Below are 144,179 nucleotides of genomic sequence, written 5' to 3' on the forward strand. Positions count from 1 at the left end.
CAGGATGAACAGGAAGGAGGCGGAAAGCTGATTCTATGTCAGACTTAGCCAACAAAGAAAACGAACCAGCTTTTGAAACTAAATGCATAGCTCTGTCAAATGAGATGTACGACACCGCCGCCTCTTCCTTAGATATCCCATCATTGACTGATTCACCTGGAGGGAAAGACAAGTGGTGTATGAGACAAAATTTTCCCGGCTCTTTCTTTGGCACAATCCCCAGAGGGGAAATTCTGAGGTGATCTAATGGCGGTTCAGTGAAAGGGCCCGCCATGCGACCCAAGCTAACTTCTTTGTCTATTTTTTCCTGAGCAATTTCTGGTTGAGCTAATACGGATTTTAAATTCGAAGCAAACGTAGCAGCCGGTTGGTAAACATGTGGTATATGAAAACCTTGTGTAAAACCCCTAATGAGCATTTCTGCTTCCTGCCTCCTGGGGTTCCTGTCTAACCAAGGCCGCATCCTTTGGACGTTCACCGGCGTCCTCTGGCTTACCTGCAGCAGCTGGTCTCGTGGGGTTCTTACCTCTCTTGAAGCATCGCAAAGCCGAGTGGGATCCGCCGCATATGGAGCATTCATGTTTGAATTTACATGAAGCGAAAAACCGACAATGCCCTTCATTGAAGAGCCAACATGCCCCTGGTCTGCAACCAGCAGCTGCTGCCTGAGGGGTGGCGGCGGAGGAGGCAAGAAAGGAATTCTGAGGCCTTTGTGTCATCATTAGTTGTATCCATACATCCGTGGCCTTAGAGGACCACCCTATGTCCGGCCGAATAGCCAAACGGCGCCTAAATTCCTCATCGTACCTCCACCATGCCGTTCCGCCGTGCAGCTTATGCGCAGAATAAATTGTATCCAAATACGTAAATAATTCAAAGGCTTTTTCCGGTTTATTTTGACTCGTTATGCTAGCCAACACTGCGAAAGCCTGTAACCAATTTCCAAACGTTTTTGCCACTTTGGGCTTTTTATCATCACTTTTATCAAACTTTCTCTCTTTATCTACTGTCAGCTGCTCTGGCGACACTAAGGACCATATATCCACATATTCACATTTTATAATTTTTTCTCTCACTTCATTGGTTATATGTGTCCCCAGAGGAGCAACGCCACAAAAATAAGAGTCCCTGAGCAACATGCTCGTGTTATCCACCGCCTGCACAGGCTGCGGCTCCACCGCCCCTGGGACCTTAACTCCCGCCCATTTTTTCTAAAACATGTCTCAACATACCAAATAACTCGTCACCATTATTAGCATCTTTATTCCATGCTTGTACGCATGATAACTCACCGCTCTGTTGAACCACTGGCTGAACCTCTGCATTCTGCGTTGTGGGCGGCGGAGAAACAACCATTGCTGCCTCAACCGGTGAATTCTTCCTATGTCTCCTTCGGTCGAACGATCTGCTTCTCCGCCCACGTTGTCTGCTCGCGCGTGACCTCCTACTGTGTCTATCCAAAGACTCCTCCGAGGAAGCCGAGGACGTGCGATAATACGCTGACCTACTCCTTCGTGCGCCTTGGGATTGATGTCTAGATCCCCTACTGCGCGATCGCTGTCTATGCCTACTCCTTCTATCCCTATTAGTCGTGTGCCTGTGGGAGCTATACCTTCTCCGTTTTTGCCTCCCCGACCTTTCAGATCCGGACTCGGAGCATGTGTCCGTTCCACGGTCCCTTGTCCCACACCTATGGGATCTGCCGGCGGTAACACAGCTATGTAATTGCTCACTGGCCCTATCCTGTGGTGTACCCTGAATGAACTCGAAGAAATCTTCCTCACTATCGTCTGCCAGCTGACTAATCCCTGCATTGCTTGGGGGAACTCCACCCTCCCCCTTGTCCCCTCTCACTTCCGCCGTGTCCTTAACAATGTTGGCGGTTTTTTTGCCAAACCACCTAGCAAGCCTGCCAGGTGGTTTTTGAGCAGCCTGCTGCTGCACTGCCTCCTGCGCCTTGCCGCTGCTATGCCCCGCCGTCTACACGCGGGGGTGTGCGTTGCCTCGCTATGACTGCCTGTCTGCTATGATGCCCTGGGAGAGGGGAGGCCTGGCGGCCAGCCAGCACTCGCCCATCGCGAGCCGGCAGTGTTTCACCTACACTACGCTGCTTGCTCACCTCGACATGCTGCTGGGCCGGGTGATGAGAAGGCGCCCTCTTTCGCTTTTTAGCTCTAGTGGGGCAAGGACTCAGCCGAGTAGGCGGACGGCACCTCCTTGTGGGCCGCCTGCTTCTGGCTAACGGCTCAGACACCGAGCCATCCAACTTTTCAGACCCACCTCGTAGGAGCGGGGTAAGCCAGGCTGATCCTTCCTTTTCTAGTTTCTCTTTCAATAGCGCTAGCAGCGCTTGCTCCGCCATGTTACAGTGTCGACTCCTCTGTGTAGCTCCACGTGCTATAGAGGTTCCTGATCTCTGCCTGGAAAGCGGGAAAGAGGCTAACTACAGGAAGTAACCTCTATTTTATAAGCTTAATCCCTCCCCCCATGTGATCCCCTCAACCACTCATATTAGGAACCCACTCAGTGTGCCTTATGGGATACTTAAAGGAGACCTGACATCCAGTCAGTGGCTCCCACGCTTAGACAGCCTGAGATCCCTAAAGAGACAGAGGACAGACAATCACTCGTGGTTTGTATTACAGCATGTGTCATCAGCGTAGAGATGGTGATGGAAGCCAAATCTGCTGATGGTTTGTCCAGTACGGGCTGTGTAGAGAGAAAAGAGGAGTGGACCTAAGACTGATCCCTGAGGAACCCCGATAGCAAGAGGAAGAGGAGAAGAAGTAGAACCATCAAATGACACACTGAACGAGCGGTCAGAGAGATAGGAGGAAAACAAAGAGAGAGCTGTGTCTTTAAGGCCAATAGAGTGAAGCATGTTGAGTAGGAGTTGGTGGTCTACAGTGTCACTGGCTGCAGAGAGAATCAGTAGAGTAGTTACTGTTGGATGTAGATATCCAGAGATCTTTTCAGACTTTGGTAAGGGCAGTCTCTGTGGAGTGTAGAGAGCAGACACCAGATTGTAAGGGGTCAATAATAGAGTTAGCAGAGAGATAGCGGATTATTCGAGAATAGATAATAACAGACACGGGATAATCATCTGTATATATATATATATATATATATATATATATATATATATATATATATATATATATATATATATATGTAGACTCTGAACCTGATGCTTATTAAAGGGGGGGACGGGGGAACTCCACCCTCAGAACAACGTGTCAGCACAGAAAATGTATAAACTAAAGTATGTACAGGTCAAATAAAACCAATTATATATACACTAAATCATATGCACTGTATGAGACATCCAGAGCGGCTGCTAGATGGTATATATAGGGGGAGAAGTGGAGAGCTAGTACAACTCTAACCATAGAAGTCTATAGGCAGGGGTGTAACTATAGGGGGTGCAGAGGTTACAAACACCCAAGTCCTGATGCCTGGAGGGGCCCAAAGGAAGAGAGCAGAACTGTCAAATACATGTGATAGTCGGGGGCCCTGCTACAGATTCTGCATTGTGGCCATAACGCTTCAAGTTACACCTATTGCTATATGATTTATGAAAACAGCATAGTAAAATCTGAGGAAAAAAATACAATTAATTAATAATAATAATAATAATAATAATAATAATAATAATAATAACAACAACAACAACAATAATAATAATAATAATAATAATAATAACAATAATAATAATAATAATAATATTAATAATAATAAAAGGATAATGCTGATAATAATATTAATGATAATAATAATAATATAATAACAACAGCAATATTAATAATAATAATAATGATAGCAATAATAATAATTAGAATAATAACAATAATATAATAGCAATAGTAATATTGTCAATAATAATAATAAAAATAGCAATAATATAATAATAATAACCCCTAATGACCGCCGATATGCCTTTTCACGGCGGTCATTAGTGGACTTTATTCTGATGCAATAGCCTATTCACGGCGCTGCATCAGAATAAAGTAAACAGAGCAGGAAGCCGTTAAAGAGGCTCTGTCACCAGATTTTGCAGCCCCTATCTGCTATTGCAGGTGATCGGCGCTGCAATGTAGATTACAGTAACGTTTTTATTTTTAAAAAACGAGCATTTTTGGCCAAGTTATGACCATTTTTGTAGTTATGCAAATGAGGCTTGCAAAAGTCCAAGTGGGTGTGTTTAAAAGTAAAAGTCCAACTGGGTGTGTATTATGTGCGTACATCGGGGCGTTTTTACTTCTTTTACTAGCTGGGCGCTCTGACGAGAAGTATCATCCACTTCTCTTCACAACGCCCAGCTTCTGGCAGTGCAGATCTGTGACGTCACTCACAGGTCCTGCATCGTGTCGGCCACATCGGCACCAGAGGCTACAGATGATTCTGCAGCAGCATCGGCGTTTGCAGGTAAATCGATGTAGCTACTTACCTGCAAACGCCGATGCTGCTGCAGAATCAACTGTAGCCTCTGGTGCCGATGTGTCCTCGCTCGTCTGACACGATGCAGGACCTGTGAGTGACGTCACAGCGTGATCTGGCAGAAGCTGGGCGTTCTGAAGAGAAGTGGATGATACTTCTCGTCAGAGCGCCCAGCTAGTAAAAGTAGTAAACACGCCCCGATGTACGCACATAATACACGCCCACTTGGACTTTTACTTTTAAACACGCCCACTTGGACTTTTGCAAGCCTCATTTGCATAAATACAAAAATGGTCATAACTTGGCCAAAAATGCTCGTTTTTAAAAAATAAAAACGTTACTGTAATCTACATTGCAGCGCCGATCACCTGCAATAGCAGATAGGGGCTGCAAAATCTGGTGACAGAGCCTCTTTAAATCTCCATGCTCTCAGCTGCCAGATGTAGCTGAGGGCTGGGGGCGTCCCTGCTCGAACAGGTAGAGATCGATATTAGTATCAATCTCACCTGTTTAACCTCTCAGATGCGGTGCTCAATAGCGAGCGCCGCATCTGAGTGGTTTTGGAGAGAGGGAGGGAGCTCCCTCTCTCTCCCACTGACACCCGGCGATAAGATCGCCGAGTGTCTGTGTCTCCGATGGCAGCCGGGGGCCCCCAGGTTATAAAGGCCCCGTAGTAAATGCCTGCTAGGTCATGCCGGAGGCATGTCCTAGCAGATGCCTGTCCGTTTTAAACGGACTTGCAGTAATACAATGCAATACAGAAGTATTGCAGTGTATTATAATAGCGATCGCAGAATCGCATATTATAGTCCCCTAGTGGGACTAGTAAAAAAGTAAAAAAAAGTTGAATAAAGTTAATAAAAAATAATAAAAATAAAAAAATTAAAAACCCACTTTTTCCCATTACAAAATGCTTTACTATTAAACAAACACAATAAATCAAAAAAGTTACACATATTTAGTGACCATAACGACCCCGACTATAAAGCTGTTACATTATTTAACCCGCACGGTGAACACCGTGAAAAATAAAATAAAAAACAATGTAAAAATTGCTGTTTTCTGTTAATCATGACAAAAAAGATGGGATAAAAAGTGATCAAAAAGTCGCATCTGCTCCAAAATGGTACCAATAAAAACTACATGTCGTCCCACAAAAAAAAAAGCCCTCATACAACCGCATCGGCGAAAAAATAAAAACGTTCCGGCTCTTCAAATATGGAGACACAAAAACAAATAATTTTGAAAAAAAAGTGTTTTTACTGTGTAAGTAGTAAAACATACAAAAGCTATACAAATTTGGTATCTTTGCACTCGTAACAACCCGTTAAATAAAGTTATTGTGTTAGGGCGCTGGGGGTTCACTGAAGGCCCCATGGTTGGGTGACTGTTACACGGCCTTCTACACTTCTAAATCTAGGGGGGGGGGGTGGCGACTCTCTTTCATAAATCTTTGGGCCTGACTGTTCACGATACATACTCAGACCCGGGGGGACATTTCCTGTACATCGACGCTACTATTAACACGCACAGATATAGCCTTGTTAACATATACGCACCCGAGTACCCTAACGCAGACTTTTACTCCTCTCTTTTCACTTTTCTACTACAGAGACAAACACACACTCTGATCTTGGGAGGCGACTTTAATCTCACCTTGAACTCAGACATCGACCGGTCCAAACCGACCACACATGACCACGGGGCCTCTGTATTCCTTACACTCATGGACCACCTATCCTTGTGTGATCCCTGGCGTGTAACCCACACCTCCTCCCCATATACGTATTTTTCGCATGTTCACAACACTCACTCAAGAATTGATTATTTTCTTATACCGGATTTCCTTTTTCCATCACTCACATCGATAGACCTGACGCCCATATGTATATCAGATCATGCTCCAGTATGCATGGAATTTACCACGGACACTCCAATGTCCTATAGTCATAATTGGCGGTTCCCTTCCTATCTGTTGACCTCTGAGGATTTCCGCAAATATCTGACAGTCCACTGGTCTCATTACGTAGATGACAATATTGCCCACCTAGATGATACGGCCCTTTTCTGGTCCGCATCTAAGGCGGTTATGAGAGGACACATTATTTATTATATTAATTTTAAACGAAGGGAATATCGTAAGAAATTTTACTCCTTGAATACAGACCTTATCAAGGCTCATAAATTACTGGTAGTATCCCGTACTCCTGAAGCTAAAACAGCATATTTAGCAACAAAATCTCTATTGGAGACCTACCTACAGGGTCAGGCTAGATGGGGTGTGGATATGACTAGTAACAGATATTTTATATGGGCTAATCGTGTCGGCTCTCTGCTGGCAAAGATTCACAGACCTAAGCGTTCGAATCACAACATCGTGAAATTAGTGGATCCAGAGTCTCGCACTGAGATTTTGGACTCTGATCTTGTCCGACGGGAGTTCGTAAATTATTTTGCGGACTTTTATCGACCAACAACATATGATCAGGAGGAAACTAAATCATTTCTATCCAAGCTTCATCTGCCTAAACTAACTGAAGACAATAGAACAGTTTTAAATAATGATATCACGGAGGCGGAGGTTGCTTTAGCAATCTCTAACCTACCCAATAATAAAACGCCGGGTCCTGACGGCCTATCGGCAGAATATTACAAACTTTTGCCAGAAATTGTAACGACTTTGACGAGGACCTTACAAGCCATATTTAGTGCAGAGATTGACATGCCTAACTTTCATGAGTCCAGGACCATATTGCTTCCCAAACCTGATAGGGATCAAACTCTCCTTTCCTCCTATCACCCGATTTCCCTTTTAAACCAAGACTATAAGCTCCTAACAAAGATTTTGGCCGACCGTCTCCAAACCATGCTTGGACCGATTGTTGCCCCAACCCAGTTAGGTTTCTTGAGGAATAGACATTCCACTAAAGGTATTCGCCAGGCTGTAGCAGCCTCGGTGTCTGCCCTAGACCCCTCCTCCCCAGTGACCATGCTGCTGGGACTTGACGTGGAGAAGGCATTTGACTCTGTATCATGGCCATTTCTCACAACTGTGTTGCAGTCCGGGGACTTCGGAGACCGCTTTCTAACATTCCTTTCACGCTCACAGACCTGTTCTGTCACATCCCTTACCATCAATGGACTTAACTCGCCTCCTATCTCCATTTTCAGGGGTACGCGTCAGGTGTGCCCTCTCTCACCGTTACTTTTTAACTTGTCCCTAGATCCCCTACTCCGTCATCTCCAGTCCCTAGCATGTTTTCAAGGCATACAAATTGGAGATTCTCAAATTAAATTATCGGCATTTGCAGATGATATTTTGCTGTTCATATCTAACCCTGCCTCTACGTTACAACCAATCCTCCAGGATATCTCAATTTATGGCGCCTTGTCAGGTTTTAAGATCAATCTACAAAAATCAGAAGCCCTAATTCTCAAGGGTCCCTCCGGGCCACTCTGGTCTTCGAAGCATGCTTTTAAATGGAACTCTGATTACATTCCCTATTATTTGGGGGTACGCATCACGAGACAGCCATCATGTTTATATCAACAAAACATTAATTCCTTTGTTGCATGTTTGGAATCCCAACTCGTGGCTTGGAGGCACTTTACTCTATCATTTTTGGGTAGGGCCAATCTATTAAAAATGGTTGTCTTCCCTAAATTGTTATACTTACTACAATCCTTGCCTATATACTTGAGACCAGTGGCTGTTAGACGGCTGAATACTCTCTTCAGAGGCTTCATTTGGAACCAGAGGAGACCAAGAGTGAGCCTATGCATATTGCAGCAACACGGTGGGATTAATTTTCCCCAGATTCACTTATATAACATGGCAGCTCAACTGCGAGTGATTGGGGATTGGATAACTGGTAGCTCCTGCTTTACTGATTCTACATTAGATCAACAATTTTCCAGACCCATTTCCTTAAAATGCCTTTTACACACTCCGTACTCGGCGCTATTGCCTCATCAACGGGCTACTCCTCTAGTAATGTCCTCCTGGAAGACATGGACCAAGGTCAGACAACACTTAGGATTAAACCCTAGATTTTCCCTACTCCTTCCTTGGATCCATAACTTTGATTTCCAAAACGCCAATCCCCATGTGGTCTTTCGTGGATGGGCTCGGAGGGGGTTGACATGTATTAGTCAGATAATTAACATGCTCACTCGTCGTCCCTACTCATTTAATGAACTACGTATTCAATTTGATTTTTTGGGCCAACACCCATTTTATTACATGCAGGCCTGTAGCTATGCTCATAAGGTCATTAGACACTTACAAGATCAAGACTGGGAAGACTTCTTCTGTCACTTAACTCCATCTCATTAATGCCGAAAGAGACTAATCACTATCTATTATAACGTTTTAAGACAACCATTGGACTCCGCTAAATCTCGATCGGGAGTATCTTACTGGGTTGACCACTTAGGATATCGTCATGAGTGATGTGATCTATCATCTGTAACCACGGCTGCCAAATACCTCCCATCAGTCATGTACTGGGAGATGTCTTTTAAGATAGCTCATAGGGCTTACGTGTCCCCTTACAGGGGCTTACTCATGGGTAACTCCTCTGACCATTCGTGTTTAAAGTGTGGAGCACCGCATGCAGACTTATTACATTGTCTCTGGCTATGCTGAACTATTGTTGACTTTTGGCGAAAGATTCAATATTTTGTGTCAAACACCCTGTCCATACAATGCCCCTCAACCCAAAAGTGGGGTCTCTTTGGGATACTGCCACCTTCCATGCTCTTTATCCCGAACCATCACAAAAAACTGTTATACTATGTCTCTGCGGCTGCTAGGAAGGCGATTCTCCAGGTTTAGATAATTAATACATCCCCCACACATCGTATTTTCCTAGAAAAACTATCTTACCTTTTCCAAATGGATTGGGTGGAAACCTCCCTTCGGAAAGAGCACAAAACTGAGGTTTTTTTTAAGTTGTGGGAGAATTTTATACCTCTCTTACCACTTCATATAAAACAAAAGCTAATTGCATGCTTTGGCTCCACAACTTGGTATCTGGAGCATCAGCTGTCTGGTGTTACACCAATCATGATATGATTCCTTACGCATCAGTGTGGAATCGTGGTACTGCTGGGGGATGCACGTGTCCATCCCCCCCCCTTCCCCTCTATCCTTCCCTTCCCCTTTTGTTTATGGTTTATTTAGTGTGTTACATGTCCTATGAATATTGATACTTTTCCCTTTGTCTCTGGGGTAAAATCTCTAATTCTGTCCGTGTTCCAACGAGGACCCTCTGAAGTAATTTATACGACTTGTAGGTTATATTTTATGCAACATAATGATATTACTGTTCAGAGATGCTATTGCCATTGGACATGTTGTTGAATTGTTTAATTTTTGTTCACTTGTCTGTAATGTTTGGAAAAATAAAAATACATATATTAAAAAAAAAAAGTTATTGTGTTATTTTTTCAGATTTTCTTCTATCCCCCCCAAAAAAAGTTAATAAAAGTTAATGAATAAATTATATGTACCCCAAAATGATGCTATTAAAAAGTACAACTTGTCCCGCAAAAAACAAGACCTTATACAGCTATGTCGACGCAAAAATAAAAAAGTTATAGCTCTTCGAATGTGACGATGTAAAAACGTAAAAAATGGCTTGGTAATTAGGGCCCAGAATACAAGCAGGGGGAAGGGGTTAATAAAAAATAATAACAATAATAATAACAATAATAACAACATCATAATAATAATAAAAAATAACAATAATAATAATAATAATAATAATAATAATAATAACAACAACAACAACAACATCATCATCATAATAATAATAATAATAATAATAATAATAAAATTAATAACAATAATAATAATAATAATAATAATAATTAAAAAAAATATATATATATTTCTCTCTTTTCTTGAAGTTTTTTGTTACCAGGATGTTTAATCAGTTCTGGATCAGAGTTGAAAATGAGGAAACAACTAACCGCCCCACCCCTGACCTGTAATAACAAGATAATAGATGCTACACCCACTGCTCATTAGCTCATCATTATTTTCTTGTCTTCGCTTCTCTCTACTTTTCTTTGCTCTCCTCTTCCCTTTCCTTTTCTCTCCGCCTCTTCTCCACTATTCTCTTCTCCACTTCCCTCCTTCTCCTCCTTTTTCCTCTTTCTCTCTTCATGCAACCACTCACCTCTTCTCTTCTCCTTTTCCTTCGTCTCCCCTTTTCCCTCTCATCTCCTCTCCTTTTCTCTGTTCCTCCTTTGTCTGTCAGTCTTTTCCACTCTTATCTCCGCTTCTCCTCTTTTCTATCCACCTCTTCTCTACTATTCTTTCCCCCCTCTTCTCCTTTATTTTTCTCCTTTTTCTTCCTCCCTCATCTCCTCTTCTTCTCCTTTTTCCTTCTCCTCCTCCCCTCTTATTCGCCTCTTTTTCTCCTCTTATTCTCATCCTTTTCTTCCCTCTTCTCTCCTCTTCTTTTTTCTTCTCCTTTTTCCTTCTCCTCCTCCCATCTTATTCGTCTCCTCTTCTTCTCTCCTCTTCTTCTTTTCTTATTTTTCTCCTTTTTGCTTCTCCTCCTGCCCTCTTATTGTCCTCCTCTTCTTCTCTCCTCTTCTTCTCTCCTCTTCTTTTCTCATCTTCTTCCTCTTCTTCTCCTTTTTCCTCTTCTCCTCCTCTTCTCTTATTCTCATCCTCTTCTTCTCTCTTCTCCTCTCCCCTCTTCTTCTCTCCTCTTCTCTCTTCTCTTCTTCTCTCATCTTCTTCTCCTCCTCCCCTCTTATTATCCACCTTTTCTTCTCCTCTTTTCTTTTTCTCTTCTCCTCCTCTTCTTCTCTCCTCGTCTTCTCCTCTTCTTCTTCTCTCTTCTCATCACCTCTCTGATCTCATCCTCCTCTTCTTCTTATCCTCTCCTCTTCTTTCCTCCTCTACTTCTTCTTCCCTCTTCTATTTTATCCTCTACTCTGCTCTTCTCTTCTCTCCTCCTCCTAATTTTCTTCTCTCTTATTCTCTTCTCTCTTCTTCTTCTCTCCTCTTCTCTCTTATCATCACCTCTCTTCTGTGACCCTCCTCTTCTTTTTCTTCTTATTCTCCTTTCCTCTTCTATCCTCCTCTACTTCTTCTTTCCTCTTCTCTTTTCTCCTCTCCTCTCCTATCCTCTTCTCTTCTTCTCTCCTCCTCCTAATCATCTTCCTTATTTTTCTCTTCTCTTTTCTTCTTCTCCTCTCTCATCTCCTCTGTTCTTCGCTCCTTTTCTCTCCTCTTCTTCTTGATCTTCATTCCTTTTCGCTTTTATTTATCTTCTTTTAAATCTAGATTTTGCATGAAGGTTACGCAGCAACTATTGGGAGAGAATTGCTCTAGCCATTTACTGTACATCTGTCAGAAGAAGGAGATCAGAACATGTCCTGGAGACAACTGGATATATTCCTGAATACAAAGCCTGACTATAGTCAAGCTTCTATTATTATTAAAAAAAAATACAGCTCCAGTCTTATATATTCTCTCTATCAATTACTTTTCTGATTCAGTTTGTTTATTTATTAAGTTTTTACTTTATCAACCAAACAAATCCCCAACATGTTGAGAGGCGGATTCTGTGGCACCTACCTACAGGGGGCAGTGTGTGGAATTATCTACAGGGGGCTGTGTGTGGAATTATCTACAGGGGGCTGTGTGTGGCATTATCTACTGGGGGCTGTGTGTGGCATTATCTACAGAGTCCAGTGTGTGGCATTATCTACAGTGGCCAGTGTGTGGCATTATCAACAGGGGGGATGTGGCATTATCTACAGGGAGTAGTGTGTGGCATTATCTACAGAGGGCAGTGTGTGGAATTATCTACAGGGGGCTATGGCATTACCTACAGGGGGCAGTGTGTGGCATTATCTACAAAGGGCAGGGTGTGGCATCTACAGGGAGCAGTATGTGACATTAACTACAGAGGGCAGTGTGTGGCATTATCTACAAAGGGCAGGTTGTGGCATTATCTACAGAGAGCAGTGTGTGGCATTATCTACAGGGAGCAGCGTGTGGCATTATCTACAGAGGGCAGTGTGTATGTCATGCCCTTAGAGCTGCCCCATACAGTATAATTCCCCATAGCTGTCCCATACAGCTCAATTCTCCTATACAGAATAATTCCCCCATAGTTGCCCCAGAGAGTATAATGCCCCCTAGCTGCTCTTATACAGTATAATGCCCCCTTAATTGCCCCTAGTGCCCCTAGTGCCCCTAGTGCCAGTGCCCTTGTAGATAGTGCCACAGTGTCTATGTAGCTAGTGCCCCCCCCCCCCCCACCTGTAGATAGCGCCCTTGGGACACCCTTTGGGAGCGGAATCCCCAGGCAGAGTATGTACCGGGAATTCCTCTCCTTGAGGGAAGCTCTGATGTCACTGTCCATATATGGGATCTGACTCCTGACCCCCTCGCCGATCAGTTGTTTTGAAGGGGCTACTTCCCCTTTACTTCTACCACTGCTCATACTGTGAATTGCCATCACACTTGCAGCAGCTGTTTCACAGTATTACAGCCTTCTCCCATTCACACGTGTGTTGGCGATTCACAGTATAAGCAGGTAAGGACTGAAGGGGAAGCAGCATCCCCTTCAAAACAGCTGATCGACGGGGGTGCCGGATGTCGGACTCCCATCGATCAGATACTGATGGCCTGTCCTAAAGATCGGCTATACATTTCTTGGTGGTAATGAACTTGAAGTCTATAAAGACATCCAACTTTTTGTACGTAAGTTCCTACTGTGCCCGTAGGACTCTCAGGGAAATGACCACGATTAAAATCAGACAAGAAAGGAACAACTTCATGATTTTGTTAATAATCTCACTCCTCATGAAGAAAAGGCATTAAGTGCCCTTGAGGAATTAAATTCCGAATGTGCGATCCCTGTTGCCTCTGAAATAATTATCCCAGAATTTACAGGGTTAAAACCCACTTGTCTTACTATGCCACCAGTTTCCTCCATTAGGAATGTATGTGAGAGCCTTCATATAAGGGGTTAATCGTGATCTGGGTTCGGTCTAATGGACAAACCCTGTGAAACATAACTGTAACGTCTTCTGTCGCTGACCACAAACTCCTCTCATCCTGCTGACGCCTTTCTCTCCAGAGATGCCAGCACATGCGGCCGTCCTGTTCCGCAGTGACCACTAGGGGGCGCGCGCGAGCTCAGTCCAGCCTTAAAGAGCCAGAGCTCACACATGTGTGAGATTGAGCTGATAGCTCCCAGATCACCCTGGACTATAAGAAGCGCCCTGCCCCTTCCTTCATTGCCTGAGCGTTGTTTGTACCTACCCATGTCTGTCTTTGCAAATGGTTCCTTGAGTGTGTTCCAGTGTTTCCCGTTCCTGCTACTGTATCCCGTGCTATCTTGTTCCAGTGCTGTTTAGAGTTGGAGTCGTGTTGTGCTGTATACTATGTCTGTCTTGTTACACCACACCTGCTGCCAAGGTCCCATCCGAGCCTATCCTGCTACTGTCTGAAGTTACCACAGGTCTCTTTATCCGAACTATAGACTTGACTTGGTATCCTGTTGGCCAGCTGCTATACCGTCAAGGCGGTACGGCCCAGTGGGTCCACAACACCCACAGATCGTGACAATAACCTTCCATATGACCAATGACTGCCACTAAAGGAACTGCAATTTTGAGACTACTGGGTTCTCCAAGTTACAGATGAGTAATTGACAACCCTCTACCTGAGATTACAAAAAAATAAAATAAACATAAACTACAATTTGCTTTTGAGGAAGGTTTAATAACCAAAAATGAATTTCATTACCTAAAGGTTAGGGAGCCTAGAATGCCAACAGTATATGTCCTGCGCAAAGTCCACAAGGATAGACACTCACCACCCGGATGTCCTATTATATCTGGGACAGATGGACCCACTGATAAGTTGGGTAGATTTCTGGACCAGAAATGTAAGACCTTTGTAAAATTACTATCTTAATTTGTCTTAGACACTGGGGATGTGTTGACTAAGTTACATAACTTAAACATCCCTCCCAATTCATACTGGTGGGACTGGATGTTGAATCCCTTTACACTTCGATCCCTCAATGGGCTGGCCTCAAAGCTGTTGAATGGACACATATCGATCCAAATTTTCTCACCACAATTAATTTATTGTGGAGATGTTAGAATTTGTATTGACTCATAATTGTTTTAGTTTTGACAACAAATATTATATGGAGGGTACTGTTATACGGTAGCCATGCACTCCATCCTATGCATGCCTCCACCTGAGATACTGGAAATTGATGGCTGTCTATCCTTTTGAAGCATTTAAAAAATATGTTTCTTGTTGGCTCCATTACATCGATGATGTTTTTATGGTGTGGACTGACACAAGTGAAGATCTAAAAGGGTTTGTCGATTTACTTAACATCAATGACTGTAATATACATCTTACATACACAGCTAGTGACCGAAGTTAGCTTTCTTGACCTTATGATAAAGAAAATTGATGGGTGGATAGAAACAAGTACATTCAGAAAATCAATGGCGGGCAATACTCTATTGTTGGCACAAAGTCCCCACCCAAAACCCATTATACGGGGTATTCTGATGGGTCAATTCCTGCGATTGTGCAGAAATTGCTCCGATCTCAGTATCTTCAAGAAAGAAGCTCAAGATTTAATGACACGTTTTAGACAGCGAGGCTATTCAGGAAAATGAAAAGGCTTTAATGACCAGCTAAATTTTTTAGTTTTTACCTCTTTGCATTTCAGCGGCCATAACTTTTTTATTTTTTCATTGACGTGGCCGTAAGAGGCCTTGTTTTATGCGGGAGAAATTGTATTATTATTTTTTTCATAGTTTAGAGGTAGAAAAAAAATATTTTTATGGCGTGAATATAAGAAAAAGCGATTCCCTGCATCGTTTCTTGTTTATTTTTTATACCGTTCACGTTTCACGCTAAATAACCCGTTAGATTAATTCTTTAGGTTATTACGGTGGTTTAGATACCTAATATGTGTACGTTTTTTTTTTTTATTTAGTGTAGGGGCAATAAAATATATTTTATGCAGAATAATGATTCAGAAACCCGGTCCGCGTGACTATGTCCAGTGCATGGCAAAAAATGTTTACATTTTCTTGGGACCTCGCTTCTTTTCCCTTATTCCCTCTCCCCCTGTTGCCCTGGCGATGGCCAGCTGGATACATTGTATCAAATTTAACTTTATTGTAACTAGTTGATTCGGAACAACTGGGGTTAAAAAACTCTAAACAAAATTGATCCATACTATTGGCTGTTGGTTTCTTGATATAGATGACCAATGTTTATGCCGTTATACACGTTCTGAGGAAGTGACGTGAGTGACGAAACGCGTCAGCATTATGGTGAAACGCGGCAGCATTATGACGAAACGCGTCAGCATTATGTGTGATGTCACACGCCAGGAATCCATGGTCTTATCCGTAGACATTTGACGTACATGCTTTGGATGCAACTTGGACATGGCCGGAATATCGGCTCCCTTGCTGGGCAACTCTTAATCCGGAGGGGTCAATACATTTAAAACCAATACTAGACCCTCTTATCAAAGGAACTACTCGCTGGTCTTCACATGCTGCCTTATGGATAAGTATATGACCGTATTGACTACATAGTCAATTGACTGATATCTTATTGACTGATATCTAATATTGTACTAGTGGAGGGCGCGACTCTCTCTATTCTCTTCAATATGAGTTGCAGAAAAAGTCGAGCAAGTGTGGCCTCCTCTTCACTAGAATCAGCAGCTTGCGCCCACCCTCATCGATCAGAGATTCTTGGCATACTCTAAATGTCTGAGGTGGGAATACCCTTTTAAGGGCACAGTCACACGTGGCAGATTTTCTTGTAGAAATATCAATATATTTAATCATCTGAATGGAAATGTTCTGCTGTGATTTGTTAAAATCTCATCTATTTTGATGCTATTGTAATCTGCTGCAGACTTTACACCCTCAAAAAGAAACAGAAAATCTTCAGCAATTCTGCTACATGTGAACACGGTCTGAAGTCGACATTCCGAGTCTCACTTCATGCCATGTTGTTGTTGGAGAGTTGGATTGGGGAAGGAGGGATTGGAGGAGGAGACTGCTCTGTTTCTCATCCAGTAGAAGCAGACTTTAAAGAAAAAAATGCTCCTATACATGGGCGCTCAGGTGTGAATAGATTGTTTCTTCCACAAAGTCGTCGATTTTATTTGAAATATAGATAAAACAATAAAATAGGCTGTGCTGCAACGCGTTTCGACCACGCACTTTGGTCTTCGTCAGGCATATAAATTTTACTAAAAAACAACATCTTAAATACTCCAGTCGTGTTCACGTCCAGGTTAAACAGTCATGGTTAAAGTTCGTTATGGGCGTTTCATCACAGGTGCGTGTATATTTATCTTCCACTCTATGCGGTTACGGCTCCAGAGGCAGGCACAGTGTGACTAAGCCCGAAAGGGTACAATTACCTACAAGCTACAAAGTTAAGTTGTGCTAGCGACATTGCACAACTTACCAAGGTGAGCTCTATTCCATTTGTTACCAACTGCATTTTTTTCATCTTAACGTTATCACCTTAGAGGAGCGCCATTCTCTTTCTTTTTTTCTGTCTTCATCCAGTAGAAGGAGATTTTCACCGGACACTACATCTATAGCTCGTGGGGCACGAGGATGGTGAGGGGTAAGCATTGAAGTGGAGAACACCAGAGTTGTCACTCTTTCCTGTAGCCCTCATGGCTGCCTGCTTACATACACCTGGACCCCACATCTATAGCTCACGGGGCAGGAGGATGGTGAGGGTAAAGTACTGGAATGGAGAATTCCAGGCTTGCCACTTTCTCCTGTAGCCCTCATGGCTGCCTGCTTACATACACCCGGACCCCACATCTATAGCTCGCGGGGCAGGAGGATGGTGAGGGGTAAGTATTGGAGTGGAGAACACCAGGGTTGTCACTCTATCCTGTAGCTCTCATGGCTGCCTGCTTACATACACCCAGACCCCACATCTATAGCTCGCAGGGCAGGAGGATGGTGAGGAATACGTATTGGAGTGGAGAACACCAGGGTTGTCACTCTTTAATTGTAGCCCTCATGGCAGCCTGCTTACATACACCCGGACCCCACATCTATAGCTCGTGGGGCAGGAGGATGGTCAAGGGAATTCCAGGGTTGTCACTCTATCCTGTAGCCCTTATGGCTGCCTGCTTACATACACCCCGGACCCCACATCTATAGCTCGCGGGGCAGGAGGATGGTGAGGAATACGTATTTGAGTGGAGAACACCAGGGTTGTCACTCTTTAATTGTAGCCCTCATGGCAGCCTGCTTACATACACCCGGACCCCACATCTATAGCTCGTGGGGCAGGAGGATGGTCAAGGGAATTCCAGGGTTGTCACTCTATCCTGTAGCCCTTATGGCTGCCTGCTTACATACACCCCGGACCCCACATCTATAGCTCGCGGGGCAGGAGGATGGTGAGGGGTAAGTATTGGAGTGGAGAACACCAGGGTTGTCACTCTTTCCTGTAACCCTCATGGCTGCCTGCTTATATATACCCGGACCCCACATCTATAGCTCGTGGGGCAGGAGGATGGTGAGAGGTAAGTACTGGAGTGGAGAACACCGGGGTTGTCACTCTTTCCTGTAGCCCTCACGTCTGCCTGCTTGAATACACCCGGACCCCACATCTATAGCTCGTGGCGCAGGAGGAAGGTTGAGGAGAATTCCAGGGTTGTCACTCTATCCTGTAGCCCTCATGGCTGCCTGCTTACATACACCCGGACCCCACATCTATAGTTGGCGGGGCAGGAGGATGGTGAGGGGTAAGTATTGGAGAACACCAGGGTTGTCACTCTTTCCTGTAGCCCTCATGGCTGCCTGCTTACATACACCCGGACCCCACATCTATAGCTCGCGGGGCAGGAGGATGGTGAGGAGAAAGTACTGAAGTGGAAAATTCCAGGGTTGTCACTCTTTCCTGTAGCCCTCATGGCTGCCTGCTTACATACACCCGGACCCCACATCTATAGCTCACGGGGCAGGAGGATGGTGAGGAGAAAGTACTGAAGTGGAGAATTCCAGGGTTGTCATTCTCTACTGTAGCTCTCATGGTTGCCTGTTTACATACACCTGGACCCCACATCTACAGCTCGCGGGGCAGGAGGATGGTGAGGGGTAAGTATTGGAGTGGAGAACACCAGGGTTGTCACTCTTTCCTGTAGCCCTCATGGCTGCCTGCTTACATACACCCGGACCCCACATCTATAGCTCGCAGGGCAGGAGGACGGTGAGGGGTAAGTATTGGAGTGGAGAATTCCAGGGTTGTCACTCTCTACTGTAACCCTCATGGATGCCTGCTTACATACATCTGGACCCCACATCTATAACTCGAAGGGCAGGAGGACAGTGAGGGGTAAGTATTGGAGTGGAGAATTCAAGGGTTGTCACTCTCTACTGTAACCCTCATGGATGCCTGCTTACATACACCCGGACCCCACATCTATAGCTCGCGGGGCAGGAGGATGGTGAGGGGTAAGTATTGGAGTGGAGAACACCAGGGTTGTCACTCTTTCCTGTAGCCCTCATAGATGCCTGCTTACATACACCGGACCCCACATCTATAGCTCGCAGGGCAGGAGGATGGTGAGGGGAAAGTACTGGAGTGGAGAATTCCAGGGTTGTCACTCTATCCTGTAGTCCTCATGGCTGCCTGCTTACATACACCCAGACCCCACATCTATAGCTCGCGGGGCAGGCGGATGGTGTTGGGAAGTATTTGAGTGAAGAACACACAGGGTTGTCACTCTTTCCTGCAGCACTCATGGCTGCCGGCTTACATAGCGATGGGCACATCTAAGACTCAGACTGAAGAAGAGGTCCAAACTCAATCAGTTTTTCAACCAAATGCTGGCCTGTCCCAATGCCAGTGTCTAGTTGGACATAGTCTTCAAAGTGGTGGGTGAAGTCATAACTCCAGTGCACGCACAGTTAAATCATACCAGGATGGAAAGACCTACAGTACTTATATCACAATTAGGAAGATATTTGAAAAATTGCAGCCAATTCAGACTCGACATCCCACAACTTCCCCAATCACTGTCACCACCACAAACCACTGCCACTGCCATTCTACTGCTGCTTTCAGTCCAAATACCCAATTTTCAAGCTCCACATGGACACAGACCCAGTGTTACAAGATGAGATGTGCCACCAGACACTAACACGTGGTCAGACGGTTCTATCATCTTCTCCTGGGGCAGCATCTCAGTAGTGTCCTCCTTCTCCTCACCAGCTCAAACACTAGTTTTTGGGTTGAAAAATTTATCATTTGCTGCTGTTGGGTGGTGACCAGGACTGGAGTGATGAGACCAATGATGAAGTAGACACAACAATGGTGGCTGTATTCTCCTATCCCATCTTCATCTAAGAACAGAAGACATCTCTGAAGGACTCCATGAGAGGAACTGTTGTGAAAAAAATGGCTTCCCTTGTGTAGTTTTAGTGCTTTCCCATCATTGACTGGGGTTTAAGGCATCATGGGTCATGTTCAATCAACTCACACAGTGACAGGTTATTATGGATTCCTGAATTGCTGCCAGACAAACCTTGACATAAGAGGGAGCCACCAAAACAAGAGACTTTTTCTAAGGGATTTTTAGAATGAACTCTTTCCCTCAATGAACATTTCAGCTTTCTGTAAACAATGTACGACATCTATCTGCCATTAATATTCCTCTGCCGTTCCAGGAAGCCTCGTTTTAGATACAACCTTATTGTGTAGGTAGGATAAAGATTGTCCTACACAATAAAAATAGAAGACTCGTAATATGAGCAGAAGGGACTTTCCTATCTGGTCACTTTGTCTTTCTTGTGTTTTGGGACTAACAAATTTCCCATCTTACATTATGGTTCCCAGCAGTAGTAATATTAACAATGCACCAAACGTTCTGTCTCATTCGAGGATGCGTCAGCAGTCACGAGGAGTTCATCCATAACATCACTTGTACGGCCCGAGTTAGTCCGCTGCGGATAGTCACCACTGCCACTTGCCTTCCCGGTTGCTCTCCTCGATGAATAGAGAGTATAAGGATTGAGAGAGTTTAGAGCACCCCGTGACGTGATCCATGGATACTAAAAATGAAGGCCCCATTCACATGTGTCAGACTTGACATGGATTTCACACCGAAACCCACGTCAACTCCGCCCACGTTCCATGCATGTTAATGGGGTTTCTGTAACTGTTTACATTCTATGGATTTGTTGCAGATCAGTCTCATTGAATGACCATAGGGTCAATCGTTCGAATGATGTGAATGGAGCCGAACGCCAGTATTGACAAGCAGAGAGGAGGACTAGAACATCGCCCGCCTATATAGCACCTATATGGTAATAGAGAAGGTGCCGCACATATCCCCACTGCCGCCATTATAATCCCGATATGATCAGACAATGGAAATTGACAACTCTATTACAGTATGAGTGGCGCAAGACTCCATTTAACTCACTGATCGCCAGACACGGTCAGACACTTCTACCATCATCTCCTGGGACAGCAGTGACCAACAAAACTTTCCGCCCACAAAAAGATTTTATTTAAAATACTAATAAAAGATTATTTTTGTCACATCACTTGACCCTCATTTCCTCTTCCCTACACATCGTGACATATAATGGACTGCCGACTCCGGCTTAGACTATTTGGAGAAGCCCCATGAGAAGGAGCACACAGCCATCAGTGATCACTCTGATGGTGGGACATATGTAAGAAGGTCGAAGGATAAGTCCATTTTGTATTGGACTTGGGAAATAATCTTTGTTGAGCACAATGGCACAATTCTGGAAATAACCGCTGGACGTGACCACGGCGGTGCACATTCCATTTCCACCCCCCAATCGGACAGAAAATAAAAAAATGATTCTCTCCTCACCGCTCCTTTTTTCCTCTTCATCTCCCTCAGCATTCTAGCTCAGCTCATTTAAGATTCCGATACCGAGCAGCAGTACATTATATGAGCCACGTCATGCCAAAGGGACCCGGAGGGGAGAAGAAGAGCGTTGAAATCATATTTTTTTTTACAATTAATTGTCCAAAGGGGGAAATGGGATTGAGGGTTAGTCTGATGGGGGGGGGGGGGGGGGGAGGAGTATGAGGCTCAAAAAAGCCCTCTTCCGTACTACACCCTGCAGAGTGAAATCTACATGCATAGATTTCCAATATAATTTACGCCAGTCATGGGACTTGTCATAGTTAAAGCAAACAAAATGCCCCAACCGAAGGCGATAAATGCGACTTTTTCCCGGAGGAAACGAAAAATCTAAATACTCCAAGGAAGTTGTTAATAAAGTCTCCCTAACGTCTCACTAACGTCCATCCGTTGGATCAGATTTGGTTTAGTGCTAGACTACGGAGCGGAGTCTATGACCTTGTTCACACAGAGGTTTTTTTACATTGACTTTGATGCATTTTCCGCCTTAGCATCAAAAACGCCCCAAATTTGCCTTCCATTGATTTTAATAGGAATAGAGATTTTTAGAGATTGTCTGTTTTTCGTCTTTAAACCACCTGAAGGAGGTATGGTGTTTCCCAAGAGAATCCACAGGTCACTTTCCCGGCATGGTCTCTGATATTGACAGCTGATGTATGGCAGAGTACAGGGCGCAGTACAATATCACCAGGTAGCGTCGTCAGAAAGAGCAAAGGTCAGGACAGGCGGAGTACGTCCCCCATGTGGAGATAATGACTGGAATTTATTTATTTTTTTACGTCTCCCAGAAGTTTTTCTCATATTTCTGGAGTTGAAAAAAGGTTTAAGGGGCGGCAACTTCCGACACACGGGGACATTGGGGTTAGAGAGCCGTGCTGATGCGTTTCGGGATGACTGGGGGTTCCTTGGTCTTACATTACATTTTATTTTAACATAAAAAAACATAAAACAAACATAAAAATAGAAGACATCTTGAAAGGGGAAAATACTTATTTCACAGCGTTGTAGTATATACAGGAATGTAACTGGTTAATATTGGAGGTGAAGCTTTGGATATATTATTATATGTTTATTTCTCTTCTTGCTTCTGAAGTTTTTCTCCGAACACCCCGATCTTCTCTCCCAGGCAGCGCAGGGCGTCAGTCATGGAGCCGCAGGTTTTGGCCCTCGTTTCACAGATCCAGGGTAGCAGAGTTTTACATTGCTCCGCTACCACGCGGGGACTCGCTTTTGCACAGTTCTGGTAACTTGTTGTGGAGAAATTTTTTCTATGTAAAGAGACAGATATTAAAAGAGAAGTGAAATGCAAAGAGAAGATGGCAAAAACATATGTCCTACACAATCAGCTCTAAGCGGCGTCCTACCACTGACTTTACTATGTAGTAGAAGGACAGCGGCATTCTGATCACCACTGACATATATGGTACCAGGTGTGATATATACTGTCAGGTATGGTATATTTATGTATGTATGTATGTATGTATGTGGTTCCCTATAATGTATAAGGATGACCACCACGGACATACATGGTACCAAGTGTGATATATACGGTCAGGTATGGTATATTTATATATGTATGTGGTTCCCTATAATGTATAAGGATGACCACCACTGACATACATGGTACCAGGTGTGATATATATACTGTCAGGTATGGCATGTTTATATATGTATGTGGTTCTCTATAATGTATAAGGATGATCAGCACTGACATACATGGTACCAGGTGTGATATATCCTGTCAGGTATGGCATATTTATATATGTATGTGGTTCCCTATAATGTATAACACTGACCACCACTGATATACATTGCACCAGGTGTGATATATACTGTCAGGTATGGCATTTTTATATGTGTATGTGGTTCCCTATAATGTATAACACTGACCACCACTGATATACATTGCACCAGGTGTGATATATACTGTCAGGTATGGCATATTTATATATGTATGTGGTTCCCTATAATGTATAACACTGACCACCACTGATATACATTGCACCAGGTGTGATATATACTGTCAGGTATGGCATTTTTATATGTGTATGTGGTGCCCTATATTGTATAAGGATGACCACCACTGACATACATGGTACCAGGTGTGATATATACTGTCAGGTATGGCATATTTATATATGTATGTGGTTCCCTATAATGTATAAGGATGACCACCACTGACATACATGATACCAGGTGTGATATATACTGTCAGGTATGGTATATTTATATATGTATGTGGTTCCCTATAATGTACAGATTGACCATCACTGACATACATGGTACCAGGTGTGATATATATATATATATATACTGTCATGTTTGGCATATTTATATATGTATGTGGTTCCCTATTATGTATAAGGATGACCACCACTGACATACATGTTACCAGGTGTGATATATACTATCAGGTATGGCATATTTATTTATATATGTATGTAGTTCTCTATAATGTATAACACTGACCACCACTGACATAGATGTTACCAGGTGTGATATATACTGTCAGGTATGTCACATTTATTTATATATGTATGCGGTTCCCTATAACGTATAAGGCTGAGCACCACTGACATACATGGTACCAGGTGTGATATATACTGTCAGGTATGTCATATTTATATATGTATGCGGTTCCCTATTATGTAGAAGGATGACCACCACTGACATACACGGTACCAGGTGTGATATATATACTGTCAGGTTTGGCATATTTATATATGTATGTGGTTCTCTATAATGTATAACACTGACCACCACTGACATACATGTTACCAGGTGTGATATATACTGTCAGGTATGGCATATTTATTTATATATGTATGCGGTTCCCTATTATGTAGAAGGATGACCACCACTGACATACATGGTACCAGGTGTGATATATATACTGTCAGGTATGGCATATTTATGTATGTATGTGGTTCTCTATAATGTATAAGAAAGACCACCACTGACATACACGGTACCAGGTGTGATATATATACTGTCAGGTATGGCATATTTATGTATGTATGTGGTTCTCTATAATGTATAAGAAAGACCACCACTGACATACACGGTACCAGGTGTGATATATACTGTCAGGTATGTCATATTTATGTATGTATGTATGTATGTATGTATGTATGTATGTATGTATGTATGTATGTATGTATGCGGTTCCATTTAATGTATATGGATGACCACCACTGGCATACATGCTACCAGGTGTGATATATATATATATATATATATATATATATATATATACACTACCGTTCAAAAGTTTAGGGTCACTTAGAAATGTCCTTATTTTTGCAAGAAAAGCACAGTTTTTTTCAATGAAGAGAACATTCAATGAATCAGAAATACACTCTATACATTGTTAATGTGTTAAATGACTATTCTAGCTGCAAACGTCTAGTTTTTAATGCAATATCTACATAGGTGTATAGAGGCCCATTTCCAGCAACCATCACTCCAGGGTTCTAATGGTACATTGTGTTTGCTGACTGTGTTAGAAGGCTAATTGATGATTAGAAAACACTTGAAAACAATTGTGCAATTATGTTAGCACCGCTGTAAACAGTTTTGCTGTTTAGAGGAGCTATTAAACTGACCTTCCTTTGAGCTAGTTGAGAATCTGGAGCATTACATTTGTGGGTTAGATTAAACTCTCAAAATGGCTAGAAAAAGAGAGCTTTCATGTGAAACTCGACAGTCTATTCTTGTTCTTAGAAATGAAGGCTATTCCATGCGAGAAATTGCCAAGAAACTGAAGATTTCCTACAACGGTGTGTACTACTCCCTTCAGAGGACAGCACAAACAGGCTCTAACCAGAGAAGAAAGAGAAGTGGGAGGCCCTGCTGCACAACTGAGCAACAAGACAAGTACATTAGAGTCTCTAGTTTGAGAAATAGATGCCTCACAGGTCCTCAACTGGCAGCTTCATTAAATAGTACCCGCAAAACGCCAGTGTCAACGTCTACAGTGAAGAGGCGACTCCGGGATGCTGGCCTTCAGGGCAGAGTGGCAAAGAAAAAGCCATATCTGAGACTGGCTAATAAAAGGAAAAGATTAATATGGGCAAAGGCACACAGACATTGGACAGAGGAAGATTGGAAAAAAGTGTTATGGATAGACGAATCGAAGTTTGAGGTGTTTGGATCACACAGAAGAACATTTGTGAGACGCAGAACAACTGAAAAGATGCTGGAAGAGTGCCTGACGCCATCTGTCAAGCATGGTGGAGGTCATGTGATGGTCTGGGGTTGCTTTGGTGCTGGTAAAGTGGGAGATTTGTACAAGGTAAAAAGGATTTTGAATAAGGAAGGCTATCACTCCATTTTGCAACGCCATGCCATACCCTGTGGACAGCGCTTGATTGGAGCCAATTTCATCCTACAACAGGACAATGACACAAAGCACCTCCAAATGATGCAAGAACTATTTAGGGAAGAAGCCGGCAGCTGGTATTCTGTCTGTAATGGAGTGGCCAGCGCAGTCACCAGATCTCAACCCCATAGAGCTGTTGTGGGAGCAGCTTGACCGTATGGTACGCAAGACGTGCCCATCAAGCCAATCCAACTTGTGGGAGGGGCTTCTGGAAGCATGGGGTGAAATTTCTCCCGATTACCTCAGCAAATTAACAGCTCGAATGCCAAAGGTCTGCAATGCTGGAATTGCTGCAAATGGAGCATTCTTTTCTAACCTTGTCAATGTCTTGACTATATTTTCTAGTCATTTTGCAACTCATTTGATAAATATAAGTGTGAGTTTTCATTGAAAACACAAAATTGTCTGGGTGACCCCAAACTTTTGAACGGTAGTGTATATATACTGTCAGGTATGGCATATTTATGTATGTATGTATGTATGTATGTGGTTCTCTATAGTGTATAAGAAAGACCACCGCTGACATACATGGTACCAGGTGTTATATATACTGTCAGGTATGGTATATTTATATATGTATGTCGTTCTTTATAATGTATACGGCTGACCACCACTGATATACATGGTACGAGGTGTGATGTATAAATATGACATACCTGACAGTATATATGTATGCGGTTCCCTATACTGTATAAGGATGACCACCACTGACATACATGGTACCAGGTGTGATATATACTGTCAGGTATGGCATATTTATATATGTATGTGGTTCTTTATAATGTATAAGGATGACCACCACTGACATACATGGTACCAGGTGTGATATATACTGTCAGGTATGGTATATTTATATATGTATATAGTTCCCTATAATGTATAAGGATGACCACCACTGACATACATGTTACCAGGTGTGATATACTATACTGTCAGGTATGGTATATTTATATATGTATGTGGTTCTAATGTTTTATCTGTTGTCTTCTTACAAGTGTCTTATGAGGTCACTCACATCGTCTTGTCAGACCACTGCCAGGATGTGTCTCCCTTATGTAAGCCGATCCAGTAACTTCTATGAGTCCTCTTAATCAAATCCTGAAACAAAATTATTTAAACAGTGTTTAAGGCTTTCTAGTAGATGGCTGACGTACATGGACCCCACCCCTAGTACAACCAATCACTGATAACTTAATGACTGATCTGCTGAACACATCTAAGAACAAAACCAATAAAACATCAAGTAGCTAGAAAATGACATAAGTGCCGTAGGCGGTGCATTTACTGTGTACAAAAACTGAGTGTCCCGTGCATCAGAGGAGCTCTACTAAGTTATTATGTCTGTATACAGGTGTCCTGACTGTTTCCAAGAACAACAGTGAGTGCAGCTCTGGAGCATAATACAGGATGTAACTCAGGATCAGTACAGGATAAGTAATGTATGTGCACAGTGACTCCACCAGCAGAATAGTCAGTGCAGCTCTGGAGTATAATACAGGATGTAACTCAGGATCAGTACAGGATAAGTAATGTAATGTACAGTTACTCCACCAGCAGAATAGTGAGTGCAGATCTGGAGTATAATACAGGATGTAACTCAGGATAAGTAATGTATGTACACAGTGACTCCTCAAGCAGAATAGTGAGTACAGCTCTGGAGTATAATACAGGATGTAACTCAGGATAAGTAATGTTATGTATGTACACAGTGACTCCACCAGCAGAATAGTCAGTGCAGCTCTGGAGTGGGTGGAGTAGGACGTGTGGAGAGAGCTGCTGAGACATCCGTGCAGGCCTTGGATCCAGGGACTTTCCTTATCCTATCTGCTCAGGCCTCATAACATCTGCCTGGGCTTGGAAAGTACCCTGAGGGGGGTTCCATCCTAGGACCTCTTTCTCCCGGAGCATGCCAGCGGGGGGTAGAGGGTCATCCCTGCTGGCTGGGAATATGCAAACAGTCGTGGGGGTGAGGAGATAATCTCGGGGCAAGGCTGTCCTGGCTCCCCCCGAGGCTGGAACCCTGGATAAGGGTATGTCGACGCGGTCCAGCAGGGTGATAGAGGTGTTGTCGTCTGGAGAAGGACCAGCACTGTCCGAACATTTGGATGCCAGTCATGTGGAGGAATGGGGACAGCTGAGGACCGGAGAGACGGTGGAGAACTTCAGCTCCCGTCTGGCCATGCGGTTGGAGGAGTATCGGGACCTCAGGAAGTCGCTGCAATGGCTCTGAGCGGACTTGGCGGTCGCCAGAGGCAGGGCTGCAAAGGCCACAGGAGGTAAGAGGTCCCGATACCGTTTAAATGTGAAGTCTTTGTTAGAGGAAATAAAAGAAGTGGAAGAGAGACGTGAGGAGATTGTGGCAGGCGGAGGGGTGTTTGGAGAAAAATTAAAAAACGAAGAGAGGTTTGCCGACATGGCAGCACCTATAAAAATAGAAAGCATGGAGGAAGACAGCAGAGCCCCAGACACAGCAAAGGAAAATGTGGTGGAAAAAATGGAGAGTGACACAGTAAAGTCCAGAGAAGACACAGATTCTGAGGCACCCAGGAGCAGTGAGGAGGAGGAGGGTGGAGACACAGCTGGGAGAAATCAGGAGAGTTTTGAAACCGACAGTGAGCGGCCTCCAGGATTACTTACACAGATCCGTAATGTGGAGTCGCCGGTATCCTTCCAGGGATTTTGTTTCGGTGCGGAGTTACCCGCAGAGGAGGAAAAGAAAAAGAAAAAAAAATTTAAGAAGGAAAAAAAGGAGAAGGAAAAAAAATCTGCTAAAGGTTCATTTAAAATGGTGTATACAGCAAGATCCTTCCTATGCTCTGAGCCAGATGAAAGTCAGGATTAGGGCACAGGTCCCGAAAGACCCCCAGCTCCAGCTTCTGTAGTGGGGCTGTAGCGGGAATGCGGGGAGAGTGTTACGGGTCCAGCAGTAGAATGCGTGGTGGTCAAAATGGCGCTGGACGCCAACCCCTGCAAAGGGGGCGGTGATGGTGGCCTGGTGACACCAAGGGGTGTGTTCCCGTGTCCGGTGGATGGCAAGCCCGGGAAACTGGTCTCTGATGCGAGTCAGGGGTTGGGAGAATGGGTAAATCAGAAACCGGATATGGTGTCTGAAAGCCGGAAGTCTGTCAGTGTCGCAGTAAAGCCGGCAGACTTTCTGGACAAGGGCAGTCACAAAGGAGGCTCCGGCTCTGTTGGCCACTCCTCTGTGGGAGGGGGGAGTGGTCTGGTGCCGGAGGCGGCTCCAGTGACGTCAGTGGCTCCTTCGTCCGCATCGCTGAAAAGTGGTGTAGGCGAGAAGGGAGCTGCTGGCGTCGGGGACGACGGTGGCCCCTCTCCCAAAAATGTTCAGTGCATAGAACAGATGGAGGTTAATGAGGTGGAGGGCACTACGGGGACACCGCTTATAACATCTGGTGGCATCCCTGTGGTCGCTCCCAACAGCCGGGCAGGCTGTAGCCAGGAGGAATGTGGTCCGTCTCCGGTGGCGTGGCACTGATGCGTGCCCTCCCAGAAAGAGGGTGGTGGAGCTGCTGCTGGGGATGGGCTTCAAGGCGAGTGACATCTTTGCCTTGATACATCCTCATGGCTCGGTCGAGTTCGACATCAGCTTTGTTCACCTAGAAGGCCTTGAGGTCTTCTCGGGGAACTACGAGCTGGTGAAGGACGAGCCCGGCTGGCGAGACTTTGTTGCACAAGCAGTTTCTCGCCAAAGTGGTCCCAAGAGAGTGACCGTTCTTACCCGTAACGAGTCACTCTCTTGTATTGATATAATGACCTGGTTGGGAAGGTACGGACAGGTAGTACAGATGCCACGGAAGAACTTAGATGAGTTCGGCATATGGTCAGGGGCCTGGATGTTCATGGTTAAACTAAGGCATCTAGGACAGACGGTGTCCCACATACCATCGTCTGCTTTCCTGGGAAGAGATCGGATCCTTGTCTTCTACCAGGGGCAGCCGAAGCTGTGTCACCGATGTGGCGACCCCTCACATTTGAGTGCAGGCTGCAAGATGCAGAAGTGTGCTCATTGTGGGGGGATTGGTCATCTAGCCGCATCGTGTGACTGGATTCGCTGCAACCTGTGTGGTGACTTAGGTCACCCATTCAGTCAGTGTCCTCGCTCTGTTATCAATGCTTGTTCAAAACCAGCGGAGGATGAAAGGAGGGAGGCCTCCGTGGGTGAGGGTGCGGGCAGAGATGATGGGGCACAGGGGCAAGGAAAAAACGCAAAGAAGGGTCCCCCTTCTCGCCGGAGAAGGGCGGAAAAGCGAAGGAAGGAGAGGGAGCGGAGGGCGCTCCAGGAAACTGGGACGACCTCTGATTCGGATCTGGATGCCCCCTGAAGCTGATGCCCCTGGGGAGGCCGAATTGAACGAGGAGATGAGGAGGACCCAAAGGGAGCAGAGGGCTGGGGACTCTCAGTCCTCCCACTATGAAAGTGTGGGGGATGAGGAGAGGACTCAGCCTACAGCAAAAAGGACACCGGGCAAAACCCAAGGGCCAAGTACATCTGGCCTCACCCTAGCCCAGGAAGGTAAATCCTGTACCCCCCTGGTGCGCTCTACTGATCGAAACCATGCTCTTGTGGACGTTCCAGCCTCTTATACTAAGAGGGAGGGCATGGTAGGGCACCCTAGAGTCGTTGAACCTCCCATGCTGCAGGGGCCGTTGTCCCCAGAAGGGGAGGTTGACCCGGAACTTGGGGATGAAGATGGGAATAGGGTGGTGAGTATGGACTCCTCAGTTTGCAAAAAGCGAGGCAAAGAAGGGGGATCCTCATCAGATAGAGGGGGGGGGGTTGGTAAGAAGAAAGCCGTCTAACTCAAACATCGATGATGGCGCCAGCATTAATTCAGATAGGGCGAGATTTGCAGCCTTTGATTTTCTTGGCCGAGTTGAAGCCGACATTTTGTTTTTGTAGGAGACCAGGCTGTCACTTTTTTCAGACGTCGTTAAATCTAGGAGGGAGTGGTGACGTGGGCCCTCCTACTGGTCTCTTGTGGCTGAGCCCTATAGCGGAGTAGCGGTCCTTTTCACCGCACCGGTAACATGCCGATGGAAGATTGAGTTAGAAAGGGGGAGGTGCTTGATCTTAGATGTCCTCATGAGGGAACAGGAATTAAGATTAATTAATATATACGGACCCCAGAGCAAATGGGACCGTAAAAGTCTCTTCATGAGGATTAAGCCTTTCCTTTTTTCAGGTCGACAAGTTATCTTTGGAGGGGACTTCAATACTGTCATGAGGCCCCAAGATAGAGGAGGTTCCGGAGATAAAAAATTGACCTATGATAGTGTAGCATTAAAAAGTATAGTTAGCGATGCTCGCCTGGTGGATATCCACATCAGGCATACCCCAGGCCACTCGGGTTTCACCTATCGTAGAGGTAGTTGTAGGTCTAGGATAGACAGGTTTTTTTTGAAGGAGGAGGCCATCTCTTCACCAGTGTCCGTTGTTGAGGTGCAGTTCTCCGATCACTGTATGATTATTTTCTCTTTGAACATTGCAGAGTCCCTCCAGATGGGAAGAGGTATATGGAGGCTGAATTCTACTCTCTTGGAAGAAGCGCAGATAAGACAGGCCTTTGAGGATTTTCTTCAGAGCCAGGTACCTTTGTTGGATCTCAGTGGTACTAAGTCTGAGTGGTGGGAGTTGTCTAAAGGCCGGGTGGCAGGATTTTTCCGCAGGCTCTCGAGCCTCAGCTCCATGAGTAGGTACCGCCTATATCAGGAACTGAGGAGGAAACTCGAACATCTGGTCTCAACCGGGGGTAGTGGGGAGGAGATCTCCTGGGTGAAAGTTTTGCTCAGGAGGTGTCAGTATGATAGGCACGCATCTTTAGTTTTTGAGAGTGATTTCGGGAGGTACCGCTCGCCTGACCCCTACAGGAACTGTAAGATGTCAGTGAGTCGTAAGGTTGTGACAGGACTGATCGATAGTACAGGATCTCTGAAGAGATCCAAATCAGGGATCTTGGAGGTCGTCAGATCCTTCTACTCGCACCTCTTGGGGAAGATCCAAACCGAGACGAGATGTCGGCTTTCCTGGCTGAAACCATACCTGAGCCAGGGGTAGACCCCTCTCTTGGTGTTTTGATGGATTCGATCAACGAGGAGGAAGTGGGACTGGCAATTGATGGGCTTGCCCTCATAAAATCTCCAGGGCCGGATGGCTTAACATCCGAGTTCTATAAAACCTTCAAGGGAACCCTAGTACCCCTCTTGACTGAGATGTTTAATGAGTGCCTTTCCTCGGGTACTTTGCCAATGTCAATGAGGAGGTCGACCTTGATCATTTTATCAAAGGGTAAAGACTCGACCTGTATTGAGAATTGGCGTCCCATAGCGCTTCTCAATACAGACAGAAAGGTTCTTGCAAAAGTACTGTTTAATTGGCTGGTAAAGTTTGCATCCCAACTCCTTTCGCCGGTCCAGCATTGCTCTGTTCCAGGCCGCAGCACATTTAGTGCTGTCCTCAGTGTCAGAGAGGCAGTGGAGCAGGGAAATTCTGGTCGGTGGGAGGGGTACATTCTGTCCTTGGACCAAGCTAAAGCTTTTCACCGGGTGAATCATGAGTACCTCTGGTTGGTCCTTCTGAGGTACGGCCTACCGGAAGGGTTTGTAAATTGGCTCCAGACTCTATATGCTGGGGCAGAGACTTTTGCGCTAGTGAACGGTTGGGTTGGAACCCCCTTTGAGGTTGGGTCTGGTGTCCGCTAGGGTTGTCCCTTGAGCCCTTTGCTATATGTGTTCGCTATCGATCCTTTTCTCAGAAGGATTGATCGTGGACCATTGGCGGGAGTCAAGGCCAGCCTGGTAGGGCCAGAGGCCGCTCAGAGGGTGGTTGCGTACGCGGACGACGTCTCCATCTTTGCCTCCTTGAAAGGGGAGGCAGAATGGGTGATGTCGGAAGTGGAACGTTAATCGTTGGCATCTTGGTCCAAGATCAACCGGGATAAGTGCAAAAGTCTCTGGCTGGGAGGAGGAGGTCCTAGTTTTGGCCTCCTGGACACCCTTCCAGAGCCTCAAGGGTCTGCTAAAATTTTAGGAGTGGAATTTGGCCCAGGTGATTACCCCAAGAAAAACTGGGAGAGTAGGCTGACTCTAGTTGCCCAGAAGGTCGACCAATGGAAGAGTTGGTCCTTAACCCTGAGGCTTGGAAAAGGGTATATAAAAAAGAGAAGAAAGGGCGCTCTTCTGGGGAGATATTGTATTTGGTCTTTTGAATATCTTTTAACAGTGAAATGGTTTTCCACTCACCTGGTTCCGTTGTGCAGGATCATCAGCACAACTTGACTTAATTGCTCGTCTGGTAAACTTTCCGGTACACTGTGCTAGACTCAGGAGCGGACCCACGGTGGATACCTCTAAGCCTGGAGTTTCCTCGACGTGGTCTTTTGAATAGTTTTTCGAGATATGGAAAAAAGCTCCTTTCTTCGGGCGCTTCCGTGTAGCAAAATTTTGCTACACGGAAAAAGGAGCTTTTTTCCATACCTTAACCCTGAGGGATAGGGTTCACTTGGCGAAGGCCTACCTGGTGCCCATGTTGCATTACCTGGGCAGTGTGTGCGTTCTGCCAGAACCTCTCTGGACTCGGGTCTACAGCCTGTTCTTCCAGCTGTTATGGGGGAGCAGGCTTGACCTAATCAAGAGGGAGGTTACTTACCTACCAAGGACACTAGGCGGGTTAGGTATGGTTAACCCGGTGGTGTCCCTAGTGAACACCTTTATTAAGATCAACCTGGCAAACCTCTGGCAAGAGAGGCCTCCTTGGTGGATATCCTCCTGCAGGGGGTGGTTTCGGCCCTTCTTCCAGGAATGGGAGACAGGAGGGCAAGTGAAAGACCTGCGTACACCCCATGGATATTTCCCGGCTTATGCCACCTTGGTACTGAAGGTTGTTCGTCGGTGGGGTCTGGGAGTGTGGGAGATCAGGACCATGTCGAGAATTTTTTTTTGCCAGGAGGGTCCTGATGACCCACTTCCAGAAGCCCCTGGCGCTCAAAGACTGCCAAAGTAGTGACCTTGGGGTGGGATTAAGACTTTTGAATTCGAAGAGGATTCCCCAGAAGTTTTGGGATCTGGCTTGGCGTTGCTTCCATGGGAGACTGTATGTGAGGGGCAATCTAAAGTGCAGGAACTCTGATGATAGGGGTTGCCCCCGGGAGGAGTGCGGCGGAATGCTGGAAAGCATGGAGCATTTTCTGCTTTATTGCCCCTTTAATACAGAGGTACACAAAAGGGTAGGGGCCTCCATAGGTTGGCCTGGCCTAACCAGCCTCTCTTATGCTGATTGGGCTTATGGGGTGTTCAGAGACCTTGGTGGAAAGGACCGGTGCACTATGTTTTTAGTTAGCATAGTAGTTAGGCACTTTATATGGAATGCACGGTGCTTAGTATCAACGCAAAATCCTTCTCAAGGAAGAGGTCGTTAGCAACATCCTGGGTGACCTGGTGAAGGTTAAATCTTTGGAAGTCGGAAGATTGGGTGCATCTAGAGCCTCTCGCCTGTGGAGGGGCTTCTCCTTAAGGGTGCCCTAATGTGTTGGTTTCCATGAGGGGGAGGGGGGGTCGTCGCCGGTGCTCCACTGGTGGTGGGGGCTGCGCTCCTCCGGGGCAACTTAAAGTAAACAATAGGGTCAGGATAGGGAAAGGGAGGGTCAGCATAGAGTTAGTTTTTTCTGCAAGGCAAGTTGGAGGGCTAACAGTAGGGCAAGTCGATAGGGCAAGCAACAGGGATGGTGCGTCGGTGGGCGTGGACCTCGGCCTCTGGGGGGGGGGTGCTGGGGGGAGCTCTCCCCTTCCCTCTCTCTGGTGGTGGGCTGGCATGAAACAGTAGAATTTTTGTTTTTTTTGAGTTGACAGAAAGAAAGGCTTACAAGCGGCCGGACTTGGTGCTTTCGGGTATGGATTGGATAGGATTGCTGTGGTAAATTGTATATATTTGTGGTGATTGTAGTTTTGTATATAATAAAAACTGTTAGATTAGGGTTAGATGGGGGAAAATATAGGTTGGGAGGGGGGTTGGGGGGTGGGGTGTGTGCCTAGCCCAACCCTAGACTATGCGGACATGAGGAAGACATGGGGCGAGAGGTTGGGCTGGGGTGTAGGGTGTGGTGGAGGGGCAAGCATCTGGACTATGCGGACATGGGAGGACATGAGGCGAGATGCTGGCTAGGGTGGTGAGGGGTAGATAAGGATGGTTAGGGAGAGTTAGGTAGTAGTTGTGTGAAAAAAATAAAAAAATAATAATAATAAAAAAATATATATATATATGTAATAGTCTATATTAGAAATGGTTTCAGTTATTACATTATTATTAGTTTATTATTTGTAATGTTGTTGTTGTTTTTGTTATTATTATTTCTTTCTTGTGTATCAGTGATTGGCCCCTGGTTGATAAGGTCGGTATATGTTTTATTTCTTGTTATAATATGGTATGTTAATGAGGGAATATCTGACGCGTGGGTGGTATGTGGCCAGGTCTGGCTTGTTTCTGTGTATAGTAATGTGTATAGTAATGTGTATGGTGTAAGAAGTTGTTTTGTTTATGGAGTATGATATGTTTTGTACATTTATATAAAATAAAGAGATACAGGATGTAACTCAGGATCAGTACAGGATAAGTAATGCAATGTAATTATAGTTACTCCACCATCAGAATAGTGAGTGCAGCTCTGGAGTATAATACAGGATGTAACTCAGGATCAGTACAGGATAAGTAATGTAATGTATGTACACAGTGACTCCACCAGCAGAATACTGAGTGCAGCTCTGGAGTATAATACAAGATGTACTGTAATTCAGGATCAGTACAGTATAAGTAATGTAATGTTTGTACACAGTGACTCCACCAGCAGAATAATGAGTGCAGCTCTGGAGTATAATACATGATGTAACTCAGGATCAGTACGGGATAAGTAATGTATGTACACAGTGACTCCACCAGCAGAATAGTCAGTACAGCTCTGGAGTATGTTGGTACTGTAGAAGATGGATATTTACTCTGACAATACATCTTAATGTGATGTTTTCTTACTCCATTGCGACCCCTATCATAGATTGACCCTTGTATGATGTTGAGGAGTTCAGTTTCTCTCACCGTCAGGATGGAGTTCTCGACTTCTACTCGTGCCAGGGAGGCTGATCTCTGAGAGCAGTCTTCTTCAGCATCAATCCTCACTTTCTTCTGACTGGAGAAGAAATAACACAGCTCACCAATCTGATGCCACGTTGGGGGACAGTAATCAAAGGCGTCTTCTGCATTTTCTGGAAACACAAGGAGGTGATGCGTTAGTTACCAGGCCCAGGATCTCAGAGGTCCTGCCTTCACATTACACAGAAGAGCAACGGAGGCCGCAAATAAACAGACGCGGACTTGGAGGAAAGACGTCAACACATCCCCGGCAATGAATGAGCTCCCAGGAAATCTCACTCTCGGTCAAGTCAGATATCATCTAATGGGTCATTTCAGGGTACACATCATGGACGTTTTCTTATTCTATTCATGGACCAGAAAATTAAGACCCCTCCCAGATTCCAGAATGCTACAGGAAGAAGTTTTTGTGAGATTGTGTGTGGGGACGAATCGGGACATTAGGACAGAGATGTTTGGAGAGGACAGGGTGTGGACCTTAGTGTAATGTCAGGATAGGGAGACAGACAGGTGAGCCCTAATCTACCCACCACTCAGTCCCTGCCTAATAGCACAGCCCGTCATAGGCGACGGCGTGCAACTGGGCGACGGTCCCTACGCTCAATATGTGCACGACAGGCAAACAAGGCAAGGGTACACAAAAGCAGGGGAAGTGGGGCAGTTGCCCACGGCAACACCGTGAGCAACAGAGTAGTGGACGAACCGAGTCAAACCAGGAGAGTACGTGGTAACAAATGCAGAGCAGGAGAGTAGTCAGTCAATGGTAACAGCAGGAACAGCAGAGCCAGGAAACAAGAGAGAATCACAGGCAAAGGACAAGCAGACCAAGGGCGGGAGCTAGAACCGTCTGGCCAGGCTGCGATAGGCTCTCCCACTCCTCAGCCTACCAGCCTGAGTGGTAGCAGATCGAGTCACTCTAGCAGACCTAGGAACAGATGCAGACTATTAACCACGGGCGTCGACACAGAAGCTGTGTCAGGCAGATCCTTTACACTTAGACTATGTGTAAGTAAGTATCCAGATATTAGGGCAGAGATTTCCGGAGGGTTTATATTTCACTGTAGATTCATTTTATTAGTATGTCCAGTATATGGCGGTAACATTTATATATGCTGCATATGGTGCAATTATTTATACGTACAGTATATAGTGGCTTTATTTATACGTGCAGTATTTAGGTAATATTTATGTATACAGCATATAGGGCAGTATTATGTATGTGTACAGGTTATGGCGGTATTATTAGTGTACTGTATATGGCGGTATTATTGGTGTACTGTATATGGTGGTATTATTGGTGTACAGGTTAATGCGGCATTATTGGTTTACTTTATGGACTGAAAGAGGAGCAGAAATCAAATACATCTTCTCTCTATTAACCCATAAATTCCCATTATACAGGGGGTGTTCAGTTTTCAACAGAAAAAATCGTATATTTAGAGGAAACAGGCAAAATTGAAGGGTTCGTTGAGTAGAGCTGAGCAGCTAGAACCACCGCAAGTAACATCCTTGCTTGTGGCTCTGATCTCGCTGCCTAATAAGAAAACGGTGGAGCAGCATCGCTGTCACAGCTGACAAGCGGCTGTTTCGCTACATCTAACCACAGCTGGGAGAATACAGGCCCATGCTGGTCTGCCTGATACGGCATACACGTTTATTATTTCAGCATAACAATTTAGTTATGTTAATACAGCGTCAATGAGCACTCCCTCCTTTTCCCATTGTAGTGGACACAGCCATTCACATAGAATGGTGTCTCCAATCGATGGGCCTGGAAATATAGTTGTATAAAATAAGAATACTGGAACAAAAACACAGTTGTCATAAATAAGAATACTGAAAATATAAAATATAAAATATCACAGTGCAATTTCAGGGGACATTGCACTATATTTTCCTCTCCCTATACTCTGTCGGTATCAATAAAATAATTGAAGACGACATAAGATTGATTGTTCTTGCCCCTTTTCCTCTTTCCCTCTACCCAAAAACTCTGGTATTACTTACAATATGTGTACAGTATTTAGTGGCATTATCAGTGTGTGTAGTATACATCATTTAGGTGTACAGTATATATTGTGCCATTATTATTTATTTTATTAGTATGTCCAGTATATAGCATTAATATTTATATATTTATATATGGAGGAATTATTACAGCATGTAGGGCGGTATTATGTATGTATACAGGTTATGGCGGAATTATTGTAGTATTGTATATGGCGGCATTATTGGTGTACTGTATATGGTGGTATTATTGGTGTACTGTATACGGTGGTATTATTGGTGTACTGTATATGGTGGTATTGTTGGTGTACTGTATACGGTGGTATTATTGGTGTACTGTATATGGTGGTATTATTTGTGTACTGTATATGGCGGTATTAGTGGTGTACTGTATATGGTGGTATTATTGGTGTACTGTATATGGCGGTATTATTGGTGTATTGTATATGGTGGTATTATTGGTGTACTGTATATGGCGGTATTATTGGTGTACTGTATATGGTGGTATTATTGGTGTACTGTATATGGCGGTATTATTAGTGTACTGTATATGGCGGTATTATTGATGTACTGTATATGGTGGTATTATTGGTGTACTTTATATGGTGTTATTATTGGTGTACTGTATATGGTGGTATTATTGGTGTACTGTATATGGTGGTATTATTGGTGTACTCTATATGGCGGCATTATTGGTGTATTGTATATGGCGGTATTATTGGTGTACTGTATATTGTGGTATTATAGGTGTACTATATATGACGATATTATTGGTGTACTGTATATGGCGGTATTATTGGTGTACTATATATGGTGGCATTATTGGTGTACTGTATATGGTGGTATTATTGGTGTACTGTATATTGTGGTATTATTGGTGTACTATATATGACGATATTATTGGTGTACTGTATATGGCGGTATTATTGGTGTACTGTATATGGCAGTATTATTGGTGTACTGTATATGGCGGTATTATTAGTGTACTGTATAGGGCGGTATTATTGGTGTACTGTATATGGTGGTATTATTGATGTACTGTATATTTTGGTATTGGTATACTGTATATGGCGGCAATGGTGTACTGTATATGGTGGCATTATTGGTGTACTGTATATGGTGGTATTATTGGTGTACTGTATATGGCGGTATTATTAGTGTACTGTATATGGTGGTATTATTGGTGTACTATATACGGTGGTATTATTGGTGTACTGGATATGGCGGTATTAGTGGTGTACTGGATATGGCGGTATTAGTGGTGTACTGTATATGGCGGTATTATTGGTGTACTGTATATGGTGGTATTATTGATGTACTGTATATCATGGTATTATTGGTGTACTGTATATGGTGGTATTATTGGTGTACTGTATATGGTGGTATTATTGATGTACTGTATATGGTGGTATTATTGGTATACTGTATATGGCGGCAATGGTGTACTGTATATGGTGGTATTATTGGTGTACTGTATACGGTGGTATTATTGGTGTACTGTATATGGTGGTATTATTGATGTACTGTATATGGTGGTATTATTGGTATACTGTATATGGCGGCAATGGTGTACTGTATATGGCGGTAATGGTGTAATATATCTGGTGGTATTATTGGTGTACTGTATATTGTGGTATTATTGGTGTACTATATATGACGGTATTATTGGTGTACTGTATATGGCGGTATTAATGGTGTACTGTATATGGCGGTATTGGTGTACTGGATATGGTGGTATTAGTGGTGTACTGTATATGGCGGTATTATTGGTGTACTGTATATGGCGGTATTGGTGTACTGGATATCAGCGGTATTAGTGGTGTACTGTATATGGCGGTTTTAGTGGTGTACTGGATATGGCGGTATTATTGGTGTACTGTAAATGGCGGTATTATTGGTGTACTGTATATGGTGGTATTATTGGTGTACTGGATATGGTGGTATTGGTGTACTGTATATTGTGGTATTATTGGTGTACTGTATATGGTGGTATTAGTGGTGTACTGTATATGGTGGTATTGGTGTACTGTATATGGAGGCATTATTAGTGTACTGTATATGGCGGCATTATTGGTGTACTGTATATGGCGGCATTATTGGTGTGCTGTATATGGTGCATTATTGGTGTGCTGTATATGGTGCATTATTGGTGTGCTGTATATGGTGGTATTGGTGTACTGTATATGGAGGTATTGGAGTACTGTATATGGTGGTATTAGTGGTGTACTGTATATGGCGGTATTATTTATGTACTGTATATGGTGGTATTATTGATGTACTGTATATGGTGGTATTATTGATGTACTGTATATGGTGGTATTATTGTTGTACTGTATATGGTGGCATTAATGGTGTACTGTATATGGTGGTATTATTGGTGTACTGTATATGGCGGTATTATTGGTGTACTGTATATGGCGGTATTATTGATGTACTGTATATGGTGGTATTATTGGTATACTGTATACGGTGGTATTATTGATATACTGTATATGGTGGTATTATTGGTGTACTGTATATGGTGGTATTATTGGTGTACTGTATATGGTGGTATTATTGGTGTACTGTATACGGTGGTATTATTGGTGTACTGTATACGGTGGTATTATTGGTGTACTGTATACGGTGGTATTATTGGTGTACTGTATATGGTGGTATTATTGGTGTACTGTATATGGTGGTATTATTGGTGTACTGTATACGGTGGTATTATTGGTATACTGTATACGGTGGTATTATTGGTGTACTTTATATGGTGGGATTAATGGTGTATTGTATATGGTGGTATTATTGGTGTACTGTATATGGTGGTATTATTGGTGTACTGTATACGGTGGCATTATTGGTGTACTGGATATCAGCGGTATTATTGGTGTACTGGATATGGTGGTATTATTGGTGTACTGTATATGGTGGCATTAATGGTGTACTGGATATCAGCAGTATTATTGGTGTACTGTATATGGCGGTATTATTGGTGTACTGTATATGGCGGTATTATTGATGTACTGTATAAGGTGGTATTATTGGTATACTGTATACGGTGGTATTATTGATATACTGTATATGGTGGTATTATTGGTGTACTGTATATGGTGGTATTATTGGTGTGCTGTATATGGTGGTATTATTGATGTACTGTATATGGTGGTATTATTGTTGTACTGTATATGGTGGTATTAGTGGTGTACTGTATACGGTGGTATTATTGGTGTACTGTATATGGTGGCATTAATGGTGTACTGTATATGGTGGTATTATTGGTGTACTGTATATGGCGGTATTATTGGTATACTGTATACGGTGGTATTATTGGTGTACTGTATATGGTGGGATTAATGGTGTATTGTATATGGTGGTATTATTGGTGTACTGTATACGGTGGCATTATTGGTGTACTGGATATCAGCGGTATTATTGGTGTACTGGATATGGTGGTATTATTGATGTACTGTATATGGTGGTATTATTGGTGTACTGTATATGGTGGCATTAATGGTGTACTGGATATGGTGGTATTATTGGTGTACTGTATACGGTGGTATTATTGGTGTACTGTATACGGTGGTATTATTGGTGTACTGTATACGGTGGTATTATTGGTGTACTGTATATGGTGGTATTATTGGTGTACTGTATATGGTGGTATTATTGGTGTACTGTATACGGTGGTATTATTGGTGTACTGTATACGGTGGTATTATTGGTGTACTTTATATGGTGGGATTAATGGTGTATTGTATATGGTGGTATTATTGGTGTACTGTATATGGTGGTATTATTGGTGTACTGTATACGGTGGCATTATTGGTGTACTGGATATCAGCGGTATTATTGGTGTACTGGATATGGTGGTATTATTGGTGTACTGTATATGGTGGCATTAATGGTGTACTGGATATCAGCAGTATTATTGGTGTACTGTATATGGCGGTATTATTGGTGTACTGTATATGGCGGTATTATTGATGTACTGTATAAGGTGGTATTATTGGTATACTGTATACGGTGGTATTATTGATATACTGTATATGGTGGTATTATTGGTGTACTGTATATGGTGGTATTATTGGTGTGCTGTATATGGTGGTATTATTGATGTACTGTATATGGTGGTATTATTGTTGTACTGTATATGGTGGTATTAGTGGTGTACTGTATACGGTGGTATTATTGGTGTACTGTATATGGTGGCATTAATGGTGTACTGTATATGGTGGGATTAATGGTGTACTGTATATGGTGGTATTATTGGTGTACTGTATACGGTGGTATTATTGGTGTACTGTATATGGTGGGATTAATGGTGTATTGTATATGGTGGTATTATTGGTGTACTGTATATGGTGGTATTATTGATGTACTGTATATGGTGGTATTATTGGTGTACTGTATATGGTGGCATTAATGGTGTACTGGATATCAGCAGTATTATTGGTGTATTGTATATGGTGGTATTATTGGTGTACTGTATATGGCGGTATTATTGATATACTGTATATGGTGGTATTATTGGTGTACTGTATATGGTGGTATTATTGGTGTACTGTATATGGTGGTATTATTGATGTACTGTATATGGTGGTATTATTGGTGTACTGTATATGGTGGCATTAATGGTGTACTGTATATGGTGGTATTATTGGTGTACTGTATATGGTGGTATTATTGGTGTACTGTATATGGTGGTATTATTGGTGTACTGTATATGGTGGCATTAATGGTGTACTGTATATGGTGGTATTATTGGTGTACTGTATATGGCGGTATTATTGGTGTACTGTATATGGTGGTATTATTGGTGTACTGTATACAGTGGTATTATTGGTGTACTGTATACGGTGGTATTATTGGTGTACTGTATATGGTGGCATTATTGATGTACTGGATATCAGCAGTATTATTGGTGTATTGTATATGGTGGTATTATTGGTGTACTGTATATGGCGGTATTATTGATATACTGTATATGGTGGTATTATTGGTGTACTGTATATGGTGGTATTATTGGTGTACTGTATATGGTGGTATTATTGATGTACTGTATATGGTGGTATTATTGGTGTACTGTATATGGTGGCATTAATGGTGTACTGTATATGGTGGTATTATTGGTGTACTGTATATGGTGGTATTATTGGTGTACTGTATATGGTGGTATTATTGGTGTACTGTATATGGTGGCATTAATGGTGTACTGTATATGGTGGTATTATTGGTGTACTGTATATGGCGGTATTATTGGTGTACTGTATATGGCGGTATTATTGGTGTACTGTATATGGTGGTATTATTGGTGTACTGTATACAGTGGTATTATTGGTGTACTGTATACGGTGGTATTATTGGTGTACTGTATATGGTGGCATTATTGATGTACTGGATATCAGCAGTATTATTGGTGTACTGGATATGGTGGTATTATTGATGTACTCTATATGGCAGAATTATTGGTTTACTGTATATGGCGGCATTATTGGTGTACTGTATATGGCGGTATTGGTGTACGTTATATGGCGCATTATTGGTGTACTGTATATGGTGGTATTATTGGTGTACTTTATAAGGCAGTATTATTGATAAATACAGTATATGGTGACATTACTTACAGTTTGTGTACAGTATTTAGTGCCATTATCAGTGTGCATAGTATACATCATTATTCAGGGGCACAGTATATATGGTGCCATTATTTATATAATTTACAACTCACTTTCGACGTTCAGGACTTGAGAACCTGCAGAAAGATAAGAAAAAAACATGAAATTAATGAAATAATCTGAGAATATTATATACACGGATAAATAGTCTTATCACCTAGAGCTCAGTATAAAGGGAGAAACCTCGAGGGAAGGAGATCATCATCCTGAAGGACGTAGCTCCACCCACACATCACACATACAGATGGAGCAGTCTTCAACTTGACTCTTAACGCTTTAATTACAAAGCGGCAAGAAACTTTAGCGGGACTTTCTATAAGGCCTTAGTTGTGTGATATCACGCCATTCTTTACTACATCTGTACCACAACACATTAGGGGGAAACTGAACCGATGGTCGAAAGTTCACCCATTATCCTCTGCTCTCTTAGTGTTTGGCTAGTGTGGTCATCAATGCCCCTGAACGCCGCCGCTATCAGTGACCCCATTAAATAGGAAGACATTTGTAAAGGAGGAAAAAAACTCCCACGATTGCATATTAGTTTTGAAAGACACCTCAATAGTTTCTATGTTTGCAACACATGAAATAAATGACATGGTACTGCTCAGTGTCAGCCGGCTGCTGTAAAGGACAATTACCCTTTATACTGTCACTATACATACACCTCCACCCCTTATACTGTCACTATACATACACCTCCACCTCTTATACTGTCACTATACATACACCTCCACCCCCTTATACTGTCACTATACATGCACCTCCACCCCTTATACTGTCACTATACATACACCTCCACCCCTTATACTGTCACTATACATACACCTCCACCCCTTATACTGTCACTATACATACACCTTCACCCCTTATACTGTCACTATACATAAACCTCCACCTCTTATACTGTCACTATACATACAACTCCACCTCTTATACTTTCACTATACTTACACCTTCACCCCTTATACTGTCACTATACATACACCTCCACCCCTTATACTGTCACTGTACATACACCTCCACCCCCTTATACTGTCACTATACATACAACTCCACCCCTTATACTGTCACTATACTTAAACCTTCACCCCTTATACTGTCACTATACATACACCTCCACCTCTTATACTGTCACTATACATACACCTCCACCCCCTTATACTGTCACTTTACTTACACCTTCACCCTTATACTGTCACTATACATACACCTCCACCCCTTATACTGTCACTATACATACACCTCCACTCCTTATACTGGAACTATACATACACCTCCACCTCTTATACTGTCACTATACATACAACTCCACCCCTTATACTGTCACTTTACTTACACCTTCACCCTTATACTGTCACTATACATACACCTCCACCCCTTATACTGTCACTATACATACACCTCCACCCTTATACTGTCACTATACTTACACCTTCACCCCTTATACTGTCACTATACATACACCTCCACCCCTTATACTGTTACTGTACATACATCTCCACCCAGGGCCGCACCTACCATGAGGCGAGTTGAGCCTCCGGCTTCAGGCGGCACACTGCAGAGTGTCAGAGGGGGCGGCATTACAGAGCTGCTGGTCGACGTTTCCACCACTTATTAGCAGCTGCAAGATGTGCTGCCTCCTTAGGAGAACATCCCTCCTGTGCCACCTTAATAACCCCCCTCCCCTGACTTCTCCCGCTGCTCTCCACTCTCCTGTCCCTATTGTAATATGATCCGGCTCAGTGTCGGGATGGAGCGGGCAGCGTGCAGTGTGTCTGCACTGCACTGCTGCCGGCATGAAGAGGCTCGGCAAATCCTGCCATGGACTCACCATCTCTTCTTGATTTTCTCTGGAGTCTCCCTGCACATTGAGAGAAGATCCATATAGGCAGCAGCCTGCACAAAAGGTATGTGTACTGTGTACTTTATGTAATGTGTGTACTGTATGCGTAATGTATGTATATATATATATGTGAGGATGTAATGTCTGTACTGTATGTGTAGTGTGTACTGTATGTGCAATGTATGTGTGTCTATTGAGTGTGTGTGTATATATATATATATATATATATTTGTGTATGTATCAGATGTACAGTATGACCTCATGCACATGACCGTTTTTTCTCAGCTGTAATTTATCCGCATATTTGCGGATACATTGCGGATACATTCATTTCTATGGCCCTATGCACACGACCGTGGTTTACACTGATCCGTATGGGGGCTGCAAATCCGGACCGCAAAAACTCAAGACAAGTAATTTTACGGTCCGGATTTGCCAATAATGGTGAATTGTTGTGGATCCGTGAATCCTAATGATACACCAATGCACAACTAACCAGTGCGATCGTGTGCATGAAGCCATAGTGTGTGTGTGTGTGTTTGTGTGTGTGTGTGTGTGTGTGTGTGTGCGTGTAACGTATGTATGTATGCATGTACGTACGTACGTACGTATATGCGTGTGTGCGCAATATGTGTATGTATATATATATATACACACACACACACACACACACGAAAGCCAATAAGAAACGAAGCGGCACAACGCTCACCTGAGCACTTTTGCTGTTTCGTTTTAGCGATCGGGGAATGCTAAGTGCTCAGACCCCCAATGATCAAAACTTCTGAAATATTACTATGACATGTCAAAGGTTTTATTCAAAGTTTAATTACACTTTAAGGCTATGTTCACACGGAGTATTTTGGGGGAGGAATATCTGCCTCAAAATTCCGTTTGGAACTTTGAGGCAGATTTTCCTCTCCCTGCACGCCGATTTTCGCGCCGTTTTTCGCCCGCGGCCATTGAGAGCCGCGGGCATAAAACAGCGCGAAATACGCTTTTTTCTGCCTCCCATTGAAGGCAATGGGAGGTCAGAGGCGGAAGCGCCCGAAGATAGGGCATGTCGCTTCTTTTTCCCGCGAGGCAGTTTTACTGCTCGCGGGAAAAAGACGCCGACGCCTCCCATTGAAATCAATGGGAGGCGTTCTCGGGCCGTTTTTGCCGAGTTTTGCGACGCGGTTTCCGCGTAAAAAAACTCGTCAAAATACACCGTGTGAACATAGCCTAAGGGTCAGTTCACAAAGAGTTTTTTTGACGTGGAAACAGAGTCGGAAAACGCGCCAAAAAACGGTCGAAATTGATTTCAATGGGAGGCAGAGGCTTTTTTTTCCCACGAGCGGTGACATGCCCTATCTTTGGGCGTTTATGTCTCTTTCCTCCCATTGATATCAATGGGGGGCAGAGAAAGTCTATTTCGCTGCGTTTTTGCCCGTTGCGCTCAATGGGCACGAGTGAAAAGCACGGCTAACGGCGTGCAGGCAGCTCAAAATCTGCCTCAAAATACCAAACTGAATTTTGAGGCAGAATTTTTTGCCTGCAAAAAACTCAGTGTGAACATACCCTTAAGGAAAGTTTTTTTTGTATTTTTTTTGTGTTTTAAGTTATGAGCCTATTTTTTCTAACTATTTTAATGTTCCCTAATGTAACTGTATTTATTCATATATTTGTACTAATAAAGATGGGGGCAGCCATCTTTATTAGCATCTGTATATATGTTTCTGCATGACGCATACACAGGTGCTATATGGCGCACTCAGGGCATAGGGTCGGCTCCCATCCCTACTTTCCTATCTCCTGCTGGAGCCATTTTAGCTTTGAACTGTGCTCTGTGGCATGTACGGTTCACAGAGACCCACAGCAACCCTCGCTTCTAGGGGGAAGACGGGCGCCATTTTATCTAAGAGCGACAGCCACTGCAGTCATCGCAGGAGTTGTCTGTCAATTGAAATGAATTGCCAGGCCCTGCCTGCTGTGAATGCCCGTCAATTCATTTGAATTGCTGCCTCCTCCTGCCCCACACTCTCAGGGTATGTGCACACGCTAGCTTCCTTTTACCTCTGAAATTATAGACTGTTTTCAGGAGAAAACAGCTGTGTCGTTTCAGACGTAAATGCTCCTCCTCGAATTTTGCGAGGCGTCATTGACGCCCGTAATCTTGAGCTGTTCTTCATTGAATTCAATGAAAAACGGCTCAAATTACATTTCAAAGAAGTGTCCTGCACTTCTTTGACGAGGCAGTAATTTTACGCGTAAATGACAGGTCATCGGCACAGTACGTCGGCAAGCCCATTCAAATGAATGGGCAGATGTTTGCCGACGTATTGGAGCCGTATTTTCAGCCGTAAAATGAGGCATAATACGCCTCGTTTACGTCTGAAAATAGGTCGTGTGAACCCAGCCTTAGGCCAGATTCAGACGAGCGTGTGCGTTTTGCGTGCGCAAAAGGCACTTAACAGCTCCGTGTGTCATCACCATATGATGCGTGACTGTGTGATTTTCGCGCAGCCGCCATCATTATGACACTCTGTTTGTATGTTTGTAAACAGAAAAGCACGTGGTGCTTTTCTGTTTTCATTCATACTTTTCACTGCTGTTGCGCGAATCACGCGCGTCACACGGAAGTGCTTCCGTGTGACATGCGTGGTTTTCACGCACCCATTGACTTCAATGGGTCCGTGATGTGCGGAATACGCACAAAGAACGGACATGTCGTGAGTCTAATATAGGTCCGTGCGATTTTCACGTGCGTTGCACGGATGTATATCCCGTTCGTCTGAATAAGCCCTTACCTAACACTTCAGTGTGACTGCTAGTAACTCCGGTCACGTAGCTAATACAGGGACTCTTCTGTCACTTTAGGAGTCCCTGCATTAGCATTTTCTGGTGCACGGGACCTCCCAGATGCGTCAGAATTATTAATAACGATTAATATTTCTACCAGATCTCTAGTTCCCGGGCGCCACAATAGGAACTACAGTTCATTGACCTCTAGTTTCTATTTCAGCGCAGGGGAGAAGACAGAAGACTGCAGTAGGTGAGTAGAATTATTATTATTTTTCATACTGGTTAGGTTTTGTTTTGCAGGTTCCACTGGACCATTTGAACAACGTCGTAGATTTGTTGGATTACTTTGATGATCTACATTTTTTTAAATAAAATGGTCAGAGGGTTATGTGAGGGAGTTTTTATTTCAATTAAAAAAATAGTATGTCTTTTTTTTTTATACTTTATTACAGTCTTCGTAATAGCCGCTGTCTGACAGCATCCATTACTAAGCCTGGGGCTTAGGGTTTGTGCACACAAACTAATTACGTCCGTAATTGACGGACGTATTTCGGCCGCAAGTCCCGGACCGAACACAGTGCAAGGAGCCGGGCTCCTAGCATCATAGTTATGTACGATGCTAGGAGTCCCTGCCTCGCTGCAGGACAACTGTCCCGTACTGTAAACATGATTACACTACGGGACAGTTGTCCTGCAGCGAGGCAGGGACTCCTAGCATCGTACATAAGTATGATGCTAGGAGCCCGGCTCCCTGCACTGTGTTCGGTCCGGGACTTGCGGCCGAAATTCGTCCGTCAATTACGGACGGAATTAGTGTGTGTGCACATACCCTTACTGTTAACCAGTAAAAAGGCTAGCACCAACCTCCCATTATTACCCCGGTACCCACCGCTATCAGGGGTACCAGGAAGAGCCAGGTACGATCCAGGACCCAACCATCTGAAGGGATGACGGTGCCCGGCCGTCGCTTCATATGTTCAGGTATTGGATTGTACCCGGCTCTTCCCGGTACCCCTGGTGGCGTTGGGTACCGGGGTAATAATGGGAGGTTGTTGCTAGCCTTTTTACTGGTTAACAGTAAGCCCCAGCCTTAGTAATGGATGCTGTCAATCACATAGCGGCCATTACACTGGCGGTAATAATGTATTAAAAAAACACATGGACGTAAGAAACATTTTTTAATTGAAAAAAAAACTCCCTCACACAACCCACTTTCATCATTTTATTTAAAAAAAGAAAAACATAGATCATCAAAGTAGTCAAATAAATCTACGGCGTAGTCCAAACGGTCCATTGGAACCAACCGGGAAAAGAAAAAAGTATGAAAAATAAAAAAATATACACTTTCCTTCTCCCCTGCAATGCAATAGAATTTAGAGGTAAAAAAATATAATAATTCCCCTTCAGACTCTGCTACCTGTCAATTGAAAAGTCTTTCGCCAGAGGGAAAAAATTTTCCACATGGCAGAATACGAGGTCCCAGGCTCGGTTGAAGCTTTCTTTTACTCCACCACTGGGAAACATTTTTTCCTCTGGTGGAAGGTTTTTCCATTGACATGAAGCAGTTCTATAGCGGTGGTGTTAGGGAGGACAAACTCAGCAATTGCACAATGCCCCCAAAATGGGCCACTACTCTTAGGAAAGTTCTGTGTGCTTGCCTCCAGGCTAAAATATGCCAGCCAGCCCTGGGCCGTTGGCTCCCTGCCCCACCGTTTTCTGTCGTAGACCACAGACTGGTTTAGGCCTGCGGTCTACAACAGTCCAAGAGCACGCTATTGACGTCAGCAGCCTAGCGCGATTACGTCACTGCATCATGCCATCCGCGCTGGGCCGCTGAACTCAGCAGAAAGTCAGAACGTCCGGCTGTAATTACTTGGATAGATTTGTGTGTGGGGGGGTGCCTTTCTATAGTTCACCTCAGGCAGCAAAAGGGCCAGGTTCACCCCTGCGCTCCACCTCTTATACTGTCACTATACATACACCTCCACCCCTTATACTGTCACTATACATACACCTCCACCCCTTATACTGTCACTATACATACACCTCCACCCCTTATACTGTCACTATACATACACCTCCACCCCTATACTGTCACTATACATACACCTCCACCCCTTATACTGTCACTATACATACACCTCCACCCCTTATACTGTCACTATACATACACCTCCACCCCTTATACTGTCACTATATATACACCTCCACTCCTTATACTGTCACTATACTTACACCTTCACCCCTTATACTGTCACTATACATACACCTCCACCCCTTATACTGTCATTATACATACACCTCCACCCCTTATACTGTCACTATACATACACCTCCACTCCTTATACTGTCACTATACATACACCTCCACCCCTTATACTGTCACTATACATACACCTCCACCCCTTATACTGTCACTATATATACACCTCCACCCCTTATACTGTCACTATATATACACCTCCACTCCTTATACTGTCACTATACTTACACCTTCACCCCTTATACTGTCACTATACATACACCTCCACCCCTTATACTGTCATTATACATACACCTCCACCCCTTATACTGTCACTATACATGCACCCCAACCCCTTATACTGTTACTATACATACACCTTCACCCCTTATACTGTCACTATACATACACCTTCACCCCTTATACTGTCACTATATGTAACGTCCATGGCCGCGGGCCGTCGGGTTTACTCACCCCCCGACGCCCGCAACCATGGATCCGTGAGCGCTGGTCCCTGTCTCCTTCCTAGGAGACGCCAGCGCTCACTTCCGCTCCGTCCTGCTGTGTCCCGTAGGGTGCACGCGCACGGCCTTAAAGGGCCAGCGCGCACAAAAGGATCGTCCTCATCATCAACTGCCTTGATTTCCTGGTCTATAAGAAGGCCCCAGGCCTTCTGATCCTTGCCTGAGCGTTATTAGTCTATCCCAGTCTCTCTCGCAAATGGTCCCTTAGTGTTTCCCCATTCCAGCTGTTACCCGTGCCCTGTTACCCGTTCCTATATTCCGTATTGTTCCAGTTCCTGTGCCTACCAGCGTTGGAGTCATGTCTTCTGCCACGTCCTGTTTCGTTTGCCACGTCCAGTGTCTTCTGCCACGTCCAGTGTCGTTTGCCACGTCCAGTGTCTTTTGCCACGTCCAGTTTCTTCTGCCACGTCCAGTGTCTTCTGCTTCATTGGATTCTGCCCGCCACGTCTGGCGCCACCTGCCGCACCAGCCTCCATCTGTGCTGAAGCCATAGCCACCGTCCGGACTATTTCAGGTACCCAAGCATTACTGTCTGCCATTGTCTTTCGCATAGACTGTGACCTGGTCAGCTGCCTCCCCGTTACGGCGGAGCGGCCTAGTGGGTCCACATACCCTGTGTCCGTGACAGTACGCTCAGGCCATGGAACCCGCTGGCTAGCCCAAGACCGCAGTCCAGAAGATACAGACAGAGATCCATGACCTACGCACATGTAAGAATAAACTCCTTGAGGCGGTGAATTCTATCCTGGTCAGCCTGGATCTACTCGCTGTTCCACCTCCGGTTCTTCCTCCTGAAGCTGTTGCTGTGCCACTGCCCGTTGTTCCTCCTGTTTGTCCCGGATCCACAGTTCCTCTGCCTCTTCCTCCTCGCTACGACGGTGACCCCAGATCATGTAGAGGATTTCTCAATCAATGCACGGTGCATTTTAGGCTACGGCCTCATCTCTTCCCCTCCAAGGAGGCCAAAGTGGCGTTTATGATCTCCCTCCTCGCTGGCAAGGCCCTCGCATGGGCGAATCCAATCTTGGAGCAACAAGGACCTGTATTCGCGGACCTAGCCTTGTTCCTGCAGTCCTTTCATGCCGTGTTCGAGGAGCCGGGTCGAACATCCTCTGCTGCAGCCACTCTGTTGACCCTCAAGCAAGAAGGCTCCAAAGTAGGGGAGTATGCTATCTCCTTTCCGTACCCTAGCAGCCGAGCTGGCATGGAACAATGAGGCACTGGTGGCGACCTTCTCGCAGGGACTGTCCTCTCACATGAAGGACGAACTGGCAGCCCGCGACCTTCCTTCTACCTTGGATGCCCTCATCCTGTTAGCCACCCAGGTTGATATGAGAATCCGGGAGCGCTCTCAAGAGGTTCGACAGGAGAGCCGGGTCCGCAGACCAGCACCATCAGTCCAGAGACCACTATAGTCCACTCCTAGTGCGCTACCTGAAGAACCCATGCAGGTAGACAGAGTCCGGTTATCTGAACAGGAGAAGCAACGCAGACACTCCTCTGGACTTTGTATGTATTGTGGCCTCAAGGGTCATTTTGTGCGCCAATGCCCACAGAAACCGGGAAACTCCAGTACCTAGGGTTGATTGGAGAGGCAACTCTAGGTGGAACGTCTCCAAACGTTAAAACCTCTTCCAGATTATCGATTCCTGTGGCCATCGTCACCGGAGAGACATCATATCCTTCCTCTGCCTATCTTGACTCTGGAGCGGCTGCTAATTTCATCTGGGTCTGCCATGGCTCCGTCTACACGTCCCAACACTTGACTGGAATTCTGGAGAGGTTCTTCAATGGGGTTCCAGATGCCATAGCCATTGCCTGTCACAAGTCCGTCCTGTTGTGCCCCCTCTGCCTCAGTCACTTTCCGGTCTACCATCTCAGTATGCCAGTTTTGCTGATGTCTTTTGCAAACGAGAGGCTGAGACGTTGCCTCCACATCGGAATTATGACTGTCCCATTGAATTGGTTCCCAATGCTTCTCTTCCCCGTGGACGAGTATATCCTCTCTTCTTGCCAGAGACTTTATCGATGTCAGCCTACATCAAGGAGAACTTGGAGAGGGGTTTTATTCGAAAATCTTCCTCCCCGGCCGGGGCAGGCTTCTTCTTCGTTAAAAAGAGAGATGGATCTCTTCGACCCTGCATTGACTACAGTAGTCTCAACCAGATCACGGTCAAGAACAAATACCCGTTGCCACTTATTTCCAAGCTCTTCGATTGCATACGAGGAGCCAAAATTTTTTCTAAGCTAGATCTGCGGGGGGCTTATAATCTAATCCGGATTCGCCGGGGTGATGAATGGAAGACGGCATTTAACACCCGCGATGGGCACTACGAATACCTAGTGATGCCCTTCGGACTGTGTAACGCTCCCGCAGTATTTCAGGAGTTCGCTAATGATATCTTCCGAGATCTCCTCTATATGTGTGTTGTAGTTTATCTCGATGATATTTTCATTTTCTCCCCAGATCTGATGACCCATCGGAGGCATGTTCGTCAAGTTCTTCTGCGACTAAGAGAGAATCGCTTGTATGCCAAGTTGGAAAAGTGCACCTTTGAAAATAGGTCTTTGCCCTTCCTGGGCTACGTCATCCCGGATCAAGGCCTTAAGATGGACCCTGAGAAACTAAAGTCTGTCCTGCAATGGCCACGTCCTCAAGGCCTAAGGGCCATACAACGGTTCCTGGGATTCGCCAATTTCTACCGGCAGTTTATTCCCAACTTTTCTTCTCTGACGGCTCCCATCTCTACCCTTACCAAGAAGGGTGTAAACGCCAATGTGTGGACTCCAGAGGCAGAGTCTGCATTCATTAGCCTCAAGAAAGCCTTCACTTCAGCTTCAATCCCCCATCACCCTGACGTATCTCGGCAGTTCTCTCTAGAAGTGGACGCCTCCTCTGTTGGTGCAGGTGCACTTCTGTTCCAGAGGAGCTCCAAAGGAAAGGCAGTGGTATGTGGCTACTACTCAAGACTGTTTTCTTCTGCTGAGCGCAATTACTCCATTGGAGATCGGGAGCTACTGGCTATCAAATTGGCCCTGGAGGAGTGGAGACATCTCCTAGAAGGCGCAGCTCACCCCATCCTGATCTTCACCAACCACAAGAACCTCACCTACCTTCAGTCCGCTCAAAGACTGAATCCTCGTCAAGCCAGGTGGTCGCTGTTCTTCACCCACTTCCAATTTCTGCTCCACTACCGTCCCGCTGACAAGAATGTGAGGGCCGATGCCCTGTCCAGATAATTTGAGACGGAAGACACGGTGGAGTCCCTTCAGACTATCATAGACCCATCCTGCATTGTCACCGCTAATCCTCTGCAGCTTAGAAATATTCCTCCGGGGAGAACAGCCACCGTCCAGACTATTTCAGGTACCCAAGCGTTACTGTCTGCCATTGTCTTTCGCATAGACTGTGCTCCCCGCTACGGCGGAGCGGCCTAGTGGGTCCACATACTCTGTGTCCGTGACACTATACATATACCTCCACCCCTTATACTGACACTATACATATACCTCCACCCCTTATACTGTCACTATACATACACCTCCACCCCCTTATACTGTCACTATACATACACCTCCACCCCTTATATTGTCACTATACATACACCTCCACCCCTTATACTGGAACTATACATACACCTTCACCTTCACCCCTTATACTGTCACTATACATACACCTCCACCCCTTATACTGGAACTATACATACACCTCCACCCCTATACTGTCACTATACATACAACTCCACCCCTTATACTGTCACTATACATACACCTCCACCCCTTATACTGTCACTATACATATACCTCCACCCCTTATACTGACACTATACATATATCTCCACCCCTTATAATGTCACTATACTTACATCTTCACCCCTTAAACTGTCACTATACTTACACCTTCAACCCTTATACTGTCACTATACATACACCTTCACCCCTTATACTGTCACTATTCATACACCTCCACCCCTTATACTGTCACTATACATACACCTTCACCCCTTATACTGTCACTATACATAAACCTTCACCCCTTATACTGTCACTATACATACACCTCCATCCCTTATACTGTCACTATACATACACCTCCAAACCTTATAATGTCATTATACATACACCTCCACCCCTTATACTGTCGCTATACATGTACCCCCACCCCTTATACTGTCACTATACATGCACCCCAATCCCTTATACTGTCACTATACATACACCTTCACCCATTATACTGTCACTATATATACACATCCACCCCTTATAATGTCACTATACATACACCTCCACCCCTATACTGTCACTATACTTACACCTTCACCCCTTATACTGTCTCTATACTTACTCCTTCACCCCTTATACTGTCACTATACATATACCTCTACCTCTTATACTGTCACTATACATACACCTCCACCCCTTATACTGTCACTATACATACACCTTCACCCCTTATACTGTCACTATACATACACCTTCATCCCTGATACTGTCACTAAACTTACACCTCCACCCCTATACTGTCACTATACATGCACCTCCAACCCTTATACTGGAAGTATACATACACATCCACCCCTTATACTGTCACTATACATGCACCCCCACCCCTTATACTGTCACTATACATGCACCCAACCCCATATACTGTCACTATACATACACCTCCACCCCTTATACTGGAACTATACATACACCTTCACCCCTTATACTGTCACTATACATACACCTCCACTCCTTATACTGTCACTATACATACACCTCCACTCCTTATACTGTCACTATATATACACCTCCACTCCTTATACTGTCACTATACATATATCTCCACCCCTTATACTGTCACTATACATACACTTCCACCCCTTATACCGTTACTGTACATACACCTCCACCCTTTACACTGTCACTATACATACACCTCCACCCCTTATACTGTCACTATACATACACTTCCACCCCTTATACTGTCACTATACATACACCTCCACCCCTTATACTGTCACTATACATACACCTTCACCCCTTATACTGTCACTATACATGCACCTCCACCCCTAATATTGTCACTATACATACACCTCCACCCCCAATACTGTTACTGTACATACACCTTTACCCCTTATAGTGTCACTATACATACACCTCCACCCCTTATACTGTCACTATACATACACCTCCACCCCTTATACTGTCACTATACATGCACCCCAACCCCTTTTACTGTCACTATACATGCACCCCAACCCCTTATACTGTCACTATACTCACACCTTCACCCCTTATACTGTTACTGTACATACACCTCCACCCCTTATACTGTCACTATACATACACCTCCACTCCTTATACTGTCACTATACATACACCTCCACCCCTTATACTGTCACTATACATAAACCTCCACCCCTTATACTGTCACTATACATGCACCCAACCCCTTATACTGTCACTATACATACACCTCCACCCCTTATACTGTCACTATACATGCACCTCCACCCCTTATATTGTCACTATACATACACCTCCACCCCTAATACTGTTACTGTACATACACCTTTACCCCTTATACTGTCACTATACATGCACCTCCACCCCTTATACTGTCACTATACATACACCTCCACCCCTTATACTGTCACTATACATGCACCCCAACCCCTTATACTGTCACTATACATGCACCCAAACCCCTTATACTGTCACTATAAATGCACCCCAACCCCTTATACTGTCACTATACTTACACCTTCACCCCTTATACTGTTGCTGTACATACACCTCCACCCCTTATACTGTCCCTATACATAAACCTCCACCCTTATACTGTTACTGTACATACACCTCCACCCCTTATACTGTCATAATACATACACCTCCACCCCTTATACTGTCACTATACATACACCTCCATCCCTTATACTGTCACTATACATGCACCCAACCCTTTATACTGTCACTATATATACACCTTCACCCCTTATACTGTCACTATACATACACCTCCACCCCCAATACTGTAACTGTACATACACCTCCACCCCTTATACTGTCATAATACATACACCTCCACCCCTTATACTGTCACTATACATACACCTCCACCCCTTATACTGTCACTATATATACACCTTCACCCCTTATACTGTCACTATACATACACCTCCACCCCTTATACTGTCACTATACATGCACCTCCACCCCTTATACTGTCACTATACATACACCTCCACCCCTTATACTGTCACTATACATGCACCCCAACCCCTTATACTGTCACTATACATGCACCCAAACCCCTTATACTGTCACTATACTTACACCTTCACCCATTATACTGTTGCTGTACATACACCTCCACCCCTTATACTGTCACTATACATACACCTCCACCCCTTATACTGTCCCTATACATAAACCTCCACCCTTATACTGTTACTGTACATACACCTCCACCCCTTATACTGTCATAATACATACACCTCCACCCCTTATACTGTCACTATACATGCACCCAACCCTTTATACTGTCACTATACTTACACCTCCACCCCTTATACTGTCACTATACATACATCTCCACCCCTTATACTGTCACTATACATACACCTCCACCCCTTATACTGTCACTATACATACACCTCCATCCCTTATACTGTCACTATACATACACCTCCACCCCTTATACTGTCACTATACATACACCTCCATCCCTTATACTGTCACTATACATACACCTTCATCCCTTATACTGTCACTATACATACACCTCCACCCCTTATATTGTCACTATACATACACCTCCACCCCTTATACTGTCACTATACATACACCTCCACCCCTTATACTGTCACTATACATAAACCTCCACCTCTTATACTGTCACTATACATAAACCTCCACCCCTTATACTGTCACTATACATACACCTCCACCCCTTATACTGTCACTATACATACACCTTCACCCCTTATACTGTCACTATACATACACCTCCACTCCTTATACTGTCACTATACTTACACCTTCACCCCTTATACTGTCACTATACATACACCTTCTCCCCTTATAGTGTCACTATACATACACCTCCACCCCTTATACTGTCACTATACATACACCTCCACTCCTTATACTGTCACTATACTTACACCTCCACCCCTTATACTGTCACTATACATATATCTCCACCCCTTATACTGTCACTATACATAAACCTCCACCCCTTATACTGTCACTATACATACACCTCCACCCCTTATACTGTCACTATACATACACCTTCACCCCTTATACTGTCACTATACATACACCTCCACTCCTTATACTGTCACTATACTTACACCTTCACCCCTTATACTGTCACTATACATACACCTTCTCCCCTTATAGTGTCACTATACATACACCTCCACCCCTTATACTGTCACTATACATACACCTCCACTCCTTATACTGTCACTATAATTACACCTCCACCCCTTATACTGTCACTATACATATATCTCCACCCCTTATACTGTCACTATACATACACTTCCACCCCTTATACCGTTACTGTACATACACCTCCACCCTTTATACTGTCACTATACATACACCTCCACCCCTTATACTGTCACTATACATACACCTCCACCCCTTATACTGTCACTATACATACACCTCCACCCCTTATACTGTCATAATACATACACATCCACCCCTTATACTGTCACTATACATGCACCCCCACCCCTTATACTGTCACTATACATGCACCCAACCCCATATACTGTCACTATACATACACCTCCACCCCTTATACTGGAACTATACATACACCTTCACCCCTTATACTGTCACTATACATACACCTCCACCCCTTATACTGTCACTATACATACACCTTCACCCCTTATACTGTCACTATACATACACCTTCTCCCCTTATACTGTCACTATACATACACCTCCACCCCTTATACTGTCACTATACATACACCTCCACCCCTTATACTGTCACTATACATACACCTCCACCCCTTATACTGTCACTATACATACACCTCCACCCCTTATACTGTCACTATACATACAACTCCACCCCTTATACTGTCACTATACATACACCTCCACCCCTTATACTGTCACTATACATACACCTCCACCCCTTATACTGTCACTATACATACACCTCCACCCCTTATACTGTCACTATACATACACCTCCACCCCTTATACTGTCACTATACATACACCTCCACCCCTTATACTGTCACTATACATACACCTCCACCCCTTATACTGTCACTATACATACACCTCCACCCCTTATACTGTCACTATACATACACCTCCACCCCTTATACTGTCACTATACATACACCTCCACTCCTTATACTGTCACTATACATACACCTCCACCCCTTATACTGTCACTATACATACACCTCCACTCCTTATACTGTCACTATACATACACCTCCACCCTTATACTGTCACTATACATACACCTCCACCCCTTATACTGTCACTATACATATATCTCCACCCCTTATACTGTCACTATACATACACTTCCACCCCTTATACCGTTACTGTACATACACCTCCACCCTTTATACTGTCACTATACATACACCTCCACCCTTATACTGTCACTATACATACACCTCCACCCCTTATACTGGAACTATACATACACCTTCACCCCTTATACTGTCACTATACATACACCTCCACCCCTTATACTGTCACTATACATGCACCCCCACCCCTTATACTGTCACTATACATGCACCCAACCCCATATACTGTCACTATACATACACCTCCACCCCTTATACTGGAACTATACATACACCTTCACCCCTTATACTGTCACTATACATACACCTCCACCCCTTATACTGTCACTATACATACACCTTCACCCCTTATACTGTCACTATACATACACCTTCTCCCCTTATACTGTCACTATACATACACCTCCACCCCTTATACTGTCACTATACATACACCTCCACCCCTTATACTGTCACTATACATACACCTCCACCCCTTATACTGTCACTATACATACACCTCCACTCCTTATACTGTCACTATACATACACCTCCACCCTTATACTGTCACTATACATACACCTCCACCCCTTATACTGTCACTATACATATATCTCCACCCCTTATACTGTCACTATACATACACTTCCACCCCTTATACCGTTACTGTACATACACCTCCACCCTTTATACTGTCACTATACATACACCTCCACCCTTATACTGTCACTATACATACACCTCCACCCCTTATACTGGAACTATACATACACCTTCACCCCTTATACTGTCACTATACATACACCTCCACTCCTTATACTGTCACTATACATATATCTCCATCCCTTATACTGTCACTATACATACACTTCCACCCCTTATACCGTTACTGTACATACACCTCCACCCTTTATACTGTCACTATACATACACCTCCACCCTTATACTGTCACTATACATACACCTCCACCCCTTATACTGGAACTATACATACACCTTCACCCCTTATACTGTCACTATACATACACCTCCACTCCTTATACTGTCACTATACATACACCTCCACCCTTATACTGTCACTATACATACACCTCCACCCCTTATACTGTCACTATACATATATCTCCACCCCTTATACTGTCACTATACATACACTTCCACCCCTTATACCGTTACTGTACATACACCTCCACCCTTTATACTGTCACTATACATACACCTCCACCCTTATACTGTCACTATACATACACCTCCACCCCTTATACTGGAACTATACATACACCTTCACCCCTTATACTGTCACTATACATACACCTCCACTCCTTATACTGTCACTATACATATATCTCCATCCCTTATACTGTCACTATACATACACTTCCACCCCTTATACCGTTACTGTACATACATCTCCACCCTTTATACTGTCACTATACATACACCTCCACCCTTATACTGTCACTATACATACACCTCCACCCCTTATACTGTCACTATACATGCACCCCCACCCCTTATACTGTCACTATACATGCACCCAACCCCATATACTGTCACTATACATACACCTCCACCCCTTATACTGGAACTATACATACACCTTCACCCCTTATACTGTCACTATACATACACCTCCACCCCTTATACTGTCACTATACATACACCTTCACCCCTTATACTGTCACTATACATACACCTTCTCCCCTTATACTGTCACTATACATACACCTCCACCCCTTATACTGTCACTATACATACACCTCCACCCCTTATACTGTCACTATACATACACCTCCACCCCTTATACTGTCACTATACATACACCTCCACTCCTTATACTGTCACTATACATACACCTCCACCCCTTATACTGTCACTATACATACACCTCCACTCCTTATACTGTCACTATACATACACGTTCACCCCTTATACTGTCACTATACATACACCTCCACCCCTTATACTGTCACTATACATATACCTCCACCCCTTATACTGTCACTATACATACACCTCCACTCCTTATACTGTCACTATACATACACCTCCACTCCTTATACCTTCACTATACATACACCTCCACTCCTTATACCTTCACTATACATACACCTCCACCCCTTATACTGGAAGTATATATACACCTTCACCCCTTATACTGACACTATACATACACCTCCACCCCTTATACTGGAAGTATATATACACCTTCACCCCTTATACTGACACTATACATACACCTCCACCTTTTTTTGTTTGGGGTGCACTGTCTACATGAGGGAGGTGGGGGATGTATGGCATGATCTACAAGTGGGAGGTGGGGGGATATATGGCACGATCTACAACGGGGAGGTGGGGGGATATATGGCACGAACTACATGGGGGAGGTGGGGGATTATGGCACTGTCTATAGAGAGGCTGTATGGCACAATCTATAGGGGGGCACTATCTACAACGGGGGGCTGTGTATGGCAGCCAGGGAAAGGGTGCATTCTACTGTGTGGAGGCCACTAAGAGGACATTGTACTGTGTAGGGGCACTGTGTGTGGCACTTAACGGGCTTAATACTGTGTGGGCACAATTAGAGGACAAAATACTGTGTCCTTGAAGGGGTTATAATATTTTATTAAATATTATTATTATACTGTATGGGGGGCCCTATAGGGGCATATACTGTGTGGGGCACTATATAGGGCATTTTTTTTACGATAGGGGTGGAGCACCAAAAGATAATTTTGCACGAGGGATTATTTATCCTAAGGCCGGCCCTGCACACACTTCCACTCCTCATTCTGATACTATATATACACCGCCACCCCCATACTCACAGATCGTGTTGGTTAAGCATTCCCCAGCTTCACTCCGTCTCTGTTCCAGGTCACTCAGTCTCTGTTCCAGGTCACTTAGGCTCTTCTTCTGCTGCTTGGTATAGTTCATGTTGTCTACCAGCTTATTCTGGGCTTCCAGTAGGTTTCGTTTTACATCGGAAAGCTCTTTATCCTTCAATAATAAAGTGCTCTCAGTTGAACGAAGTTGTTTCTGGGTAGTTTGAAGTATGTTTTTGGTTTTAGTGTGTTCTGTGTCTGATGTCCTCTTCTGCGTAGTGACCGATCGGAGGTTAATTTCACATCTAGAGTAGAGGAAGCAAAACCAGCAAAAAATTAACCATGATAGAGGTGAGGTGGCCTGAGAGAAAAACATCCAAATAAAATTTGAGCCTTCTTTTAAAAAAGATCATTTTCTTACATTGATGAGTGAGGGTATGTTGAGGGGTGAATAGTGGGTGTGGGTGTCCTATTTATTTTGAGCAAATACAAAATAAAACAACAAAAAGCAGGTACATTAGGAGTTGAATTGCAGCTGCCTTCATCTCAAGCAGCACCCCAATCCTCAGCTCATATGCTCTGAACTGAACCTGTCCCATCCTCCTCTGGGTGCACTTAAATACACAATTTTCTATTTCTCAGAATTCTACAGTCTTAAAGGGACACACACATTTGTGTTTAAATTTCAAACACATACATATTATACATAAACCACATATTATACATATTCCATACTTCATGACTCTTTTTAAAAAGAAAATGAGCTTACAATCTCTATACACATAACCAAATCATACAAAAGAAAAATACATCTACTTTGTGTGGCTGCAGCTCTGCCTCACCTGCCATTAATCAAGTGCCTCCTATATAAACTCAGCACACCTTCCATTCAGGTTTGATCACATGCAGGTAAGGCAGAGGTAATGCCGTGTGTTAGTGGGGAATGCCGAATCAGTTTGTCTGTAGAAACAATAGTGGACAGAGACAAAGGTTTGCTGGCAAGCAGGTGAAAGAGAGAGAGCTACAGATACACAGACAAGCTAATTCACTATTCACCCCTCAACATAGCTCTTGTGTCAGGCGGCTGCATTAAAGGCCAGTTAATGAAAAATAAAATGGCAATAAGACTGTTGGATGTAGCTTTACCATCATATAAAACATTATTCCAATCATACCAGATATAAGGAGTATTTTATTATTATTTTTTGCACGTCTTATTCAATTTTACAGTTTGATTCAGGAGTTACTAACTACTGAAACATAGAGGAAAAAAAACAAAGTCAGTGCAATTTGTACAATATAAGTACAAATAATTCACTTCAGCGCAGTTTTAGGTAGAGCCTAAAATGGAGATACCTGCTTCCACCTCTCATCAGATGTTATATAAGGTCTCCGATGATACCTATATCACTGCAACTGTACTGGGAGCAGTGGAGACCACAAAGATCTGTACTAAGAGAAGTGGACACCACAAGGATCTGTACTGGGGCAGTAGACACCACAAGGATCTGTACTGGGAGCCATGGACACTACAAGGATCTGTACTGGGAGCCGTGGACACCACAAGGATCTGTACTGGGAGCAGTGGACACCACAAGGATCTGTACTGGGAGCAGAGGACACCACATAGATCTGTACTGGGAGCCGTGGAGACCACAAGGATCTGTACTGGGAGTAGTGGACACCACAAGGATCTGTACTGGGAGCAGTGGACACCACATGGATATGAACTGGGAGCAGTGGACACCACAATTATCTGTACTGGGAGAAGTGAACACCAAAAGGATCTGTACTGGGAGCAGTGGACACCACAAGGATCTGTACTGGGGGCAGTGGAGACCACAAAGATCTGTACTGGGAGCTGTGGAGACCAGAAGGATCTGTACTGGGAGCAGTGAACACCACAAGGATCTGTACTGGGAGCAGTGAACACCAAAAGGATCTGTACTGGGAGCAGTGGACACCACAAGGATCTGTACTGGGAGAAGTGAACACCAAAAGGATCTGTACTGGGAGCAGTGAACACCAAAAGGATCTGTACTGGGAGCAGTGGACACCACAAGGATCTGTACTGGGGGCAGTGGAGACCACAAAGATCTGTACTGGGAGCTGTGGAGACCAGAAGGATCTGTACTGGGAGCAGTGAACACCACAAGGATCTGTACTGGGAGCAGTGGACACCACAAGGATCTGTACTGGGAGCCGTGGACACCACAAGGATCTGTACTGGGAGCAGAGGACACCACATGGATCTGTACTGGGAGCCGTGGAGACCACAAGGATCTGTACTGGGAGTAGTGGACACCACAAGGATCTGTACTGGGAGCAGTGGACACCACATGGATCTGTACTGGGAGCAGTGGACACCACAATTATCTGTACTGGGAGAAGTGGACACCACAAGGATCTGTACTGGGAGCAGTGAACACCAAAAGGATCTGTACTGGGAGCAGTGGACACCACAAGGATCTGTACTGGGTGCAGTGGAGACCACAAAGATCTCTAATGGGAGCTGTGGAGACCACAAGGATCTGTACTGGGAGCAGTGGACACCACAATGATCTGTACTGGGAGAAGTGGACACGACAAGGATCTGTACTGGGAGCAGTGGAGACCACAAGGCTCTGTACTGGGAGAGGTGGACACCACAAGGATCTGTACTGGGAGCAGTGGAGACCACAAGGATCTGTACTGGGAGAAGTGGACACCCCAAGGATCTGTACTGGGAGAAGTGGACACCACAAGGTGCAGTGGACACCAAAAGAAGAGACCCTAAAAATACGATCTACGACTTGGAAGAGCCATGACAAGGATACGTTATCAAAACACTTGTCAGCATCTAAAGTAACAAATGAAGGGCATTCAACACAATCCACCAAATCCAAATGTAAAAAGTTGTCCTTGACCACAGCGTGAGATATTCTGTAGTCCTCCTCTCTGAGCAACCAAAATGAAACCAACCAAAGGATGTGACAGTTCTCCTCATGTACAGAGACTTCATGATAATGACCTACAGTACATTCTCACCACATTCTGGGTTCTCTGTGAATATATGTAGTTCAGCCACTTACTGTGAGAGCTTTTTCTTTACTTCTCCGAGTTCATTCTCAGTGCCCTGGAGTCTACTCAGGGTGGACTTTGTTTCTTCGTTCTCCCTTATCGTTCTCTGGAGCTCCTGGGTGGTGGTCTTCCACTTTTCCTGCATTTGAGTCAGTAAAGCCTTGGTCTTCTCCAGTTCTTGCTGGGTCTGTCTCTGGTTCTCTTTAAGCATTTGGACCATGGAGTCTTTTTTCAGGTTATTTTGGGTAAATCTGGAACCAAGATCTTCATGTTCTCCCTGTAGTTGTTGTAATTTTGCCGCTGTGTTGAGGTGGCGCTCCGACACCTGAGATACTGACGCACATTATAAAGAGGAATTATATGGAGGACAATAGATTAGAAACAGACTATATACTTAGGGTTAGAGTTAGGACACCTTTAAGGGTAGGTTCAGATCTTCAGGGGGACAGTGATAAAGGTCCCACCTAATATTACCGGCTTAACACACGAGGAAGAACAGCTGCGTCTGAGCAAATTAAATATTGATAAAGCCCATGGCCCAGACGATATTCATCCACGGGTATTAAGGGAATTATTGTTCAGTAATGGACAAACCTTTGTATCTCATCTTTTTAGACTCTTGTAACAGGATCAGTGCCACAGTATTGATGTTGTACCAATATTTAAGAAGGTGAAACCTGGTAACTACCATCCAGTAAGTCTGACATCTTATGTAAAATATGTGAGGGTATTCTAGTCCAGTAAGTATGACACCTATTGTATACAAAATAATTGAGGACATTCTAAGAGATGAACTACAAAAGTATATATCAGAGAAAAGTCTAATAACTGATAACCAGCATGGAGTCACGAAAAACAGCTCATGCCCAACCAACATGCTCGAGTTCTACGAGAAGATGAGTGCAAATCTGGATGTTGGTCATGCGGCTGATGTGATGGATTTTGCAAAAGCATGAACAATCACATCTCAATCTTGGCATTTAGTTTAGGTAAAGAAGAGCTAGAGAGGCGTCACATTTTCATGGGTTTAAATAACACTTTATATTCAGGTCTATAAACTCTGTTGATACTCACATCGTACTGAAAGCCCAATAATGATCGATATGAGAGTGCAGGAGAGGAGGATGAGTGTGATAGTGACAAAATGGGGGAGAGTCCAGAACCCTAAACATGAAGCAAATGAAAAAGTGTTTTACATTACATTATATATATATATATATATATATATATATATATATATAGAGAGAGAGAGAGAGAGAGAGAGAGAGATTACAGTGTAGTATACAGGTGAGGACGAGGCTTTATACTGTGTATATTATATATATCTATAGATTACAGTGTAGTATACAGGTTAGGACGAGGCTTTATACTGTGTATATTATATATATTTATATATATAGATTACCGTGTAGTATACAGGAGAGGACGAGGCTTTATACTGTGTGTATATATATATATATATATATATATATATATATATATATATATATACATAGCTTACAGTGTAGTATACAGGAGAGGACGAGGCTTTATACTGTATATATTTTATACATATATATATATATATATATATATATAGAGAGAGAGAAAGAGAGAGAGAGAGATTACAGTGTAGTATACAGGAGAGGACGAGGCTTTATACTGTGTATATTATATATATATATATATATATACATAGATTACAGTGTAGTATACAGGAGGGGACGAGGCTTTACACTGTGTATATTATATATATATATATATATATACATAGATTACAGTGTAGTATACAGGAGAGGACGAGGCTTTATACTGTATATATTTTATACATATATATATATATATATATATATAGAGAGAGAGAAAGAGAGAGAGAGAGATTACAGTGTAGTATACAGGAGAGGACGAGGCTTTATACTGTGTATATTATGTATATATATATATATATATATATATATATACAGTCCAATGGTAGATGAACACAGCACTCCAATGGTTTCCAGAAAATCAGGCCATGTGCTCGTTACCTGGGGGTGAATCAATTCCCCAAGAGAATAGAGAGAAACATAGACCACAGCAACGGCACCAGGACTTCAGAGTAGATGAAAGCAAAAAGTGGATTTATTCACCTCAATAAAGCAACGTTTCGGTTCAACAGGAACCTTTCTCAAGCCATAACAAACTAAACAAAGTGTCAAGTATTTATAGGAGGAGTATACATAAATTGGCAATTACATAATTAAATGCATAATACCATCAAAACATATACATAAAAATGTGTCAGTTATGTAAAAAGACATATAAAACATGTGCATAGTTCTCCCACTGTAAAGCATATAGATATCATGAAATACATACAACAGTGTAGTGGTAAACAAACAAAGTGCTATGATTAGGGGCAATTGTGAATGATTGGAAGCAGGCAGAGGCTCATTAAATCTAACCAGAAGTGTACTTACTGTACAAACGTTTGTCCATGCCGAGAATGGGGAATTGCGCCCGACACACACAAGTGTGTCAACTGCGCATGTCCCAAGATGGCGCCCAAACCGGATATTAAGTCCGGTGGAACGCATCTGGCAGTAAATCCCCACTGCGCATGCGCCACATCGGAACATGCGTTCCACCTCTATTGCGCACGCGCCAGCTGGGATTCGTAATATATGCAGAGCAGAGATTGCTAATATTAAAAACAAGACTGTGATTTGTCATAATCAACAGGATATCGTGGATTATAAGGTTCAACCCCCACAGAATTATATGGGTTTAGAACCAAATCGGGAGATTTAGATAAAGGGAGCTGAAAAGACACTACTAATAGTGTACTCTGGCGCCCCCCACTGATAGAAAGAAAAAATTGTATGTCATAATGGATCACTGTTATTAACTATGATCACCAATGGGGCAAAAAAAATGAGCCCATAGTAGAGCCCATGTGGGCTCTACTATGTGGGTGAGACCACTACAGAGGTACGTCTCAGGTTGAGAAACCATAGATCAAACATCAAGACTAAAAGGCAGGATTTACCAGTGTCTCGACACTTTGTTGAGAAGGGACACAGCCTGTCACAGTTGAGATTCAGAATCATTGACTCTGTGCCTCAGCTGAGACGTGGCGGTGATAGGGGCCGGATGCTTAAAAGAAAAGAGCTCGAGTGGATTTTTAAATTAGAGACCATGTCTCCTAAGGGATTAAATATAGAATATCCGTGTGGTCCACATATATAAGGATGGGCCATCTATTCTCTCCCCAAGATCGATAGAGATATGATTGGTTGACGTTCTCAAAGGTGTAATTTTGTGTTCTTGATGTATGTTTTTTGAGGTCCGATTTTGACCTCTTTCTAACATGCATTTTTATATTTACATTTGTTTTTATATTTCATATACATTGTGTATTTTCTTCTTGTATATTTCAGATACACAATCACATGTCAAGCAATTCTTGAGAGATATTGCAAAGCGGCAGAAGTCTTCTTGTTTCTATTTATAAAAACGTCAAATTTATGTTTGGATTATATATGTATTGAGCCACATGAGATAGCTTATTAAAAATAACATGGGTCGTGGAGAATCATATATTTGGATTTTATGGTCCTCATATTGTGGACGTTCGTATCTGCATTTTGGGCATCTGTATCTATGTCTCATTATTTTTTTCAAAATGTGGGCGCAGTATCAATATTTAACGCATACTGTCTTATTCAGACAGATGCGCTTCTCCTTGAAGGTGACATTCACATGGGAATGTTATATTCCTGTTTGAATGCTAAACTTTCCTTATAGCACAATATTTTCATTTTTTTTGCCCCATTGGTGATCATAGTTAATAACAGTGATCCATTATGACATACAATTTTTTCTTTCTATCAGTGGGGGGCGCCAGAGTACACTATTAGTAGTGTCTTTTCAGCTCCCTTTATCTAAATCTCCCGATTTGGTTCTAAACCCATATAATTCTGTGGGGGTTGAACCTTATAATCCACGATATCCTGTTGATTATGACAAATCACAGTCTTGTTTTTAATATTAGCAATCTCTGCTCTGCATATATTACGAATCCCAGCTGGCGCGTGCGCAATAGAGGTGGAACGCATGTTCCGATGTGGCGCATGCGCAGTGGGGATTTACTGCCAGATGCGTTCCACCGGACTTAATATCCGGTTTGGGCGCCATCTTGGGACATGCGCAGTTGACACACTTGTGTGTGTCGGGCGCAATTCCCCATTCTCGGCATGGACAAACGTTTGTACAGTAAGTACACTTCTGGTTAGATTTAATGAGCCTCTGCCTGCTTCCAATCATTCACAATTGCCCCTAATCATAGCACTTTGTTTGTTTACCACTACACTGTTGTATGTATTTCATGATATCTATATGCTTTACAGTGGGAGAACTATGCACATGTTTTATATGTCTTTTTACATAACTGACACATTTTTATGTATATGTTTTGATGGTATTATGCATTTAATTATGTAATTGCCAATTTATGTATACTCCTCCTATAAATACTTGACACTTTGTTTAGTTTGTTATGGCTTGAGAAAGGTTCCTGTTGAACCGAAACGTTGCTTTATTGAGGTGAATAAATCCACTTTTTGCTTTCATCTACTCTGAAGTCCTGGTGCCGTTGCTGTGGTCTATGTTTCTCTCTCTATATATATATATATATATATATAGTAACGATGGGGATAGGGAAACAGACAAGTGAGCCCTAATCTACCCGCCACTCAGTCCCTGCCTACTTGCAACGACCCGCCCTAGGCGACGGGGTACAACTGGGCGACGGTCCCTACACTGAATAGGTGCACGACAGACAAACAGACAAGCGTACAAAGAAGCAAGGGAAATGGGGAAGTTGCCCACGGAACACCGTGAGCAACAAGCGAGGTGAACGAGCCGAGTCAAATCAGGACATGAGCGAGGTACAAATACGCAGAGCAGAAGAGTGGTCAAAAAAGCCAAGGTCAATCACAAGCAGAGGATAAGTAGTTCAAGAAGCTGCAGCAGGGCCAGGAAACCAACAGAGAAGAATCACAAGCAAGGAGGAACAGGAAAGGCAGGTATAAATAGACAGAGGGCGGGAGCTAGCTCCGTCTGGCCAGGCTGTGATAGGCTCTCCCACTCCTAAGCCTGCCATCCTGAGTGGTGGAAGATGGAGTCAGTCTTACAGACATAGAAGCAGGTGCAGACTGATTACCTATGGGCGTGGACACAGAAACTGTGCGTGGCCGATCCTTTACAGTACCCCCCTTTTATGAGGGGCCACCGGACCCTTTCTAGGTGGACCTGGTTTACTGGGGAAACGAAGGTGGAACCTTGTGGCGGAACGGGTGACGGTTACAGGCACTGTACCCAAATAAAGGTTAAGCCTGCCGCAAACCGTCGCACTCCCGCCATCCGGGGGCCATAGCTTAGATGGCACCCGGTGCTAGATGGGGATATGTCCCCTCAAACTGCATTACGTTATGTTTGATAGCCAGTTGATTTATATTGTATTGTATTCAGTGCTGCTTCACTGTCCTCCCCTCTTGAGTTAATCTTACACTGTAGGAGAATGAGTCACAGACTGCAAGCGGGAACTTGTCTGAAGGTAAATAAGAAAAAGGAGGGGGCAAGAGCAGAAAACACATGGCCTGATTCCTGAGGGAGGGGTGAGTGAGGGAGATAGTGGTGCTGTGTGAGCTCTCAGCTAGTTGCTGTCCAGGAGAGGATGAGATAGCAGTGTGAGCTGCAGGCAGGGGCTATCTACCTCAGAGATGGTACCTGACCTAGGGACAGTAATAGAGGACAAGTGCTGGAGTCCCATCTAACTAAGGAGGATCTGGAGACACCCCAAAGGATGAAAGGTACAGTGGAGAGACCCCATAGTGAGGTAGCCTGTCCCATCCAGCCCAGAGGGGAGAAGCAGCGGTGCATTGTTTCTGTGTGTGTCTGTCCCTGTTAATAAACGCGCCGCTGTGGCTTGTCCCCTGTTAATCTGTGTCGCCTGAATCTATCGCCCACATTCTCTTGGCGTAAACCGACCCCCACTGACCCGGTTTTGCCACAAACCTCCTGACCAATACCCCAGCGTGAACATCCCGGGCGGGTACCCAAGTCCTCTCCTCAGGCCCGTATCCTCTCCAATGGACCAGGTACTGGAGGGAGCCTTGGACCATCTTGCTGTCCACAATCATGGCCACCTTGAATTCTACCCCCTCAGGGGTTAGAACAGGGTCCGGAGGTTTCCTCGAGGGAGCCAAGTACGGGGAGGAGCATTTAAGGAGGGAGGCATGAAACACGTTGTGTACTCGAAAAGATGGGGGCAACTCCAGTCGGAAGGAGACAGGATTGAGGACTTCAATAACCTTGTACGGCCCTATAAACCGGGGAGCAAACTTCTTGGACGGGACTTTAAGGCGCAAATTTTTTGACGATAGCCACACGAGATCCCCGACCATAAACAAGGGGTTAGCAGAACGTCTTCTATCTGCCTGAGTTTTTTGTATGCTCTGGGACGCCTCTAGGTTCTTCTGAACCTGGGCCCAGACTGTGCACAGTTCCCGATGAACGACCTCTACCTCGGGATTGTTGGAACTACCAGGTGAAACGGAGGAGAACCGTGGATTAAACCCAAAATTACAGAAAAAGGGGGAGATCCCTGACGAGTTACTGACCCGGTTATTAAGGGAAAATTCGGTGAGGGGAATGAATGAGACCCAATCATATTGACAGTCAGAGATAAAACACCTTAAATATTGTTCTAGAGACTGATTAGTCCTCTCAGTTTGGCCATTAGTTTCAGGATGGAAGGCAGAGGAGAAGGACAGATCAATCTCCAACTTTTTACAGAAGGCTCTCCAAAACAATGAAACAAATTGTACCCCTCTGTCAGAAACAATATTGACAGGGACCCCATGGAGACGCAGGATGTGTTTGACAAACAAGGTAGCTAACGTCTTAGCATTGGGTAGTTTCTTGAGGGGCACAAAGTGGCACATCTTACTGAAGCGGTCTACTACAACCCACACCACCGACTTGCCTTGAGATGGAGGAAAATTGGTGATAAAATCCATGGAGATATGGGTCCAAGGTCTCTGGGGAATGGGCAAAGAACGTAGTAAGCCCGCTGGTCGGGACCTGGGAGTCTTGGACCTGGCACAAACTTCACAAGCGGCGACGTAGCCCTTAACGTCTTTAGGCAACCCAGGCCACCAATAGTTTCTGGCAATGAGGTGCTTGGTACCCAGGATGCCTGGATGACCAGATAGTGCGGAGTCATGATTTTCCCTAAGTACCCTTAGCCGGAATTGCAGGGGAACAAACAGCATGTTCTCAGGAAGGTTCCCGGGAGCTGAACCTTGATCAGCCACAATTTCCGAGACTAAATCAGAATCAATAGAGGAAATGATTATAGACCCAGCCCTATAGGTGACCAAAAAGTTGAATCTGGTAAAAAACAACGCCAATCGAGCTTGTCTCGGGTTTAGCCTACGGGCAGATTCTAGGAAAACCAGATTCTTGTGGTCGGTAAGGACCGTTACCTGGTGCCTAGCCCCCTCCAGGAAGTGGCGCCACTCTTCAAATGCCCATTTAATGGCTAAGAGTTTGCGGTTGCCAATATCATAGTTACTCTCAGTGGGCGAAAACTTCCTGGAGAAGTAGGCACAGGGACGGAGATGGGTGAGGGACCTGGTACCCTGGGACAAGACAGCCCCCACTCCCACCTCGGACGCGTCAACCTCCACGATAAATGGCTCGATTTGGTTGGGCTGAACCAACACCGGGGCCGAGATAAAGCACTTCTTAAGGACCTCAAAAGCCTGGACAGCCTCAGGAGGCCAGTGGAGGAGATCAACACCTTTGCGAGTGAGATCCGTAAGAGGCTTGTGATTATGTAACGATGGGGATAGGGAAACAGACAAGTGAGCCCTAATCTACCCGCCACTCAGTCCCTGCCTACTTGCAACGACCCGCCCTAGGCGACGGGGTACAACTGGGCGACGGTCCCTACACTCAATAGGTGCACGACAGACAAACAGACAAGGGTACAAAGAAGCAAGGGAAATGGGGAAGTTGCCCACGGAACACCGTGAGCAACAAGCGAGGTGAACGAGCCGAGTCAAACCAGGAGATGAGCGAGGTACAAAAACGCAGAGCAGAAGAGTGGTCAGAAAAGCCAAGGTCAATCACAAGCAGAGGATAAGTAGTTCAAGAAGCTGCAGCAGGGCCAGGAAACCAACAGAGAAGAATCACAAGCAAGGAGGAACAGGAAAGGCAGTTATATATATATACATACAGATTACAGTGTAGTATACAGGAGAGGACGAGGCTTTATACTGTGTATATATATATATATATATGCAGATTATAGTGTAGTATACAGGAGAGGACGAGGATTTATACTGTGTATATTATATATATATATATATATATATATATATATATATATATATATATAGATTACAGTGTAGTATACAGGGGAGGAAGAATATTATACTGAGTATATTATATATATATATATATATATATATATATATATATATATATATATATATATATATATATAGATAGATTACAGTGTAGTATACAGGAGAGGGCGAGGCTTTATACTGTGTATAATGTGTGTGTATATATACAGTGAAGGAAATAAGTATTTGATCCCTTGCTGATTTTGTAAGTTTGCCCACTGTCAAAGACATGAACAGTCTAGAATTTTTAGGATAGGTTAATTTTACCAGTGAGAGATAGATTATATATATATATATATATATATATATATATATATATATATATATAAAAAAAACAGAAAATCACATTATAATCAAATGATCTCTATTTATTTGCATTGTGCACAGAGAAATAAGTATGTGACCCCCTACCAACCATTAAGAGTTCAGCCTCCTCCAGACCAGTTACATGCTCCAAATCAACTTGGTGCCGGCATTATAGACAGCTCTTACATGGTCACCTGTATAAAAGACTCCTGTCCACAGACTCAATTAATCAGTCTGACTCTAACCTCTACAACATGGGCAAGACCAAAGAGCTTTCTAAGGATGTCAGGGACAAGATCATAGACCTGCACAAGGCTGGAATGGGCTACAAAACCATAAGTAAGACGCTGGGTGAGAAGGAGACAACTGTTAGTGCAATAGTAAGAAAATGGAAGACATACAAAATGACTGTCAATCGACATCGATCTGGGGCTCCATGCAAAATCTCACCTCGTGGGGTATCCTTGATCCTGAGGAAGGTGAGAGCTCAGCCGAAAACTACACGGGGGGAACTTGTTAATGATCTCAAGGCAGCTGGGACCACAGTCACCAAGAAAACCATTGGTAACACATTACGCCGTAATGGATTAAAATCCTGCAGTGCCCGCAAGGTCCCCCTGCTCAAGAAGGCACATGTACAGGCCCGCCTGAAGTTTGCAAATGAACATCTGTATGATTCTGAGAGTGATTGGGAGAAGGTGCTGTGGTCAGATGAGACTAAAATTGAGCTCTTTGGCATTAACTCAACTCGCCGTGTTTGGAGGAAGAGAAATGCTGCCTATGACCCAAAGAACACCGTCCCCACTGTCAAGCATGGAGGTGGAAACATTATGTTTTGGGGGTGTTTCTCTGCTAAGGGCACAGGACTACTTCACCGCATCAATGGGAGAATGGATGGAGCCATGTACCGTCAAATCCTGAGTGACAACCTCCTTCCCTGCACCAGGATGTTAAAAATGTCTCGTAGCTTGGTCTTCCAGCACGAAAATGACCCGAAACATACAGCCAAGGCATCAAAGGAGTGGCTCAAAAAGAAGCACATTAAAGTCATGGAGTGGCCTAGCCAGTCTCCAGACCTTAATCCCATCGAAAACTTATGGAGGGAGCTGAAGATCCGAGTTGCCAAGCGACAGCCTCGAAATCTTAATGATTTACAGATAATCTGCAAAGAGGAGTGGGCCAAAATTCCATCTAACATGGGTGCAAACCTCATCATCAACTACAAAAAACGTCTTACTGCTGTGCTTGCCAACAAGGGTTTTGCCACCAAGTATTAAGTCTTGTTTGCCAAAGGGATCAAATACTTATTTCTCTGTGCACAATGCAAATAAATAATATAATTTTGACAATGTGATTTTCTGTTTTTTTTTTTTTATATAATCTCTCTCTCACTGGTAAAATTAACCTAGCCTAAAAATTCTAGACAGTTCATGTCTTTGACAGTGGGCAAACTTACAAAGTCAGCAAGGGATCAAATACTTATTTCCTTCACTATATATATATATATATATATATATATATATATATATATATATATTCAGGTGAAAAAAGTCCTAATGTTGGACTGAAACGTCGCACCTCTGTATGTTGGCTTGAATAAATCACAGTTTTTTTCATTCATCCTGTTGTAGTGCTGCAAGATTTTTTTCACCTGAATATTGATACAGTCCTAGGATCTGGACTGCTTGCTGGCACCCGTTCACATATGTAAGCTTTATCTTACTGAGATTGAGTGCTGCTGCTTTCTCTGTTTGAATATACATATATATATATTAGATTACAGTGTAGTATACAGGAGGGGACTAGGCTTTATACTGTGTATATTATATATATATATATATATATATATATATATAGATTACAGTGTAGTATACAGGAGGGGACTAGGCTTTATACTGGGTATATTATATACAGTATATATACTACAGTGCAGTGTAATAAGTTATAATTCTTTGGTCCCGATGCGGCGCTTTCGTTACCTCTTGGACACGTCTTCGGACACTTGGTTTGTTTTTTTCTCTGTTTTGGGATAGTCACGTTTTCGTATGTCAGGTCCCAGTCATTTTCGTTCTGCTCCTGGGTGACACCTGTGAATTTGAGATGTAGATGGAGCAGCATTTAGTTTAATGGGGCCGGTTATTCACTTATCGCGTTGTCTCAGCTCTTACAGGAGAATTGTTTCGGTTTTGTTACATTCCGTTTTTCTCCCTGTGTTTCTGAGTACTGACATTACGCCGCGCGCCGCCAACCATCACATGTTCTCGGTAACAAGTCCCTTTACTGTTTGGAAGGCCTCATTAATGGCTGATTATTGGGTAGGGGTCTGGGCTTCTCATTACAACTTTCTACGTTATAGTCCTGTAAGGACCACTACTTTTATTTAGATCCCTCCCCTGAGGATTACCTGAGGCCGGGTCGGCCAGCTTCATGTTCAGCTGCAGTATTATCGGTGGGATTCTCAGTGTGTAGGTTTATTACACCTCACAGTGATATCAGAGGGCGGCTCAGTGTCTTCTGTGGACGTGCCTGACCCTCCAGAGCAGCAGTCCCCCGCACCGGATTATTCTGGAGCTCTATCATTATCTAAAAACACTGAACTGCAGCTCGTCTACTCTACCCCTGGGGCAAGGACTGCTGACCACTGCTCCCCGCCCTATAACTAAATACCCTGGCGGGGGTAGACTGGTTTGTTGATGCCTCTCCTAACACCCGGGCACATGCCTCACTTTCCCCAAGCTGTACCCTGGATCAAAATTACCTAGTAGTTTATTTTACAAGGGATTTCCTGGACCAGACGACCCTTGTAAAGTGTTTCTGTCATCTCAGTATGTTCCTCTATGTAGTCGCAGCATATTATAGGCAGGCGCTGCTCGTAACTCCAATTCTACAGAGAAATAGTCAGCCACCTTGCCCTCCTGTGTGGTGGCAGCCTCCCCTGCCCCCCTTTGAGGTGGCAGCCTCCCCCGCCCTCCTGTGCGGTGACATCCTCCCCCATCCTGCAGTGTGGTGACAGCCTCCATGACCTCCTGTGTGGTGGCAGCCTGCCCACCCTCCTGTGTGGTGGCAGCCTTCCCCACTCTCCTGTGTGGTGACAGCCATCCCCGCCCTTCTGTGTGGTGACATCCTCCCCCATCCTACTGTGTGGTGACAGCCTCCATTACCTACTGTATGGACGCAGCCTGCCCGCCCTCCTGTGTAGTGACAACCTCCCCCGCCCTCCTGTGTGGTGGCAGCCCCCCACCCTCCTGTGTGGTGACAGACTCCCCCATCCTCCTGTGTGGTGACAGCCTCCATAACCTCCTGTGTGGTGGCAGCCTGCCCGCCCTCCTGTGTGGTGGCAGCCTCCCCCGCCCTCCTGTGTGGTGACAGCCTCCATGACCTACTGTGTGGTGGCAGCCTGCCGACCCTCCTGTGTGGTGGCAGCCTCCCCCGCCCTCCTGTGTGGTGACAGCCTCCCCCGCATTCCTGTGTGGTGACAGCCTCCCCCATCCTCCTGTGTGGTGACAGCCTCCATGACCTACTGTGTGGTGGCAGCCTGTCCGCGCTCCTGTGTGGTGACAACCTCCCCGTCCTCCTATGTGGTGGCAGCCACCCCCGCCCCCCTGTGTGGTGACAACCTCCCCCGCCCTCCTGTGTGGTGGCAGCCCCCCACCCTCCTGTGTGGTGACAGACTCCCCCATCCTCCTGTGTGGTGACAGCCTCCATAACCTCCTGTGTGGTGGCAGCCTGCCCGCCCTCCTGTGTGGTGGCAGCCTCCCCCGCCCTCCTGTGTGGTGACAGCCTCCCCCGCCTTTTTGTGTGGTGATAGCCTCCCCCATCCTCCTGTGTGGTGACAGCCTCCATGACCTACTGTGTGGTGGCAGCCTGCCGACCCTCCTGTGTGGTGGCAGCCTCCCCCGCCCTCCTGTGTGGTGACAGCCTCCCCCGCATTCCTGTGTGGTGACAGCCTCCCCCATCCTCCTGTGTGGTGACAGCCTCCATGACCTACTGTGTGGTGGCAGCCTGTCCGCGCTCCTGTGTGGTGACAACCTCCCCGTCCTCCTATGTGGTGGCAGCCACCCCCGCCCCCCTGTGTGGTGACAGCCTCCCCCATCCTCCTGTGTGGTGACAGCCTCCTTGACCTCCTGTGTGTTGGCAGCCTGCCCGCCCTCCTGTGTGGTGACAGCCTCCCCCATCTTCCTGTGTGGTGGCAGCTTAACCCGCCCTCCTGTGTGGTAAGAGCCTCCCTGCCGTCCTGTGTGGTGACAGCCTCCCTGTCCTCCTGTGTGGTGGCAGCCTCCTCCGCACCTCCTGTGTGGTGACAGCATCCATGACCTCCTGTGTGGTGACAGCCTCCCTGCCGTCCTGTGTAATGGCAGCCTCCCTGCCCTCCTGTGTGGTGACAGCCTCTGCCATCCTCCTGTGTGGTGGCAGCTCCCCCGCTCTCCTGTGTGGTGACAGCCTCCCCCGCCATCCTGTGTGGAGACAGCCTCCCCCGCCCTCCTGTGTGGTGACAGCCTCCCCTGCCCTCCTGTGTGGTAACAGCCTCCCCTATCCTCCTGTGTGGTGATAGCCTCCATGACCTCCTGTGTGGTGGCAGCCTGCCCGCCCTACTGTGTGGTGACGGCCTCCCTGCCCTCCTGTGTGGTGGCTGCCTCCCCCGCCCTCCTGTGTGGTGACAGCCTCCCCCATCTTCCTGTCTAGTGGCAGCCTCCTATGTGGTAAGAGCCTCCCTGCCGTCATGTGTGGTAACAGCCTCCCTGTACTACTGTGTGGTGGCAGCCTCCCCCACTCTCCTGTGTGGTGACAGCCTCCCCCATCTTCCTGTGTGGTGGCAGCCTAACCCGCCCTCCTGTGTGGTAAGAGCCTCCCTTCCGTCCTGTGTGGTGACAGCCTCCCTGTCCTCCTGTGCGGTGGCAGCCTCCCCCGCCCTCCTGTGTGGTGACAGCCTCCCCTATCCTCCTGTGTGGTGGTAGCCTACCCCGCCCTCCTGTGTGGTGACAGCCTCCCCCGCCCTCCTGTGTGGTGCCAGCCTCCAAGACCTACCGTGTGGTGGCAGCCTGCCCGCCCTCCTGTGTGGTGGCAACCTCCCCGTCCTCCTGTGTGGTTGCAGCCTTCCCCGCCCTTCTGTGTAGTGGCAGCCTCCCCCGCCCTCCTGTGTGGTGACAGAATCCCCCATCCTCCTGTGTGGTGGCAGCCTACCCCACCCTCCTGTGTGGTGACAGCCTCCCCCATCCTCCTGTGTGGTGCCAGCCACCTTGACCTCCTGCCCGCCCTCCTGTGTGGTGACAGCCTCCCCCATCTTCCTGTGTGGTAAGAGCCTCCCGCCGTCCTGTGTGGTGACAGCCTCCCCCGCCCTCCTGTGTGGTGACAGCCTCCCTCATCCTCCTGTGTGGTGCCAGCCTCCATGACCTACTGTGTGGTGGCAGCCTAACCACCCTCCTGTGTGGTGACAACCTCCACGCCCTCCTGTGTGGTGGCAGCCTCCCCCATCCTCCTGTGTGGTGACAGTCTCCATGACCTCCTGTGTGGTGGCAGCCTGCCCGTTCTCCTGTGTGGTGGCAGCCTCCCCCATCCTCCTGTGTGGTGACAGCCTCCCCCGCCCTCCTGTGTGGTGCGAGCCTCCATGACCTATTGTGTGGTGGCAGCCTGCCCGCCCTCCTGTGTGGTGACAACCTCCCCGCCCTCCTGTGTGGTGGCAGCCTCCCCACCATCCTGTGTGGTGACAGCCTCCCCCGCCCTCCTGCATGGAGAAAGTCTCCCCCATCCTCCTGTGTGGTGACAACCTCCCCGCCTTTAAAGGATCTGCCAGGCACAACTTCTGTGTATACGCCCATGGGTAATCAGTCTGCACCTGAGTCTATGTCTCTGAGACTGACTCCATTTTCCACCACTCAGGATGGCAGGCTTAGGAGTGGGAGAGCCTATCGCAGCCTGGCCAGACGGAGCTAGCTCCCGCCCTCTGTCTATTTATACCTGCCTTTACTGTTCCTCCTTTGCTTGTGATTCTTCTCGTGTGGTTTCCTGGCCTTGCTGCAGCTCCTAGCTATTTGACCTTTCCTCATACTGACCCCGGCTTACTGACTACTCTCCTGCTCTGCGTTTGGTAACTCGTACATTCCTGGTTTGACTCGGCTCGTTCACCTCTCTTGTTGATCACGGTGTTGCCGTGGGCAACTGCCCCATTTCCCTTTGCTTGTGTCCCCTTGTCTGTTGGTCTGTCGTGCACCTACTGAGCGTAGGGACCGTCGCCCAGTTGTACCCCGTCGCCTAGGGCGGGTCGTTGCAAGTAGGCAGGGACTGAGTGGTGGGTAGATTAGGGCTCACTGTCTGTTTCCCTACCCCCCTGTCATTACATAATCACAAGCCCATATACCTAGGCTACCCTGGTCCCTCACTCTATTATGGACCCCCTTGAGACCCTGGCTCAGCAAATGCAGGGTCTCTACCTACAGGTCCAGGCCCTGGCTCAGAGGGTCAACCAGCCTGACGCTGCCATGGTAGTACCCCTCACCTCACCTCTTGAACCCCACCTCAAGTTGCCTGACCGGTTCTCAGGGGACCGGAGGACTTTTCTCTCCTTTCGGGAGAGTTGTAAGCTCTACTTTCGCTTAAAGCCCCACTCCTCAGGTTCTGAGAGCCAGCGGGTGGGTATAATTATGTCCCGGCTCCAGGAAGGGCCCCAAGAATGGGCCTTCTCCCTGGCTCCTGACGCCCCTGAATTTTCCTCCGTTGACCGTTTCTTTTCTGCTCTCGGACTCATTTATGACGAGACTGACAGGACTGCCTTTGCCGAGAGTCAGCTGGTGACCTTACGTCAGGGTAAGAGACCTGTGGAGGAGTATTGCTCTGACTTTAGGAAGTGGTGCGTAGCTTCTCGGTGGAATGACCCTGCCTTAAGGTGCCAGTTTAGGTTGGGTCTGTCGAACGCCCTGAAAGACCTGCTAGTTAGCTATCCCTGTTCTGACTCCTTAGACCAGGTTTTGGCTTTAGCGGTACGACTTGACCGACGTCTCAGGGAACGACAACTTGAACGGTTTTGTGTTTTCCCCTCTGACTCCCCCATGATGCCTCCCGAGGTCCCGTTGCTTCGCTCTTCCACGGAAGACTCGGAGGTACCTATGCAACTCGGGGCCTCCGTGTCCCCCCGTCAACGTAGTGAGTTCCGCAGGAAGAATGGTCTCTGCTTCTATTGTGGGGATGACAAACATCAAGTGAACACCTGTCCTAGGCGTAAGAATAAGCAGCCGGAAAACTTCCGCGCCTAAGTGATCATCGGGGAGGTCACTTGGGCGCACAGGTATTTCCCGTAAATATGAAACGTAATAAAATCTTGCTTCCCTTTCAGGTCTCTTTTGGTGGTAGGTCTGCTACCGGCAGTGCCTTCGTGGATTCAGGGTCTTCTGCTAATATCATGTCTGTGGAATTTGCTATGTCTCTAGCTATGCCTTTGATTGATTTGCTTAAACCTGTCCCGGTAGTGGGTATCGACTCCACTCCTCTTGCTAATGGTTATTTTACTCAGCATACCCCTGTTTTTGAACTCCTTGTTGGCTCCATGCATTTGGAGCAGTGCTCTGTACTGTTGATGCAGGGATTATCGTACGATTTGGTTTTAGGCCTTCCCTGGTTGCAGTTGCATAATCCCACGTTTGACTGGAATACTGGGGAGCTTACCAAATGGGGTAATGAATGCTTGACGTCATGTTTTTCTGTTAATTCTATTTCTCCCCCTGAGGAGGTGAACACGCTACCTGAGTTTGTTCAGGACTTCGCTGATGTTTTCTCTAAGGAGGCCTCCGAAGTGTTACCTCCTCATAGAGAATACGATTGCGCTATCGATTTGGTACCATGAGCTAAGCTCCCTAAGGGTAGGATATTTAATCTCTCTTGTCCCGAACGTGAAGCCATGAGAGAGTATATCCAGGAATGCCTGGCCAAGGGTTACATTCGCCCCTCTACTTCTCCTGTAGGTGCTGGCTTCTTCTTCGTAGGGAAGAAGGATGGTGGTCTTAGGCCATGCCTCCTGTGTGGTGACAGCCTCCATGACCTACTGTGTGGTGGCAGCTTGTTCGCCCTCCTGTGTGGTGAAAACCTCCCCGCCCTCCTATGTGGTGGCAGCCTCCCCCACCCTCCTTTGTGTGAAAGCCTCCATGACCTCCTGTGTGGTGGCAGCCTGCCCGCCCTCCTGTGTGGTGGCAGCCTCCATGACCTAGTGTGTGGTGGCAATCTACCCACCCTTCTGAGTGGTGGCAGCCTCCCCCACCCTCCTGTGTGGTGGCAGCCTCCCCCGCCCTCCTGTGTGGTTACAGCCTCCCCCAACCTCCTGTGTGGTGACAGCCTCCATGACCTACTTTGTGGTGGCAGCCTGCCCACCCTCCTGTGTGGTGACAGCCTCCCTGCCCTCCTTTGTGGTGGCAGCCTCCCCCATCCTCCTGTGTGGTGACAGCCTCCATGACCTACTGTGTGGTGGCAGCCTGTCCGCCCTCCTGTGTGGTGAAAATCTCCCCGCCCTCCTATGTGGTGGCAGCCTCCCCCGCCCTCCATTGTGTGACAGCCTCCATGACCTACTGTGTGGTGGCAGCCTGTCCGCCCTCCTGTGTGGTGACAACCTCCCCGCCCTCCTGTGTGGTGGCAGACTCCCCCGCCCTCCTGTGTGGTGACAGCCTCCCTGCCGTCCTGTGTGGTGACAGCCTCCCCTGCCCTCCTGTGTGGTGACAGCCTCCATGACCTCCTGTGTGGTGGCAGCCTGCCCACCCTCCTGTGTGGTGACAGCCTCCCCCATCTTCCTGTGTGGTGGCAGCCTCCCCCGCCCTCCTGTGTAGTGACAGCCTCCCTGCCGTCCTGTGTGGTGACAGCCTCCCTGCCCTCCTGTGTGGTGGCAGCCTCCCCCACTCTCCTGTGTCGTGACAGCCTCCATGAAATCCTATGTGGTGACAGCCTCCCTGCCGTCCTGTGTGGTGGCAGCCTCCCTGCCCTCCTGTGTGGTGGCAGCCTCCATGATCTCCTGTGTGGTGGCAAACTGCCCACCCTTCTGTGTGGTGGCAGCCTCCTTCACCCTCCTGTGTGGTGACAGCCTCCCTCATCCTCCTGTGTGGTGCCAGCCTCCATGACCTACTGTGTGGTGGCAGCCTGCCCACCCTCCTGTGTGGAGAAAGTCTCCCCCATCCTCCTGTGTGGTGACAGCCTCCATGACCTCCTGTGTGGTGGCAGGCTGCCCGCCCTCCTGTGTGGTGGCAGCCTCCCCGCCCTCCTGTGTGGTGACAGCCTTCCCCGCCCTCCTGTGTGGTGACAGCCTCCCCCGCCTTTCTGTGTGGTGACAGCCTCCCTCGCCCTCCTGTGTGGTGGCAGCCTCCCCCACCCTCCTGTGTGGTGGCAGCCTCCCTGCCCTCCTGTGTGGTGGCAGCCTCCCTGCCCTCCTGTGTGGTGGCAGCCTCTCTGCCCTCCTGTGTGGTGGCAGCCTCTCCCGCCCTCCTGTGTGGTGGCAGCCTCCCCTGCCCTCCTGTGTGATGACAGCCTCCCCCGCCCTCCTTTGTGGTGACAGCCTCCATGACCTACTGTGTGGTGGCAGCCTGTTCGCCCTCCTGTGTGGTGAAAACCTCCCTTCCCTCCTATGTGGTGGCAGCCTCCCCCGCCCTCCTTTGTGTGACAGCCTCCATGACCTTCTGTGTGGTGGCAGCCTGTCCGCCCTCCTGTGTGGTGACAACCTCTCCGCCCTCCTGTGTGGTGGCAGACTCCCCTGCCCTCCTGTGTGGTGACAGCCTCCCCCGCCCTCCTGTGTGGTGACAGCCTCCATGACCTACTGTGTGGTGGCAGCTTGTTCGCCCTCCTGTGTGGTGAAAACCTCCCCCACCCTCCTTTGTGTGACAGCCTCCATAACCTCCTGTGTGGTGGCAGCCTGCCCGCCCTCCTGTGTGGTGGCAGCCTCCATGACCAAGTGTGTGGTGGCAATCTACCCACCCTTCTGAGTGGTGGCAGCCTCCCCCACCCTCCTGTGTAGTGGCAGCCTCCCCCGCCCTCCTGTGTGGTCACAGCCTCCCCCGCCCTCCTGTGTGGTGACAGCCTCCATGACCTACTTTGTGGTGGCAGCCTGCCCACCCTCCTGTGTGGTGACAGCCTCCCCGCCCTCCTGTGTGGTGGCAGGCTCCCCCATCCTCCTGTGTGGTGACAGTCTCCATGACCTCCTGTGTGGTGGCAGCCTTCCCTGCCCTCCTTTGTGGTGACAGAATCCCCCATCCTCCTGTGTGGTGGCAGCCTGCCCGCCCTCCTGTGTGTTGACAGCCTCCCCCATCTTCCTGTGTGTTGGCAGCCTAACCCGGCCTCCTGTGTGGTAAGAGCCTCCCTGCAGTCCTGTGTGGTGACAGTCTCCCTGTCCTCCTGTGTGGTGCCAGCCTCCATGACCTACTGTGTGGTGGCAGCCTGCCCGCCCTCCTGTGTGGTGACAACCTCCCCGCCCTCCTGTGTGGTGGCAGCCTCCCCACCGTCCTGTGTGGTGACAGCCTCCCCCGCCCTCCTGCGTGGAGAAAGTCTCCCCCATCCTCCTGTGTGGAGGTAGCCTCCATGACCTCCTCTGTGGTGGCAGCCTGCCCGCCCTCCTGTGTGGTTGCAGTTTCCCCGCCCTCCTGTGTGGTGACAGCCTCCCCCACCCTCCTGTGTGGTGGCAGCCTCTGCCATCCTCCTGTGTAGTGGAAGCCTACCCCGCCCTCCTGTGTGGTGACAGCCTCCCCCATCCTCCTGTGTGGTGCCAGCCTCCATGACCTACTGTGTGGTGGCAGCCTGCCCGCCCTCCTGTGTGGTGACAACCTCCCCGCCCTCCTGTGTGGTGGCAGCCTCCCCACTGTCCTGTGTGGTGACAGCCTCCCCCGCCCTCCTGCGTGGAGAAAGTCTCCCACATCCTCCTGTGTGGAGGTAGCCTCCATGACCTCCTCTGTGGTGGCAGCCTGCCCGCCCTTCTGTGTGGTTGCAGTTTCCCCGCCCTCCTGTGTGGTGACAGCCTCCCCCGCCCTCCTGTGTGGTGACAGCCTACCCCGCCCTCCTGTGTGGTGACAGCCCCCATGACCTACTGTGTGGTGGCAGCCTGTCCGCCCTCCTGTGTGGTGACAACCTCCCCGCCCTCCTATGTGGTGGCAGCCTCCCCCGCCCTCCTGTGTGGTGGCAGCCTCACTGCCCTCCTGTGTGGTGGCAGTCTCCCTGCCCTCCTGTGTGGTGGCAGCCTCCCCCACCCTCCTGTGTGGTGGCAGCCTCCCCTGCCCTCCTGTGTGGTGGCAGCCTCCCCTGCCCTCCTGTGTGGTGACAGCCTCCCCTGCCCTCCTGTGTGGTGGCAGCCTCCATGCCCTCCTTTGTGGTGACAGCCTCCCCCGCCCTCCTGTGTGGTGACAGCCTCCCCCATCCTCCTGTGTGGTGCCAGCCTCCATGACCTACTGTGTGGTGGCAGCCTCCCCCATCCTGTGTGGTGACAACCTTCTGTGTGGTAGCAGCCTCCCCCGTTCTCCTGTGTGGTGACAGCCTCCCCCGCCCTCCTGTGTGGTGACAGTCTCCCCCATCCTCCTGTGTGGTGACAGCCTCCCCATCCTCCTGTGTGGTGGCAGCCTACCCCGCCCTCCTGTATGGTGACAGCCTACCCCGCCCTCCTGTATGGTGACAGCCCCCCTGCCGTCCTGTGTGGTGACAGCCTCCCTGCCTTCCTGTTTGGTGGCAGCCTCCCCCGCTCTCCTGTGTGGTGACAGCCTCCATGACCTCCTGTGTGGTGACAGCCTCCGCCATCCTCCTATGTGGTGAAAGCTTCCATGACCTCCTGTGTGGTGGCAGCCTGCCCGCCATCCTGTGTGGTGACAGCCTCCCCCGCCCTCCTGTGTGATGACAGCATCCCCCGCCCTCCTGTGTGGTGACAGCCTGCCCGCCCTCCTGTGTGGTGACAACCTCCCCGCCCTCCTGTGTAATGGCAGCCTCCCCCACCCTCCTGTGGGGTGACAGCCTCCTCCGCTCTCCTGTGTGGTGACAGTCTCCACCATTCTCCTGTGTGGTGACAGCCTCCATGACCTCCTGAGTGGTGGCAGCCTGCCCGCCCTCCTGTGTGGTGGCAGTCTCCCCCGCCCTCCTGTGTGGTGACAGCCTCTGCCGCCCTCCTGTGTGGTGACAGCCTCCGCCGCCCTCCTGTGTGGTGACAGCCTCCGCCGCCCTCCTGTGTGGTGACAGCCTCCGCCGCCCTCCTGTGTGGTGACAACCTCCATGACCTCTTGTGTGGTGACAGCCTGCCCGCCCTCCTGTGTGGGGACTGCCTCCCCGGCCTCCTGTGTGGTGGCAGCCTCCATCACCTCCTGTGTGGTGGCAGCCTCCATGACCTCCTGTGTGGTGGCAGCTTTCCTGCCCTCCTGTGTGGTGAGGGTGGGGTGATGGAGAAATTACAGAACAACTTGGTGCTGCAAACAATGTCCTTACGCTGCTAATGTTAGGACCATGTGTGCGGCAGCGCGATAATCTGAAGATGCCGAGGAGCGGAAAGAATAAAAATACAGCAGAGAGGGGTCTGGTCTGGGGTCTGAACTAATTTAGGGCTCTAGTTTGTAGTCAGAATTAATTTAGGAGTCTGGTCTGGGGTCTGATTTCGTTTTAGTTCTGGGGTCTAATTATTTGTGTTGCTATAAAAGCTGGGCGTGACTGCAATAGCGAGGGTCTAAAGATGTCTGGGCAGAAAGCTCTGCAGTGGGCAGAAGAAGTTATCATAGTGGTTGGGCCAGGGTGGAGAAGTAAAGGAGATAGAATGTCTACAATCAGAGAAGATGTCACCTGTAAGGGTGCGTTCACATATGTCAGTTGCATCAGCATCAGTTTTTTGTCTCTTATGTGATTACAACTGATGCAATAACTGATGCAAAAATGTATCTGTTGCCATCAGGCAATTTCACGATTTTTACTACAAAACCATCAGTTGTCACCAGGCTTTTTCCCTGTAGATAATGCCACAGTGCCCTCTGTATATAGTGCCACACCCCCTGTAGATAGTGCCACACATGCCCTCCCTGTAGATAGTGCCACACAGTGTTCCTGTAGATAGTGCCACACACCCCCTGTAGACAATGACACACTGCCCTCTGTAGATAATGCAGCAATGCCCTCTGTATATAGTGCCACACACCCCCTGTATATAGCACCACACAACCCCTGAATATAGTGCCACACACCCCCTGTAGATAGTGCAACACATGCCCTCCCTGTAGATAATGCCACACAGTGCTCCTGTAGATAGTGATACACACCCCCTGTAGATAGTGCCACACAGCGCCCTTCATGTATATAGTGCCACACACCCCCTATAGATAATGAAACACTGCCCTCTGTAGATAATGCAGCAGTGCCCTCTGTATATAGTGCCAACCCCCCTGTAGATAGTGCCACACAAGCCCTCCCTGTAGATAGTACCACACAGCGTCCACTGTAAATGGCACCACACAGCGCCCCTGTAGATAATGCCACAGTGCCCTCTGTATATAGTGCCACACCCCCTGTAGATAGTGCCACACATGCCCTCCCTGTAGATAATGCCACACACTGCTCCTGTAGATAGTGCCACACACCCCCTGTAGATAATGAAACACTGCCCTCTTTAGATAATGCATCAGTGCCCTCTGTATATAGTGCCACACACCCCCTGAATATAGGACCACACACCCCCTGTAGATAGTGCCACACAGCGCCCTCCCTGTCTATAGTGCCACACACCCCCTGTATATAGTGCCACACACCCCCTGAATATAGTGCCACACACCCCCTGAATATAGTGCCACACATGCCCTCCCTGTAGATAATGCCACACAGTACTCCTGTAGATAGTGCCACACACCCACTGTAGATAGTACCACACAGCGCCCTCCCTGTATATAGTGCCACACACCCCCTGTATATAGTGCCACACACCCCCTGTAGATAATGAAACACTGCCCTCTGTATGTATTGCAGCAGTGCCCTCTGTATATGGTGCCACACACCCCCTGTAGATAGGGCCACACATCCCCTCTCTGTAGATAGTACCACACAGTGTCCACTGTAAATGGCACCACACAGCCCCCCCTGAAGAGAATGCCACAGTGCCCTCTGTATACAGTGCCACACACCCCCTGTAGATAGTGCCACACATGCCCGCTCTGTAGATAGTGCCACACAGCGTCCACTGTAAATGGCACCACACAGCGCCCCTGTAGATAATGCCACAGTGCCCTCTGTATATAGTGCCACACCCCCTGTAGATAGTGCCGGGTGCTGCCGGAAGGTGCATGCAGCAGCACCAGGCGTTCATCCTACAGTACAGAGCTACAGCTAAAATCAATCATTAGCACTACAAAGACTCTCTGTGCATCCCAGGCCTAATTAACAACTAAGTATTATAACTCTTCCTGTCAATATGATGTATCCCGACACAGTGTGACATATCCATGATGGCAGAAGTCAAAGATGATTGAGCAGTGTCAGATTGTGTATAGACACAGATGTTTAACAAGGAGAATAGTAGCACCCTGTTGTCAATGTATTTTTATAAATAGCCAGGAGGAATAACAGAGGAACGGCACAATGATGATGAGTTACGTAGTCCTGTACCTGTGTAGTCATCACATGAACAGTACTAATGAGGATTTCCAGTTATTGGCAGCAAGCAGAGATCTTGAAAATGGTGAGGAATCGGAAAAGAATAATATACTTCTCTATATACAACGTTAAGCTTTACTTTCTGAAACGCAGAATACTCCTAAAACACAGGTCCAAAAAGTAGAAGATGTGGTCGAAAGTCCTTCATACAGTCCTTGACCCGGCACAAGACTGGACAATCTTATCATTCTGCCGCCCTTGGCTCCGGCTGCCCGGCACCAGATACCTTCTAAGTCCAGGTCAAAGGATCTACTAGATAAAGTCTCCCACTTGACTTAGGAACCACTAGATTAAAGTCCTCATGCCAAGTGACCAGGATAAATAAGGACTGATGGACATCCAAACCGAGAGTCTGAAGGGTCAATTCCATGAGGACCCTCAACCAGATGGGTGGTCCTCAACTTCTTTCAACTCAAGCAAGGACTTCGCGTGGACTCTTCTCTCCACATGTTCTTTTGTAGGATATTATCCAATCATCTCTGTCCCTTCATATCCTAACACTAGAATGTTCTATACATGAGACCACCCCTGTATGTCTATGAGACCCTTCATCCAGTTCATCACCATCATAATCATCATCATCATCATCATCAACACTGACCTGTGATCTGGTTGGAGGCTCTAGTAAATCTCAGGTCAGCATAGACGACGGCCATGAACGCTCAGAACCTTCGTCTTCACTTCTGCAAGAAAACTCATAAGAGGAAGTAAGTGCCGAAAACAAGAGGAACCCACCGAGAGAGAGGAAACCAGAGACTGAACCCACGAGCGGCCAAGGGTGACAAGGACTGTGTGCATATAGCAACATATATCCCCCTTTTTAGTCTCCCCCAATTAACTTCAAATAAATTAACCACCGAGACTTAAACTTCTTTGAAAGTGGGGTTGACTCGGGGGTCGGCCACAGCTTTATTAACACAATAGAAATTGAAATAACATTTGACAAAAATATAAACTCTAAATGATCTTAACAAAGGTCAATGAATAACCCGTATGCCTGCCTATCCCAAGGACATGTAGGTAAATCCCCTTCTACTACCGCCCGCTGTGACATAAAATAACCATAATACCAAATACACCAACAAGACACCACCGTGTCATAAAACCACAGTATACATTTCTCTTTCATTTGTTTTTATATAAAAACGTTCTTTCCATTATCCGTTACAATTTCTCCTTTTTCTTCATTGTTTTTTTTTTTCTTTACTTTTTTTCTTTGAAACCGACCATAACATAAAGATTTCCTGGTTTTTTATGCTTGTTTTGCATTTTTTTGTAAATAAAATATACAGTGCACAAACAACCAACAACTCAATACACCAATAACCAACATCATATATGGGAAGGAGGGAGGGAAAAAAACGGGAAAGAGGCCGCCCACCAAGGTAAGTGGCCTATATACCGCTACCCCATTACCCTAAACACACCCCTTCTGTGTCCTAATGCCCCTATCTAACTGACTCACCCAACAAGGGAAGGGGAGGGGGAGACTACACATACCTTAACCCCTTACACGCAACAGTCCCTGGCTCAGTGGTTAGACATCTGTGAGCCTCCATAAACCATCAGTGTGACATGTGTGGGTGAAGGTTACAGCAACGTCTCTAGTCCTGCTTCGTCCTACACAGATGTCAGGGACTCACCTACTAGGTATTTACTTCTGTAGACTATAGAGCAGCGACATATTCCGCCGCGCTGTACAGAGATCGTCACCAGTCACATCAGTCACTAATGAAGCTCACAATCTAATGTCCCATATAGTGAGTGGAAACCCCCAGAAGACCGGAGGACAATCAATCTCTATACAGATGATGTCCCTGGTCAGATTCATCCTCAGTGCTGCAACAGAAAATTGCTGACCACTGCAGACCGCTGCTGTCCACTGCAGGCCACTGCAGACCACCAACATCCACAGTGCTCCACATTACAGTGATATCCACAGTGCTCCACAGAACACTGACATCCATAGTGTTCCAAATAACACTGACAGCCACAGTGCCCCCATAACAGTGACATCCACAGTGCTCCACATAACAGTGACATCCACAGTGCTCCACATAACAGTGACACCCACAGTGCTCCACATAAAAGTGACACCCACAGTGCTCCACATTACAGTGATATCCACAGTGCTCCACATAACACTGACATCCATAGTGTTCCAAATAACACTGACAGCCGCAGTGCCCCCATAACAGTGACATCCACAGTGCTCCACATAACAGTGACATCCACAGTGCTCCACATAACAGTGACACCCACAGTGCCCCCATAACAGTGACATCCACAGTGCTCCACATAACAGTGACATCCACAGTGCTCCACATTACAGTGACACCCAAAGTGCTCCACATTACAGTGACATCCACAGTGCTCCACATAACACTGACATCCATAGTGCTCCACATAACACTGACAGCCACAGTGCCCGCATAACAGTGACATCCACAGTGCTCCACATAACAGTGACACCCACAGTGCTCCACATAACAGTGACACCCACAGTGCTCCACATAACAGTGACACCCACAGTGCCCCCATAACAGTGACATCCACAGTGCTCCACATAACAGTGACATCCACAGTGCCCCCATAACAGTGACATCCACAGTGCTCCACATAACAGTGACATCCACAGTGCTCCACATAACAGTGACATCCACAGTGCTCCACATAACAGTGACACCCACAGTGCTCCACATTACAGTGACATCCACAGTGCTCCACATAACAGTGACACCCACAGTGCTCCACATAACAGTGACACCCACAGTGCTCCACATACCAGTGACACCCACAGTGCTCCACATACCAGTGACACCCACAGTGCTCCACATACCAGTGACATTCACAGTGCTCCACATAACAGTGACATCCACAGTGCTCCACATAACAGTGACATCCACAGTGCTCCACATAACAGTGACATCCACAGGGCTCCACATAACAGTGACATCCACAGGGCTCCACATAACAGTGACACCCACAGTGCTCCACATAACAGTGACACCCACAGTGCTCCACATAACAGTGACACCCACAGTGCTCCACATAACAGTGACACCCACAGTGCTCCACATAACAGTGACACCCACAGTGCTCCACATAACAGTGACACCCACAGTGCTCCACATAACAGTGACACTCACAGTGCTCCACATAACAGTGACATCCACAGTGCTCTACATAACAGTGACACCCACAGTGCTCCACATAACAGTGACATCCACAGTGCTCCCCATAACAGTGACATCCACAGTGCTCCACATAACAGTGACATCCACAGTGCTCCACATAACAGTGACACCCATAGTGCTCTACATAACAGTGACATCCACAGTGCTCCACATAACAGTGACACCCACAGTGCTCCACATAACAGTGACATCCACAGTGCCCCACATAACAGTGACACCCACAGTGCTCCACGTAACAGTGACAGCCACAGTGCCCCCATAACAGTGACATCCATAGTGCTCCCCATAACAGTGACACCCACAGTGCTCCACATAACAGTGACATCCACAGTGCTCCACATAACAGTGACATCCACAGTGCTCCACATAACAGTGACATCCACAGTGCTCCACATAACAGTGACATCCACAGTGCTCCACATAACAGTGACATCCACAGTGCTCCACATAACAGTGACATCCACAGTGCTCCACATAACAGTGACATCCACAGTGCTGCACACAACAGTGACACCCAGTGCTCCACATAACAGTGACACCCACAGTGCTCCACATAACAGTGACATCCACAGTGCTCCACATAACAGTGACACCCACAGTGCTCCACATAAAAGTGACACCCACAGTGCTCCACATTACAGTGATATCCACAGTGCTCCACATAACACTGACATCCATAGTGTTCCAAATAACACTGACAGCCACAGTGCCCCCATAACAGTGACATCCACAGTGCTCCACATAACAGTGACATCCACAGTGCTCCACATAACAGTGACACCCACAGTGCCCCCATAACAGTGACATCCACAGTGCTCCACATAACACTGACAGCCACAGTGCTCCACATAACAGTGACATCCACAGTGCTCCACATAACAGTGACATCCACAGTGCTCCACATAACAGTGACACCCACAGTGCTCCACATAAAAGTGACACCCACAGTGCTCCACATTACAGTGATATCCACAGTGCTCCACATAACACTGACATCCATAGTGTTCCAAATAACACTGACAGCCACAGTGCCCCCATAACAGTGACATCCACAGTGCTCCACATAACAGTGACATCCACAGTGCTCCACATAACAGTGACACCCACAGTGCCCCCATAACAGTGACATCCACAGTGCTCCACATAACAGTGACATCCACAGTGCTCCACATTACAGTGACACCCAAAGTGCTCCACATAACAGTGACATCCACAGTGCTCCACATAACACTGACATCCATAGTGCTCCACATAACACTGACAGCCACAGTGCCCCCATAACAGTGACATCCACAGTGCTCCACATAACAGTGACACCCACAGTGCTCCACATAACAGTGACACCCACAGTGCTCCACATAACAGTGACACCCACAGTGCCCCCATAACAGTGACATCCACAGTGCTCCACATAACAGTGACATCCACAGTGACATCCACAGTGCTCCACATAACAGTGACATCCACAGTGCTCCACATAACAGTGACATCCACAGTGCTCCACATAACAGTGACACCCACAGTGCTCCACATAACAGTGACACCCACAGTGCTCCACATACCAGTGACATCCACAGTGCTCCACATAACAGTGACATCCACAGTGCTCCACATAAAAGTGACACCCACAGTGCTACACATAACAGTGACATCCACAGTGCTCCACATAACAGTGACACCCACAGTGCTCCACATAACAGTGACATCCACAGTGCTGCACATAACCGTGACACCCACAGTGCTCCACATAACAGTGACATCCACAGTGCTCCACATAACAGTGACACCCACAGTGCTCCACATAACAGTGACACCCACAGTGCTCCACATACCAGTGACACCCACAGTGCTCCACATACCAGTGACATTCACAGTGCTCCACATAACAGTGACATCCACAGTGCTCCACATAACAGTGACATCCACAGTGCTCCACATACCAGTGACATCCACAGTGCTCCCCATAACAGTGACACCCACAGTGCTCCACATAACAGTGACATCCACAGTGCTGCACATAACAGTGACACCCACAGTGCTCCACATAACAGTGACACCCACAGTGCTCCACATAACAGTGACATCGACAGTGCTCCACATAACAGTGACACCCACAGTGCTCCACATAACAGTGACACCCACAGTGCCCCACATAACAGTGACACCCACAGTGCTCCACATAACAGTGACACCCACAGTGCTCCACATAACAGTGACACCCACAGTGCTCCACATAACAGTGACACCCACAGTGCTCCACATAACAGTGACATCCACAGTGCTCCACATAACAGTGACATCCACAGTGCCCCACATAACAGTGACACCCACAGTGCTCCACATAACAGTGACACCCACAGTGCCCCACATAACAGTGACACCCACAGTGCTCCACATAACAGTGACACCCACAGTGCTCCACATAACAGTGACACCCACAGTGCTCCACATAACAGTGACACCCACAGTGCTCCACGTAACAGTGACAGCCACAGTGCCCCCATAACAGTGACATCCATATTGCTCCACATAACAGTGACATCCACAGTGCTCCACATAACAGTGACATCCACAGTGCTCCACATAACAGTGACATCCACAGTGCTCCACATAACAGTGACATCCACAGTGCTCCACATAACAGTGACATCCACAGTGCTGCACATAACAGTGACAGCCACAGTGCTCCACATAACAGTGACATCCACAGTGCTCCACATAACAGTGACATCCACAGTGCCCCACATAACAGTGACACCCACAGTGCTCCACATAACAGTGACACCCACAGTGCTCCACATAACAGTGACACCCACAGTGCTCCACATAACAGTGACACCCACAGTGCTCCACATAACAGTGACACCCACAGTGCTCCACATAACAGTGACATCCACAGTGCTCCACATAACAGTGACACCCACAGTGCCCCACATAACAGTGACACCCACAGTGCTCCACATAACAGTGACATCCACAGTGCTCCACATAACAGTGACATCCACAGTGCCCCACATAACAGTGACACCCACAGTGCTCCACATAACCGTGACACCCACAGTGCTCCACATAACAGTGACACCCACAGTGCCCCACATAACAGTGACATCCACAGTGCTCCACATAACAGTGACACCCACAGTGCTCCACATAACAGTGACACCCACAGTGCTCTACATAACAGTGACATCCACAGTGCTCTACATAACAGTGACATCCACAGTGACAGCCACAGTGCCCCCATAACAGTGACATCCATATTGCTCCCCATAACAGTGACACCCACAGTGCTCCACATAACAGTGACATCCACAGTGCTCCACATAACAGTGACATCCACAGTGCTCCACATAACAGTGACATCCACAGTGCTGCACATAACAGTGACAGCCACAGTGCTCCACATAACAGTGACATCCACAGTGCTCCACATAACAGTGACATCCACAGTGCCCCACATAACAGTGACACCCAGTGCTCCACATAACAGTGACACCCACAGTGCTCCACATAACAGTGACACCCACAGTGCTCCACATAACAGTGACACCCACAGTGCTCCACATAACAGTGACACCCACAGTGCTCCACATAAGGGGGGATTCACACGAGCGTGTATTCGGTCCGTGCGGGCCGCGTGGTTTTCACGCGGCACGCATGGACCAATACAAGTCTATGGGGCAGTACAGACAGTCCGTGCTTTTTGCGCAGCGTTTGTCTGCTGCGCAAAAAGCGCGACAGGTTCAATAACTCTGCGTATTTCGCGCATCACGCACCCATTGAAGTCAATGGGTGCGTGAAAATCACGCGCACCACACGGAAGCACTTCCGTGGGACGAGCGTGATTCGCGCAACAGCAGTGAAAAGGATGAATGAAAACCGAAAAGCACCACGTGCTTTTCTGTTTCCGAACATCCAAACGGAGTGTCTTTGCGATGAGCGAAGCCGGACAAGCGTACCGAACTTCACCGGGTTCGGCCAAACTCGTTTTGGCCGATCCCGGCAAAAAAATTATCGGTACGCGACGTCAGGAGATAGTCACTGTCCATGGTGCTGAAAGAGTTAAACTGTTTCAGCACCATGGACAGTGACTTGCGATCCCAAAATACATTAACCTGTAAAAAAAAAACGAAGTTCTAACTTACCGATTACTCCTGTCTCCTTCCTGCAGTCCGACCTCCCGGGATGACACTTCAGTTCAAGTGACAGCTCCAGCCAATCACAGGCCAAGCACAGGCTGCAGCCAATCACAGGCTGCAGCGGTCACTTGGACTGCTGCGTCATCCAGGGAGGTGGGGCCCGATGTCAAGAGAGGCGCGTCACCAAGGACGCGTCACCAAGGACGCGTCACCAAGGCAACGGCCGGGAAGTTCTCGGTAAGTAGGAACTTTATCTTTTTTTTTTACAGGTTTTTCGCTGTTGTGTTCGGCATTCACTGTCGAGGGTGCTGAAAGATTTAGCTCTTTCAGCACCTTGGACAGTGACGGGCGTTGACAAGCCTCATCTCTATGATGCCGGCTGCGCGAAAATCACGCAGCCGCGCATCAGACACGCATGACACACGCAGCTGTCAAATGGTTTTTGCGCTCGCAAAACGCTGCGTTGTTTGCGCGCGCAAATACGCAACGTTCGTGTGAATCTCCCCTAACAGTGACACCCACAGTGCTCCACATAAAAGTGACATCCACAGTGCTCCACATAACAGTGACATCCACAGTGCTCCACATAACAGTGACATCCACAGTGCTGCACATAACAGTGACACCCACAGTGCTCCACATAACAGTGACATCCACAGTGCTCCACATAACAGTGACACCCACAGTGCTCCACATAACCGTGACACCCACAGTGCTCTACATAACAGTGACATCCACAGTGCTCTACATAACAGTGACATCCACAGTGCTCTACATAACCGTGACACCCACAGTGCTCCACATAACAGTGACATCCACAGTGCTCCACATAACAGTGACATCAACAGTGCTCCACATAACAGTGACATCCACAGTGCTCCACATAACAGTGACATCCACAGTGCTCCACATAACAGTGACATCAACAGTGCTCCACATAACAGTGACATCCACAGTGCTCCACATAACAGTGACATCCACAGTGCTCTACATAACAGTGACATCCACAGTGCTCCACATAACAGTGACATCCACAGTGCTCCACATAACACTGACATCCATAGTGCTCCACATAACACTGACAGCCACAGTGCCCCCATAACAGTGACATCCACAGTGCTCCACATAACAGTGACACCCACAGTGCTCCACATAACAGTGACACCCACAGTGCTCCACATAACAGTGACACCCACAGTGCCCCCATAACAGTGACATCCACAGTGCTCCACATAACAGTGACATCCACAGTGACATCCACAGTGCTCCACATAACAGTGACATCCACAGTGCTCCACATAACAGTGACATCCACAGTGCTCCACATAACAGTGACACCCACAGTGCTCCACATAACAGTGACACCCACAGTGCTCCACATACCAGTGACATCCACAGTGCTCCACATAACAGTGACATCCACAGTGCTCCACATAAAAGTGACACCCACAGTGCTACACATAACAGTGACATCCACAGTGCTCCACATAACAGTGACACCCACAGTGCTCCACATAACAGTGACATCCACAGTGCTGCACATAACCGTGACACCCACAGTGCTCCACATAACAGTGACATCCACAGTGCTCCACATAACAGTGACACCCACAGTGCTCCACATAACAGTGACACCCACAGTGCTCCACATACCAGTGACACCCACAGTGCTCCACATACCAGTGACATTCACAGTGCTCCACATAACAGTGACATCCACAGTGCTCCACATAACAGTGACATCCACAGTGCTCCACATACCAGTGACATCCACAGTGCTCCCCATAACAGTGACACCCACAGTGCTCCACATAACAGTGACATCCACAGTGCTGCACATAACAGTGACACCCACAGTGCTCCACATAACAGTGACACCCACAGTGCTCCACATAACAGTGACATCCACAGTGCTCCACATAACAGTGACACCCACAGTGCTCCACATAACAGTGACACCCACAGTGCCCCACATAACAGTGACACCCACAGTGCTCCACATAACAGTGACACCCACAGTGCTCCACATAACAGTGACACCCACAGTGCTCCACATAACAGTGACACCCACAGTGCTCCACATAACAGTGACATCCACAGTGCTCCACATAACAGTGACATCCACAGTGCCCCACATAACAGTGACACCCACAGTGCTCCACATAACAGTGACACCCACAGTGCCCCACATAACAGTGACACCCACAGTGCTCCACATAACAGTGACACCCACAGTGCTCCACATAACAGTGACATCCACAGTGCTCCACATAACAGTGACATCCACAGTGCTCCACATAACAGTGACACCCACAGTGCTCCACATAACAGTGACACCCACAGTGCTCCACATAACAGTGACACCCACAGTGCTCCACATAACAGTGACATCCACAGTGCTCCACATAACAGTGACATCCACAGTGCTCCACATAACAGTGACACCCACAGTGCTCCACGTAACAGTGACAGCCACAGTGCCCCCATAACAGTGACATCCATATTGCTCCACATAACAGTGACATCCACAGTGCTCCACATAACAGTGACATCCACAGTGCTCCACATAACAGTGACATCCACAGTGCTCCACATAACAGTGACATCCACAGTGCTCCACATAACAGTGACATCCACAGTGCTGCACATAACAGTGACAGCCACAGTGCTCCACATAACAGTGACATCCACAGTGCTCCACATAACAGTGACATCCACAGTGCCCCACATAACAGTGACACCCACAGTGCTCCACATAACAGTGACACCCACAGTGCTCCACATAACAGTGACACCCACAGTGCTCCACATAACAGTGACACCCACAGTGCTCCACATAACAGTGACACCCACAGTGCTCCACATAACAGTGACATCCACAGTGCTCCACATAACAGTGACACCCACAGTGCCCCACATAACAGTGACACCCACAGTGCTCCACATAACAGTGACATCCACAGTGCTCCACATAACAGTGACATCCACAGTGCCCCACATAACAGTGACACCCACAGTGCTCCACATAACAGTGACATCCACAGTGCTCCACTTAGCAGTGACATCCACAGTGCTCCACATAACCGTGACACCCACAGTGCTCCACATAACAGTGACACCCACAGTGCCCCACATAACAGTGACATCCACAGTGCTCCACATAACAGTGACATCCACAGTGCTCCACATAACAGTGACACCCACAGTGCTCCACATAAAAGTGACACCCACAGTGCTCCACATTACAGTGATATCCACAGTGCTCCACATAACACTGACATCCATAGTGTTCCAAATAACACTGACAGCCACAGTGCCCCCATAACAGTGACATCCACAGTGCTCCACATAACAGTGACATCCACAGTGCTCCACATAACAGTGACACCCACAGTGCCCCCATAACAGTGACATCCACAGTGCTCCACATAACAGTGACATCCACAGTGCTCCACATTACAGTGACACCCAAAGTGCTCCACATAACAGTGACATCCACAGTGCTCCACATAACACTGACATCCATAGTGCTCCACATAACACTGACAGCCACAGTGCCCCCATAACAGTGACATCCACAGTGCTCCACATAACAGTGACACCCACAGTGCTCCACATAACAGTGACACCCACAGTGCTCCACATAACAGTGACACCCACAGTGCCCCCATAACAGTGACATCCACAGTGCTCCACATAACAGTGACATCCACAGTGACATCCACAGTGCTCCACATAACAGTGACATCCACAGTGCTCCACATAACAGTGACATCCACAGTGCTCCACATAACAGTGACACCCACAGTGCTCCACATAACAGTGACACCCACAGTGCTCCACATACCAGTGACATCCACAGTGCTCCACATAACAGTGACATCCACAGTGCTCCACATAAAAGTGACACCCACAGTGCTACACATAACAGTGACATCCACAGTGCTCCACATAACAGTGACACCCACAGTGCTCCACATAACCGTGACACCCACAGTGCTCCACATAACAGTGACATCCACAGTGCTCCACATAACAGTGACACCCACAGTGCTCCACATAACAGTGACACCCACAGTGCTCCACATACCAGTGACACCCACAGTGCTCCACATACCAGTGACATTCACAGTGCTCCACATAACAGTGACATCCACAGTGCTCCACATAACAGTGACATCCACAGTGCTCCACATACCAGTGACATCCACAGTGCTCCCCATAACAGTGACACCCACAGTGCTCCACATAACAGTGACATCCACAGTGCTGCACATAACAGTGACACCCACAGTGCTCCACATAACAGTGACACCCACAGTGCTCCACATAACAGTGACATCCACAGTGCTCCACATAACAGTGACACCCACAGTGCTCCACATAACAGTGACACCCACAGTGCCCCACATAACAGTGACACCCACAGTGCTCCACATAACAGTGACACCCACAGTGCTCCACATAACAGTGACACCCACAGTGCTCCACATAACAGTGACACCCACAGTGCTCCACATAACAGTGACATCCACAGTGCTCCACATAACAGTGACATCCACAGTGCCCCACATAACAGTGACACCCACAGTGCTCCACATAACAGTGACACCCACAGTGCCCCACATAACAGTGACACCCACAGTGCTCCACATAACAGTGACACCCACAGTGCTCCACATAACAGTGACATCCACAGTGCTCCACATAACAGTGACATCCACAGTGCTCCACATAACAGTGACACCCACAGTGCTCCACATAACAGTGACACCCACAGTGCTCCACATAACAGTGACACCCACAGTGCTCCACATAACAGTGACATCCACAGTGCTCCACATAACAGTGACATCCACAGTGCTCCACATAACAGTGACACCCACAGTGCTCCACGTAACAGTGACAGCCACAGTGCCCCCATAACAGTGACATCCATATTGCTCCACATAACAGTGACATCCACAGTGCTCCACATAACAGTGACATCCACAGTGCTCCACATAACAGTTACATCCACAGTGCTCCACATAACAGTGACATCCACAGTGCTCCACATAACAGTGACATCCACAGTGCTGCACATAACAGTGACAGCCACAGTGCTCCACATAACAGTGACATCCACAGTGCTCCACATAACAGTGACATCCACAGTGCCCCACATAACAGTGACACCCACAGTGCTCCACATAACAGTGACACCCACAGTGCTCCACATAACAGTGACACCCACAGTGCTCCACATAACAGTGACACCCACAGTGCTCCACATAACAGTGACACCCACAGTGCTCCACATAACAGTGACATCCACAGTGCTCCACATAACAGTGACACCCACAGTGCCCCACATAACAGTGACACCCACAGTGCTCCACATAACAGTGACATCCACAGTGCTCCACATAACAGTGACATCCACAGTGCCCCACATAACAGTGACACCCACAGTGCTCCACATAACAGTGACATCCACAGTGCTCCACTTAGCAGTGACATCCACAGTGCTCCACATAACCGTGACACCCACAGTGCTCCACATAACAGTGACACCCACAGTGCCCCACATAACAGTGACATCCACAGTGCTCCACATAACAGTGACACCCACAGTGCTCCACATAACAGTGACACCCACAGTGCTCTACATAACAGTGACATCCACAGTGCTCTACATAACAGTGACAACCACAGTGACAGCCACAGTGCCCCCATAACAGTGACATCCATATTGCTCCCCATAACAGTGACACCCACAGTGCTCCACATAACAGTGACATCCACAGTGCTCCACATAACAGTGACATCCACAGTGCTCCACATAACAGTGACATCCACAGTGCTGCACATAACAGTGACAGCCACAGTGCTCCACATAACAGTGACATCCACAGTGCTCCACATAACAGTGACATCCACAGTGCCCCACATAACAGTGACACCCAGTGCTCCACATAACAGTGACACCCACAGTGCTCCACATAACAGTGACACCCACAGTGCTCCACATAACAGTGACACCCACAGTGCTCCACATAACAGTGACACCCACAGTGCTCCACATAAGGGGGGATTCACACGAGCGTGTATTCGGTCCGTGCGGGCCGCGTGGTTTTCACGCGGCACGCATGGACCAATACAAGTCTATGGGGCAGTACAGACAGTCCGTGCTTTTTGCGCAGCGTTTGTCTGCTGCGCAAAAAGCGCGACAGGTTCAATAACTCTGCGTATTTCGCGCATCACGCACCCATTGAAGTCAATGGGTGCGTGAAAATCACGCGCACCACACGGAAGCACTTCCGTGGGACGAGCGTGATTCGCGCAACAGCAGTGAAAAGGATGAATGAAAACCGAAAAGCACCACGTGCTTTTCTGTTTCCGAACATCCAAACGGAGTGTCTTTGCGATGAGCGAAGCCGGACAAGCGTACCGAACTTCACCGGGTTCGGCCAAACTCGTTTTGGCCGATCCCGGCAAAAAAATTATCGGTACGCGACGTCAGGAGATAGTCACTGTCCATGGTGCTGAAAGAGTTAAACTGTTTCAGCACCATGGACAGTGACTTGCGATCCCAAAATACATTAACCTGTAAAAAAAAAACGAAGTTCTAACTTACCGATTACTCCTGTCTCCTTCCTGCAGTCCGACCTCCCGGGATGACACTTCAGTTCAAGTGACAGCTCCAGCCAATCACAGGCCAAGCACAGGCTGCAGCCAATCACAGGCTGCAGCGGTCACTTGGACTGCTGCGTCATCCAGGGAGGTGGGGCCCGATGTCAAGAGAGGCGCGTCACCAAGGACGCGTCACCAAGGACGCGTCACCAAGGCAACGGCCGGGAAGTTCTCGGTAAGTAGGAACTTTATCTTTTTTTTTTACAGGTTTTTCGCTGTTGTGTTCGGCATTCACTGTCGAGGGTGCTGAAAGATTTAGCTCTTTCAGCACCTTGGACAGTGACGGGCGTTGACAAGCCTCATCTCTATGATGCCGGCTGCGCGAAAATCACGCAGCCGCGCATCAGACACGCATGACACACGCAGCTGTCAAATGGTTTTTGCGCTCGCAAAACGCTGCGTTGTTTGCGCGCGCAAATACGCAACGTTCGTGTGAATCTCCCCTAACAGTGACACCCACAGTGCTCCACATAAAAGTGACATCCACAGTGCTCCACATAACAGTGACATCCACAGTGCTCCACATAACAGTGACATCCACAGTGCTGCACATAACAGTGACACCCACAGTGCTCCACATAACAGTGACATCCACAGTGCTCCACATAACAGTGACACCCACAGTGCTCCACATAACCGTGACACCCACAGTGCTCTACATAACAGTGACATCCACAGTGCTCTACATAACAGTGACATCCACAGTGCTCTACATAACCGTGACACCCACAGTGCTCCACATAACAGTGACATCCACAGTGCTCCACATAACAGTGACATCAACAGTGCTCCACATAACAGTGACATCCACAGTGCTCCACATAACAGTGACATCCACAGTGCTCCACATAACAGTGACATCAACAGTGCTCCACATAACAGTGACATCCACAGTGCTCCACATAACAGTGACATCCACAGTGCTCTACATAACAGTGACATCCACAGTGCTCCACATAACAGTGACATCCACAGTGCTCCACATAACAGTGACATCCACAGTGCTCCACATAACAGTGACACCCACAGTGCTCCACATAACAGTGACACCCACAGTGCTCCACATAACCGTGACACCCACAGTGCTCCACATAACAGTGACACCCACAGTGCTCCACATAACAGTGACACCCACAGTGCTCTACATAACAGTGACATCCACAGTGCTCTACATAACAGTGACATCCACAGTGCTCCACATAACACTGACATCCACAGTGCTCCACATAACAGTGACACCCACAGTGCTCTCCATAACAGTGACACCCACAGTGCTCCACATAACAGTGACATCCACAGTGCTCCACATAACAGTGACACCCACAGTGCCCCCATAACAGTGACACCCACAGTGCTCCACATAACAGTGACATCCACAGTGCTCCCCATAACAGTGACACCCACAGTGCTCCACATAACAGTGACAGCCACAGTGCCCCCATAATGAGGCGATTCACAACCTGAGCAGCTAAGACTGAGCCCTGGCATATTTGTGTGTAGTGTCAGGATATGCCCCCGGAGGTTCTTCACTGTCGCTGCTCCCTCACCGCTCCTCTCCACTAGGGGTATATAGATGTTCACTCACATGTTCGGACTCATCGGTCTCAGCAGTGATCAGACTTGTTGATGATTGATCGCTCCTGCAGGTGATTGATTGCTCCTGCAAGGACAAGAGGCAGCAGAACAATGTACGGACCCTGCACTGACGGAAGGAGGTGATGACCCTATTATTCCCTCGTAATTATCTGTCATTACCCTTATTGATCTTCTGCCATAACTGTATCTATATACCAGGCTCCGGACTCCACCCGTCCCACACAGCCTCTTATAAGCTTCCTCTATACTGAGGCCACAGTCACTTTCTCATCCAGGAATTATCTTCTATAAGCTATAAATGGCCAGAAGGAGGAAGCGGGAGCGGCTATTATACAGCCTGTCCTGATGTATCTGTGTCCTCGGAGGCCTGCCGCCTGTCCTGATGTATCTGTGTCCTCGGAGGCCTGCCCGTCGAGCGGCAATAAGGAGACAATTGGTTTCTTTCGTACTTTATTAATGTGAATTACAGTAGTAATACGCTGGGTGGTCAACTCGAGGCCAGAGACCTCAACTGAACGCAGGAGTCCCACCCTGTACCGGTTGCGTCTAAGATTCATGTCGTTGTTCCTACTGCGCCTCCGTGGGTCACTGCGGGAATTACCTCACGGCCTACTCCAAGAGTAAGGGAGGAGCCCTCTGCCCTTGGCCCGCCACAAACTTACTAAACGTCGCTGCTACGCCACTGCGGGTCCTCGTGGCGGTTAACCACTACCATTCACAGTATCACCGGTAACACACTCTAGCGGTTGCTTGCAAACATCACAAGCAACACAATTTACTCTGCCGACAGGGAAATGGTGCCACAGCATTAGTTCGTAGTCAACAATTCAATTTGTGGGCTACCGTCCCTTTAAGACCAACTCGCCATTAAACAGCAGCTTTGCAGATCACAACACACTCTGCTTCACCAGAACTCCACAATGTAACACTAAACTTGTCCTACTGGTTGCCAATAGGAGAGTCTGAGGGTCATGTAGCTTTCAGCAGACTTCTTCACCATATCAGAGCTGCTCCGTTCAGAGAATCAGTCATACACTGTCTTCTGCTGTTCCCGGATAATAAGGATGCAATTCAGCCTCCATTCACTGCTTCAGCCTGAGGAAAACCCCAACTATTCCTCACAGGCTGCAGTCTCTGTCCGTCTGTCCGTCTGTCTGTCTCCCTGTCTCTCTCTCTGTCTCTCTCTCTCCACCGAGTCACATGGCTCCCACTGACTTCCACTTCCTGTCACACAGCTCTGTCTCCTCAGTCACTCATCCTGCAGTGACACCTTGTGGCTGCTAATAATATGACAGGTATACACAGGATAACACATAGTAGGTGCAGATAACACTGAATAGAAGTACCACTAAACATGAAAGATGCACAGGGAAGACAGTTTACTTTAGAAGGGCAGTATCACCCCCTTACATGCCACCAGTCCTGATGTATCTGTGTCCTCAGGAAGCCTGCCACCTGTTCTGATGTATGTGTGTCCTCAGAAAACCTGCCACCTGTCCTGATGTATCTGTGTCCCCAGGAAGCCTGCCACCTGTCCTGATGTATCTGTGTCCACAGAAGGCCTGCCGCCTCTCCTGATGTATCTGTGTCCTCAGGAAGCCTGCCGCCTGTCCTGATGTATCTGCATCCTTAGGAAGCCTGCCACCTGTCCTGATGTATCTGCGTCCTCAGGAAGCCTGCCGCTTGTCCTGATGTATATGTGTCCCCAGGAAGCCTGCCGCCTGTCCTGATGTATCTGTGTCCTCAGGAAGCCTGCCACCTGTCCTGATGTATCTGTGTCACCAGGAAGCCTGCCGCCTGTCCTGATGTATCTGTGTCCTCAGGAAGCCTGCCGCCTGTCCTGATGTATCTGCATCCTTAGGAGGCCTGCCACCTGTCCTGATGTATCTGTGTCCTCAGGAAGCCTGCCGTCTGTCCTGATGTATCTGTGTCCTCAGGAAGCTTGCCGCCTGTCCTGATGTATATGTGTAGTGTCCCAGTACACTCCCTACTTCCATAAGGCCTCATGCACACTTACGTCACCGTTTTCACGACCGCTTTTGACGGGTCCGTGAACCCGTTTTAGCGGCCATGTGGTTTCCGTGTGCACTCCCGTGTGCACTCCGTGTTTCTGTTTCCGTGCGCCGAGCATGGTAATGTCCAGGGTGACAGTACCATACTCGGCGCGCGGAAAATACAATTTTAATGTAATAAAAAATATTTTAAAAAAATAAGTTCATACTTACATTCCTCCTGTCCGGCCTCCAGCGATGACGTTCAATCCATGTCGCCGCTTCAGCCAATCACAGGCTGCCGCGTCACAAAAGAAGGTCGGACTGGAGGAAGAAGAGGGACTCGTCACCAAGACAACGACCGGGTACGTATGAAAGTCTTTATTTTATTTTTAATCAGCAGCCTCTTTTCTCTATCAGTTATTGATAGAGACAAGTGGCTGCCGATTAGTGTAATATTTTTCTAATGTTTTTCTGCCCGCCCGGCGGTTGCTAGGCAACGGCTCCGTCACACACGGACGGCACACGGATGCCTTCCGTGTGCCTTCAGTTTTTTTGACGGCCCCATTGACTTGCATGGGCCTCACGGTCACGGAATCCCGGACCAAACTAGGACATGCTCTACTTTGTATCGGAAAGGAGCAACGGACCGTCAAAAAAACTGAGGTGTGCATGGCCCCATTGAAATGAATGGGTTCAGGTTGCTATCAGTGATAAAAACGGATAGCACCCTGAAGGAAAAAACTGAAGTGTGCATGAGGCCTAATAGGAGTAGTTGTCGTATAGTAGTAGTTTTGTCACAATGTAAGGGTATGTGCACACACACTAATTACGTCCGTAATTGACGGACGTATTTCGGCCGCAAGTACCGGACCGAACACAGTGCAGGGAGCCGGGCTCCTAGCATCATACTTATGTACGACGCTAGGAGTCCCTGCCTCGCTGCAGGACAACTGTCCCGTAGTGTAATCATGTTTTCAGTACGGGACAGTTGTCCTGCAGTGAGGCAGGGACTCCTAGCATCGTACATAAGTATGATGCTAGGAGCCCGGCTCCCTGCACTGTGTTCGGTCCGGTACTTGCGGCCGAAATACGTCCGTAAATTACGGACGTAATTAGTGTGTGTGCACATACCCTAATTGTACTTTGTGTCAGTATGCCTCTGTATATCATGTATATTCTGTGCATACACTGTGTATATTATCCTTTGCTGCCATCTATGGTTGACCCACTGTAAGTGCATGTGAGTGTAGGATTTCAATAACTGCTGAGTCATAACCAGTTTTCCCTCCAGAAACTTCTAGTATTCTGTGGGTGGAGACTGTAGCCCAGCCTACCTCTTAGCAGAGGGCAGGAAAACCAGCAGACGAGTTCTGGGAAGTCTAGTGTGAGGTGCCAGCAACCCATGCTGTGCAAGAGATGGCAGGGAATCTACAGCTATCTACCTGCCACGCCTAGGAGCTGCATGGTGAATTTTACGACCCATGCAAAGCGCAGATATTCCTAGGACCCTTCACCAGTCCATACAGAGGGGATAACATATACATTTCTAGCGCCTCCGAGAAGAGAATCTATCTGCCAGAAAGGAGCAGTTTCAAGAGGAGCCTTTCTGCAATCGTGGACCTTAAAGTAGGCCTCCGGTCAAGTCCAGTGCTCCATAGTTTCCAAGCCACGTGTCTTAGGTCCGCGTCCGGCTATCGGATACCGCGCCCAGTAACCATGAGTAACTACATTTCCCTCAAGTTAGTCACCCACCGGGAGCCAACCGGTGCAGATCCCTTCTGTAGCCATAATAAGGACTGTGTCTCCCCCAAGACCATAGACTGCATAATCTGAGGAAAGTACCGTGTCAGCCTTACCCCTCACAAGCATATCCCTGCAAGCCAGCTAACAAGGGGGCCTCCTATAAGTCATTATACTTGTAATGAGAGACTGCATTGCTGTGAATTATTGCTGCACTTTATGGAAGTTCTCCTCAGTAAACAGACTTTTGGTTAGCAGAGGACTGTGTCTGATTTTGCTTTCCATTTTTTGACAATTGACTTGGTGTGTGTGTCCTAAGAGAGATGCCCAGGGTAGGATCCCACTGCTGCGACCGTGACATCACTAATAAACCAGCCATTAGGGGGGACTGCTACCCCCATCAGGTCCTCTCATAACATCTGCATCCTCTGGGATACCACAAGTCGATTTCTGGCGCCACGAACAGGATGCACCTCAGTGTGCCAGCTACATAGACTTTTGCAAGTGTCATTAACCCTTTATTTGCCAGTAATATCTGGATTGAACTGTTTACTGTGTTTGGCTGCTGCTGACTCTGTGTGTGCTGTGCATTGTTACTGTCAGGCTGTCCGCCTGTATCACACAACCTGCAACATCTTTTCTGCGTCATTTGGTCACACGGCACCGCCAGAGCAGGCCGCAAGTCTCCCTGCTGCTCCTACAGTGCCTGCTGATGCTGCCAAGCATCTTCACCTGTCCTCCAGCAGTGAGTCCAGCTGCAGAGTGTGCATCAGCTACAGTGGTGAGTGCTCATCATAAAGAGGGGGAGCACTTCTGTCAGGTGTGCAGTCATCAGAGACTGAGTTATTACTTGCTGCACCCCCGTTCTTAAAGAGACAGTAACCTCATTGTTGCATCCAAGCTTTTCTTAAAGTGACCGTGTCACTTATCTTCACAGTGGTGCTCAACAACATGTTTGACCCTAGCAACAGTGACCAGCAGGGGCGTAGCTAAAGGCTCATGGGCCCCGATGCAAGAATTCTTACTGGCCCCGCCCCCCCGCAAACTTCTCATGGCCGACGGTCCGCAGCTTTCAGCTGCATCGCTGGGTCTCCTAAGTGACCCAACAATGCAGCACTAGCAGCCGGGGCGTCACTAAGGCTGGGTTCACACACACTATTTACGGACATAATTCGGGCGTTTTAGCATTGAATTACGTCCGAAAATGCGGCTCAAAAGCGTTGGCAAACATCTGCCCATTCATTTGAATGGGTCTTACGATGTTCTGTGCCGACGGTCATTTTTTTTTACGCGCCGCTGTCAAAAGGCGGCGCGTAAAAAAGACGCCCGCGTCAAAGAAGTGCCTGTCACTTCTTCAGACGTAAATGGAGCCGTTTTCCATGGACTCCATAGAAAAACAGCTCCAATTACGTCCGTAATGGACGCAGCGTAAGACTCCTGCACATGCCATTATGGCTGAAATTACGGTACTGTTTTCTCCTGAAAACAGCACCGTAATTTCAGCCGTAACAGACGCTGCCGTGTGAACATACCCTCAGGGCTTAAAATGTCAGGGGAAATAGCACCAATACATATGTGTCCGCACAAAAAAAAGTGTGTATATGAGACAGCATAGCATATCTATCTCACTACAATCCTATAAACTATGGATAGGATTAGTGGCTCAGTGGCTCAGCAGACAGTATCACACATGATAGGATTAGATACACAGCTCAGCACAGTATCACACATGATAGGCTTAGATACACAGCTCAGCACAGTATCACACATGATAGGATTAGATACACAGCTCAGCAAACAGTATCACACATGATAGGATTAGATACAGTGGCTCAGCAGACAGTACCACACATGATAGGATTAGATACAGTGGCTCAGAAGGCAGTATCACACATGATAGGATTAGATACAGTGGCTCAGCAGACAGTATCACACATGATAGGATTAGATACACAGCTCAGCAGACAGTATCACACAAGATACGATTAGATACACAGCTCAGCAGACAGTATCACACATGATAGGATTAGATACACAGCTCAGCAGACAGTATCACACAAGATACGATTAGATACAGAGGCTCAGCAGACAGTATCACACATGATAGGCTTAGATACACAGCTCAGCAGACAGTATCACACAAGATACGATTAGATACAGGGCTCAGCAGACAGTATCACACATGATAGGATTAGATACACAGCTCAGCAGACTGTATCACACATGATAGGATTAGATACAGGGCCCAGCTCGCTGACATTGCGGCTCCAGCGCTTGACCCATGATAGGTAAGAATAATAATTTTGCTTCTTTATGTGTTACTGATTATTTTTGTGTGTTTGTGTTTTTTTATAGGTTCGGTTGTTGGACTTCAATTACGGCGTTTTTTTTATTCTCAATAAAATGGTTAATGAGGGTTGTGTTTTTTTATTTCAATAAAATATTTTTTCTATGTGCTTGTATCTTTTTAAACTTTATTATCACCGCCTTAGTAATGGCCGCCGGCTGATTGATAACCTCCATTACTAAGGCGAGGCTTAATGTTAGCCGGTGCAAAGGCTAACACTAAACCCCATTATTACCCCGGTACCCACCGCCACCAGTGGTACTGGGAAGAGCCGGGTACGAACCAGTACCCGACCATCTGTAGTGACGGGCAGGCACCGGGGTGGCCGCAGGCTGGTATTAGGCTGGGGAAGGCCAAAAACAGTGGCCCTTCCCACCCTGGTAATGCTGCCTGCTGCTGCTGTGTTGTATCTGGCTGGTTATGAAAATTGGGGGGGACCCCACATCGTTCTTTCCAATTTATTTTTTTTTTTTAAATGACGTGGGGTCCCCCCCCATTTTTCATAACCAGCCAGATACAATAAAGCAGCAGCAGCCTAGCATTACCATGGTGGGAAGGGCCACTGTTTTTAGGGCATGACCACACATGGCGGAATTCCTCCGCAACTGTCCGCATCAATGCCGCACAGAATCTGCGTTGCAGATTCTGCAGCGGATCTGCACAAAATGTGCAGAAAATTGATGCGGACTGGCCGCTGCGGACTGCAGGAAAAGTGCTTCTCTTCTCCCTATTCAGTGCAGGATAGAGAGAAGGGACAGCACTTTCCCTAGTGAAAGTCAAAGAAATTCATACTTACCGCCCGTTGTCTTGGTGACGCGTCCCTCTTTCGGCATCCGGCCCGACCTCCCTGGATGACGCTCCAGTCCATGTGACCGCTGCAGCCTGTGCTTGGCCTGTGATTGGCTGCAGCCGTCACTTACACTGAAACGTCATCCTGGGAGGCCGGACTGGAGACAGACGCAGGGAGTTCTCGGTAAGTATGAACTTATATTTTTTTTTACAGATACATGTATATTGAGATCGGTAGTCACTGTCCCGGGTGCAGAAACAGTTACTGCCGATCGCGTAACTCTTTCAGCACCCTGGACAGTGACTATTTACAGACGTCTCCTAGCAACGCTCCCGTCATTACGGGAGCCCCATTGACTTCCTCAGTCTGGCTGTAGACCTAGAAATACATAGGTCCAGCCAGAATGAAGAAATGTCATGGTAGTAAAAACAATACGCTCCGCAGCACACATAAGATCTGCGGACTTCATTGCGGAATTTTGACTCTCCATTGAAGTCAATGGAGAAATTCCGCCATGAGTCCGCAACCAGTCCGCCACTGCTCCGCAACAGACAGAGCATGCTGCGGACACCAAATTCCGCTCCGCAGCCTATGCTCCGCAGCGGAATTGTACGCATCGTGTAAACGAACACTGCTAAATTAAAGTGAAAGTCAATGGAGAAACGGCTCCGCTGCGGATTAACGCTGCGGAGTGTCCGCAGCGGAATTTAAGTGAAATTCCGCCATGTGTGAACCCGCCCTTGGCCTTTCCCCTCCTGATAATACCAGCCTGCGGCCACCCCAGTGGCCGACCATCACTACAGATGGTCAGGTACTGGATGGTACCCGGCTCTTCCCAGAACCCCTGTGGCGGTGGGTACCGGGGTAATAAAGGGGGTTAGTATTCGCCTCTGCACCGGCTAACACTAAGCCCCACCTTAGCAATGGATGCTGTCAATCAGCCGGCGGCCATTACTAAGGCGGTAGTAATATAGTTTAAAAAAAAAACACACAGACATAGAAAAAATATTTTATTGAAATAAAAAAAAAACCCACACAGCCCTCATTAACCATTTTATTGCTAATAAAAAAAAAAAGCTGTCATCGAAGTAGTCCTGGAATCCGCCGTAGTCCAACGACCGAACCTGTAAGAAAACACACAAAAAATGATTAGTAACACATGTGTTAGGCTTAGATACAGGGCCCATGTGTGATACTGTCTGTGGGACCCTGTATCTAAGCCTACCACAACGTAGGCTTAGATACAGGGTCCAGCAGACAGTAATCTTATACAGTATAAGATTACTGTGTGCTGGGGCCCTGTATCTAAACCTACAGTGTGGTAGGCTTATATACAGGGCCCATCAGACAGGATCACACATGGGCCATGTATCTAAGCCTACCATGTGATTGGCTTAGATACAGGGCCCAGCAGACAGGATCACGCATGGGCCATGTATCTAAGCCTACAGTGTGGTAGGCTTATATACAGGGCCCACCAGACAGGATCACACATGGGCCATGTATCTAAGCCTACCATGTGATTGGCTTAGATACAGGGCCCAGCAGACAGGATCACGCATGGGCCATGTATCTAAGCCTACAGTGTGCTAGGCTTATATACAGGGCCCACCAGACAGGATCACACATGGGCCATGTATCTAAGCCTACCATGTGATTGGCTTAGATACAGGGCCCAGCAGACAGGATCACACATGGGCCATGTATCCAAGCCTACCATGTAATTGGCTTAGATACAGGGCCCAGCAGACAGGATCATGCATGGGCCATGTATCTAAGCCTACCATGTGATTGGCTTAGATACAGGGCCCAGCAGACAGGATCACACAATCTGTGATCCTGTCTCATGGGCCCCCTAAGCCTGATACATCGTAGGCTTAGGGGTTGTGCAGTCCCTAAACATTGATGGCCTATCCACAGGATAGGCCATCAATAGCTGATGTGTCGCTCGGGACCCGCAAATCAGCTGTTTTGAAGGGGCCGCAGCACTCGTACGAGAGCTGCTTCCCCTTCATTTCACTACATGCTCACACTGTGAATCGCCGACACGGATTCACAGTGTGACCGGAATTAAGTGACAGGAATGAAGGGGAGCAGCTCTCGTACGAGTGCTGCGGCCCCTTCAAAATAGCTGATTGGCGGGTCCCGGGAGTCGGTCCTCGCCAGTCAAGGCTAACCTTACCTTACCTTCCTCTTCGGCCGCGGCGGGAGTTCTGTCGTCTCTATGCTGTGCGCGGCGCATAGCGCTGTGACGTCATGCGCTGCGCACAGCGCCTGACGTCAGGACCTCCGCTGCCATCCGGAACCAGGAAGGTAAGTAAAGTATGTTACTATAGTAACAGGGGCCCGAGTTACTATAGTAACTTTTTATTGATGTGGTGCGGGGGGCCGTGGGCCCCCCTGGCTTCGGGGCCCGGTCGCAATTGCGACCGCTGCGACCCCTATAGCTACGCCAGTGGTGACCAGCCTGGCGCCAGCGCTATTCCACCACCCGCAGCCTGTGCCATGCCCTTCAGTATGCCGTTTTATCTGGGATCACCATGGTTACCACGCTACAAAGGGGAGCCGCACACCCTCAGGGACTTTAGGGAGAAAATGACTGCTTTATTCAAGTTTTATCCTCTCTCTGCAGAACAGCAGGTGCAATTGCTCCTGGACCAGCTTGAGGGTGCTGCTGCCAGGGAATCCCAGATCTGGCCCCCATCTGACAAAAAGACTGTCGACCAGATCCTAGACAAGTTGCAGAATGACTTTGAGACCCAGTCCATCACCGCGATCAAGATGAGATTCTTTGAAGGCGACAAAAACCAGGTGAGACTCTCAGGGACTATGCCTTAGCCCTCCAGGAGACTTTCAAAGCTGTGCTGCAAGTGGACCAGCATGATGCCGCGAAAGCTGATAAAATTATTTGTGAACGCTTCATAGAGGGAGCAGGGTCCCAGCTGCTACAGACTCAGCTCCGGATGCTTGCAGCCCAACATCCTGGCATCAACTTTTCAGACTTCAAGACCTTAGCCATCCAAGTCCTGGGCACAGATCAGTCACCAGCGGGCACTCATCCCTACAGCCTCCTTCCAGAACCTACTGGTGGTACTCCTTCAACTCTGGTAATGCCATCACTGGGTACCCCACAAGTCACCCAAGTGGCTCAAGCTCTGACCCCAGATGCAGTGACCCAACTGGAGAATCGAGTCAACAGCCTAACACGGAGCCTGGAACAGGTGTGTCAACAGCTCAAGGACCTGACTGCCCTGTCGCCACCGCCCAGCAAACCATCACTGAGCAGGGATCTCTCACCTGAACCTTGTCCTAACTGTCCAGGTCCTGGAAGGCCACCTCCGGACACAGCTGCCCGCCGTGAGAGACCCATCTGTCAGCACTGCCGTAAATATGGACATACCAAGGCCCAGTGCTATCAGTTAAATGGGTTACCCCCGAGGCAGAGGGCCGCTTCTCGGGAGGAAAAAAAACAGGTCCAAACAAGTCATCAATGTGGGTGCCAAGGTACATCTCGCCCTGCCCACACATAACTGTTCGGATGAACGGTGTCCCATTTGAGGCTCTTGTGGACACAGGTAACAACCCTACAAAAATGGGCTTATCTCGAACATTGGGACTTATGTGACTTAATTAAACCCCCTGATACTTGGTTAAATGTGGTTGCTGGCAATGGTCAGCCCATCTCCCACCAAGGCTACTGGGAGCCCAATATTCAAATTGGTGACTGTAAATTTTCTTGTCAGGCTGTCATTGTAACAGATGTAGATGATCCAGGTTTTGCTACTGTGGTGTTAGGCATGAATGTCTTAAGAAATTGTTTTGCTGAAGTGCTAGATGCTTTGCAGTTTTCTCTTCCCACAGCTCCAGCAACCGAACAGAGGGTAATCCAGCATGCCATCCGGGTGCTCACTGCTCAGCAGAAGTTCGCATTAGAGATGCTCGACCAGTGATCTTGCAGCCTGAAACAGAAACTATGCTCTGGTGTCAAACTCGTCCTGGCGTGGAGAATCAAGACTACCAGGCCCTCGTGAAACCCATTGTACTGGATGGGCATCCGCTAGTGAAAGCTGCTCACAGCATTGTGACTGTCTCCAATGGCAGAGTGCCTGTACGTCTGATCAACCTTGGTGACAGCTCCTGTTGAACTTCACAAGTTCCATCCTGTGGCTCATTTGCTTCAGCTTGCCCCAGAAGACGTCCTCACTGGTGAGACGACTGCTCATCAGCAGACTACTCAAGCCACTCAGGCAAAAATAAAAGCCTCTAAGGAGCTCTGGTGGACTGAACTTAACATGGGGAATGCCAACCCGCCCGTAGAGCAAATCAATGGAGTCCTAAACGTTGCCAAGAGGTGCCACCAAGCTTTCAGTAAGCATCCTCTGGACTTTGGTAAGACTACTCTGATCCAGCATACCATTCTAACAGGCGACCACCCTCCAATTAAGGAGCGACATCGACCCATACCACCTGCGATGTACCAGCCAGTCAAGAAGCTTCTTCAGGACATGAAGGATACTGACATTATCCGGGAAGTCAAAGCCCATGGACTGCACCCTTGGTCCTCGTCAAAAAGAAAGACGGCTCCATCTGCTTCTGCGTGGACTACAGGAAGATTAACAGCATCACCCATAAGGATGCATATCCTCTGCCACACATTGAGGAATCCTTGACTGCCTTGGGCTCTGCCGCCTACTTCTCTACCTTGGACTTGACCAGTGGGTACTGGCAGATACCTATGGTGCCTGAAGATCGGGAAAAGACCGCCTTTACCACACCCATGGGGCTCTTTGAGTTTAACAGCATGCCCTTTGGGCTCTGCAACGCACCTGCCACTTTCCAACGACTAATGGAGAGATGCTTGGGCCATGAAAACTTCCAGAGCATGCTCCTATACTTAGATTACATCATCGTTTACTCAAGGACATATCAAGAGCACCTGCACCACCTGTCGGAAGTCTTTCAAGTTCTCATCCAGCATGGCTTAAAGCTCAAGCCCTCCAAGTGTCACCTGCTCAAACCGCAAGTGAAATACCTCGGACACGTGGTCAGTGCAGAAGGTGTACAACCTGACCCGGAGAAGATAGCCGTGGTACGAAATTGGCCAACGCCAACTACCGTCAAAGAAGTACGAAGCTTTCTAGGTTTTGCAGGCTACTACCGCCGCTTCATACCTCATTTCGCTCAAGTGGCTGAACCACTGACTGAACTGTTAAGGGGATGTCCCAGAGAGCAGTACAACTGCAAGCTTCCCATTGATTGAACAGAACGTCAAGAGAAGGCGTTTCAAACCTTAAAGAACTTGCTCACCCAACCACCTATTCTGGGTTATCCAGATTACAGCCAGCCATTCAAACTATACACGGATGCAAGTAATCAAGGTCTGGGTGCTGTGCTATCCCAAGTACAGGACAGTAAAGAACGTGTGATAGCCTACGCCAGTAGAAGCCTCAGAGGTGCTGAGAAAAATGACAAGAACTACAGCTCATTCAAGCTTGAACTCCTCGCTCTCGTCTGGGCTGTAACGGAGAAATACAAGGACTATCTGGCGGCTACACCTTTCACTGTCTACACAGACAACAATCCCCTAGCACATCTGAATACCGCAAGGCTGGGAGCTATTGAACAAAGATGGGCTTCAAGACTGGCTAATTACAAGTTTACGGTAAAATACCGAAGTGGCAAATCAAATATTAACGCAGACGCGTTATCTAGACTACCCACTGGAGAAGAATCACCTCAAGATGATGAGTGGGAAGAATTAGAAATGCCTCCCTTCTATTCCAGGTTTGCCCAGCAGAATAACATCACTGCTTCAACTGATGGCAAAAATCCTCCCTCAAGTCCTCCATCTGACCCACTGCAAGAGTCTTCAGTGTGGAAAGCCCTTCAGGAGGAGAGCCGAGTACTTGGTGAAATCCAAGACTACCTCGAGAGAGGAAGAGTTCCAACACGACTTCGGCGGAGTTACACTGATCCAGAACTCACTCGCTTATGGAGGCAACGCAAGCACCTATTTACTCAAAAGGGCCTTCTGCTAAGGAATACCTTAGACCCTGTTACCGGAGATCTACGCCATCAGATTCTCATCCCGAGAAGAGATGCTAGAGTGGTCCTAGAAGCATACCATGATCGCTCCGGACATTTTGGAGTGCAAAAGACCGAAGCTACCATCCGAAGACGATTCTATTGGATTGGTATGCGAGGAGACATCGAGAATTGGTGTCGAGAGTGCCCAGCTTGTGATCTAAACCGAGACGGACGTTGTGAGCAAAAGGCTCCACTCCACCCTATCAAGCCTCACAAACCAGGAGACATTGTTGCCATGGACCATGTGAATCTGGCCCCAACTTGTTCTGGACACACATATGCACTGACCACTGTGGATCACTATTCTAAATTTGCCAAAGCGGTTCCAGTAAAGGACCTATCAGCTAAGACTGCTGCCAAAGTTTTTTGGTCAGAATTAATTTATCATTATGGGTGTCCCAACCAGCTTCTCACAGACAGAGGATCTGCCTTCGAGTCCCAATTGTTCCAGGTACCAACCAGTTGCCAATAGACAAATAACCCTGTTTTCCAACTACCATAAAGAAAAAATAAATAAATAAGGATAAAGTAAATTCTTTAATGTGCTATATATAGCAATAGGACAGACCACATGAAGATTAAAATTGTCACTGCTTGGATGTCGGGTAAACGTATGCAAAATAACTGCACATGCACTAGTGTGACACACCCACGAACCAACGTGAAATAACCGCTATCTTAGCAGTCAATGGCTGGAGTGTGTACCATAGTCTATCCGGCAACAGCAAGAATTAAAATATGAGGAGCCCCCCCGACATGTTTCGCTACTGCTGTAGCGTCCTCTGGGGAAATGGGGCTAGCCACACTAGTGTCACACTAGTGCATGTGCAGTTATTTTGCATACGTTTACCCGACATCCAAGCAGTGACAATTTTAATCTTCATGTGGTCTGTCCTATTGCTATATATAGCACATTAAAGAATTTACTTTATCCTTATTTATTTATTTTCTCTTTATGGTAGTTGGAAAACAGGGTTATTTGTCTATTGGCAACTGGTTGGTATTTGTGTATTGTGCCCACCAACTACCTAGGATCTCTTACATTTTTGCCAATTGTTCCAGGAAGTCTGCAAATACCATGACTGCAGAAAACTACGGACAACCGCCTACCATCCTCAGGGAAATGGATTCTGTGAGAGGATCAACCAGATCATAATAAGAATGCTACGAACAGCTTCCTTGGATCGGAAAACTGAATGGCCTGAACTGCTCAAAGAGTTGATGTGCACGTACAATAACACTGTACATTGTTCTACAGGCTACACGCCCTTCTACCTGATGTTTTGTCGTCAAGGTCAATTACCGTCAGATCTGGCCTTAGGTGTGCAAGTACCAGATTCTATCAATCCTTTGCCTCAAGAAAGTTGGGTACATGAACATCAGAGACGCATGGCTGATGGGAAAGAAATTGTGGACTTCCGCATGAAAGTTGTTCATCAAAGACAACAGGACGAGTATAACCAAAACGCTCATGCAAAACCCCTACAAAAAGGTGATAAAGTTTGGCTCAAAAATAATCACCGTACAGGAAAATTGGATACAAAAGTTGAACCATATACCATTACGGCTATCCCAATCCCAGAATCTGATGTATACCAGATTACGAAAGCAGGAAGAGAACCACAGGTTGTTCACCGGAATCGGCATAAACTATGTCTAAAAGAAAGTCCACTATCATCAGAACAACTAGGTTTCCAACCTCTTGTAGTACCTTCAGTTGAAGAGAGTTCTTCACCTGTTACACCAAGAGTGCTTCCAGGACCTAAGGCCCTCTCATAACATTTGCATCCTCTGGGATACCACATATGTGTCCTCAGGAAGCCTGCCGCCTGTACTGATGTATCTGTGTCCTCAGAAAGCCTGTTGCCTGTCCTGATGTATCTGTGTCCCCAGGTAGCCTGCCGCTTTTTCTAATGTATCTGTGTCCTCAGGAAGCCTGCCACCTGTACTAATGTATCTGTGTCCTCAGGAAGTCTGCCACCTGTCATGATGTATGTGTCCCCAGGAAGCCTGCCGCCTGTCCTTATGTAAGTATGAACCCAGGAAGCCTGCCGCCTGTCCTGATATATCTGTGTCCTAAGAAAGCCTGCAGCCTTTCCTGGTGTATCTGTGACCTCGGAGGCCTGTCGCCTGTTCTGATGTATATGTGTCCTCAGGAAGCCTGCCGCCTGTCCTGATGTATCTGTGTCCTCAGAAAGCCTGCTGCCTGTCCTGATGTATCTATGTCCTCAGGAAGCATGCCACCTGTACTGATGTATCTGTGTCCTCAGGAAGCCTGCCGCCTGTCCTAATGTATCTGTGTCCCCAGGTAGCCTGCTACCTGTTCTGATGTATCTTTGTCCTCAGGAAGCCTGCCACCTGTACTGATGTATTTGTGTCCCTAGGAAGCCTGCCACCTGTCCTGATGCATCTGTGTCCTCGGAGGTCTGCCGCCTGTCCTGATGTATCTGTGTCCTCAGAAAGCCTGCCGCCTGTCCTGATGTATCTGTGTCCTCAGAAAACCTGCCACCTGTCCTGATGTGTCTGTGTCCTCAGGAAGAATGCCGCCTGTCCTGATGTATCTGTGTTCCCAGGTAGCCTGCTGCCTGTTCTGATGTATCTGTGTCCTCAGGAAGCCTGCCGCCTGTCCTGATGTATCTGTGTCCTCAGGAAGCCTGCCACCTGTCATGATGTATGTGTCCCCAGGAAGCATGCCGTCTGTCCTGATGTATGTTTGTCCCCAGGAAGCCTGCCGCCTGTCCTGATGTATATGTGTCCTAAGGATGTCAGGGACAAGATCATAGACCTGCACAAGGCTGGAATGGGCTACAAAACCATAAGTAAGACGCTGGGTGAGAAGGAGACAACTGTTGGTGCAATAGTAAGAAAATGGAAGACATACAAAATGACTGTCAATCGACATCGATCTTTGCTCCATGCAAAATCTCACCTCGTGGGGTATCCTTGATCCTGAGGAAGGTGAGAGCTCAGCCGAAAACTACATGGGGGGAACTTGTTAATGATCTCAAGGCAGCTGGGACCACATTCACCAAGAAAACCATTGGTAACACATTACGCCATAATGAATTAAAATCCTGCAGTGCCCGCAAGGTCCCCCTGCTCAAGAAGGCACATGTACAGGCCCATCTGAAGTTTGCAAATGAACATCTGGATGATTCTGAGAGTGATTGGGAGAAGGTGCTGTGGTCAGATGAGACTAAAATTGAGCTCTTTGGCATTAACTCTACTCGCCGTGTTTGGAGGAAGAGAAATGCTGCCTATGACCCAAAGAACACCGTCCCCACTGTCAAGCATGGAGGTGGAAACATTATGTTTTGGGCAGTGTCTCTCTGCTAAAGGCACAGGACTACTTCACCGCATCAATGGGAGAATGGATGGAGCCATGTACCGTCAAATCCTGAGTGACAACCTCCTTCCCTCCACCAGGACATTAAAAATGGCTTGTGGCTGGGTCTTTCAGCACGAAAATGACCCGAAACATACAGCCAAGGCAACAAATGAGTGGCTCAAAAAGAAGCACATTAAGGTCATGGAGTGGCCTTGCCAGTCTCCAGATCTTAATCCCATCGAAAACTTATGGAGGGAGCTGAAGATTCGAGTTGCCAAGCGACAGCCTCGAAATCTTAATGATTTACAGATGATCTGCAAAGAGGAGTGGGCCAAAATTCCATCTAACATGTGTGCAAACCTCATCATCAACTACAAAAAACGTCTGACTGCTGTGCTTGCCAACAAGGGTTTTGTCACCAAGTATTAAGTCTTGTTTGCCAAAGGGATCAAATACTTATTTCTCTGTGCACAATGCAAATAAATATACACTACCGTTCAAAAGTTTGGGGTCACCCAGACAATTTTGTGTTTTCCATGAAAACTCACACTTATATTTATCAAATGAGTTGCAAACTGACTAGAAAATATAGTGACAAGGTTAGAAATGATGATTTTTATTTGAAATAATAATTTTCTCCTTCAAACTTTGCTTTCGTCAAAGAATGCTCCATTTGCAGCAATTACAGCATTGCAGACCTTTGGCATTCTAGCTGTTAATTTGCTGAGGTAATTGGGAGAAATGTCACCCCATGCTTCCAGAAGCCCCTCCCACAAGTTGGATTGGCTTGATGGGCACTTCTTGCATACCATACGGTCAAGCTGCTCCCACAACCACTCTATGGGGTTGAGATCTGGTGACTGCGCTGGCCACTCCATTACAGATAGAATACCAGCTGCCTGCTTCTTCCCTAAATAGTTCTTGCATCATTTGGAGGTGTGCTTTGGGTCATTGTCCTGTTGTAGGATGTAATTGGCTCCAATCAAGCGCTGTCCACAGGGTATGGCATGGCATTGCAAAATGGAGTGATAGCCTTCCTTATTCACAATCCCTTTTACCTTGTACAAATCTCCCACTTTACAAGCACCAAAGCAACCCCAGACCATCACATTACCTCAACCATCAGTGGCGTAACTACCGCCGTAGCAGCAGTAGCGGCTGCTACGGGGCCCGCGGCATGAGGGGGCCCGTGTCGCCCGCCGGCACGGGCCCCCACCATGGCCGGAGGCTCCGCTAGCAGCCGCTATGGCTGCTACAGCGGGACGCCACTGAACAGTACGACAGAGCAGGGAGGTATCTCCCTGCTCTGCCATTAAACAAAAGACATGTATCCCCTATCCACAGGATAGGGGATACACGTGTGATCGCCTGCAGCGATAGGGAGAACGGGGGACTGAAAGTCCCCTGACGTTCTCCATCACAAACCTCAGACTTCCGGTGTCTGTGTCGGCAGCTCCGGAGAAATGAATGGAGCGCCGGTCCCGCTTGTGCGCATGCGTGACCAGCGCTCCTTTCATTTTTAGTGAGCTGCCGACACAGACTCCGGAAGTCGGAGGTTAGTCATGGAGAACTTGGGGGACTTTCAGTCCCCCGTTCTCCCTATCGCTGCAAGCGATCACACATGTATCCCCTATCCTGTGGATAGGGGATGCATGTCTTTTATTAGGACACACTGTAGGTCGCATTTTTTTTGGAGGGGGGACGCTGTATGGCGTTCCCTACAGGGGGGGGACGCTGTATGGCGTTCCCTACAGGGGGGGACGCTGTATGGCGTTCCCTACAGGGGGGGACGCTGTATGGCGTTCCCTACAGGGGGGACGCTGTATGGCGTTCCCTACAGGGGGGGACGCTGTATGGCGTTCCCTACAGGGGGGGGGACAACGCTGCATGGCGTTCCCTACAGGGGGGGGGACGCTGTATGGCGTTCCCTACAGGGGGGGGACGCTGTATGGCGTTCCCTACAGGGGGGGACGCTGTATGGCGTTCCCTACAGGGGGGACGCTGTATGGCGTTCCCTACAGGGGGGGCTGTATGGCAGTCCCTACAGACCCCCCCTGTAGGGAACACCATACAGACTCCCTGTAGGTAACGCCATACAGTGCCCCCTGTAGATAACGCCATACAGCCCCCCGTAGATAACGCCATACAGTACCCCTTCTAGATAACGCCATACTGTTCCCTTTGTAGATAACGCCATACAGCCCCCCTGTAGATAGCGCCATACAGCCCCCCTGTAGATAGCACCATACAGCCCCCCTGTAGATAGCGCCATACAGCCCCCCTGTAGATAGCGCTATACAGCCCCCCTGTAGATAGCGCCATGCAGCCCCCTGTAGATAGCGCCATACAACCCCCCCTGTAGATAGTGCCATACAGCCCCCCCCTGTAGGGAACGCCATACAGTCCCCCCCTGTAGGGAACGCTATACAGTCCCCCACTGTAGGGAATGCCATACAGCCCCCTGTAGATAACGCCATACAGCCCCCTCTGTAGATAACGCCATACAGCCCCCTCTGTAGATAACGCCATACAGCCCCCTCTGTAGGTAACGCCATACAGCCCCCTCTGTAGGTAACGCCATACAGCCCCATCTGTAGATAATGCCATACAGCCCCCTCTGTAGATAACGCCATACAGCCCCCTCTGTAGATAGCACCATACAGCCCCCTCTGTAGATAGCGCCATACAGCCCCCTTTGTAGATATCTACAAAGGGGGCTGTATGGCTTTATCTACAGGGGGGCTGTATGGCGTTATCAAAAGGGGGGGTTTGTAAAAAAGGCACTATCTACAAGGGGGGGGTTGTATGACACCCAGGGGAGGGGAGCCCCAGTCAAAAGTTTGCTATGGGGCCCAGTCTTTCCTAGTTACGCCCCTGTCCACCATACTTGACAGATGGCGTCAGGCACTCTTCCAGCATCTTTTCAGTTATTCTGCATCTCACAAATGTTCTTCTGTGTGATCCAAACACCTCAAACTTCAATTCGTCTGTCCATAACACTTTTTTCCAATCTTCCTCTGTCCAATGTCTGTGTGCTTTTGCCCATATTAATCTTTTCCTTTTATTAGCCAGTCTCAGATATGGCTTTTTCTTTGCCACTCTGCCCTGAAAGCCAGCATCTTGGAGTCGCCTCTTCACTGTAGACGTAGACACTGGCGTTTTGCGGGTACTATTTAATGAAGCTGCCAGTTGAGGACCTGTGAGGCGTCTATTTCTCAAACTAGAGACTCTAATGTACTTGTCTTGTTGCTCAGTTGTGCAGCGGGGCCTCCCACTTCTCTTTCTACTCTGGTTAGAGCCTGTTTGTGCTGTCCTCTGAAGGGAGTAGTACACACCGTTGTAGGAAATCTTCAGTTTCTTGGCAATTTCTCGCATGGAATAGCCTTCATTTCTATGAACAAGAATAGACTGTCGAGTTTCACATGAAAGCTCTCTTTTTCTAGCCATTTTGAGAGTTTAATCGAACCCACAAATGTAATGCTCCAGATTCTCAACTAGCTCAAAGGAAGGTCAGTTTTATAGCTCCTCTAAACAGCAAAACTGTTTACAGCGGTGCTAACATAATTGCACAAGGGTTTTCAAGTGTTTTCTAATCATTCATTAGCCTTCTAACACAGTTAGCAAACATAATGTACCATTAGAACACTGGAGTGATGGTTGTTGGAAATGGGCCTCTATACACCTATGTAGATATTGCATTAAAAAACAGACGTTTGCAGCTAGAATAGTCATTTATCACATTAACAATGTATAGAGTGTACTTATGATTAATTTAATGTTATCTTCATTGAAAAAAACTGTGCTTATCTTTCAAAAATAAGAAAATTTCTAAGTGACCCTAAACTTTTGAACGGTAGTGTATATAATTTTGACTATGTGATTTTCTTTTTTTTTTTTTAATACAATCTATCTCTCTCTGGTAAAATTAACCTAGCCTAAAAATTCTAGACTGTTCATGTCTTTGACAGTGGGCAAACTTACAAAATCAGCAAGGGATCAAATACTTATTTCCTTCACTGTATGTGTCCCCAGGAAGCCTGTCGTCTGTCCTAATGTATCTGTGTCCCCAGGAAGCCTGCCGCCTGTCCTGATGTATATGTGTCCTCAGGAAGCCTGCATCCTGTTCTGGTGTATCTGTGTCCTCAGGAAGCCTGCTGCCTGTTCTGATGTACCTGTGTCCTAAGTAAACCTGCCACCTGTCCTGATGTATCTGTGTCCTCAGGAAGCCTGCCGCCTGTCCTGATGTATCTGTGTCCTCAGAGGCCTGCCGCCTGTCCCGATGTATCTGTGTCCTCAGGAAGCCTGTCGTCTGTCCTGATGTATCTGTGTCCTCAGGAAGCCTGTCGCCTGTCCTGATGTAACTGTATCCTCAGAAAGCCTGCCGCCTGTCGTGATGTATCTGTGTCCCCAGGTAGCCTGCCGCCTGTTCTGATGTATCTGTGTCCTCAGGAAGCCTGCCGCCTGTCATGTTGTATGTGTCCCCAGGAAGCCTGCTGCCTGTCCTGACATATCTGTGTCCCCAGGAAGCCTGCCGCTTGTCCTGATGTATCTATGTCCTCAGGAAGCCTGCCGCCTGTCCTGATGTATCTGTGTCCCCAGGAAGCCTGCCGCCTGTCCTGTTGTATCTGTGTCCTAAGTAAATCTGCCGCCTGTCCTGATGTATCTGTGTCCTCAGAGGCCTGCCGACTGTCCCGATGTATCTGTGTCCTCAGGAAGCCTGCCACCTGTCCTGTGGTATCTGTGTCCTCAGAGGCCTGTCGCCTGTCGTGATGTATCTGTGTCCTCAGGAAGCCTGTCGCCTGTCCTGATGTATCTGTGTCCCCAGGTAGCCTGCCACCTGTCATGATGTATGTGTCCCAAGGAAGCCTGCCACCTGTCCTGACGTATCTGTGTCCCCAGGAAGCCTGCCACCTGTTCTGATGTATCTGTATCCTCAGAAAGCCAGCCACCTGTCCTTATGTATCTGTGTCCTCAGAAAGCCTGTCGTCTGTCGTAATGTATCTGTGTCCCCAGGTAGCGTGCCGCCTATTTTTGATCTATTTGTGTCCTCAGGAAGCCTGCCACCTGTCCTGATGTATCTGTGTCCCCTCGTAGCCTGCCGCCTGTTCTGATGTATCTGTGTCCTCAGGAAGCCTGCCGCCTGTCCTGATGTATCTGTGTCCTCAGGAAGACTGCCGTCTGTCATGATGTATGTGTCCCCAGGAAGCCTGGCATCTGTCCTAATGTATCTGTGTCCCCAGGAAGCCTGCCGCCTGTCCTGATGTATATATGTCCTCAGGAAGCCTGTCGCCTGTCCTGATGTATCTGTGTCCTCAGGAAGCCTGCCGCCTGTCCTGATGTGTCTGTGTCCTCAGAAAGCCTGCCGCCTGTTCTGATGTATCTCTGTTCCCAGAAAGCCTGCCGCCTGTCCTGATGTATCTGCATCCTTAGGAAGCCTGCCACCTGTCCTGATGTATCTGCGTCCTCAGGAAGCCTGCCTCCTGTCCTGATGTATCTGTGTCACCAGGAAGTCTGCCGCCTGTCCTGATGTATCTGTGTCCTCAGAAAGCCTGCCACCTGTCCTGATGTATCTGTGTCTCCAGGAAGCCTGCCGTCTGTCCTGATGTATCTCTGTCCCCAGTAAGCCTGCCGCCTGTCCTGATGTATCTGCGTCCTCAGGAAACCTGCCACCTGTCCTGATGTATCTGCGTACTCAGGACGCCTGCCGCCTGTCCTGATGTATCTGTGTCAGAGGGCACCATGAAAGTGAGTGAGGGTATTGTTACTATGTGCTGCACAAAGGAGGGTACTCTTACTGAGTGGGGCACAAAAGGGAATTATTATTGTGTGGGCAAGAAAGGCAGGCCCTAAAACTGTATGGGGCCCTTTTGGGGCACTCCTATAGTGTGGCGCACTGTCTTTTTGTCACAATTATTTTTGGGGGTGCTATCTGTTTGCCACAATTATTTTTGGGGGTACTATCTGTTTGTCACAATTCTTTTTGGGGGCACTATCTGTTTGCCACAATTATTTTTGGGGCACTATCTCTGTGCCACTACTTTTTCAGCAATAGGACATTGCTGCAAAAAAAAGGAAACTTGCGTAGAGGGAGAGAAAAGTGCTGGAAAAACGAAGAACAAGACATCCGGGCAGTCGTGAACCGGTAGAAATTGCCATGGCGGTCTGGGTCAGTTGGAGAGAAAATGGAAAGACAACTACTACAATCGGAGAAGTCGCCAGATTTATTTGCACTGTATTCACAGCATGGTTATACTCCACAGAGCGGAGGGATTGGGAGGGTTAGAGGGATGGCGTAACGTAAAAAATAAACTAAAGTGGTCGCTCGTTCCATTCTATGAAAGTTGTGAGATGTGGATGTGACCTTTATAAGCAATAGTTCGCACAGCGTTTTTTGGTGCTGATTTTGAAGAGGAAACTGCATCGGAATCAGAGGCAAGAAATGCCCCAAATTAACCCCGATTGGGAGGCAGAGATTTTCCCGGGCTGCTTTTGCGGTTTAGTCGATTGGTGATGGAAAAGGTCTAAGATACAGGTTATTCGGAAGACTCGTGAGTGGGGAGGTAACATAGAGAAAGGAGTGAGATGGAAGCCTGAACTTCTATCCTCCATTTTGTATATTATTCTCAAGTTTTAAAACTACTGATACAGTAATGTAATACTTTAACCTTTGTTCTTCCTTTTAGATGTCTCACCGTGAGCTAAAATGATACTTCCTCTTTCTTAGACAGACTATGAATCTGCGGCATAGCTAAAATATATAATGTCTGAGCACGTAGCTAAAAAATATGCTCATTACCAATATTACAAAACATGTGATATAAATCGATACAATGTCATATAATGTATACGTGTTCTTTTATGATAAACTCCCACGTGATTTAGAGGAGGAGGAGACATGGTCAATATTGATTGGATAGACTGAAGGCCACGGCCCTTCTTATGTGATTGGAGAGGGAGACATGGCCAACACCCCTTTTAATGATATATAATCTATGTATTGTTTGCTAATAAACTAGAGAATCTGATTGCACTTACAATATGTGTGAAGTGTGTAGTTTCTCTCCTATGCATCGTCAAGCTCTCCCACATATTTGAAACCAGATAAGAGACATCGAGGTCCAGTTGATGACCTGCCTAAATTGATGACCCTTAACAGTTGGTGTCGAAAGCCCGGGATGGAAGACAACGAGTAACGGACAGAACACAGTGGACGGATTCGGGAGGAGTCGCTGACATAAAACCGTGGTGAGTAACACTGTTAGTTACTTAAAAATTGCATTTTTCTCAATTTAAATGTATCTGCTTGTAAGACAGGCAGTTATACCACACAAAAATGTTGCTAATTAACATCCCCCATATGTTTACTTTAGTTTGGCATCGTTTTTTGAACATCATTTTATTTTTGTAGGACGTTACAAGGCTTAGAACTTTAGCAGCAATTTCTCAAATTTTCAAGAAAATTTCAAAAAGCTATTTTTACAGGGGCCAGTTCAGTTGTGAAGTGGCTTTGAGGTCCTTAGATATTAGAAACCCCCAATAATTCACCCCATTTTAAAAACTGCACCCCTCAAAGTATTCAAAACAGCATTTAGAAAGTTTCTTAACCCTTTAGACATTTCGCAGGAATTAAGGCAATGTAGAGGTGAAATTTACAAAGTTCATTATTTTTTTCCAGAAATTCATTTTTAATCCATTTTTTTTGTACCACAGAAGGTTTTACCAGAGAAATGCAACTCAATATTTATTGCCCAGGTTCTGCAGTTTTAGGAAATATCCCATATGTGGCCCTAGTGTCCTACTGGACTGAAGCACCGGCCTCAGAAGCAAAAGTAGCACCTAGTGGATTTTGGGCCTCCTTTTTATTAGAATATATTTTAGGCACCATGTCAGCTTTGAACAGGTCTTGTGGAACTAAAACAGTGGAAACCCCCCAAAAGTGACCCCATTTGGGAAACTACACCCCTCGAGGAATTTATTTAGGGGTGTAGCAAGCATTTTGACCTGCCAGTTTTTTTGCAAAATTTTTTGGAACTAGGCCATTAAAATGAAAATCTACATTTTTTCAAATAAAATGTAAGTTTAGCTATTTTTTTTTCATTTCCAAAAGAACTAAAGTAGAAAAAGCACCACAACATTTGTAGAACAATTTCTCCCGAGTAAAACAATACCCCACATGTGGTCATAAACAGCTGTTTGGACACACGGCAGGGCTTAGAAGGTAAAGAGTGCCATTTGGCTCTTGGAGCTCAAAATTAGCAGGAATGGTTTGCGGAGGCCATGTCACATTTGCAAAGCCCCTGAGGGGACAAAACAGTGGAAACCCCCAATAAATGACCCCATTTTGGAAACTATACCCCTTGAGGAAATGATCTAGGGGTATAGTGAGCATTTTGACCCCACAAGTTTTTTGCAGAAATTTTTGGAAGCAGGCTGTGAAAATGAAAATCTAAATTTTTTCAAATAAAATGCAGGTTTAGCTAATTTTTTTTCATTTCCACAAGGACTAAAGGAGAAAAAGCACCATAAAATTTGTAAAGAAATTTCTCCCGAGTAAAACAATACCCCACATGTGGTAATAAACGGCTGTTTGGACACACAGCGAGGCTGAGAATGGAAAGAGCGCCATTTGACTTTTGGAACTCAAATTTAGCAGGAATGGTTTGCGGTGGCCATGTGGCATTTGCAAAGCCTCTGAGGGGACAAAACAGGGGAAACCCCCAACAAGTGACCCCATTTTGGAAACTACACCCCATGAGAAAATTATCTAGGGGTACAGTGAGCAGTTTGACTCCACAGGTGTTTTACAAAACTTATTGGAAGTAGGCCGTAAAAATGAAAATCTACATTTTTTCAAAGAAAATGTAGGTTTAGGTATTTTTTTTTCATTTCCACAAGGACTGAAGGAGAGAAAGCATCGCAACATTTGTAAAGCAATTTCTCCCGAGTAAAACAATACCCCACATGTGGTCATAAACATCTGTTTGGACACACGGTAGGGCTCAGAATGGAAGGAGCACCATTTGGATTTTGGAATGGTTTCTGGGCGCCATGTCACATTTGCTGAGCCCCTGTAGTACTAGTACAGTGGAAACACCCCAAAGTGACTCCATTTGGGAAACTGCACCCCCTGAGGAATCATCTAGCGATATAGTGAAAATTTTGATGCCAAAGGTTTTTTGCTGAATTAATTAGAATTAAGCCATGAAAATGAAAAATAATTTTTTTTCCAACAAGATGTAGTTTTAGATCAACATTTTTCATTTTAACAAGGAATAGAAAAGAAAAAGCACCCCAACATTTGTAAAGAAATTTCTCCCGAGTACAGTAACACCCCATATGTGGTTATAATCAGCAGTTTACATATATGGGAGCATTCAGAAGAAAAGGAGCGGTATTTATCTTTTGGAGCGTAGATTTTGCTGGAATGGTTTGCGGACGCCATGTTGCATTAGCAAAACCACTGATGTACCAAACAAAAGTGACCCCGTTTTAGAAACTACACCCCTAAAGGCATTTATCAAGGGGTGTAGTGAGAATTTAGACTCCACAGGTGTTTTTCAGAAATGAATACGCCGTGGATGGTGCAAAGTAAAAATTTCAATTTTTCCACTGATATGCCCATTCACCGCACAATATGTTGTGCCCCTAGAGAATCTTACCCCATAAATTGTTAAGCAGGTTCTCCCGGGTATGATAATGCCTTACTTGTGGCCATAAATTGCTGTTTGGGCACACTGTAGGGCTAAGAAGGGAAAGACGGCTATTTTGAGCATGGATTTTGCTTGGTAATAGTTCTGTTTGGGGTTTTGCTGGTATTTCAGTTTATAATGTGGGGGCATATGTAATCTGTGCGGAGTACATCAGGGGTATATGTAATATGTGAGGAGTACATCAGGGTATATGTAATCTGTGCGGAGTACATCAGGATATATGTAATATGTGAGGAGTACATCAGTGTATATGTAATATGTGAGGAGCACATCAGGGTATATGTAATATGTGAGGAGTACATCAGTGTATATGTAATATGTGAGGAGTACATCAGGGTATATGTAATCTGTGCGGAGTACATCAGGATATATGTAATATGTGAGGAGTACATCAGTGTATATGTAATATATGAGGAGTACATCAGGGTATATGTAATATGTGAGGAGTACATCAGGGTATATGTAATATGTGAGGAGTACATCAGGATATATGTAATCTGTGCGGAGTACATCAGTGTATATGTAATATGTGAGGAGTACATCAGGATATATGTAATATGTGAGGAGTACATCAGGGTATATGTAATGTGTGAGGAGTACATCAGGATATATGTAATATGTGAGGAGTACATCAGGATATATGTAATGTGTGAGGAGTACATCAGGGTATATGTAATATGTGAGGAGTACATCAGGGTATATGTAATATGTGAGGAGTACATCAGGGTATATGTAATATGTGAGGAGTACATCAGGGTATATGTAATATGTGAGGAGTACATCAGGATATATGTAATCTGTGAGGAGTACATCAGGGGAGTACATCAGGGTATATGTAATATGTGAGGAGTACATCAGGATATATGTAATATGTGAGGAGTACATCAGGATATATGTAATATGTGAGGAGTACATCAGGGGACATGTAATATGTGAGGAGTACATCAGGGTATATGTAATATGTGAGGAGTACATCAGGATATATGTAATATGTGAGGAGTACATCAGGGTATATGTAATATGTGAGGAGTACATCAGGATATATGTAATATGTGAGGAGTACATCAGGGTATATGTAATGTGTGAGGAGTACATCAGGGTATATGTAATATGTGAGGAGTACATCAGGATATATGTAATATGTGAGGAGTACATCAGGATATATGTAATATGTGAGGAGTACATCAGGATATATGTAATATGTGAGGAGTACATCAGGGTATATGTAATATGTGAGGAGTACATCAGGGTATATGTAATATGTGAGGAGTACATCAGGATATATGTAATATGTGAGGAGTACATCAGGATATATGTAATATGTGAGGAGTACATCAGGATATATGTAATATGTGAGGAGTACATCAGGGTATATGTAATATGTGAGGAGTACATCAGGGTATATGTAATATGTGAGGAGTACATCAGGATATATGTAATATGTGAGGAGTACATCAGGGTATATGTAATGTGTGAGGAGTACATCAGGGTATATGTAATATGTGAGGAGTACATCAGGATATATGTAATATGTGAGGAGTACATCAGGGTATATGTAATATGTGAGGAGTACATCAGGGTAGATGTAATATGTGAGGAGTACATCAGGGTATATGTAATATGTGAGGAGTACATCAGGATATATGTAATATGTGAGGAGTACATCAGGATATATGTAATATGTGAGGAGTACATCAGGGTATATGTAATATGTGTGGAGTACATCAGTGTATATGTAATCTGTGAGGAGTACATCAGGGTATATGTAATATGTGAGGAGTACATCAGGGTATATGTAATATGTGAGGAGTACATCAGGATATATGTAATATGTGAGGAGTACATCAGGGTATATGTAATATGTGAGGAGTACATCAGGATATATGTAATATGTGCGGAGTACATCAGGGTATATGTAATATGTGAGTACATCAGGGTATATGTAATATGTGAGGAGTACATCAGGGTATATGTAATATGTGAGGAGTACATCAGGGTATATGTAATATGTTAGGAGTACATCAGGGTATATGTAATATGTGAGGAGTACATCAGGGTATATGTAATATGTGAGGAGTACATCAGGATATATGTAATATGTGAGGAGTACATCAGGGTATATGTAATATGTGAGGAGTACATCAGGATATATGTAATATGTGAGGAGTACATCAGGATATATGTAATCTGTGAGGAGTACATCAGGGGAGTACATCAGGGTATATGTAATATGTGAGGAGTACATCAGGATATATGTAATATGTGAGGAGTACATCAGGATATATGTAATATGTGAGGAGTACATCAGGGGACATGTAATATGTGAGGAGTACATCAGGGTATATGTAATATGTGAGGAGTACATCAGGATATATGTAATATGTGAGGAGTACATCAGGGTATATGTAATATGTGAGGAGTACATCAGGATATATGTAATATGTGAGGAGTACATCAGGGTATATGTAATGTGTGAGGAGTACATCAGGGTATATGTAATATGTGAGGAGCACATCAGGATATATGTAATATGTGAGGAGTACATCAGGATATATGTAATATGTGAGGAGTACATCAGGATATATGTAATATGTGAGGAGTACATCAGGGTATATGTAATATGTGAGGAGTACATCAGGGTATATGTAATATGTGAGGAGTACATCAGGATATATGTAATATGTGAGGAGTACATCAGGATATATGTAATATGTGAGGAGTACATCAGGATATATGTAATATGTGAGGAGTACATCAGGGTATATGTAATATGTGAGGAGTACATCAGGGTATATGTAATATGTGAGGAGTACATCAGGATATATGTAATATGTGAGGAGTACATCAGGGTATATGTAATGTGTGAGGAGTACATCAGGGTATATGTAATATGTGAGGAGTACATCAGGATATATGTAATATGTGAGGAGTACATCAGGGTATATGTAATATGTGAGGAGTACATCAGGGTAGATGTAATATGTGAGGAGTACATCAGGGTATATGTAATATGTGAGGAGTACATCAGGATATATGTAATATGTGAGGAGTACATCAGGATATATGTAATATGTGAGTACATCAGGGTATATGTAATATGTGAGGAGTACATCAGGGTATATGTAATATGTGAGGAGTACATCAGGGTATATGTAATATGTGAGGAGTACATCAGGGTATATGTAATATGTGAGGAGTACATCAGGGTATATGTAATATGTGAGGAGTACATCAGGATATATGTAATATGTGAGGAGTACATCAGGGTATATGTAATATGTGAGGAGTACATCAGGATATATGTAATATGTGAGGAGTACATCAGGATATATGTAATCTGTGAGGAGTACATCAGGGGAGTACATCAGGGTATATGTAATATGTGAGGAGTACATCAGGATATATGTAATATGTGAGGAGTACATCAGGATATATGTAATATGTGAGGAGTACATCAGGGGACATGTAATATGTGAGGAGTACATCAGGGTATATGTAATATGTGAGGAGTACATCAGGATATATGTAATATGTGAGGAGTACATCAGGGTATATGTAATATGTGAGGAGTACATCAGGATATATGTAATATGTGAGGAGTACATCAGGGTATATGTAATGTGTGAGGAGTACATCAGGGTATATGTAATATGTGAGGAGTACATCAGGATATATGTAATATGTGAGGAGTACATCAGGATATATGTAATATGTGAGGAGTACATCAGGATATATGTAATATGTGAGGAGTACATCAGGGTATATGTAATATGTGAGGAGTACATCAGGGTATATGTAATATGTGAGGAGTACATCAGGATATATGTAATATGTGAGGAGTACATCAGGATATATGTAATATGTGAGGAGTACATCAGGATATATGTAATATGTGAGGAGTACATCAGGGTATATGTAATATGTGAGGAGTACATCAGGGTATATGTAATATGTGAGGAGTACATCAGGATATATGTAATATGTGAGGAGTACATCAGGGTATATGTAATGTGTGAGGAGTACATCAGGGTATATGTAATATGTGAGGAGTACATCAGGATATATGTAATATGTGAGGAGTACATCAGGGTATATGTAATATGTGAGGAGTACATCAGGGTAGATGTAATATGTGAGGAGTACATCAGGGTATATGTAATATGTGAGGAGTACATCAGGATATATGTAATATGTGAGGAGTACATCAGGATATATGTAATATGTGAGGAGTACATCAGGGTATATGTAATATGTGTGGAGTACATCAGTGTATATGTAATCTGTGAGGAGTACATCAGGGTATATGTATTATGTGAGGAGTACATCAGGGTATATGTAATATGTGAGGAGTACATCAGGATATATGTAATATGTGAGGAGTACATCAGGGTATATGTAATATGTGAGGAGTACATCAGGATATATGTAATATGTGCGGAGTACATCAGGGTATATGTAATATGTGAGTACATCAGGGTATATGTAATATGTGAGGAGTACATCAGGGTATATGTAATATGTGAGGAGTACATCAGGGTATATGTAATATGTGAGGAGTACATCAGGGTATATGTAATATGTGAGGAGTACATCAGGGTATATGTAATATGTGAGGAGTACATCAGGATATATGTAATATGTGAGGAGTACATCAGGGTATATGTAATATGTGAGGAGTACATCAGGATATATGTAATATGTGAGGAGTACATCAGGATATATGTAATATGTGCGGAGTACATCAGGGTATATGTAATATGTGAGTACATCAGGGTATATGTAATATGTGAGGAGTAGATTAGGGTATATGTAATCTGTGAGGAGTACATCAGGGTATATGTAATATGTGAGGAGTACATCAGGATATATGTAATATGTGAGGAGTACATCAGGGTATATGTAATATGTGAGGAGTACATCAGGATATATGTAATATGTGAGGAGTACATCAGGATATATGTAATATGTGAGGAGTACATCAGGATATATGTAATCTGTGAGGAGTACATCAGGATATATGTAATATGTGAGGAGTACATCAGGGTATATGTAATATGTGAGGAGTACATCAGGGTATATGTAATATGAAAGGAGTACATCAGGGTATATGTAATCTGTGAGGAGTACATCAGGGTATATGTAATATGTGAGGAGTACATCAGGGTATATGTAATCTGTGAGGAGTACATCAGGGTATATGTAATATGTGAGGAGTACATCAGGGTATATGTAATCTGTGAGGAGTACATCAGGGTATATGTAATATGTGAGGTGTACATCAGGGTATATGTAATATGTGAGGAGTACATGAGGGTATATGTAATATGAAAGGAGTACATCAGGGTATATGTAATCTGTGAGGAGTACATCAGGGTATATGTAATATGTGAGGAGTACATCAGGGTATATGTAATCTGTGAGGAGTACATCAGGGTATATGTAATATGTGAGGAGTACATCAGGGTATATGTAATCTGTGAGGAGTACATCAGGGTATATGTAATATGTGAGGTGTACATCAGGGTATATGTAATATGTGAGGAGTACATGAGGGTATATGTAATATGAAAGGAGTACATCAGGGTATATGTAATCTGTGAGGAGTACATCAGGGTATATGTAATATGTGAGGAGTACATCAGGGTATATGTAATCTGTGAGGAGTACATCAGGGTATGTGTAATATGTGAGGAGTACATCAGGGTATATGTAATCTGTGAGGAGTACATCAGGATATATGTAATATGTGAGGTGTACATCAGTGTATATGTAATATGTGAGGAGTACATCAGGGTATATGTAATATGTGAGGAGTACATCAGGATATATTGTAATATGTGAGGAGTACATCAGGATATATGTAATATGTGAGGAGTACAGCAGGGTATATGTAATATGTGAGGAGTATATCAGGGGTATATGTAATATGTGAGGAGTACATCAGGGTATATGTAATATGTGAGGAGTACATCAGGGTATATGTAATATGTGAGGAGTACACTAGGATATATGTAATCTGTGAGGAGTACATCAGGATATATGTAATATGTAAGGAGTACATGAGGGTATATGTAATATGTGAGGAGTACATCAGGGTATATGTAATATGTGAGGCGTACATCAGGATATATGTAATATGTGAGGAGTACATCAGGGTATATGTAATGTGTGAGGAGTACATCAGGGTATATGTAATATGTGAGGAGTACATCAGGATATATGTAATCTGTGAGGAGTACCTCAGGGTATATGTAATCTGTGCGGAGTACATCAGGGTATATATAATATGTGAGGAGTACATCAGGGTATATGTAATATGTGAGGAGTACATCAGGGTATATGTAATATGTGAGGAATACATCAGGTTATATGTAATATGTGAGGAGTACATCAGGGTATATGTAATATGTGAGGAGTACATCAGGATATATGTAATATGTGAAGAGTACATCAGGGTATATGTAATATGTGAGGAGTACATCAGGGTATATGTAATATGTGAGGAGTACATCAGGGTATATGTAATATGTGAGGAGTATATCAGGGGTATATGTAATATGTGAGGAGTACATCAGGATATATGTAATATGTGAGGAGTACATCAGGGTATATGTAATATGTGAGGAGTACATCAGGGTATATGTAATCTGTGAGGAGTACATCAGGATATATGTAATATGTGAGGAGTACATCAGGATATATGTAATATGTGAGGAGTACATCAGGGTATATGTAATATGTGAGGAGTACATCAGGGTATATGTAATCTGTGAGGAGTACATCAGGATATATGTAATATGTGAGGAGTACATCAGGGTATATGTAATCTGTGAGGAGTACATCAGGGTATATGTAATATGTGAGGAGTACATCAGGGTATATGTAATCTGTGAGGAGTACATCAGGATATATGTAATATGTGAGGTGTACATCAGTGTATATGTAATATGTGAGGAGTACATCAGGGTATATGTAATATATGTGGAGTACATCAGGATATATGTAATATGTGAGGAGTACATCAGGATATATGTAATATGTGAGGGGCACATCAGGGTATATGTAATATGTGAGGAGTATATCAGGGGTATATGTAATATGTGAGGAGTACATCAGGGTATATGTAATATGTGAGGAGTACATCAGGGTATATGTAATATGTGAGGAGTACACTAGGATATATGTAATCTGTGAGGAGTACATCAGGATATATGTAATATGTGAGGAGTACATCAGGGTATATGTAATCTGTGAGGAGTACATCAGGATATATGTAATATGTGAGGAGTACATCAGGGTATATGTAATATGTGAGGAGTACATCAGGGTATATGTAATATGTGAGGAGTACATCAGGATATATGTAATATGTGAGGAGTACATCAGGGTATATGTAATATGTGAGGAGTACATCAGGACATATGTAATATGTGAGGAGTACATCAGGGTATATGTAATATGTGAGGAGTACATCAGGATATATGTAATATGTGAGGAGTACATCAGGGTATATGTAATATGTGAGGAGTACATCAGGATATATGTAATATGTGAGATGTACATCTGTGTATATGTAATATGTGAGGAGTACATCAGGATATATGTAATATGTGAGGAGTACATCAGGGTATATGTAATATGTGAGGAGTACATCAGGGTATATGTAATATGTGAGGAGTACATCAGGATATATGTAATGTGTGAGGAGTACATCAGGGTATATGTAATATGTGAGGAATACATCAGGATATATGTAATATGTGAGGTGTACATCAGGGTATATGTAATATGTGAGGAGTACATCAGGGTATATGTAATATGTGAGGAGTACATCAGGATATATGTAATATGTGAGGAGTACATCAGGGTATATGTAATATGTGAGGAGTACATCAGGATATATGTAATATGTGAGGAGTACATCAGGATATATGTAATATGTGAGGAGTACATCAGGGTATATGTAATATGTGAGGAGTACATCAGTGTATATGTAATATGTGAGGAGTACATCAGGATATATGTAATATGTGAGGAGTACATCAGGGTATATGTAATATGTGAGGAGAACATCAGGGTATATGTAATATGTGAGGAGTACATCAGGGTATATGTAATATGTGAGGAGTACATCAGGGTATATGTAATATGTGAGGAGTACATCAGGGTATATGTAATATGTGAGGAGTACATCAGGGTATATGTAATATGTGAGGAGTACATCAGGGTATATATAATATGTGAGGAGTACATCAGGGTATATGTAATATGTGAGGAGTACATCAGGATATATGTAATATGTGAGGCGTACATCAGGGTGTATGTAATCTGTGAGGAGTACATCAGGATATATGTAATATGTGAGGAGTACATCAGGATATATGTAATATGTGAGGAGTACATCAGGGTGTATGTAATATGTGAGGAGTACATCAGGGTATATGTAATATGTGAGGAGTACATCAGGATATAAGTAATATGTGAGGAGTACATCAGGGTATATGTAATATGTGAGGAGTACATCAGGGTATATGTAATATGTGAGGGGTACATCAGGGTATAAGTAATCTGTGAGGAGTACATCAGGGTATATATAAGCTTTGAGGAGTACATCAGGGTATATGTAATCTGTGAGGAGTACATCAGGGTATATGTAATATGTGAGGAGTACATCAGGATATATGTAATATGTGAGGAGTACATCAGGGTATATATAATATGTGAGGAGTACATCAGGGTATATGTAATATGTGAGGAGTACATCAGGGTATATGTAATCTGTGAGGAGTACATCAGGATATATGTAATATGTGAGGAGTACATCAGGGTATATGTAATATGTGAGGAGTACATCAGGGTATATGTAATATGTGAGGAGTACATCAGGGTATATGTAATATGTGAGGAGTACATCAGGATATATGTAATATGTGAGGAGTACATCAGGGTATATGTAATATGTGAGGAGTACATCAGGGTATATGTAATATGTGAGGAGTACATCAGGATATATGTAATATGTGAGGAGTACATCAGGATATATGTAATATGTGAGGAGTACATCAGGGTATATGTAATCTGTGAGGAGTACATCAGGATATATGTAATATGTGAGGAGTACATCAGGATATATGTAATATGTGAGGAGTACATCAGGGTATATGTAATATGTGTGGAGTACATCAGGATATATGTAATCTGTGAGGAGTACATCAGGATATATGTAATATGTGAGGAGTACATCAGGGTATATGTAATATGTGAGGAGTACATCAGGGTATATGTAATATGTGAGGAGTACATCAGGGTATATGTAATATGTGAGGAGTACATCAGGATATATGTAATATGTGAGGAGTACATCAGGGTATATGTAATATGTGAGGAGTACATCAGGGTATATGTAATATGTGAGGAGTACATCAGGATATATGTAATATGTGAGGAGTACATCAGGATATATGTAATATGTGAGGAGTACATCAGGGTATATGTAATCTGTGAGGAGTACATCAGTATATATGTAATATGTGAGGAGTACATCAGGATATATGTAATATGTGAGGAGTACATCAGGGTATATGTAATATGTGAGGAGTACATCAGGGTATATGTAATATGTGAAGAGTACATCAGGGTATATGTAATATGTGAGGAGTACATCAGGGTATATGTAATATGTGAGGAGTACATCAGGGTATATGTAATATGTGAGGAGTACATCAGGATATATGTAATATGTGAGGAGTACATCAGGGTATATGTAATATGTGAGGAGTACATCAGGGTATATGTAATATGTGAGGAGTACATCAGGGTATATGTAATATGTGAGGAGTACATCAGGGTATATGTAATATGTGAGGAGTACATCAGGGTATATGTAATATGTGAGTACATCAGGGTATATGTAATATGTGAGGAGTACATCAGTATATATGTAATATGTGAGGAGTACATCAGTATATATGTAATCTGTGAGGAGTACATCAGGATATATGTAATCTGTGAGGAGTACATCAGGGTATATGTAATATGTGAGGAGTACATCAGGGTATATGTAATGTGTGAGGAGTACATCAGGGTATATGTAATATGTGAGGAGTACATCAGGGTATATGTAATATGTGAGGAGTACATCAGGGTATATGTAATATGTGAGGAGTACATCAGGGTATATGTAATATGTGAGGAGTACATCAGGGTATATGTAATATGTGAGGAGTACATCAGGATATATGTAATATGTGAGGAGTACATCAGGGTATATGTAATATGTGAGGAGTACATCAGGGTATATGTAATATGTGAGGAGTACATCAGGATATATGTAATATGTGAGGAGTACATCAGGGTATATGTAATATGTGAGGAGTACATCAGGGTATATGTAATATGTGAGGAGTACATCAGGGTATATGTAATATGTGAGGAGTACATCAGGGTATATGTAATATGTGAGGAGTACATCAGGGTATATGTAATATGTGAGTACATCAGGGTATATGTAATATGTGAGGAGTACATCAGTATATATGTAATATGTGAGGAGTACATCAGTATATATGTAATCTGTGAGGAGTACATCAGGATATATGTAATCTGTGAGGAGTACATCAGGGTATATGTAATATGTGAGGAGTACATCAGGGTATATGTAATCTGTGAGGAGTACATCAGGATATATGTAATATGTGAGGAGTACATCAGGGTATATGTAATATGTGAGGAGTACATCAGGGTATATGTAATATGTGAGGAGTACATCAGGGTATATGTAATATGTGAGGAGTACATCAGGATATATGTAATATGTGAGGAGTACATCAGGGTATATGTAATATGTGAGGAGTACATCAGGGTATATGTAATATGTGAGGAGTACATCAGGGTATATGTAATATGTGAGGAGTACATCAGGGTATATGTAATATGTGAGGAGTACATCAGGATATATGTAATATGTGAGGAGTACATCAGGATATATGTAATATGTGAGGAGTACATCAGGGTATATGTAATATGTGAGGAGTACATCAGGGTATATGTAATCTGTGAGGAGTACATCAGGGTATATGTAATATGTGAGTACATCAGGGTATATGTAATATGTGAGGAGTACATCAGTATATATGTAATATGTGAGGAGTACATCAGTATATATGTAATCTGTGAGGAGTACATCAGGATATATGTAATCTGTGAGGAGTACATCAGGGTATATGTAATATGTGAGGAGTACATCAGGGTATATGCAATCTGTGAGGAGTACATCAGGATATATGTAATATGTGAGGAGTACATCAGGGTATATGTAATATGTGAGGAGTACATCAGGGTATATGTAATATGTGAGGAGTACATCAGGATATATGTAATATGTGAGGAGTACATCAGGGTATATGTAATATGTGAGGAGTACATCAGGGTATATGTAATATGTGAGGAGTACATCAGGGTATATGTAATATGTGAGGAGTACATCAGGGTATATGTAATATGTGAGGAGTACATCAGGATATATGTAATATGTGAGGAGTACATCAGGATATATGTAATCTGTGAGGAGTACATCAGGATATATGTAATATGTGAGGAGTACATCAGGGTATATGTAATATGTGAGGAGTACATCAGGGTATATGTAATATGTGAGGAGTACATCAGGGTATATGTAATATGTGAGGAGTACATCAGGATATATGTAATATGTGAGGAGTACATCAGGGTATATGTAATATGTGAGGAGTACATCAGGGTATATGTAATATGTGAGGAGTACATCAGGATATATGTAATATGTGAGGAGTACATCAGGATATATGTAATATGTGAGGAGTACATCAGGGTATATGTAATCTGTGAGGAGTACATCAGGATATATGTAATATGTGAGGAGTACATCAGGATATATGTAATATGTGAGGAGTACATCAGGGTATATGTAATATGTGAGGAGTACATCAGGGTATATGTAATATGTGAAGAGTACATCAGGGTATATGTAATATGTGAGGAGTACATCAGGGTATATGTAATATGTGAGGAGTACATCAGGGTATATGTAATATGTGAGGAGTACATCAGGATATATGTAATATGTGAGGAGTACATCAGGGTATATGTAATATGTGAGGAGTACATCAGGGTATATGTAATATGTGAGGAGTACATCAGGGTATATGTAATATGTGAGGAGTACATCAGGGTATATGTAATATGTGAGGAGTACATCAGGGTATATGTAATATGTGAGTACATCAGGGTATATGTAATATGTGAGGAGTACATCAGTATATATGTAATATGTGAGGAGTACATCAGTATATATGTAATCTGTGAGGAGTACATCAGGATATATGTAATCTGTGAGGAGTACATCAGGGTATATGTAATATGTGAGGAGTACATCAGGGTATATGTAATGTGTGAGGAGTACATCAGGGTATATGTAATATGTGAGGAGTACATCAGGGTATATGTAATATGTGAGGAGTACATCAGGGTATATGTAATATGTGAGGAGTACATCAGGGTATATGTAATATGTGAGGAGTACATCAGGGTATATGTAATATGTGAGGAGTACATCAGGATATATGTAATATGTGAGGAGTACATCAGGGTATATGTAATATGTGAGGAGTACATCAGGGTATATGTAATATGTGAGGAGTACATCAGGATATATGTAATATGTGAGGAGTACATCAGGGTATATGTAATATGTGAGGAGTACATCAGGGTATATGTAATATGTGAGGAGTACATCAGGGTATATGTAATATGTGAGGAGTACATCAGGGTATATGTAATATGTGAGGAGTACATCAGGGTATATGTAATATGTGAGTACATCAGGGTATATGTAATATGTGAGGAGTACATCAGTATATATGTAATATGTGAGGAGTACATCAGTATATATGTAATCTGTGAGGAGTACATCAGGATATATGTAATCTGTGAGGAGTACATCAGGGTATATGTAATATGTGAGGAGTACATCAGGGTATATGTAATCTGTGAGGAGTACATCAGGATATATGTAATATGTGAGGAGTACATCAGGGTATATGTAATATGTGAGGAGTACATCAGGGTATATGTAATATGTGAGGAGTACATCAGGGTATATGTAATATGTGAGGAGTACATCAGGATATATGTAATATGTGAGGAGTACATCAGGGTATATGTAATATGTGAGGAGTACATCAGGGTATATGTAATATGTGAGGAGTACATCAGGGTATATGTAATATGTGAGGAGTACATCAGGGTATATGTAATATGTGAGGAGTACATCAGGATATATGTAATATGTGAGGAGTACATCAGGATATATGTAATATGTGAGGAGTACATCAGGGTATATGTAATATGTGAGGAGTACATCAGGGTATATGTAATCTGTGAGGAGTACATCAGGGTATATGTAATATGTGAGTACATCAGGGTATATGTAATATGTGAGGAGTACATCAGGATATATGTAATATGTGAGGAGTACATCAGGATATATGTAATATGTGAGGAGTACATCAGTATATATGTAATCTGTGAGGAGTACATCAGGATATATGTAATCTGTGAGGAGTACATCAGGGTATATGTAATATGTGAGGAGTACATCAGGGTATATGTAATCTGTGAGGAGTACATCAGGATATATGTAATATGTGAGGAGTACATCAGGGTATATGTAATATGTGAGGAGTACATCAGGGTATATGTAATATGTGAGGAGTACATCAGGGTATATGTA

The 144,179-nt window shown here is 45.8% G+C and overlaps 1 protein-coding gene across 1 annotated transcript; it reads right to left on the reverse strand.

The window, feature by feature from the left end:
* Positions 1 to 22,332: 22,332 nt before the first annotated feature.
* LOC142670902 (uncharacterized) lies at positions 22,333 to 89,564 on the reverse strand. The gene is made up of 9 exons (XM_075847118.1): positions 89,410 to 89,564; positions 76,169 to 76,276; positions 66,523 to 66,612; positions 65,460 to 65,781; positions 62,392 to 62,693; positions 43,674 to 43,697; positions 35,900 to 36,066; positions 26,813 to 26,895; positions 22,333 to 22,684 (listed from the first exon to the last, which is right to left on the reverse strand). Exons 1-9 carry the CDS (start codon positions 89,462 to 89,464, stop codon positions 22,486 to 22,488), a joined length of 1,350 nt encoding a protein of 449 aa, XP_075703233.1. The 5' UTR covers positions 89,465 to 89,564; the 3' UTR covers positions 22,333 to 22,485.
* Between the last annotated feature and the right edge of the window lie 54,615 nt (positions 89,565 to 144,179).

Source organism: Rhinoderma darwinii (assembly GCF_050947455.1).
Source record: "Rhinoderma darwinii isolate aRhiDar2 chromosome 1 unlocalized genomic scaffold, aRhiDar2.hap1 SUPER_1_unloc_18, whole genome shotgun sequence".
NCBI lineage: Eukaryota > Metazoa > Chordata > Amphibia > Anura > Rhinodermatidae > Rhinoderma > Rhinoderma darwinii.

What these genes read in the sequence shown, in the direction of transcription:
- LOC142670902 (XM_075847118.1), bottom strand. Translation starts at nt 89,464, where the DNA reads ATGGCCGTCGTCTATGCTGACCTGAGATTTACTAGAGCCTCCAACCAG. An exon ending in AGCCTCCAACCAGATCACAG is followed by an intron (nt 76,277 to 89,409) that starts GTCAGTGTTGAT and finishes TCAAATTCACAG; the next exon opens with GTGTCACCCAGGAGCAGAAC. An exon ending in GTAAAGAAAAAGCTCTCACA is followed by an intron (nt 62,694 to 65,459) that starts GTAAGTGGCTGA and finishes CCTCTACTCTAG; the next exon opens with ATGTGAAATTAACCTCCGAT.